Raw genomic sequence first — 144,179 nt, forward strand, 5'->3', positions numbered from 1 at the left:
TGAATTTACATTCTGCATTTAAATTAATAGTACCCACTGCAAATAATCCTAGGGGTGGCCACAGGGGTGGCCAGAGCTTATACAGGGGTGGCCGTGGCCCTGAATGTGTTATTAAAATCATCAGACTTTTACACGGTAACATTTTATAATGTCTCATTTCTTAAATGCTAAAATGAACTAACATTAAGCAATATATTCTTATAGCATTTATTAACCTTCTTAATGTTAATTACTAAAAAAATAATCACAGTGCATAATGATAACTCTTTATCTTAAATTTTATATTAGTAAATGATAAGATTAACACCTTTTACAGCAGCTAATTAATGTTAAAGTGTTGGTTCAGCAAAAACACAACATACATCCTCTTACCCCCATTTTAAAGGCTTGAAGGGGCCAGTACAATTTTTGGTAACACTTTATAATAACTGCACACTATTAATCATTAATTAAGCATTAGTAAACAGATAATGAATCATTAATAAAGCATTAATAGACAGTAATAATCGGTTTATAAATACAGATATACTTTATTCTTGATTTAAAATCATATCTATAATGTGTAATTTCATACTTTATTCATGATCAATTTATCATTTCTCAATTAAGTATAGCATTAATTACAAACCAGTTATCTAGGAGTTGCCAGTGATTCATAAGATCACAAGAAATGTAGTAAATTCAGGTATTTATAAAGCATTTAGTAGTGGTCAGTTAACTATTTATGTGAGCTCATCTAAAGTGAGGACTAGTTATGCCTTGTAAAGCATTTATAAAGGATATTTAAAGGCTCAGTTATCTTCTAAACAAAAAACAGAAACAAACAAAACACAGTGATTCAGAACATATAAATAGTAACAGCCTTTAAATCTCATTTGTTAACAACTACATATGTTTTATAACTACTTGAATTGACCCTGAATTACAGTAGAAATACATGTTAATAAACCATTTATTAACACTATTACTATACGTCTGAATAAAAAGATGTATGAATGCACATCTAAATAGTTTATTAACCATTTACTTACAATTTCTAAGTGATCTTATGAACCACTGACAACTCCTTAATAACTGGTGTGTAAATAATGCTATACTTCATTTAGAAATGATAAATTGATCATTAATAAAGTATGAAAAAACAATTATTAAATACATTATAGATATGCTTTTAAATCAGGTATAAAGCATTTATAGCTGTATTTATAAACTGCTTATAAATGTCTATTAATGCTTTATAAATGATGAATTAATGTTTCCTAATGCTTAACTAATGATTAATAGCATGCAGTTATTATAAAGTGTTACCCAATTTTTTTTAGAACTCCGATTGGATTCATCTGAAAGAAGAAAGTCACCTAGGATGCTTTGAGGGTTAGTAAAACACAGGCTAATTTTCATTTTGTGGGGGAAGTAAACCTTTAATTTTTAACAATTGTTCAAACATGTCAACTTGACAAGAAAAAAAACTTATTATAAAAATAAGCCTGGTTCCATTAAATCTGATATATATATATATATGGCTATTCAATCAGTAAAACATACAAAGAACAACATACTTTGATCATTTTGTAACATGTTTTTTTTTTGTTTTGTTAGATTTGTTCTGTAGACATCTTCACCATGAGACACTTCTTGTAGGTCTATCATTTATCATATTATTTGATTACTTGATTAACTGTGTCCTTTATTAATATTCAAAAAGGGACCATAAAGAATAGACCTGGTGTTGTTGACAGCATCTCTTCACTTTCTTCTCTCTGCATCCACTAAGATGGCATCTATTAACTGAGTCTGGTTGAGTTGCGTGCTTAATCATGTTAACTCCGATGGTTACGGTCACCACACACAGACACACACACACACACACACACACACGGTTGATGGGGGAGAAGCAGAGGTGAAAAACAGATATGTGTAACCTGATATACTTGATGAGTTTAACAGATCAGACCAAAATTTTACTGTCACCTTGCATACTTAACTAGACCACGATTCAGAAAAAAATCCATTCATTTGAAATGTTAAAGTTTTATTATTTCCCCCTCAGATAGCGCTATAACCTGACCCTGAAAACAGTCAAGGATGCAGGAATAGACAACAATGGTATTTGATTTGTTTGAATAATTATTAAAATAATTATTTATAAAATGTTATTTATAAGAAGTTATAATTATTATTATTCATATTTCCTTTTTAAATACCTGATATATACTGTTTTATTGGGGGAACCTTGATACACACACATAAACAAAAACATGCAAAAAGACACAAGACAATATGTTTTGTTCAGAAACATCTTATTAAATATCTTTAGGGACATGGAACAAAACAATTTCTGCTGTTTCTACTTACAGGAGCTGCAATGGCTGGTCCAAGAATATAGCACATTCTGCCCTAAATATATATATTTTCATATATTTATAATAGTCTCAATGCATTGCACCTTTTTCTATTTAAATTTTTTTGTACTACTTTTAACATGAACAGGAAGTAATGTTAGAAAAATACAATATGAAAACAGTCAAGTTAACAAAAATATTCAAACAAACTTAAGATTAAAAAATACAACAAAAAAGAAAATTAGTTTTACTCAAATAAAAATGTAACAAATTGGTGCGCTTTGCAGCATGATGATTTAAGATAAGCACTTTCCACCCAACATCTTGTCTGTAAAAACTAAATATATATATATATATATATTGAAAACATATTATGATTCAGAGAAACTAAGCATATTCTTCAGATATATCCCCTTCAAAATAACTGAAGGGCTTATTTTCTTTGAAATCACATGCCACCATGTTATTAGGACCCATCACAAACTTTACATCAGTGGATACTGAAGTTCAGCACAAGAGCATCTATTTCCAAAATGTTCTCATATTCATCACCATATTTCGCATCAACAAATCTACCTTTTTTATTATTATTATATTATATATATGTTTTCAGTAATCCCCATCACTTGACAAATATTTATGCATGTCACTGCCATAGAACACTTTATGACTGACAGACAATTATACATCTCAGGATGTGAAAGGTCTTCATAAGATGTCATACGATAACATTTCAATAAACTATTTAAGGATAAAAGTTCGAGGAGATGAGAACTGACACCACTGTAAGCACTATCGGTGAGAATGGGAGAAGATTTAGTGGCAAACTGCACACTTTCTCACTTGCATTTACTTTGGAATCATTATAACACACTTTAGAGTGCTGAACGTTTTAGAAGATTATTTTAGGAACACTAAGTGTAATAGTAATGAATTCTTTAGACATTATTTGTGTTTTGACTCTCATTGATTTGAACTGTAGATCTCATTCCACTCATTTAAACATTCCCAAACACATTAAAAACACTCTGTCATGTGTTCTGTCCTGCTATAATGCACAGAAGTTCTTTTTAAATGTGTAAATAAGGCTGAAAACAAAGTAAGAGTTGTAACATTGTGTTACTAAGTGAAATGCTCCTTGCATAATTAGGGTTTCGGGTAAAGACTAATACAACACAAATCCAACATCGAGCTGTATTACAGGTCAGCTAGAAAGAGAGAGAGAAAAAAACATCTCAAACATGTTAGTTGGAATGACTCACTGAGGAAGCACCAGTTATGTCATAAATGTCAAGAATGTGGTAGTATAAAACGGCAATTTCTCAGCTGCAACACACACACACACCTTGTGTGTGCATTTCAAATCAAACTTTAGAGTGGAGAACTGCATCTTCCATTTCCTGCTTACAGGCAGCAAATGGTTTGCACAAACATAGTAGATGTAGTATATATAAATAAATAAATTACAAGTACAAATACCACCGTCAGATGGAGCTCTAAGTGAGATTATCACATATCAGGTTAAAGCACAACTGCACACTATTAAATCAAGAGGGCCACTGAAGTCACCCTTCCATGACAATAGAGTCTCCAATGATCGAATATTGGTTTCAATGCTATAACAAAAAAAAAAAAAAAAAAAATGCTTTGTATTGTACATGTTGTTACAGTAAAGATCACAAAATTTCTGTAAACCAAAGATGGGAAATGTGAATTTATAGTTACAACTAAATACTAATGATCAGAAACTGATTGTGATAATACAGTATAATAGGATTTGTACAGCTGAAGAACCTGTCAATGATTGCCCACTAAATGCCACCCATCCTCTTGGTGTTCAAAAACAAACCACATCTGAAGTGCTTGTGGGAATCTACATTATAAACCACTTTCACTTAACCAGCAGTGAGGAAGTGCCACCTATATCAAACAAAACTGTGGTTGAGCCAAAAGGAGGGTTCAGTCGACTCAATCGCAATCATTTCCCCACGTCTTTCAATGGGACTGCCTGAGTGCAACTATTCTCAAGTTTTTCCCTTCCAGTCTTCCTTCTTTTGAAGCCATGCACTGACAGTACATTCGATTTTCGTCTAATTTTACCTACTGCATAGCTATCTGCCTCCAAAACGTGCAACCACTACAATTTCAAGGTGTCAAATAACAGTATTTAAGAAGCTTAAGAGCTTTTAATCAAAATAGCAGCTAACTTACGATTTGGAAGCAAGACTAGAAGTTAAAGTAGGAACAAGCAAACTACATTTTGTGCGTTAATTCAAGCAATGCAATTCAAACATAAAGCACAATAACCTTGCATCACTATGTAAACCTTAACGATCTTCTATCTTCAACGGGGATCCGGAACTGCACCATGCATAATGCGAGTGTGAGCATGTCTTTGTGTGTGTATTGAATGTGAAAGTGTGTGATAGCACTCATTAGTGCCTCGTTTAAATTCAAACACCCAATTATCTACGAAAGGACGCTTTGTGCAGACGGAGCAGTGCAGGTCGAAAAAAAAAAGCAACACTGATATTGGAAATCCAGTAGATAATATATAGTGATTTCTCAGTCTCTGTACACATGTCCTCCCACACAGAGAGAGATGAACAAGTACAACCTGAATTGTATCCACTCGCGGTTCTCATGGAAAGACTTTCAGATCAATGCCAAAGCTGCTGTGCTGTCAAAGTTTTTAGAAGCCGTGTTCACAGCTAGAAACCAACTTTGGAAAACCTTGATGAGTCAATCAAAAAGGATACAGAGTTTTAAAGGATTGTGGGATAAAAGAGTTTAATCGCTGGCTGTTTAGTAAAGGACTGGACTGAAGATTGCACTGACTGGGTGGAATGGAGCATTGTGACTACTATCTAAAAACCTACACTATACCCCACTTTCTCCCAGTTCTGGCTTTGTTGGTATGTCGTCCTCTCTCCTGTCGTGGCGCTCATGGCATCTGTGCGTGAGGACGCTCCATGGGTAGCCAGCGAATGTGGGGCTGATTGGGAGGTACTGGAAAATGCGATGGCGCCGCAGGAAGTCCATACCAAAGGGAAGGTCGTAAGACTCCATTCTCTCCCGTTTAGATACACCGCTTCCACGATTCATCTTGCGTATGCCCCTTTCCTCCGGGGTGCCTGGAACAGAATAAAAAATTTTCATTTGGTTGAAAAGAAATCAAAGTTCTCCATCTTCTCCTGATTTTTCAGACAAACAGTGTTTTTTGAGTGTATTATGAGATTTGCACCTACCAGGAATAGTATTATCCAGCACAAACGCCACTGAACCTCCTACAAACATGGCAGTCGTGAGCAGAACATTCAGCACCTGATCTATCTGCACTATACCTACAAAAGAAGAAAAGAACATGGTTCCTCACTAGTTCCTCCAGAAGCAATAATCATTTCCATTGGGGTGAGTAGACATGTGTTTGTGTATCTACCAGTGACTAGCGGGTTCTCTTTGAGGTAGCTGGGCAGGACCAGGCCAAAGAAGATGGAGAAGCCAAGGACGAACAGATTGCGGGATGAGTTGAGATCCACAAATTGTAGATTGGAAAGGCCAACGGCGGTGATCATGCCGAATAGAGTGCAGAACAGCGCCCCCAGAACTGGGTCTGGCAGCGATGCGAAGAGAGCGCTGAATTTACCCACCATTCCTAGTAACAGCATCAGTGCCGCGCCATACTGAATTACTCGCCTACTCCCCACCTACACAATAAAACACATAGAGGGAAGAAACGACCAATCAGAGGATAACTCCTGCATAACAAGTGCATTACACGACTAGACACCAGAATATACAGCAACAAGTGAGATACAAACCTAAAAAGTCAGCTGAAATACACACTATAATTACAAAGTTTGTAGTGTGTAAGATTTTAGAAAGAATTATTTAACCTCAGTCATTTCTCCGGCCTTCAGTCACACATGATCATTCTAATATTACTGATTTGCTGCTCAAGAAATATTTATTGTTATCAATGTTTAAAATAATTGAGCTGCTTAATACTTTTGGGGAATACAGTCAATTTCCAGGAGGTATTGATATTTTTTTTTTATAAAATCAAAAGAGCATTTACTAGAAATAGAAATATACTAACATTATAAATATCAAGTTTTTTCAATTGAATGCATCCTTGATGAATAAAAGCATTAATTTCTTACAAAAAAATAAAATATGGACTGCTCTCTACATGTGCTTTTAACACCCAGGTCATAAAGCCAATATCTAATACCAGGGAGGCTGGATAGGAAAAGGTCCTACTTTGGTGATGCCCAGCACTCCAATATTTGGGCTAGAAGAAGTGGAGCCATTTCCTGTCCCGAAGATGCCATCGAGAACACAGGAAAGACCCTCCATGAAGATCCCTCTGAGAAAAATAATTTTCCAATTAGTGCATTAGGACAACCAAACATGCTAAGTGTCTTATCAGTTTTGATATGTGCAATTGTGTCCTTGTGTTGTACCTGTTAATGGCATGTATAGGTGGAGGCGGGGCACAGGAGAGACGGGCACAGGCGTAATAGTCTCCAATGGACTCGATGATGCTGGCAACTACAGCACTCAACATCCCAATCACCCCTGCTGCTGTCACTGTGGGCATCCCCCACTGGACTACAACACAACCATTCAAACAAAGCAACATGTATAATCTGATTAGGTTTAGCATTTAACAAGATTTACTGAATATATTATATTCACTACACAATTTAGTTCTCAATGTAATTATCAGTTTAAATGTAAGAACTGATGTAGTTCATCTATTATAACATAGTGAGCTGCCTATAAGCCTCCTAAATGTCATGGAACCTCATATGTGACCTAATTGGAGCAATATTTCTTACCACACTTAACTTGAATTACAAATTCAACTATAAAATAAAGTTATTACACATTATGTTAGAATAATCTTTTGTTGTGCCTTAAAGAAACAAACTTGTTTTGATGTATAGATATTACATTTAAAGGTACAATATAACTACAAATGTGTAATTAATAGGAGTAGATAGGGAATTACATATATGTAAAACACTCTAAAGTTAACTAGTTAATATAAATGTATATGAGAATACTTTTTTTCCATTTAATTGTAATTAACATGCAAATAAGCTTCCTAAAACATTACATTCACTTCACACACAAAAAAAGAAAAAAAGAAGTACTTCTGGAAAAATATAATTTTTAAAAGCATGCTAATGTGTACTACTTTTCAGAAGGGTTGGCCTTAAGAGGTGCAGAAATATGGGCAGTTCGCTAGGTTTGGAAAAGAGTAACACACTCACAGGGGTAGGGTATCTTAAACCAGGGGGCGGCTGCCAGGATGCCCTGTCGGGCGTCTGTTCGGGCGTAGAAGCCATATTTGTCCTTCTCAGGGGGAAACACATCAGTCACCGTGAAGATGAAACACAGAAACCATGACACAAGGATAGCCATGATGATCTACAGAGAGAAAGAAAGAGAGATAAACCCAGCTACTTAAAACAAAGAAACAACACTGTTCTCATGCTAATTCCTGATGAGTAACGCAGACTGCTGAACACAAAGCCAGACATGTTATCCAACCTCCTCCACTAGCCTTCAAACAAGCAGACAGCACTGCACGCTGAAACTCTCTCACGATTCCTCATCAAGGATCAATCTGTGTGTTTTGGCTTGCCTCTATCTGCCTCCCACACTCACTTTCATTGCCATGTCATTGTCTGCTGTGCTCCCATTAAAAACACAGGCCAAAATGATCTCATCTCTGAAACAGCATGGTAATTACGGCTGTCATCAGAGCTAACGGCAGATTAAGAGCTGTGCCAACACTCTGAAAATGCCACCTCACGCTCCTGTGAGCAGGAGACACCAGACTGCTAATGAAAATGAGAATTCCTTTATGAGAATGTGGATAATTTTAAAGTGTAAATCAAGTGTAAACCGCAATACACTGATTATTGAGATATGTTCAACAACTTTACCTGCCAATATATTTAAAAAGCAGCATTTGCAATTAAACAGAAATTCAAATGATTGAATTTGAATGATGATCACTTGAATGTAAAAAAAATATATATTTCTTCTGCTATGAAAATCTGGTGTTTTATCAATATTTTTTTTTCCATAATTGGCACAACTTTGGCAACAGCATAAGCAAGCAAGCAAGAAAATACATAAATGTATAATTCATTATTTTTTAATGGGATGGCACTGAGAAAAACAAAAATATACATACATACATATACACACACTTATACTATACTGTCTATACTATTAAATACTATACTTAATATACTATAATAGTTTTTTTTTTTAAATCACAATTGCAACTTTAGCAGCGAAACATTTATATGGGCTTTCACATAAAAAAAAAAATATATATTTCAGATAATAAAAAAAGTGAATTAATTTTAAGAAAATACATCAATCCCTGATACAAGATTTATGTATAATGAATGTTTCCCTGCATTATTACAGGAAGACGTATAATGTGATTATCTACTGAGAAAATGATATATATATATATATATATATATATATATATATATATATATATATATATATATATATATATATATCAAATAAAATAATATAATAATTCTATATAATATAATAATCATTTTCTACATCCTTATGTGCTTCCCTATTCTGTTTAAACTGTGTTTGTCTTGAATGAATGTGGAGAAACTCACTGGGAACATCTTGAACAGCTGCAGGCGATAAGACGTCCAGCCTTTTTTGTATTTGTAGATTGGGAGCGGCAACTGGATGTTACGCGCATACTGAGAGAACAGCAGCACCAGGAATATGGTTCTGTTTAACAGAGGGCAGAGAGTTTATACACTGCATCCACTGAGCTACAGTTATCGTGTGTGTGTGTGTGTGTGAGCTGTACTCACAGCATGGCTATGCCCCAGTGTTTGCCTGCTCTCTCTCCAGCCGCCTGGAAGCCCGAGAGCCCAATGAGAGTGACAGTAGGAGTGATGGTGAGCGGGCCGATGTACTTCAACAGGATACCTGGCAAACCTAAGGCCCCTATGATCACCTCTATTAGAGACGAGACGATTATAGCACCCTGGATCTACAGAGACAGAGAGGGAGAAAGAAGTTAACTTAACCTAAATCTGATCATCATACAAATAAACTAGAAGAAGAAAAAGATGGATCTTCAAAAAGCAGTTAAAGGTTAAAAGGGATCAAGGATTGAAAAGTGTCATTGACAAAGACCTCCAGACAGAGTTATGTTCTGTTTAATCTAATTTAGCTCAAGTTGCTTTGTCTGCCACACCAGAATCAATATCAAATCAGTCTATGCAAAACTCTCTTAAAAGACTGAGAAAGGGATAGTTCATCCAAAAATACTAATTCTTTCATCATTTATTCACTCTAATGTCATTCAAAACGCACAAAACTTGGAGAAGACTTAAGATCATGTTAAGTCCTCGAATAAAAGTCTGAAGATTACCTGTCTGTTCTCAGTCGTCTCCTTCAGTCTTGTGACACACACAGAGTGAGTGTGTGCAAAAAAGGAGCTGTCTATAGTTATTACTGATTCAGTTTGTACTTTATAGTTGTTTCATTTAATCTCATATTACATATACGTTATTATATACTTGTGTATAACAACTACTCATTTACGGTGTATAGCCTATAATATATACAATTTTTTTTAAATCTTTATCCAAATTGCTCTATTTATTTTTCACTGATCTTTACAGAATATTCACTTCAACACACAAATCATGTCCTAATTAGTTTTTACTGTACATTGATTTTAGCCCACTAAATAAACATTTATGCACATAGTTATTTAAATTATATGAATTTTTTAAACGCAGTTTCCAATAACTCAAATTACCCGAGTCACTACATGGTTTATTGTACTTTTAATAAATAGTAATCACATTTCAAGATTTTAATTAACCATACAAATGTAAAATATTAGGAAAACAATTATTCATGTATTTAATCCATTGTAACATTAAATATTGATGTAAAGATGATTTTACCTCCTTTTTATTTAAATTTACGGTGATTGTGATTCTATAGATTTTTTTTTTAATATAATTCAGGGCCTTTATTTATAGCCACTCTGCCTTAATTTGTCACCTCATTTTATTTCATTAGTTTCTCACCATCGGTTCCTTTATTGATTTTTACATTAATGTTCCTCATTAGATACACATTCTGTTCTTCATTCTCTTTGTTTGAACACACCTCTCGTATCCTGGGGTACCAGATGTCTTCTGTGTGTGGCAGCTCGGTGGCATTCAATAGAGGAACAGCTGCAGAGACACAAGACGATCAGATTAGCAGTTTTAAGTGTGACTGAGAGGGTACACCTGTGTGTGTGTGTGTTCAACAAGTACCTGTTGCGTTACATTTCCACTTATCCAGTGAAAGGATGGCTCTTGCTGGGGCTAGAAAAGCAAAAGCACTAGCCTGGAACAATGGAAGCCTAGAGACAAAACACACACAAAAACACAATCATTCACAAGAACAGCTTGTACTAACACACACACACACTAAAACACTCATGCTCCTTAGAAACATCTGTCCTCCAAGACAGGTAATGGTCACCAAGAGGAGCTCTTAACCACATCACGAGGCAGTGATCAAATCATTCTGTTTAGTGATTTGTCTGTAAATCACTCAATTATAATTATAAAAGAACAACTGTCAAGAACACTGACATATATTTAGGCTCAGGTAATCAGACCTTTGACTAAAGACAAGATCAGGTGCTTATGGCAGCCTATTTTGTCCAAAAATAGACTATTTGACTGACATGTAACACCAACCACTTTACATGGGGTTTAATGCAGTCATTCTCAACGGAAAATAACAACAACAAAAAACATAATTGAAGCATGTATTCATTTCTAATTTCTATTTTAGTTTGAACATTTTTCATCTTATTTACCTTGAAAATTTATGAAAAGGTGGTCTGGGCACCTCAGCTTTAACCACTAGATGTCTCCAGACAAACTACTGATGTGGGCTCTGAAGTCTGTTAGTTAAGACTGCTGCTATATCAAATTATGATTATAAAAGGCCACTGATTTTCAAACTCCTTCTCATTTTCCCCCCTTTATCTTTGCTTAAGAACACTTGATGCACAGAGCAACAAAGATGGGAGGAGGGTCATCATGACCCAGCAATGACAATACACCAAGTAATATCAAAAGGACCATGTTTTACATAACCACAACTGAAGAGCACAGATCCATTTTAAAAGGTTTGCCCCCTTGTGTGTCTAGATAAAGAGAATGTTTAAGGTCAAATCATCAGGTCTTTATCCTCTACTCAGTGGAAAACTGTTCAGTCAGATGTAACAAGTATCAGTAAAGCTCACATACATTGAATCAGCACAAAGGTCTAACGGCAACATTCACCCGATTCTTCCCACTCTTATCTTCTTCTCATTTCCTCTATTTTCAGTCACACGCTCGGGTTTCCCTGGAGACAGCATGTGCCACGAGCAATTGATGTCAAAACAGAGGGATCACATGAGCAGTACAGACATCAGACGACCCTCTTATTCAAGGGGCAAAGTGGCCACAAAAGAACATTGAGTGCCAGACACAGAACAGGCAAAGGCTAAATGTCTTTGACATGAACAGCCTAAAGGATCAGCTCTCCACAGATACACAGCCTCCTCCACCTCCTCCCGCAATCTACACCACATAAGACATCACTGCCACTAGCTTCCCTATTGGGGGCTTTATGTCATATCAGTGTTGTGACATTAATTACATTTAAGCGAAGTGCAGCAGCAAAACATTAACAGTGGAAACAGTCTCCTGAGAGGCTGTGATTGATGAAGTTGTATATGTTGTTTATGGGCATAAACAGACCCAAGGACTTAGATAAGACATTGACGCACTATTTTTTTTTTTTTTTTTAAGGGATCAGAATGTACTCATTTGTTTTATCAAATGCACTTGATCCTTATTCAAAGCAGAGGTGAGGTGACACAAGGGTCATGGAGCCACTGGTCACCAGATTGGTGACTGATCCACTCTGCATTTTATGGTTTGCAAATTCTATGTAAATTCTATGTAAAAAAATATTTTTAGCACATTAGTGAATCATGCTTTTGTTGAATATTTACACTACAGTTTACAAGTTTGGGGTTGGTAATAGGTTTTTGGAAAATAATCTTGTATTCACCAAAGCTTAATTTATCTATAACAATTTAAAACACTGTTTTCTATTCTAATATTTTAAAATGCAATGATGAATCAGAATTTTCAACATCATTACTCCAGTGTTCAGTGGCACATGCTCCTTCAGAAATCATTCTAATGTGCTTATTTGCATTTTTGACTTTTTTATTGATGTTGATAACAGTGCTGCTTAATATTTTTTGTGGAAACCATGTTTCATTATTTAAGAATTCTCTGTTGAGTAAAAAAAGTTTGAAAGAACAGCATTTATTTGAAATACTTTTTTTGTAAAAACAAAACAAAAAACAGAGTGAGTAAAGAACCTCTATCACAAACACAAAGATCGACAGATGACCACAGCTTAAACAGAACGGACCCATTTTCTCCAGTCCAGACCTGTTGCATGAACAACTGATGTTAGATTTCTTAAACAACAAAAAAGCTGTCATATTCTCGATTTCTCTTCCACGTTTCCATTCGATCTCCTCTTTCATAATAAAATGTGGTCAGCTTTGTGCAACTAAGAGGGTTGAGTGTCATTAAAACGAAGAAATCTTTTCAAAGAAATGTAAATACAGTGAATGTAAACAAGTGCTTGTGTCTCATAACCAGTGGAAAAACTCTTAGGAATGCCCTTCCTCTTCACAGAACTGAGAGAAATATTTTAATCAACACTAAATCTAGGTTACTTCCACTTTCAGCAAGAGGAAGGAAAAAGACAGGTGAAAGCAAATAAAGATTAAAAGAGTTAAAATCTCTTAGCATTGTACTTTAGAGTAATATTCACACGAATATGAAGCACATGCCCAGACATGCCAATAAAAGTACATTGATATAAAATGTAAATATATGATGCCAACTTCTGTCTTCTCTGAAGACTCTAACCTTTTGCTTTAATTACATCTTTCCAATAACTGGAAACGCCTCAATATGTGAGGTCATGACGTTCATGCACATGTTCTGACTTGCTTATCCCATGAACATGAGTGATGCAGTGTTCAACATGTTCGGTCCATCATGATGTGCTAATAATGCTCCCACACTTTTATCAGGCATTCAATGCATTTTATACACTGCTTTGCTGAAGATTATCTCACGAGCACCACTTCATTTCAAATACAATGTCAATTATGATGACGAGCCAGTGAGAAAGCAGAGATTCTTCACAGCTGTCTTTGCTGTGGTCAGAATGTTCAAGATGTTTATCATCTTCCATATTTTCTGGGAGTGAGCAAAAAGAGAGTGAAGCAGAAGCAGCACTTGCTGAACTAAAGTGCACTTGTAAAATAAGCCTGAATCTAACATCCTGAAAGTAATCAATAAAACCACCCACACCCACCCACACCCACTCCCACACACACACACACACACACACACACACACAACATACTGTGTGCGCAAAAAATGTGAACAACAGATGGGCTTCTGCTATATACTGAATACTTTTATATGTTGTGATCAGAATAACATATGCCTTTATTTAACTTATTTTCAAAATAAGTGAACTTTTGAGATTACTTGTAATTTAGTTAAGTCCACTTACAGTGGAGCATTGCATGGGATTTCACCACGCAGGCTGGATGCGAACCTGTAGTTACCTGAAAAAGTGGAACGAGATGCTGAGCTGCTCAGCGCATTGGGAAACGTCTTAATCGTGACCAGCTGTGAATAGAGTGAGTGAGTGAAGAGTGAAGTGACATTCAGCCAAGTATGGTGACCCATACTCAGAATTTGTGCTCTGCATTTAACCCATCCGAAATGCACACACACAGAGCAGTGAACACACACACACACACACACTGTGAGCACACACCCGGAGCAGTGGGCAGCCATTTATGCTGCGGCACCCGGGGAGCAGCTGGGGGTTCGATGCCTTGCTCAAGGGCACCTAAGTCGTGGTATTGAAGGTGGAGAGAGAACTGTTCATGCACTACCCCCACCCACAATTCCATCCGGCCCGAGACTAGAACCCACAACCCTTCGATTGGGAGTCCAACCCTCTAACCATTAGGCCACGACTTATTGTGTGTAACATGTCGATAGAATTGACCCGGAGGTAATATAGCCCCATTCGATGACGTCATCTGTGCGCACCTGCAACACGGGGCTATAAATAGATAAGCCACAGGTGCATCATCAGGGGTGTATTCCAGAAAGCAGGGTTAACTTACCGTGAACTAAACCCTGAACTCTCGGTTGATTAACCCCAAACCTTGCTTACTCGAGGTATGTGGTTCCAAAAACATGTCCGGGAGTAAGTTCATTCAACTCAGAGTATGTTCCTGGTTAAGACTCAAGACATTCTCAACAGAGCAACGAATCGACGAGTCACTATAGAAATGGACGCTAAGAAAAAGCGCGCCAAGCTGTTTCTTTCTTGTTCTTTTGTTCATTAGTTGTTTACCTGCTTAGTGCATATCGCCACCTTACTGATGGCTGTGCAATCATTTAAATTTTTTTTCCAATCCTTGAGAACGTAAATTGTATTATTAGTTTTATGCTAATTATACATTAAGTCATATCAGATATGCATTTTGATTTAGAATTCAGACATTATAGAAAATACCACTCCATGTGTGAGATATAACATGTAATTAATAAAATATATAAACATATATAAGTTAAACATTACCTTGTCATATTGTTTTATAATTTATGCATACCTCTTAATACATAATTTATAGATCATTATTATATATGCCAATTAAATAAATAATCATATTAGAATAATAATATTACCTTATTTATTACTTATATTAGCGCTTCCTCATTAACATATCATATAATATTATATATATATATATATATATATATATATATATATATATATATATATATATATATATATATATATATATATATATATATAAATAAAATAGGCTATATTACATATTGTAATAATCTATCACCCCATTGAAGGCTCGCTGTAGTGAACTAACCCTGGAACATAACCTGCTGCGGGTTGAAGAGACACTCGCGAGCTATCTTCTGCCCGAATCGGCATCTTCGATAAAGAAACTTACCCTCCCCACTAAACCATGTAGAGTAACATCATCACTAGTGGGTAAAGCTTACCAAGCTGCAGGTCAGGCTGGTGCTGCGCTGCACACTATGGCAGTGTTACAAGAATACCAGGCTGACCTGTTGAAGGCCATGTTGGCCGAACAGAGTGTGGTTCTTGGAGATAATACCTCTCCTCAACAGCTCGCCATGGGCGATTCCAGACAGGATGGACCTTCTGTCTCAGGCAGAGGGTACAATATTCCATCCCAGGCCCCACCTGTGGAATCTTCATGTTTGGCCCCTGATGGGTACCAATTGAGAAACACTGGGCTTTCAACAGATGTTATTGAGACAATTTTAAGTGCTAGGGCTTCCTCCACTAGACAAATTTATGCCAGTACATGGGGTGTTAAGTGGTGTGTTTTACACAATGTAGATCCAGTCAATTGCCAGATTGCTTCAGTTCTGGACTTCATGCAAGAGAAATTATCAACAGGCACATGCCATGCCACTCTTAAGGTTTATGTGGCCGCTCTTTCGGCTTGCCACGCCTTGGTTGACGGGGCACCACTCATGAGACACCCTCTGCACTCTCGCTTTCTTTGTGGGGCCAGGTGACTGAGGCCTCCAGTAAAAACCAAGATCCCTTATTGGGACTTAGCTATAGTTCTCGAGAGTCTGGTTGAAACCCCCTTTGAACCTATAGAATCAGCGTCTGATAAACTTCTGACCCTAATTTTTTTTTTTTTTCTCATGTCAATAACTTCCTTGAAGAGATTAGGGGATTTGCAGATTTTGGGGCTCTGTCTATCTCTCCATCCTGCTTAAGACTTTGCCCCAGGAATGGTGAAAATGATTTTGCATTTATTACCTGCCTAAGGTTCAATTTTCGGCTGTTCAGCCGGTCATTCATCTGGGTATCTCGTTCCCAATGCGCTGAGCAGCGCAGCATCGATTATAGCTTTCGAAAGTGAGCGTTCCCTGTTACTTGACTATAACCTTGTTCCCTGAGAAAGCGGAACGAGATGCTGCGCTGCTTTGCCATGCTGAAGATGACCCAGGACTGCTCTTCAGACAAAATATCCTGATGATGCACCTGTGGCTCATCTATTTATACCCCCGTGTTGACATGTTACACACAATATTCACAGCTGGTCATGATTAAGACGTTTCCTAATGTGCTGAGCAGCACAGCATCTCGTTCTGCTTTCTCAGGGAACAAGGTTACAGTCAAGTAACCCGGAATGGTATCTTGCATTGTCAACATGGCACAACCACAAACTTAAGAAACAAACAAACAAAAAAACACTCTTACCGGCAGCCAAGAGTGGTCTGCAGCAGGGTGGTGATGCCCACACAGAAGAAAATGGTGCCAATAAGCTGACTGGTTGCCCATTGGTCATATCCCACACACATGGCTTCAGCAAGCAGGAAGGGCACAGCGATAGTTCCACTGAAGCAGGTAAGGTAGTGCTGAGGAAAGAAAAAATATATCAGTATTGTATCTCTTATCTCTGTAAGGGAGAACATCAAATTATAGACCTGCACTCCCGCAGGACTACTGCGAGACCCGTTGGACCCAAAGCAACAGAGTGTGTGTGCGCGAGACGCAGGAGAATAAAATGATTTGTGGGACTCACACAAAAAAGAAATATATATAAAATAAAAAAAAATCTTTTATAGCACAAAAGTTGTTATTAAACAAATTAATATAAAATAAAAATAATTAAAAGGTGCAAACAAAGGCAGAGTTTCCATTTATAACGTGTTTGCAGCGTTGAGCAATGTAGTCAATCACAGACATATCTGTTGATTTCTAGAATGCTATTGCCATTCAAAGGTGTTTGAACTGAGGTGTTCATCTAACAAAGATGAACTGAGATTTTGTGGGACAGAATCCTGCGGGAGCTAGACAGGATGAAAGAATCCATCTAACAGGTCTCTACATCAAATCTCACACAAGTCTAGGGTAAAGTGGGTCAATGTCAAAGGCCACTGCTATAAATTTTAGTTGAGTGTCACCCCTTAAAATCTAGTTTCACTGTTGAAAGTTGAGGGCCACTGCTTCAAAGTCTCGGATCCCTGCTATGAAGTCCAGGGTCACTGCATCATTACCTTAAAGTCCAGTATTCTCTGCTGTAAAGATGAGGGCCACTAACTGTTCACTGTTGTTAAGTTGAATATTACTACTGTGAAGTTGAGTATTTTGCTTCCAAGTCAAGGTTTCACTGTTGTAAAGTTAAGGGCCACTGCTTCAAATTCCATAATCAATGCTGTTTACAGCAGTGATTTTTGAGGCCCACTGTTTAAAGAAGAGTACCACTACTTCAAAGTTTAGTTTCACTGCTGAAAGCTGACAGTCAGTGATTCAAAGTCTGGGATTCATTGCAGTAAAGATGAGGGTCACTGTTTCAAACTCGAGGGTCAAGTTATAAACCCTTAGTTGAGTCATAGGTTGTATATGAATATCTTGAATGTCTGGGGCACATCACTCTATACTTGAATGTTCAAGTCCACATGTGGCTGTGCATATGTTTGTACCTGTAAACCTAGGAACACACACAGGTACCAAGGTGGTGTGTCCTCTATGGTGTATATCATGTCCATTCTCCTGGCATCAATGCTGTCTGCACTGTCCACAGTCTCTGATATGGAGCACTGAAGGGGAGAGGAAACAAGACACATGGGATTCAGGCTCTAGGCTGTTCCTATGGTAACAAATCTCTATTACAGAGAAGTTTAGTGAGAGCTGTACACTATAAACAGCATCAGCACACACACACACACACACACACACACACAGAAAAATGCTGGCAATTCAAACCTACCAGCAGGAAATCAGTTCCTCTAAGCAATTATCCTGAAGTGAACTCGAACTGCTAAATAAACTCCATTCTAATCTTCCACATTACTATAAGAGTTATTCTGTTATATCTTAAGTATGTTGCAATGGAAAATACATACGGTACTTGTTTTAACAATTTTATTAATTTAAACACAATGCAAAGATACAGTACAGCCATGAGAGTCTTGTCTATGTCTTTGAAAAGTTTATTCTGAGATGCAACAGTTATTTTTCCAATTATCAGACAAATAATTCTCATTTCATATTAGTGGGAACACAGCACCAGAGAGAACTAGACTGAGAAAGAATCCCAAAGTGTTGCCAGCTGTATTAGAGGAAAACCCTGAGGAAATTCCATTGGTTGTTGTGACCTCCGAAATCCCTGTTCCCTCTGTGGTGGAAAAGTGCCGAGTCATAATGACTGAGTCATTACAGAACAGGACGGATGAGCATAACCGGTACGAGCTGCCCCTTGATTTAAAGGTGACGTGTGTAATTTATATACCAAAAGCATCACACAAAAAACTCACTTTGTCCTCAGTCTGGCTGTCTTTAGCATAAATGGCCATGAGCTGCGTGTCCTCTGCGTCCTGATCTCCAGGGGTCTGCACGGCACCATTAACCACCTATCAAATACACAGAGATTAGCAAACATCACATATTTACCAAGTAACAAAACAAAAGGAAGTAGGTGACAGTACCTGCAAACTCTTCTATTGTCATGAATAAGGATAAAATGTGGATGTGGACATCTTGGTAAGAAATTAAACATTATGTAAGTGAGTTTGGCATAGGAAGGGTTAAGCTTCCAGAAGCTTTGTTCTATTAGCCAAATTCAAATGCCAGGGTTCCAGTGGCGAGTGCATAGTTTTACATCACATTTCATGATATTACATCCCCACTCTCACAAAACATGTAAGTCCACTAAAGTTCAGCAGGGCATTCATTCAAATTTCAGAGACAGGGTTATTAATATATAGTAAGTGAGGGAAGATTTCACCAAAACAAGGATTACATGAGGTTAGTCACGTTTTTGGTGGTTTCTATTTGTAATGATATCATACTAGACAGAAGATTTATGTGGCTGCACAAGAGTCTTTCAAACAATAATTATACAACGAAATGACTCATAAGGACTAGTCCTAGAAAAGAACATACTTCACTAATAATTCATGACCAGCAAACAAACAAACATTTATGTATATTATGTAATTGCATTTAAAGGAGTGTTGGGCATGACTAAGGGAAACTTGAGTCTTGGCACTTCTTAAAATGACTGAACAGATAAAGTTACAAACAGCTGACCAAAGTGGACCAACTGATAAAGGGTCGCTTCTGTGGAAAAAAAGATAATATCTTAGCAAGTCTCTTACATCCTGACATGCTTATAAATGTATAAATATGCACATTTAGCAACAAAAACTTTAATTAGATTGTTTTGTTTAACCTTTAGAAAACCCTTTCCTGCAGTGGTGAGAGAACATGAACCTGAGGTGCTTCCATGTTACAAACACAAACAACCTGTATAATTAAAGTAGCAATGTTTGACGATATTTAGTTGTTAAAATAAGGTAGAACAATTAAGCATTTATTGATGGTTATGTTCCTAGCATTTATTTATGAATAGATTATTCTTCTCTGTTAATTCATGCCTGTTTATAATAGACGAATACATGTAATTTTATACTACAACTTGAAATGTTGCAGTATTAAAAATGCATTATTATAAAACTGATAGTTTAGAGGCTCAGCAAGCCTGTATATATTTGATCAAAAACACAGTAATCACTGTATTATGGTAAATCTCAGTTATCAGCAGCCATTACTTTAGCCTTCTGTGTCACATTATCCTTCAGAAATCATTCTAATATGCTGCTGATTTGCTACTCAAGAATTTTCTACTATTTTCAACTTCAAAGGAAACCTTATGTATACCATGATTATAAAAAGTTGTTTGTCATCCCTAGTAGCTTATAGACACTTGAAACAGGAAATTCTAGAAAGCCAGCTTTTAAATGGCAATTATTGGAAGTAGCAATTTGCAAACCACAGTGTCCTGCTTAAAGTACACATAACCAGCGTGTACTGTAGAGTCACTGTAATGACAGGCTAAGAGGCATTGTTTCTGACCCTGTGATTAGCGTCATTCCGCACAGACAAACACACACTCACTGGGATGGGATAGAAGTGTGCACTATGTTTGTTCTCCTCCTCATATTTGCCAGGCTCTGTGCTGGAGTCCATGGATTTGGAGGTGGTGTTTTTACCAACACCCATTCCTCCGCTTTGCTCCTCTGCCTCGTCCTCGTCTCCCTCTGGCTCTGTTCCTCTCTTCCAGTCCCTCTCACGCTCTGGTAGAAACACTGCTGCTCTGGCTGTCAGTACACTCTCATGCTCCGCTGATTGGCCAGACAGGTCATCTGAGGTCAGAAAAAAAAACAGAGCAATGTTGTTCATGAACGAATTAAAGTGCTTGATGACTTCAATAAAAAAAAAAGTCATAAACCAATATAATTATCTTTTTAAATCTCATTAGGTTTTTGTAAAAAAAAAAAAAAAAAAAATTGGAGTTCAGACTTATTTTATGGAGGCAAAGGCAGAATGAACTAAAAAATGGAATCTTAAAACAAATCCAGATCTGAGACTATTTATCAAACAAATAACGGTTTATAAACTCACATCGCACACTTAACGGTGTGATTTTGGACTCAAACGTCCATTTTTATAACAATGATGATGAGTGATAAGATGTCTACATTTATGGACACAAGCAACAGAGGATTTGAGAAACTTGTGATGAAGTAGAGAATAATAAAGTTTAGGGAGATGAAAAAGAAAGAAGTTGGGGGGGGGGTAGGATGATGGAGATAGGATGGGTGAGATGGAAAACAGAAGTGGAAGGAAGGAAGACAGCGACTGACTGGTGAAGGTCGGTATGCTTTATCACTGGACGCTGTTGATTTTGGTAACCGTCAAATTCTGTTGACTTTTCTTGTGGCCTTGGGCCAGCACCCCCGCTATTACTGACAGCACACCACCAGCGGCTGATTCCCTCCCCACACTACCCACGATCCCTCAGCAGCCTTGAACTCCAGGACAATCACATCTTCATGGTATCTAGAAGCATCTGGGTCCACGGATACCCCCTCAGCGCTACACATGCCACGCCAGACTCTTACACGTGTCCAAACTAGCAACGGTCAAATTTTCTCTATTTCTTGCTGTGTAACCATGCGTAATGGTCCGAAACCCAAATTCTCAAAACCCTACATTAAACATGAAATAATTAAATAAAATACAATTACACAAACATTACATTAAAATGTACCTTATTATTATTAACAGAAATATTTCATAGATATGGATCAGATATTTAGCAGAAAGTTAATATATAATCATTATTATTTTACATTTAACATACATATATTATATATATACACACACACACATATTCAATTCAAGTTTATTTGTATAGCACTTTTTACAATACAAATCTTTGCAAAGCAACTTTACAGAATTTTCTTATATATATATAGATATCGGTGACATGCTATTGATCTTTATTTGGAAAGCGGGTGTCCTAGTGCGGCTGGGGACAGTAAAGAAACAAGTACCTAGTTCACACATCACTCCCACCAATCAGGTCGGCCGGAAGCATCTGTGTGAGGGGTTCAACTGGGAGAAGAGAAGGACAGAGAGAGGATGGAAAAGAGAAAGATGGAAGAAAAGAGGCAGGGATATAGAAAAGGAGTGAGGGTAGATAAAAATAAAGTTAGAGACAGGTGTTAATCAGCAGCCATACAAACACAAGCCATTTCATTTCTATTTGATCATTTAAACTATGCTGTTTAATTAGCATGCTGATATTCTGAATGTGCTAGCCTATAAGCAAATCCCTGCCTAATACTTGACAAAGCTTTAACAAATGTTGCCGGTTTTAAACAAGTTCAGCTCTACCAACATCTGTGGCTAAAGTGCAAACAGCACGAATTTCAACATGGGTAGCATGTATTGTGCATAATTGTACTATTTCCCAGAGACTGTCAGATCAAATCAGTATTGTGAAAACTTTCAGAGATGGCATGAGTGATTTTGCACTACTGCGTCTTCTCTTTTCAGCAGAACACAATTCAGTATGGCACACTGTTTTAGGTGCACTCACAGCCAAATCAGGCAAACCAACTTGAACCAGCTGCTTAATCTGTATGGAGAATTGAAAACATTTTAATCATGCGCCTGATCAAAAATCATGTTATCGTGATATCTGGCTGTGTGTTGTCAACATGTGTACGTGCGTGTCTGCCTGTCGACACACAGACAAACAGAGTGAGCTGTCGGCTTTATCAACATTCAGCTTTACTGCTGTTAGTCATGACCCATCAGGCATAATATATATGTCCTCGTAATGCGATCATCAGTGGATGGTCGGTCCAAAAACAGCAGGACGAATCCATCCACACTGATCTGGCAGGAGCCCTTAAGGTGGAAAAATTCAGTGCCACAAAAATATCTGACTAACAGAGCTGAGGTGTGTTCATAAGATCACTGCTGGATTTCGAAACAGAAACCTTAAACCTGGAGATCACCATCTCACTTATTATTCAATTATTACTGGAGCAAGACTAAACCAACAAACACAACACTGCTTTAAGACACTAGCTCAGGGGATTTAAGGAAGAATTTGAGGTGCTTTAAAGATCGTGGAGAGACACTACTTTCTAGACTTTTATTGTGGAAGGGAAATACTGGAGTCCAGTCAGAATGTTTTGTAATATTTCCACAACAAATGTTTCCACATTGGTGACCAGCGTGTGAAGCACATGCTTAATTTTGCTCACCCTTAATTATCTCAGAATTACAGCTCACTGATGTTTAAACGGTTAGACAACCTCTTCAAAAGCACATTTATAGACAAAACACACCGAGCTCATTTCTGTCGCAGCTTTAATGATGAAACATCTGCTAGTCAGTCAGAGGTTCAGATGTGGAGGTTGCAGAACATGACAGATCATCGCTGTATTTAGCATAAAGCAAACGTTAAAAGTTTCACTTTTTCTCATTCAGATAGGTCAAAATATTTCAAATAGAATTCATTCATATTAAGTGTAACTTAAAGTGTTAATATACTTTTTTGGTCCATTGTAAGCCAACAGTATGTGCAATACAAAAGTTTGAGGTCAGTAATACCATAAATGTTTTTTTTTTTACGTTAACCAAAGCAGCATTTATTTGAAAATACAGTAAAAAAAATTTTTTTTACAATTTAAAAGAACTGTTTATTATTTTTTTTTATTAAAAAATATATAAATATATTTTATTTATTCCTGTCCAATCCAAAGCTGAATTTTCAGCAGCCATTACTCCAGTCTTCAGGATTCTTTGATGATTAAAAGGTTCATCTAGAAAAAAAAAACATTTATTTGAAATGGAAATCTTTTAAAACAAATTAGAGACAAAGTAGAGATGGTGTTTACTGTCAATTTAATGAGTCCTTGCTGAAAAAAATAAATAAATATAAAATCTTTGACATTTTTGAATGGTATAGCGCATGTTGGAATTTTTTTCCCTTCATGATCGAATGTCAACCATCCAGTGTTCGTGGAACTGAAAGCAGAGCTGGTTTGACAATCAATCCAGAGAGAATTCACTAGAACTCTGTCATTTGGCCGTAGAGCAACATGCCACGTGAGACAAATACAACTCATCTGATTTCACACACATTCACAAACTCATCTAAACTTCCTCTGAAGTCTTGCGAAGACCATGCTGAAAAAAGTAAAATTAGAGTCCTAGAACCCCCTAAGTTTCCACCAGAGGGTGCTAAGGGGTCCGAAGTTATTTTTACACAGAAAATAAAAATCGTACAAAACATTTTTTAACAGTAAGAAATATGATAGGCTGGGCTCTAGACTACTGAGCTGAATGTAAACTTAAAACATCTCAAGATAAATGAAATAATAAGAAAATCTATATTAAGTGTTTTAAGGGCTTCAAACTGAACATCTCATGGCTCAGTATCTAATGGACTATCCATCACTGCAGTCACGTGCTTTTCAGATGGCCAACTCCTGTAGTTTGGCATTCTTGATCTTTGGCCTTGGCTAAACCAGCTGGCCACACTCTCTCTAGCATCAAAATCTTCCAGACTTGGCCGTCTGCACGGATTCTGATCATCTTCCACTGTGTCTGAATGAGGGACGCTCTAGTGTCTGATTTAAGCAGCTAAACAGTCCCTAAACAACCTATACTACTGTTTCAGCTATTAAAATAGTTAATCAGTGATTATATTTCATTTGATCAATTTAGACTTTTCAAATCACGACTTGCCTAACATAAAATCTACAGATATAAAACAGTTCAATCATATAACAATGTTTGAACGTTAGACCCAGGAAAATGTGCGCTAGATCCAATAGTTTGTGTGGAGACGCTTCAGGACATGTAGATGCCAGCGTGTTCACTTGCATATTTCCAGTGGATACGACGTCATTTTTGCTCATAATGGTAGGAGTAATACATCACTCACAATAACAACAAAACGTTGTGCTTTCTCGTCTTTAACAGGAGTACAAAATGAACTGAAACTCAGTGAAAACATGCCTCACAGACATGATAAATATCTACAGAAAGCTTTAAGTGACTACTTAATGAAATAAAACAAATAAACAACAAAAACTCTTTCAATAGAACCATAACCCGTAAAGATGCACTTCTCTCTAAAGATGCGTCTAATGAGGAGCAACTTCATCCTAGCGACACAGACTCAGAAAACAATACTCATTCAAATATCTCCTTACTATTTTCCCTGGTTACATTTAGGGTATTACTTTTGCCGGTGCTTTGCAAGCTTAAGCCTATTGCGCGTATCTGAACGCAGAACTGTTCAGTTGCGCTGCTGCTGCGGGACACTAAACACTGTCGAGTCACTCTTGACATTGTTTCCACCAGCGCGACAATTTTGTTTCATCACTAATTAATGGATGTCTAAAATATAAGAGTAAGGAGAAGTCTAAAACAAGACTGGAGGCCCGGTCCGCGTCTGAACTACGACCCGATGCCCGGCTGCTTCTGTCTAGCACTATTGTTTACTTATATATTAACTGTGAATTTATTTTTGATATTAGTTACAGTTTTTCACAAGTAAAAAAAAAGATAATAAAAAATATGTATTAATTTAAATGAAAACAGAACATTTCAAATAAAAGCCAATTCAAAGTGTTAATAAATTATATAATAGTATATAAACAATGAAATTTCACTACAAGCTTGGTTTCCTCCCAGAAAGAGGACACCTTTCCACACCCATGACAACATATTCTTCCACAGCCCTGCAGGAGCCTGACACCACAGGACCGCTGCCCCGGGGCAATGCAAGAGGACTTCTATTCATCACAGTGCACCCCCGCAGGGGAAACTGTTGAGCTTCTGTATAGTGAATGACAAATTCCTTTAGAAATGAATATATCCACATCAATTAAACACAAAGAGGCTTCACGGGAAGGAAGGGGATATTTGACTCGACGGGGATCTGAAGAGCTTCTGTCAGCATAACAGTGAGGTCGGCCCCAGATTTACTGCAGTACAGCAGGGGAAATGTATAGGTGTGTATAAATATATATAAATATAAAAGATCAAGAAATGTGCCACAATTAAATGGTGTTCAGTAAGAACAGGCTGATATAAATCAAAATAACTGTGTTTCAGGTCTTAGCTTTACTAAATGAGTTTAAAAGGAAATTTAATTAAGGAATAATTCACACAAAAATAAAAATTGGGTGAAAATTTAATCACCCACAGTTCATTTATTAATTCTTCATAGGAACACATTCTGAAATATGTTTTTTGTAGCTACTTGGTTTTTTTTTTTTTACTTGTAGCTGTTGCAAGAGTCTTCTATCCATAATATTGATTTCTTCAGTGAAAAAGTCGTCTGAATGATGCATTTTATGTGGTCTCTTTCATTTCTGAAATTAGTCAAGGAGCTATTTGTCACTGTAAATAGTTGTGGCCTAACGATGTGTCACATATGTGTGCTCAGCATGTCTGTGAGGTGCTATAGTACAGATGTCATGTATGCAAAAGTATGTCAGAAGTAGAACAGGGCATCAGTTTACTGCCAGGGATTTGACAGAATCACTGATTATAATGGATTCTATTATCTTTTGTAGCATCACATCGGGCCAATGTTAGCTAAGAGCTCATGTTTTTCTTCAAATGTATCTTACTTGATTCAGCAGTTTTCAAGAGCCCTGACTCATCGTATTATGCAAACTAAAAAAAAAAAAAGAAAAAAAAAGTTACACAAAATCCCCTGTTAAATGGAGTTAAATCTGACAATGAAACTGCCTTATGGGACATGAAAAACCCGAAAGGGTGCAGCAAATGAATAAAATGAGCTTTCTGTGATAATAAACCAGTGACATAAGAGAGAGAGAGAGAGAGAGAGAGAGAGAGAGAGAGAGAGAGAGAGAGAGAGAGAGAGAGAGAGAGAGAGCTTCCAGCAAGGTGTGATGTCCTCACAATTATAGCAAACCGACAGGATAATTTTTCAAAATATCTTCTTTTATATTCCATGTATGTCATACAGGTTTGGAATATCATGACAGGGTAAATTAAAATGATGGCAGAACTTTTTTGGATGACACAGATGACAAAAAAAGAAAAGAAAAATAAGGTATTATTAAAGCCTTACACTTTCCTGTATTGAATCATTAGATACAGAAGTATTGATTTAAGCCAAAGTTTAAGCCTAAGGGCTGGGCTCATTCAATCCGAATTTAACGTTTGAGTAATCAGCATAATCTTTTTATTTTTTCAACGTAACTGCTCTTGGAAACGAAGTTTATGCTCGCATCCATCAACTACCACGACTCTTATTAAAAACAACAGCTTGTTCATGCTCAGTCTGTAAATGAAAAGAAAAGGCTTACAATACAAATGTTTCCTCATTAAAAATCGAAAGAGACAGAAAAAGAGAACAGAGAATCAGAAATGGTTTGAAAAAGACTGAAACAGCATGAGCGAAAGTGATGATTTTTTTTTTAGCTTCAAGGGACTAAATCCCATTTCGTCAGTGATCAGATGACTGAGAAAAGAGAAGAAAAAGAGGAAGAAAGCCCTCAAAACCCTATTGTTTTTCCAGTGGTGTATTAGACAATGTTTTGTCATGTTAATTACATGGTTCTCACTTTACTTAGTAAAGCTCAGAGAAATCAACACGGTTCATTGTCAGTTTCATAAAACAATCCATTTCTCAGCATAATTGGATTGTGAAGAGCAACTTGTGCGGACAAACGCTATTTCAACATAAAAGCAGGAGAGAGAAAAAAAGATTGAATTCAACCCTTTATGCACAAAAGCTAAATAAAACATATTTATTATCAGGTGAAAAATACAACTATGAGGATCCATTGCCTTTAACAATATTCAGACAGGTCCAAACCAAGCACAACAGATTTGTTTAAGCAAAGTCTTTCACTCAAAAGAGTCTTCTGGTGCTTGATAGCCTGTGCTATAAAATACAGCTGCCACAATCCGGTCTGTGTTCCTCTGAGCTACATCTGTTTATCTAAACTGTTTATGCAGTACTGGATGTTGTACAGTTTATGTTGCATTAAAGGAATGGCTCAAAAAAGAAGAATCAATTTTCTTCTCAGAAACATTTGATATGTAATCTTATTTCAGGCATCATTTACACAAATACCCAAAGTGGCATTGACACTGTGAATAACTCCTAGGCAAATATCAAAGAACAGAAAAAAAGAATGAATCACAGAAAGATGGAGATCAACAGATTCCCTTCATATTTTCTATGCATAACAGCATTCTCTCAACAATTTAGCATTTTAATGTACAATTTTTTGCCAACGAGACCCTCATCACATAGTCCCATGTTATCAAGATGGCCTGTGGAAGGTTTTTGCTCTACAAGGATCATCATTTTATTTATGAAATTATTCAGAGGGGAGCACTATTATAAACATAAAGCATATACTGCTGCTCAAAAGTCTGGGATCAGTATGATTAATGCTTTTATTTGCAAGGACATGCTAAATCGATCAAAAGCGACAGTTAGGACATTTATAATGTTACAAAATATTTATATTTCAAATAAATGCCTTTCTTTTGAAGTTTTTATTTTATTTTTATATATATATTAATTCCCTAAAAATAGCAGCACAGCTGTTCTCAACAATGATAATAATAAGAAATGTTTCTTGAGCAACAAATCAGCATATTATAATGATTTCTGAAGGATCATGTGACTGAAGACTGGAGTAATGATATTGAAAATTCAGTTTTGAAGGTAAAAAAAATCCAAATTGTATTAATATTTCACAGGATTGCTGTTTTTACTAGATTCATTATCACATAAATGTAGCATTGGTGAGCATTAAGAGACTTCTTTCACATTTTTTTTTTACTGACCCCAATGTTCGTAGTTCATAATGTTACACAAGACCTTTTGAGACTTAACAAATTTACAGGCCTCAGACATCAGAATTTCATAATATTTCTGCTTAAAAATTACTCATTTGTCCAAAGCAATTTACATTAAGCCCAACCAAGAATTTTTTACTATCCCACATCACCTACTACTTAGAAAGCATTTACAGTTGAGCAATCACTAAAGCACCATGCACCAATTACCAAAACCATTCATGATATTTAATATGGCACAAACAATAAATGTCCAGGTTGCATAACATGAGTCACAGATGATGACATCAGGCATGAACCTGCTCACAACTTCCTCACATGCTTCACCAATCTATCACATTATTACTAACCTTGACATACCTCTCAAAGTTAATAAAACAAGCATCCCTTTATATAATCAACCAAGATAAGAATGTTTAATATTTAAACTCTCATATCATCAGGATACATAAAAGAATAATAAGTCTCACTGCTTTTGATGGGCATACCATATACTTGATACTGTGTTGCGTTTAGTTTAATTAAACGTTACAATTGAACCTAGACTTGTTTTATTACACCTTAATTATATGGCGAGGGAAATCTCTCTCAAACCAGACAGGCTTAAAGCACGTGGTCTTTTTAAAAGAGCCTGCAATTCAACATCTAACGCTATGGCCCAAGATCAATGAGGCTAACGCCATCCGTATTTCAAAATCATGTCTTATATACACTCATAAACCAAGCACAAAAACTGTACTTGATCATCTAACAGCATCGCCTTTACTGTAGATAAGAGCCAGACTTCAGCACAGCTGCATCGCATCTCAGGGACTGAATCCCGCGGTACTGATGGGATGCGACTAGGACTTTATTATCATCCATTTTTTTTATTATTACGCTTATTTGAGATTAAGAAAAATCATATTTGCAATTTCAATAGAACACGTGTGTCATAAAACACACTGAATCGTTATTTCTCACCTTTTCGGGAAGAAAGAAAATCGTTGTCCTCTTCTGTTATTTCCCCGTTTGTTCTTTCGCGGCACCTGGAGTGTCCTACTTCAGCACTACCGAGGGTACATACAGAAATAGCGACTTTCTCTGACCAAACACCTTCGCTAGAGTCTTCTGGCTAGACTGGCTTATATGATGAGCAGGAGACAAGTGGAACGAATTTCCCCTATTATATAGCGACACACGGATATACAGACGGCACACGGGCACTGTGGCATTTCAACGCATGCTCAAAACAAACCCTGAGGTCGTAACGCTTATAAGCCCCGCCTTCTGATGACTCTCGGCCAATTGAATTGTTCACAGGCAATGACGCATCACCCAGTCATCTCTTTGCTGTGATTCCATAAGCCTGCTCAACGCTCCCTCCTTCACACGCCCCTCTCTGCCTCACAGGCCTCCCATTTCATCACATTTGGTTTTAACAGTAAAAATTGCGCCGCCAGTCCCTTTTTAAAAATGAAAGCATTGAACAGACATATTTAAATCAAACAATATACAATTATAAAAAAATTAAATAAAAAAAAAATTAGAAGTTGAGGAAAGATACGGAAAACACATCAAAACATATATAAATTAAATAAGCTCACTTCTAAAATAATTCCAGATATGATATTATTCAAATAAAAAAGCTTTCTAGGCTCCCTCAGTCTCACGAAAGGCCATCCGTAGCGTTTCTCGGCGCCCTCTTCCGGTCTTCAGGCTGAACTGCGTCATTACTTAATTGACCTACATTCGGTAACCATTACGTGATGACGTGACACCATAGACTGTGCGTGACACCGATGATCCGAGCCGTACTTTCCACCTGACAAAACAGTGAGAACTGTGAGTTTGGAAAAGCAGGTTTTAATTTAAGCCTATGCTATTTTCGTCAATTTTTTTGACCAGTGCATTACCAAACTGGGTTAAACTTTTATAGAACACAGGCCATTCAGTGAAATACAGACACATTTCCAACAGGACTGAATAAAAATAACAACATCCTCATTACCAAACGTCATCATTACAAAGCAAATTATATCGGAGTGATTATAAAAGAGGACCACTGAAGATCTAGAAGAAGAAGAGTGTGTTGTGTCACATTTAGGGTTTTTTGCGACGTTTTCAACGAAGGTTTTAACAGATAGCAGAACACAAGAGATTGGACAGATGACTGAACGTGAATAACAGCACTGAATAAAGAAACTTAGAGCCACTTCTATAACTACATTGGTTGACTTTATTATTGGTGGCAACAGAGCAGATTTACACTAGAAATTAAATTATTCAAGGAACTGTCTCCATGCAATTTTTACTATTTTGAAACTATTGTTTCTTAAACATGGAATTTCTCGAAATATGCTCAAAAAGGTAGACTTGGGCCTTTGCAGAGCAAAAAAAACGCCTTGTGGGTGTTTTCAAACTGCTGGGTGTTTCTAAATCATGCAATCAAAATGATCCCCCTTACCCAACACCACCTATAACCTACCATAAATATGACTTCAGCCAATCAAGTATCCTGGTCTAAAAACCCTGATCTGGTAACTCTCATTACTTTCCTGCAGAGACCTATAATTGGGGCAAAAAGGGTGTAGGCTGTGTGCTCTCTGAAAATGCTTACAGTACCTTCAATATGACTCTACTCCCCCTTGTGGTGTTAATAGGTCATAAACGTATGAAATTTGGTTTGCAAAGTCAAAAGAGAGTTTAGATTTTTTTAGGACAGCTAAACAGTTAATTACCACAGGGAAAAAAATGTTTTAAGCAGCAGGAAAGAAGAACAAGGAATAAGGAAAGGCATCTGAAGCATCGTCACTTTACTTGCATGAACTTTTCTCAGTTTTAATAACTGGAGTGGTAATGCTTGTACTGCGTTGACTGCTGAGCCTTAAAATGAGTGCTTGTTTACACAATGTATAATCCAAGCTGTGTGTTCATGTTTGATGTCTTATCCTAATACCTCCTGGGCCTATACATAGTGTAAATACATTTATTGTCAATCAGTTATTTGTTAAAATGACAATTTAGTTATTTCAGTAAAAAAAAAAGGGTTTTAGAATTTTATAAGAAATATGCAGTATTTCTACATTGTCAAAACTTCTACCTTAAAATTAAAAAGAAAATTCTCAAATTATTATATGTCGATAGGTCTTCCGTAATTTAATATTTGCACTTAAACTATAAAATAATCAATAAAGAAATCAATAAATGTATTTCTGGTCAGAAATGCACAAACAGGAAGTGATGTCACTCCTGGAAATAGCAGCAGGTGACAGGAAGACCTGAACAGATGGGGGAAATAATCCCTGTCAGCTATAGTGCTTTCATAATGCACCACAAAGAACTAGACAGTGTTGACTTCTCTTCTTCCTGCTTATTTAAGAGCTCATGGCCTGAATCAGTGGCTAATCTATTGTGCTAATTGATGGATGTAGGTTAGTGGGTCGATGGGCCTCACTCAGATTTGATATGTTGTATTATTTTCTTCTTTTAGTGGACATTTCAAGAAATCACATAGAAGCTGTGATAAGAAAGAAATGAGAGATGAAAGATATTATGAGAAACGTGAAGATGAGCAACCGATAGAAACGATACATGAGAGGAGGATGAAAAGTATAGAAAGGTTATATTCCTCAGTCAGACACACAAAGCAGACTGAGTGTCTTCATCATGAACCAGATCACACGCAGGCTTCCAAAACCATAGCAAATGGGGATAAGCATTTCTGTAAGGAAATCCTATTCTGTGTAAACACAATCACAGTCATAACCACAGATATTTAGTTTCAGATCACTGTGTTAAGGTGCAAATCTTTCTCCCCTTTCCTGCTTGGGTTCATTTTGTATTATTGTCATGCATGGGATTAAATAACTGGCACCTTTCTGGTCTTTGTTTACACATGCAAAGCAAACACACACACACACACACACACACACACACACACACACACACGTGCGCGTTAACCATACTAATGAGCAAAAATTACTTTAACAATTGTGCTTTATTTTATTTTATGTTATTTATTTTTTTATTGCTGAAGAGTGTACCCTCATCTCCTGTGTTCTACTGTACAGACGTGAATGTACTTTTCCTTCGACCTGAGGTTTATTCATTACACTTTTTGGTGTGAAAGGGCTTTTACATTTGCTATAAATAGAACTTCTTATATTAAAAACAATCAAGCCTTGCTCATATTTACAAAGTAACGTGAAAGTAAAGCGAACGTAATTAGTTACTTCTTTAGGGAGTAACACAACATTGCAATGCATTACTTTTAAAATTAACATTCTCCAACACTGTTTATAAGCTTGTTTCCTCATGGGGACCAAAAAATGACAAGAACAAGGATTTTCGATATTAACATCTTTGCGGGGATATTTTGCACACCTGAACCACACACACACACACACACACACACACACAAACACACACACACACACACACACACACAGAAGGTCCGATAAGAGTGACCTGTTTCAAGTAAAGCACTTACTGAAAAACAATGACTCTCAAACTTCGAGCTTAATATTCATAGATCATAAAATTACAATATTAGTAATATATCAGTAATATTAACAATTTCTTTTAAATACTTTTAAGCAGTATTATTTTAATATTACTGATTAACAATTGCAGTTTTGGTTAATATTTTTAATTAGATTGTTTTATTTTTATATAATATTATTTTCTGTTTTCATTTTAAAGTTTACATTTAAAACTGAAAGTCTAAATTTAAATGTCAAAATAATAGTTGGCTTTTTCACGCTGGTTGCGAACCACTGTTTTACAGTAAAATAACTCACTGTAACCGTGTCGCTACATGACCCACACGTTCCTGTCTTACTTTTGAACTGAGACTGTCATTAAAAACATCAGTAACACTGACAGAAACACTGGTTTTGATCAAGAGTTGTGCATCTTTTATTCGTTGGACATTAAACTTTCTTCTCCAACCCACCAAACAAACATTGAATAAATAAATAAGAGCTTTTGGGTCATTTAGGTGCTTTTACTAAAAGTGAACAGAAATCAGACTTTGAACTTTTACTATAACTTCATCTTCATCATAGTATTTGTTCCTTTATAGGTGAGCAATAATTTCTCACATCCCCAAATAGAAGGGGATTGTTGCGTAAAAGTAAAAACTATCCATGCTCCTGATGATATGATTGTCATATAAGAAGGAGATTCCCATGGTTGCCCATATTATACTGTACTTGATGAAATGACATGTCACATTTACAAAGCAATATGTGGGCAAAAGTAAAAAAGAAGGATAATCGAGCTTCTCGTCTAGAATATATCTCAGTCTTTTTAATATATGTGTTATATATACATATTGTATATATAAATCCAAATTATTTTTCATTGAGCATAATAAAACTTGTAAACCACATTCTTAATAATCTGGACATGTCCGTTCATGGCCAAACCCTGTCCATTAGATGCCACTTGACAAATAAATACATATCTGAAAATAAAACGCATACTTCTATACTTCTAAAATGCCTATAGTGTAAATATAATTTTTAATATACCTCATTGCTGTGCAAGAATCAAATGTGACCAAGGAAATCACCCTGGCCTCACAGATATGTGCAATACAGGTTTGAGCAGAACTCGGTACACTATGTAACTTCACACATACAGTTGCTTTAGTTTGCTTACAGTCTTCTGTGGGACCTACTGGCTTACAAGGAAGAAAATGTACAACTTTCATGCAAGAAAATCACAAATATCTCACATATTTGGACAGGCATGCTTCAGGTCGGTTTTCATCACATTTATTTTGTTCTTTTGGTCGTTTTACATATAGTCTCTGGTGTGCTTCAAATCGTCACTGGTCCTGGACCTTCCTTTAGGTCCCTTGAAAACCCTAGTTGCTGTACTTCTCCTTCAAACTCTGGTATCTGGAGGGTTGAGATTGAGTCTTGTAATCTCCCTCATTCAAAACGCAGAAGAAAGCAGCCCAGAGCGGTGATGGTTTTTTACAGACGTTAGAGAGCCCATTGGAATCCATGAACCAGTGATAAAAACCTGGCTTTGCTACTTCATTTGTTTATTCTGATCAGAAAGTTCCATCACATGGTTTCTAGTATTTAGCAGCTGAAAGGATCCCAGCCATCCAGGCTTTTCTTTTTAAAAGTAGTCCTGCTGTGAAGTACAAACTCTGAAGCCATACTGTAGGTTATGTGTTGGTCTATAGGATTCTACGGAGTGCAGCAGGCATGGGAGTAGTGCTACAGGACAAGACAGAGAGTGACTGCTGTGATAGGTTGATATATAGACATGTGGAGAGAACCGGACTGGGGCTTTGAGGGCTGTTTTAGCTTTGGATCGCTCCACTCCCATCCTATATCACATTTTCAAAGAGCTGCATGGAGTTCATGATGTTTTCATCCTGGAAGTAGAAGAAGAATCGATTATAACAGTTTGTAATAGTCGGCATCCACCTTAAAGAGACAGTTTGCTTCTAGTTATCAAATTTCATTCTCATTCGCGGTCATGTTCGGTTCAAATATGGTATGACGTCAATGACGTCAATGATGTCAAACGTTTAACGAACCATACACACAAATCATTATTATTATTTTTTTCACATTGAACTGAATGTGTTTAAGTGATTTTTTCATACATTTTTGCAATGAATATGATCTAAATAGTGATGATTTTAGGAACATGAACAGCATCGAAATGAATGCAGTATTTTATGTAAAAATGGTTTTATGATTTATGTACATTTTGCATTGAAACTATTGTTTTAATTTATGGTTTTACAGTCTATTTTCATACATTTTTGCATTGAATTGAAAGTGATCATTTAAAAATAGCTATACAATTTACATGAAAATGTATATAAGAAGAGGTTTACAAGTAATGCGCATACATTTTCACAGACTGGATTATTTAGAGATAATAATGATAAGAATGGTTTTATTCGTTTTTATGTACAGATCATTTGTACATTGAATTTAATGTGATAATTTTCATGAAAATGGTTTCTCAAATGATTTATTTACATTGAACTGAATGTAATGATTTACAGAAGAGTGATTTTAAGAACAATTCAGGTACATTTTCCATTTGTAAACAAATTTATTTAACGATGGTTATAGAAACTATTAACATATCTTTTTTATTGAATTAAATGCAATAATTCACTTAAAAATAGTTTTTCACATTGATGTAAATCTTTGTATTTAACAGAATGCAATCATTTACATGTGTTTTTACGAATAATTTACATATATTTTCACATCAAAAGTGAATATTAACAATAACATTGGTTTTATTAACTACTTGTGCAATTTTCACTTCGAACTGAATATGACAAAGAATGTCTTTACAGACAATTTGTGTACATTTTTACATTGAATTGAATGCAATCATTTACACTAAACCATTTACACCAACAGTTTTGAGTAAATACTCATTTCAACCTACTTTCTGACAGGTTTCAATGAACTCCTCAATAGTGACCACTCCATCTCGATTTCTGTCCATTTTCTAGAAGAAAATGTAGTAAGCGTAAAAGATCTTAAGGCTCTGGTAAGATTGTGTGCATTGATTCAGACTGTTAAATGTGCTGGTACCTGGAAGAACTTTTCCACATGTTCAGATGGAGCTTCATCTCGCACACTGGGGTAGGTATACCTGCCCATCATGTCGTAGATTGACTTCATGATTAACAGCATCTCCTACACACACACACACACACACACACACACACACACACACACACACACACACACACACACACACACACACATACACAGACACGTGTGTGTGTCACTTATGACTATTTGTGATGGAGCCACTGGAACATTAGAGCATAAAGGTTTAGCAAGCACCTCTTTAGTGATGTATCCATCCTTGTTGATGTCATAAAGATTGAAAGCCCAGTTGAGCTTTTCAGTGACAGATCCTCTCAGCAACACGGACAGACCAATCACAAAGTCCTGCCATAGAGGGTAGAGAGTGGACAATGAAAATAAAAGGGGGAAAAATTGACGGTGATTTAAAAAAAAACAACAACAACCTTTGATTATGGATATTCTCACCTCAAAACGAAACGAGCCATTTCTGTCGAGATCAAATGCATTAAACAGGAAGTGGGCATATGTGGTGGCATCTGAGGGAATAACAGCAACAAAAACATCCGAAACGTCCAATTAGTCCCAAATCCGAATTCATGCAAAACCAATAAACACATTTACTGATTTAGTGAAAAACGTGTATTTACCCCCTTGGGGAAAGAACTGCGAGTAGATGGTTTTGAAAGTTTCCTCATCAACCAAACCACTTGGGCACTCCTTAAATGGAAAGAGAGGCTCGTCTAATTAAACATTTAATTAAACAGATAATGGACTAATTCTCACTGCTCCTGAAGGCTTGAAATAAGTGCATTGTGCTACTTTTCTGTCCTATATAGTACACATCTGCTGAAACAAACAGAACGAACAACATCTTCTTCCCCAAAGCTCTTCCTTAAAGATGAACTGTGTCATTTTAACGTCTTAAGGAATTATTAAAATACTACTACTACTGTCTGTAATTGGGTTTTCACCTAGTGGACAAAAAGAGACGCATGTTAAGTGAGTCATATCTAGGGACGAGGATATCATAGAGACTTTGTCCAAACCACAAAAAAGTAAGCAACAGGCCACAAAACATTAACTACCTACATTTTCCCTTATTTGTTCCCTTTCTTGCACAGATACTTACGTTTTTGAAGCCCCTGTAAAGGGACTGCAGCTCCTTCTTGGTGAATTTGGTCTGAGCCTGCAGCTGCTCCAGACCCTCGGGCTGATGTCGCACCGTGGACAGCTCAAGGTCACTGTCACTGCTGTCTATGGGAGAGAAAGTGCAAAAAAAAACAAAGAGAGAGGAAGAGGGGGAAAGCAGAGAGGAAAGGGGGCGAGAAAGGGGTGAGTTTATGGGATGCAGGACAGGATGGGGTGAAAGAGCATTTCAAAGAGGGAGACAGTGGTTCCGAGGAGAAAAAAAGAGGAAGAAAAAGGGGAGTAAAAGCAAAAGAGTTAGCATAAAAGTCAAAGATGTGCAGGAAGAGGAAAAAAAAGAAATGGAGGTTTGATAGACAGGGTATCACTTTCTTTTTCAATGTAACTGACTCTTGATGTCAATGTGAATGACTTTAATTTAGGGTTCCCACATACTGTTAGACTATACAGTAATCATTGTTGCTGGATTTAAGTATTTGTTTCTTCTGAGCTCCGCTAGTGTTTGGAGATGAGCTAGAAATGTCAATCACATAATGAAGAAAGCACCCCACGAAAAGACAAGGAGATAGACCAAATAACAAACAGAAGAGACTAAATTAGACGGGTGCTTACACTCACCGTCTTCACAAAAAACGGATAAAAAGGGAGATAGGGAGGCACAAGGAGGACAGAAAGGGTCAGAGAGAGTGAGAGGAGGAAAAAAGAGATAAACGGTCAAGTCAAAAAAAAAATCCACAAAAAATAGAGCAATCACTAATAAAAAATAAATAAAAACCTTTAACAAAAATTTGAAATGCTGCTTTGACACCTAACAAAACTGGGTTGAAATATAAGTTGAAGTTGAAGTACTAAAATGACTAAAACTAAAATAAACTATATATGAAAAATGGACCAAAGCACATAACAAAATGACTAAAATTTATATGAATAAATACTATAATATGTATACTAATACTAATATGCATAAATACTATAATAGTATTAAAAGAGCAGACCAAATAATCCTGTGATGCTTTAGGGAACAAAAGTTAGTTCTAAACAGACATTTCTTGAAAATTCAAAGAACTGGAAAATCTCTTAAAAAATAAAAGCAGAAGATTTTTTTTCAAGTTAAATACAATCCATCTGACATGCTGTAGATTACCAGGAATGAAAAAATAAAAAATAAAAATAAGTAAAACAAAACACTTTTTCTCAATCAGTACTTTTGTAAAGACAAAAATATGTAAACATGCCTAATACAATATAAATGTATTTAATACATGTATATAATACATGTATAGTACTGATAATAAATTAAAACAAAATTACATTAAAATATTAGCTTTCTCGTTTTAAGCTTCAATCTAACAAAAGTGAGTTAGTGAGCTTTTATTTCGCGTAAGAAAAATCAATCACATTCGAGATAAACTCTCTGAATATTATAATCAACTTTGCCTCTCAAATAAATGCATTTTGGTCTAAGTAAGATTAGATATTTCGACTGAAATCCCACAAATGCTGTCAACAGAGGAAACAATCTCTAAATATCGTCTATAAACAATATTTCCATTTGGCAATCCCTGAAAGGATGTTTGCTATATTCTCTCTCCTTCTCTCACCTGTCTCAGTAATGTCTATGAGTCCCAGCAGATGCATGAGTTTGAGGAACATGATGACCAGGCAGACAATGCCCACAGTCTGTAAGCCCTCAGTCTCCCATCTCACACTCATCCTGACACTCTGTCCCTCAACGCTCTTTCACAGCATGTCTTGTTCTTCCAGCTCAGTCCTCTCTTAGTGTGTTAATTCCACAAGCATCAGAAATGAAACATAAGTATCCTAGAATGCCGATAACGTAATTGAGGTAAATAGATGGGCAGATGTCCTTTTTCGAGAAACATCTGTCACGCTTTTTGTAAAAGTCAATAAAATCTGGGAAAAAAACAAAAAGCATCTTATGCTGATGTCATCTTGTCTTAGTCTTGGGTCCAAAATGGCTTTGGAGTCCAGATATACGCTGGTAACTCTCCGCTCTCATTATTTCTTTGCCTCTGTTCTTCTCACATCTATTTAAAAGTTCACTCTGACACAATTTTCAAAGGGAATTGAGAAAACTCCCACTCAGGAGACAAGGTTGTCCCAATTAGATTTAGACACAACCCCAACATGAACTTTGATATGATGGAAAAAACAACAACAACAACAACAAAAAACAGACTTTGCTTTTAAATGAGTCAACACAGCAGACCATCACGTTTTGTGGTACATCTTCATCCTCAGAACTGCAGTTCAAATGGAAGTTCCTTGACTACAGTAAAAAGATTTGTATGCCTTTGATTGGTCTGGAATGGACATCTAATATTTGAAGTTGTTGGAACAGATGCACACTCATAAGGTGCCCTAAATCCTGCTTCCCCTGTCTTGTGAACCAGTTTCCCACAATTAATTGTTCTCTCTGTATTTCGGCCTTTGTGATATTATTGTGATCTACAGAGACTGTTCTTCATTTATCCTTCTATTGGCAGCATTGCTATCCAGTGCTCTCTTTCCAAGAGTGATCTTTTACATTTTGTCATGCACAACAGATTCATGACAACCAAAATCATTAGCAAAACCAGTAGCTACTGTTCTAAAGTTTGGGGTCTTTAGGATTTTTTTTTATTGTTTTTTAAAAGATGTGTCTTAGGTTCATCAAGGCTGCATTTATTTTATCAAAATACAATAAAAAATAAAAATAAAAATAAAATAAAAAACAATATTGTGAGATAATATTACAATTTAAAATAACTGTTTTCTGTTTTAATATATTTAAAAATGTAGTTTATATCTGTGATGGCAAAGTTTTTTTCAGTGTCACATGGTCCTTAAGAAATCGTTCTAACTGGATGATTTGCTGCTCAACAAACATTTTATTATAAATGAAAACATGTCGCTTAATTTTTACTTTTTGTTTTTGTGGAAACAGTGATACATTTTTATTTATCAGGGATTCTTTAATTAATAGAAAGTTCAAAGGGAGCATTTCTTTCAAATAGAAATCATTCATACCATTGTGAATGTGACCCTGGTCTTAAGTGTCCATTTTTCCTAATTGAGATTTATACTTCACCTGAAAGTTGAATAAATATGCTTACACCAAGATACAACTATTTGAATATCTGGAATCTGAGAGTGCAAAAAAAATACTGAGAAAATCACCTTTAAAGTTAAGTTCAAAGTCCAAATTAAGTTCCTAGCAAAGCATATTCAAAAAATAAGTTTTGATATATTTTCACAGTAGGAAATTTCCAAAATATCTTCATGGAACATGATCTTTACTTAATATCCTAATGATTTTTGGCAAAAAAGAAAAATCGATAATTTTGACCGATACAATGTATTTTTGGCTATTGCTAAAAATATACCCCAGCGACTTAAGTTTTGTGGTCCAGGTGCACAAATGTCTTTACTGTTAATGTTTTATCAATTTATAGGAAGTTTGCTTAATTTCTTGCAAAAAAGAACTTTTGAATGGCAGTATATATTTATCCATTGTATTCCTTTTATGCCAAAGTGAGAAAAAAATGCTACAATTTGTGATCCCTAAATCCCATTGGCCATCAACAGAGAAATGCTTTTTAGAACCAGAATTTCTAACCACGCTAACCTTGACCCCTTGGTTTCTCGCCTGAGCTCATCACCCGAGTTTGAGATCATGCAAAGAAACATCGCCCTCTAGTGGCCAATGCTACACGTCTGCGGTGCACAACAGTAGACAATTTGCATTGAACTATGAGCAGAAACATGCAAGTTAAACAAAATAATAGTCATAGTTCCCTCATGCAACAGAGCTGGCACACATTTGATCCTTATGCACGCTTCCCTTCAAAAGTAATACTTCAGTGTCTCTGGTTACGTATTAGATTCACACCAGCAGAAGCCCAAAATAAACTTCACTCTCCTGAAACAAGGCTCTCAGGAATTATCAGAGCTGTAGTAAGTGATGCCACTGAGCTAAAAATAGCCCCCTGCTGATTGGTTGGGTGGTCCGACTTACGGGCCAATGCTGGAAGAAGATATATGTATGGGTTAAAGGAGGCACTCAGACCCTTCCAGATGATCAAGCTTTTATTTACATGTCTGTTATAAAAGGTGATGTGTTATGACTATACTGTTAGCACCTATACCTTATATCCTTGCTGAAACAAACTGTATAAACCAGCCTTAAAACTGCTGGTCTTAGGTGGTTATGTCCACCTAATTGGACATGTGATTGGTTCTCGGTAACAATAGTAAACAAATCACCTTTGCACTTGAAGGTGCTTGACTCTGATCTGTACTTTCAGAAATGATTGGTGGACATGATCTTGTGATGAATTGAGGGGTGAGATGGAAATGGACAGTGCCCTTCAGGACCCAGTTCAGAGACCAGCAGACCCATTTTTAGGTAGCCGTAAAGAAAGCCTATTCAATACAGCATACATAATGAATGAAGGGTAATGTTAGACTGGGTTTTGATTCAAAGAGAGAAAGTGTGTGTGTGAAAGAGAGAGAGAGAGAGAGAGAGAGAGAGAGAGAGAGAGAGAGAGACAGAGACAGAGAGAGAGAGAGTATGCAGTTTTTCTGACACCAATATAACATTTTCAATAAGTTACTTGTTCTTGAGTATGTTGTAAATAATAAGAAAAAATAAAAATAAAATCTGAACGTTTTGTTTGTGCAAAACAACGCATTCTAGAACATCATAAACCTAACAATAAAAAGTTTCCTATAATATTTATCCTTAATAACACAGATATAATCTGCTGTTATGGAAGTTTTCCTTTTAGTTTCCTAATTAATAAGGTCAAAAAAGCAGCAAGCATAATAATTATGAAAGAATTGACAAAATATTGCTGTTAATAGTTTTAGATGGAGTATAATACATGCACGTCAACTTAATTTCATGTCAGATGGAATATAACATGTCACATTTATTTCATTTCTATTTCATGTAAGCTTCTGATTTAAACGAGGATATACAATAGCCTTCAATTCTTTTTATAAAAACAAACAGCTAATAAAAATAATTTTTAAAGATCATTTCCAAAAGGAGGTTATGCCAGATTTTACATTTCTAAGTACAATGTTGTCCCCAAACTATCCCGGTGGTGATGCGGTACAACCGTAACACCTGGTTTAAGATCTGTGTATTTGTGGTGTTTATGTCTGCAGTCAGCACAGCAAACATTGCGATAAAATACTTCATACTTTCTCCCAGCAGCCACATAAGACCCAGTGACCTTCAAAACTCACAAGCAGGGTAAACTCAATCTATTTATGCATTCAAAAGTACTGTAAAAGCACAATATCGTTCCATCACTTTAACACAAACATCATAACATTACTAGAAAAGAATCATCAGATTTGTTATCTCTATCTTCGGGATGTACCTGATGCAACCCCAGCCCCACGGGCCCCATTGGTCAAGCAAATCACCATGACAACAAAGGGGAGGACCTCAGTTCTAGAATGCTCCTTACCTTCCAGGGACATGGGCTCCAGAATGCCGAACTGTTTGAGAACAGCAACAAACAAAATGATGACCACTCCGATGGCAAACAGCTCCATTCCCTGGATACCCATGACTGCGCTGGTTTTGGCTCCTGGCGCAAGAGCCTCTGGAACTACAGGAAGTATTAATCTGCTAGAGTGTATACTAACACGGGACAAAGCCAACTGGCCGATATAGCATGGTGCCAGACGCAGAGTGTCTCAAAAAGAGAGATTCATTTCATTAGTTCCTTTAGAAGAATATTTAAAAGGAAAATCAGGGGATATTTTTGGCAGAACGTCAAGCTAGCAGTGTGCATGGGAAAAAGAGTCCGGTCTAGTTACACTTATTTTGCAGAGGAGAAGAGAAGTCAGTGTTTCCATGTTAGGTCATTCTTCTTGAAAGCCCCATCGCATAAATAAAGAGCTGGATTGCAGTTCTTGTACACAGTCCAGATGTCTAAAAGCCATCGTGGGCCGCAAATGTTATTTGCAAGTGTCAACAACAGACAAGAGCATTTCAAACTCTGCCGCGTTGCTGCAATATTCAAGATTGTTGATTCAGAGGTGCATGTTTTGGTGTGAGACGGGAGGCACAAGAAAATGGAAATTCATTCAGTAGATCCAGATGAGTACAATGTGGAATTGCGACTTGGAAGCTACGGACACACTGCTCTGATTTTGCTGTTAAAACGATCATGTTTCATTTCAAGTCCTGAGTGGCTTTTAAATCCGGGTTTTGTTGATGTTGACACAGAAATTTGAGACTAATGGGCACCCCAGTGCCTCAAACTGGAATCATTTGTCTATGTAGAGGTCACTGAAGTAATAATCAATTTAGTTACGCGCAGGATCAACATCTGGCACTGCCTCGGTCACTGCGACAACCACTGAGGTGGCATCCCGAGTCCCGATCCAAAGCGTTCAGTGGCCTCCTGTTCGCGTGCTACACCAGGTTGGTGCAAATCGGCAAAAAAGCAACAAGGTACTTCCTGTGGCAGTGGCAAAAATTCATCAGTCCTTCACAGATTGGGTGGATCCGTCTCTAACTGGGTGCAAATCCCATGAAGCTATCAACTCTTAGCCACCGTCAAACCTTTCAAACGGCCCATTAAGTTCGGTGATATGTCTTGGGAGTGGTCCCGAAGAATGCGGTTCCTCGTCTCCACCTTCTTGGGGGTTCTGCCGTCAGTCAAGCGCCCTCATCTTTTCCCTCGTCTGTTTCCTCAGAGTCAGCATCAAGTGCATTTGTCTCTTCTTTCAACTTGTACTGTACAGTTCACGTTCTTCCTCCCTCCCTCCCTTGTTTCTCTTGCCCTCTCTTGTCCCGTAATAATCTGCAGTGGGCAGTTTATCTTCACCTCTCTGTCCATCCCACCCCTTCTTCCGTGTCTCTTTCTCTCTGCTCATCTATGACTACTCCATCCCTTCTTTTATCCATCGCTCACTTTCCAAGCCTCACTATCCCTGACTGCAAAGTCAGACTCTTGTGAGAACTGGTCCTTTTTCCTTGACCACAATCCCTTTCTCTCTTTCTCCCTTTCTCTCTCTCTCATTTCCTTACATACTTTCTGCCTGGGGACTTGGGGAAAAGTCACATTTCCAAACAGTGCAGAGAGCAGGAGAGAGGGAGAGATGCTAGGGGGATCAGATTCCAGGGACGCCCTCCCCTACCGATTTCCCAGCCTCCATCCACCCACATATCTGTTCCATCTGAAGCACTTTCTTTCTCTTCTTCCTCGTGAGTGAAGCAAGGCAAGGCCTCTGCGTGGATTGGGACAACCAGAAGAGATAACATTAGCTTACGGGTTTTCCTGCTTATAGTTTAGTGAGAGAGGAAAGGAGAGAGCTGTAATAGCTCAGTTAGATAAAGGAATCAATAAAGCCTTAATGGTAGCTTTAAGTCAACCAAACACAAGGTGAGATCAAACGCTTTTTCTACCGCCAGCATCCGCTCATCTTCTCTCACACCATGCTTCTCCTCCTCTTTTTTCTTGTTAAAAGAGTCATAAAAAGATGATGCATGTCAGAAATGAAAACAGAAAAAAAGGAAATGTGGTGCTACAATATTTGAAATGCAGCGGTAATTTTTGGACAAATACATTTTTTGAAATGTCAAAAGGATATTTTGATGAGAGGTTAAGTAAATTAAAATCGACCTAAAAATCTTCTTTTAAAAATCCTATCAAAAACATACACACGTATATATTTCTTCACTATTATGATGGCTGCAGTGCCTCACTTTCGCCATTATAATGCATGCTCTGACTAAGCTGCTGTATTTATGGCTGGCGTCAGTCCTCGTTGTGTATAGGAATTAATGTTGAGCTTTTAGGAGCACAGGGCAGGTTCCAGTAATGCCATTAGAAGATGAACACTTCTTAATAGGTGCTCAAGCATGAAGCTTTTGCTGACAAGACACTTTGGCCTAACATAACTCACTGAACCTGAACACGGGCATTAGAAATACAATGGTACAATCTGAAAGCTTGGCATAGATGCTTGTAAAAGAGCATAGATTTTCTTTACAGATTTAATCTGAACAAATCCATGCCTCTCTTTTCATTTCATGAGTTAAAGCCAGGTGTTTTTCCGAATATTGATCCAATGCACTCCAATTACAAACGGAAAAATTTGGATTTGTCTATCAGTGCTGCAGTATTCATTCACAGCAAGCAAAACATCATAAGGGTCATTACTATGAAGGAATGCTCTGGCAAAGCGATCCTTCAATGTATACAAACACAGCACTTCCCCTCTACATGTTCAGTAACTCGAACAGAAATGAAACCTGATATAAGGGAGCTGGTCATCTATCTAATACATAAGCACTCTTGAGGCCAAACACGACCCTGCTCTTTGAGTCCTCCGACTCGACAGAAGTGCTCTTTCTGTCTCTCCCTCCCTTTTAATGAGGTGTGATGGATCGACTTTTTAATGATAAAAACACTGTGAAATGTACTGACAACATAACTTTTACAAGAACAACAAACAAAGTTCAGGGATCCGGGATGGGCTTCCATTGATCGGAGGAAATGACTAATTCCTTCTGATTAGCCAAGGATTCATCCATTTTCCAGTGACGTTTATACGTAATAGAGTTAACTTACACATAAAATAACCATCGTTAGGCCCAGATAGAATCTGTAGACTGTACTGTTCTTTTTCTGTGCTTGGAACATTTGTATGAATCTTAAACGGATTGACAAATCTCTGCACTTCACTCTCATTAGAAGCAGACAGCAACGTCAAAGAAAACCCGGAGTTATGAATTAAATTATTAGTTGGAACTATTAGTTACATTTCATTCTTAAGGAACGGTTACATTTTAATCTTTTTATTCTTAATTTTTAAGTTTGGTGCTAGTTTTCTTGATAGTCTTTCCATCTAGGTCCTCAAAGAGAAAGTTGAACAGTAACAGATAACTGAACGGATTTCCTGTTCACAAAAGCCAACGGTATGATGACTGTAAATGTCCTACAGGGCCCTCTGTTGGACAAGACACAGTACTGCACAAACCTTTTGGGAAGGATCAATGTTTGTGATGTTTCTTGTTTGTAATAAAGTACAGTGACTCGTGCATTATTAGTATTAGTGCTGTAACTACACTGTTATATCGCAGATAGATATCTATATATCTATCTGTGTGTCTGTCTGTCTGTCTGTCCCGGTCACCCCTGCTTTTCAGTCTTATTCGAGGTACAGACAAAAGTAAGTGGTCAGCGGACCTAAGTGTTCTCGATGGATCGCACAGCTGTATTGAATCAGAAATGTATCTTGGTACAAGTCCATTTAATGCCTTATAAACTAAAACCTTAAAATCAATTCTAAAACGAACAGGAAGCCAATGAAGAGGAGCCAATATTGGTGTAATTTGTTTGCGCTTGCAGGTCCCGGTTAACAGACTTAATATCTACATAAATGCTATTGCAATAGTCAAGGTGGGTTGAGATAAAAGCATGCATGACCCTTTCAAAGTCAGTAAAAGACAAAAAAGTGCCTCAACTGTAAAAAACTAGATTTAATTACTGAATTAAATTATCAAATTTAAAATCACTGTCCATTATAACCCCCAGATGTTTTACATTTGGCTTAACATATGATTTTATAACACTCAAATCGAAGTCAAGGGTGTCACAGGGGTTGCCAGGTCTAAATATCATGACTTCTGTTTTTTCTTCATTGAACTTACATTTTTTTTAATCCATCCAGGCCCTATCCTCCTCAAGACAGTCTAACAATGGTGCTGTATAATTTGCATCTTTCAGTTTCAAAAGAAGATAAAATTGTGCATCATCTGCATAACATTTAAACAAGATGACAAATTTCCTTACAAATCTATGCGGCAGGCAGATTGTTTCATTTTAGCTAAGATGTCTCTCAAAAAAGAACGCGGCACAAACTCAAACTGGTTAAAGACAAAAGAGCACATAACAGTAATAGATGAATCAACAGAAGGAAGTGAAATGTGTGCTTTAACAACAGCAATTGTCAACAAAAATTTTTTAGAAACATGATACAGGAGCTGTATTTAATAGTACTGTAAAGAACCCAAGGCTTGTGTGAATTGTTGGAAATAATTCACACAAGTACTTAGACTTCTCAGTTTTAACAGTTTTTTGATATTTGTGCAAACTTTCCTCTAAAATGTCGGAATAAACCTGTAGCCTATCTTTGTTCTAAATGCATTCAGCTCTCCTTCACCCTTGTCTTACAGCACGAGTCGTATCACTCAGCCAAGGTTCAACTTTAGGTTTAGCACGGATACATTTGAAATGGAGCAACTATATCGAAAATGTTATGGCATGTAGAATTAAACAGTAGAGTTAACTCCTCAGTATTTAGGCATGAAGAGGACATTGAATGCTTCTCATCAATATTTCTAAAAGCATCAGAAAACAGATTGACAGTTGAAGGACTAAATGAATGACAAAAGCGAGCTGGGGCACTAGGTTAAGGATTACAAGAAAGATAACTGTCAATAGAACAGGCATGTGGTCAGAGAAGGTAGCATCACATAGCTCAATACTGCAAACAGGAAACTCATACGACAAAAACAGATCTAATGTATGCCCTATCTATTTATCTAACTCTGGTGGTTCAGTGAGAAGGTGCGCTCTGTATGTTTGGGGTGGAGTCTCTTTTTGCCCAAAGGTGAAAAGACATTCTGAAGCTTCATTACTCAGATTTCCTACTGCAAGTGAGTATCCATTATTCTTTCGCAATATGAATATGCTGATAGACTGGTAAGGCAGACTTCCAGATAACTGCATCTATTGCAAACTGCAAAATATCTATAGCATTTAACCCAAAGTACCATTCTTAAATGAACAATCCAAAATGCAAATACTGTCATTTACACACGCTGATTTTGTTCCAAATTATAGTGATTTTTACTGTGCAAAAAAAAAAAAACACTTTTTTTTTCTTGTTCAAAAGAAGAAAGTCATAAAGGTTTGGATTAACATGAAGATTAATAAATGATTAAATAATTAGCATTTTTGGGTGTATTATTCCTTTTTACTTGTAACAATCAATTTCATGCTTACCTGAATATAAGCTCTTCATTTACTTTGTTTATTCTCTCTCTCTCTCCTTTTTTTTCTTTTTGTTTTGTTGCATATCTGATGCTTTTCCACAAGTGGTTCGGACCACATCACCAGGATTTTACCTCTCATGGAACCAAACTTCATCTGCACCCCTTTTGTCTGTAACACGTATGTTCATATTTACACGTTCCATCTGTCATTGTTAGCTCAAAATACTTCATAGTCATTCTGCAGCTTTTTCAGTCTTTAGAAATAACACTTGTGTACGGTGAAAATGTTGATACACTGTGAGAAAACATACAGTGGGGCACATAAGTTGGAGAACACTAATGTATGTATTTCGCATGTTTTGGTAATTTAACACACTTAAAATGACACCTTGCTGTCTGTTACCAGCAAACAGTCTAAACTGAGTTGAATTTCAGAATTTCTTGGACATTATTTGTACTTATTTGATTTGATGACAAATTGCATGAACTCTTTGCATGACTGGTTACATGGTTGCATGATTTGAGGTGATCCGAAGGGCACTTTGAGCTTCAGTGGAAATATAAAAAACTGACCATCTGTACAGAGTCACATGATCAATGTAACAAATGTCCTTACAGTAGTTGACTAGTGACCTAGAAATAGTGCAGAATCAGAAGAATTTCTTATTCATTTTACACCATAATTGTTCTTTTTGCAATTATAAAAAATCCCGAGACTGTTTATTTAGAGGAATAATTTTTTTTGTATGTCGTGTGTATAACAGGGGCATGGTTTTAAAATCATGAGCGGGAATGCTAATTAGTTGTATCATTTGTTTTCAGAATGGATCAGTTATACGCTATATTGCATCTGTACTATTATTGTGATGGTGTTTTTGTTTCATTGCTTTCGTGGATTCCGCAAGAGATGCAGGCGAAACTGTAAAACAGGTACGATATTATTATAATAATTACAATGATTAACTTCCTTTTTAACACAGAAAATAGTAACTGCTTTTTTGAACAGGAGAAGTCACACTGGAGGTGGGCAACACTTCTCATCCAAACACCGGATCAGAAAACATAAAGGCAAGTACTGTAGAGTATTAGAAAAGAAAGAGAGCTTTATCTTCAAAGATACTCATATGAGTAAGATTCTGTAGAAATGAGCGGTTCTCTTGTGTTTAGGATGAGCACTACTCATTGTCAGCAGTCCAAGAAAACCCCAGTGTCAGGATGAGCTCTGTCTACCAGAGCCTGATCCCCTCTGCTACTGAGAGACAGTCAGTCTATGAGAGTCTTGATCAAGAGAGGTCTCTAGACATTTATGAGAATTTTGAGTGATGGTATAATGCACAGACTGGCAAACTTAATATAAAGTGTCTTTACCTACTATATACTTACATATAATCATTTATTACAATGCACTTATTCTGCACATACATGTTTTTACATTGTACTTATTTAAAAATACTCTCCATGTAATTTCTGTAGTTTCATGCATAATTAGACTGCTGACCCTTTCCTAAAACTTAACCCACCCTTGAACCTAACCTGTCCCTAACCTCAACCGTGTGCCATCTCAAAGTGATTTGCCAAATGTGGTATCATTAATAAATATCAAAATAAACTGCCATATAAAATCCAATAATGTGCCTTCTTGATTGTGTTTAAAGTGATTTTAGAGAGTATACTTGTCCTTTTCAGGAAATGCCTTTTGGACTCACAGCTGCAGCTATACTTTGCTATTTGAAATACCAATATATATAAAGGTAAAAAAAAAAAAAAAAAAAAAGGTTGATACATTGGAAATAAAACATGGCTAGGATCACTCACTATTGTTTGGCAATCTCTCTAATCTCTTCCTTCTAATCTCTATCCAACTGTACACAATAAGCACCAAGGACAGATTTCAAAGTTTGATGAAACCATGAACCAAAATGGTTCTTGGCTTTGTGGAAGATGTTCACTAGAAAGATTATGCTTAATTCTTAGCCGTTTTAAGATTTGTTGGAAAAGCTGAAAGGTAAGGTTTGTACCCTGATTGCTCTGAACGATTTTAGGAATGCCAAAGATTGACATAAAACTGCGACAAAGCTCTAACAATTGAATGTGATGTAATTGTGTGCAATGGATGGGCAGAAGGGAAATGTGTAGCCAGACACATGACCGTAAGCAGATATTTGCATCCCAACTTTGAACATGATAGAAGACCCACACAATCCACATAAATAACATGTTCAAAGGGATCGCAACCTGCTGAAATCGAATGCAACGGAGCCAATTTCAATTTTTTTATTTGGCTTACTAGTTATTTGGCAAGTGTGAACTTTCTTAATGTAAGCTGAAACATCACGCTTCAATCAGGGTCATCTGTGTGTTCATGCTCAGCATTTTTAGACACACATCGAGTTGAGACAGCCACAGGGTCTCCTTTTATTACTTCCTGAAGCAACTCTCCCTCAGATAAAACCATGGGAGATGAAGACACATTGAGCCAAACCCGGTCTCTAAAATATGATGAACACACTCAGTTGGTAAAACAGGACGAAATCCTTCCACTACTTCATCAGTCACTAAATCAGAGTGAACTCTACCTTATGTAAAGGATCTGTTAGTGTATTCAAACCCATTCCTCCAACTAACACACTATCACCAATTCAGATTGTGAATAAAATGGCAAAATGCACTATAAAATATAAGAAACCACAGCTCCTGTATCACACAGAATTTTAATAGGAATTTCCACAGCTTTATCCAGTAAAGACACTCGACCTTCTGTAATGAAAGGAGCATAAGTGGACAAACAATAATTAGGAAGTTTAATCTCAGACGCAACATCACCTGCAACACGGCAGCATGCTTAAATTTCACATCCAGTGTCCCTTTACATGACAATAATTACACGTTTTAGAAGAATCAAATTTGCTTTGAAGAAACAAGACCACATTGTGAAGTAGTATGATTTATATATGATTTAATCTGTTCAATTATGATCAACAAACATCAAGCGATGCACACCAACACCTAACATGTCATCTTAAATCAATAGGTCTGACCTGGAATTTTCTTATATAATCTAAATCCTTGTTGATATGTTTCCAGCACACATACAATTTCAATACAGCAGATTTTACAGTGATATAATTTTTCTATTCATCAGTATTTTACCAACTAACATGCACTGCAGCAATAACACACAGACCAACCTTGCATTTCAGCTCTCAAAGAGAGTAAAAAATACTTCTGGATAATTTTTATTGAATTCAGGAATAAGTTTTAATTTAATGCAGCGGAAAACTTCCACAAACACCAGACTCTACTGAGCTGTCTATATCCATCTTACCTTCTATTAACAGTTTGAATTTCAAATACTCCAAATACCTGTCGGGTCTTGGGGCTAATCACCTGTCTTTTTGGTGTGTGTGTGTGTGTGTGTGTATTTGTGTGTGTTTGGATCGCTTGTCAGCTCACCGCGTCTACCTGTTTGAGTTTTCCCTGCCCTCCTTGTTTCTGTGTTGTGAACCTTAATTGCTCGCCACCTGTTCCCTATGTTCTTCAAATTTTTTCCCTTTATCATTCCCTGTGTTTCTCTGTCTATTGTCAGACTGTTGTTACTCGTATCAATAGCTCTGATCTTCTAGCTGTTCTTGGCACTCACCTTGTCGTGTCTTGTCCTCAGGCTCCAGTGTGTTTAGCTGATTTCTCTGCCCCCTGTTCTTACAAAACTCATCGGCTTTGATTCATATGCTTCGACTATTCATCCAGTCACTACGAGTAATCCAGTGAACGTGACTCATCTGCTCTGCTTCCTCTGCTTTAAATAAAGCCTTGAATCCTGCCCATTTCTCCTGACATAACAGTCTGACCAGATCATGGATTCAGTGGGATCTGATCCACTCCGCTCGGCTCTCGATCAGCAGGGAGTCTTGTTAGGACAGCATGCCACCCAGCTCGGCACCACCGCGCGGGATGTGGACTGCCCGAGTCTCCGAGCTCCTCGCACGGGTGGACGGTCTTCAGCAAGAGGCAACGAGCGGGTCCGTTCTTCACACCGGTATGTCCCACAAGCCCGAACCTCATGCCAACAATCCACCGGTCTTGGCAATGGCGATCCTAATGCCTGTCAAGCGTTCCTCTCCCAATGCTCGCTGGTGTTCGCCAAAGTTGCGTATGTCCTTACACTTCTTTCGGGCCGTGCCCGCGAATGGGGGATTGCCGTTTGGAGATCGCGGGCTTCCTGTTGTGCTACCTTCACGGATTTCATTCAAGAGATTGCAAAATTATTTGATCGCTCAGCTCAGGGAGACAAGGCGGCGGCCCAGTTATCGCGTCTGACTCAGGGGAGGAGCTCTGTCATGGATTACGCCATCCAGTTCCAGACTTTAGCGGCAGCGTGTGGCTGGAATGAGAGCGCGCTGCGCGCCCGTTTTCTTGAGGGGTTGGATTTCGCCTTTCAGATGAACTCGCGGCCATAGAGCTCCCGCGGGAATTGGATAACCTCATTAATCTCGCGCTCCGTATTGAGGGCCGTCTCAGCCGCCGCCGCAAACAACAGCAAATTCCCGCTCCGTGGCACCACCTAGAGTCCTCTTCAGCCAGTTCAGCCGGCCGACAGCCTTCGGAGGAGGAGCCCATGCAGTTGGGTCGTTTACGGCTTACACCACAACAGAAGCAGGAGCGTCTTTCTTCGGGGGCGTGTCTATACTGCGACGGGGGAGGTCACTTCGCTCTTCAATGTCCGTTTAAGGGCCAGGGTCCACCAGTGAGGCGGAGCGTCCTGGTGGGCACGGTTCTTAGTTCAAGCTCTCCTGCAGCACGGACTCAGCTGCCGTTCCAACTCTCTGTCCAGAGTCAATCTCACGCTGGACTCGCCCTGGTGGATTCAGGGGCTGAGGGGAACTTCCTTGATGCTGCCTCTGCTCAACGTTGGAGAATACCGCTTATTCCTTTGGTTAGTCCCGTATCAGCATGGTCATTAGCTGGCCGTCCCCTTACCACCATCACTCACATCACCCCCAAGATAAACCTCCATATTGCTGACAGCCATAGCGAGCTGATTGAGCTGTTTATTTTTGATTCCCCTAAGGCTCCTTTAATTCTGGGACACCCATGGCTACATAAACACAATCCACAAATTGACTGGGTCAACAATTCTGTGTTAGCCCGGAGTCAGTCTTGTCACGTGTCATGTTTGGGTGCTGATTTTTTTCCTCCTGTCTCTGTGTCTTGTCTTCCTCAGGAGGATCCCTCTGACCTGTCCGGTGTTCCTGAGGAGTACCATGATCTTCGGGCGGTCTTCAGTAAGGCCCGGGCCACCTCGCTACCCCCGCATCGCCCCTACGACTGTGCCATTGATCTTCTCCCGGGCTCTTTTCCGCATAAGGGTCGTTTATATTCCCTTTCGGGTCCTGAGAGAGAGGCCATGGACAAGTATATACGTGAGTCACTTCAAGCTGGGCTCATCTGCCATTCCTCCTCTGCAGGTTTTTCTTTATTCAGAAGAAGGACGGCTCCCTGCGTCCCTGTATTGATTACAGAGGTTTGAATGACATTACTATTAAGAACAGGTACCCCCTACGAGTACTTGGTTCTTCCGTTTGGTCTTACCAATGCTCCAGCCGTTTTCCAGGGACTCGTCAACAGCGTGTTGGGTGACATGATCAATCAATTTGTCTTTGTTTATTTGGATGATATCTTGATTTTCTCCCCTTCTCTCCAATTACTAGAGAATCAGTTGTTTGTGAAGGCGGAGAAGTGCGAATTCAATGCTGAGTCAGTTACGTTCCTTGGCCACATTATTTCTACGGAGGGGATCAAGCCAGATCCCGCTAAGATTGAAGCTATCGCCCAGTGGCCGGTCCCTGACTCCCGGAAGGCTCTGCATCGATTCCTGGGTTTTGCCAACTTCTACCGGCGATTCATCAGAAATTTTGGTCAGATCGCTGCATTGCTCACAGCCTTAACCTCCACTAAGGTGTCCTTCAGATGGAACCGGGAAGCGCAGGTAGCCTTTGACATTTTAAAGTCCCGTTTTGTCTCTGCACCTGTTCTGTTGGTTCCAGATCCTGAGGCCCAGTTCATTGTTGAGGTTGATGCTTCGGACGTCGGGGTTGACGCAGTTCTATCTCAGCGTTCCCTCCACGATGGGAAGCTCCACCCTTTTGCATTCTTCTCTTGTTGTCTCAGCCCTGCAGAACGTAACTACGACATCGGCAATAGAGAACTGTTGGCAGTACGATTGGCCTTGGGTGAGTGGCGTCACTGGTTGGAGGGGTCAGTGCAGCCCTTCTTGGTCTGGACGGATCACAAGAACCTGGAATACATCCGTTCGGCCAAGAGGCTGAGCTCGCGCCAGGCCCGTTGGCCGCTCTTCTTTGCCAGGTTCAACTTCACCCTCTCGTACCAGCTGGGATCTAAGAACACCAGACCCGATGCCCTCTCTCGTCTGTTCGGTGCTCCAGGGGGGGAGGTTGCGGCCGAGGTCATCCTTCCTGAGGGGGTGGTGGTCGGGGCTCTTTCATGGGGTATCGAGCAGCGAGTTGAGGAGGCCGGTCGAGGGGTGCAGGTGCCGGGAGGGTGTCCGGCGGGTAGGTTGCCGGTGCCGGCTGTGCTGCGCTCTGAGGTCCTTGAGTGGGGTCACTCATCCAGGTTAGTCTGCCATCCAGGTATTCGGAGAACGTTGTCTGCCATCCGACAGCGTTTCTGGTGGCCTACTATGGCCGCAGATGTTAGACAGTTTGTGTTGGCCTGCCCCACATGTGCCCAAAGTAAGCCTGTCAATCGCCCTCCTGATGATCTGCTAAACCCTCTCCCTATCCCTTCCCGCCCTTGGTCCCACATTGCCCTTTATTTCTTCTCTGGGCTTCCTCCGTCGAAGGGTAACACTGTAGTTCTCACGGTGGTGGATCGCTTTTCTAAAGCGGTTCATTTTATCCCCCTGCCCAAGCTGCCCTCCGCCCGGGAGACTGCCCAACTGTTGGTGGACCACTTCTTCCGTCTCCATGGGTTTCCGGTGGATGTGGTTTCTGAAAGGGGTCCCCAGTTCGTCTCCCGGTTCTGGAGGGAATTTTGTAGACAGATGGGGGCCTCTGCAAGTCTGTCTTCAGGGTTTCATCCCCAGACCAATGGGCAGTGTGAGCGGGCCAACCAGGATCTAGGAAGAATGCTCCGCTGTCTAGCATTCAACAATCAGAGTTCCTGGTGCCAGCAGCTCTCCTGGGCAGAATACGCTCATAACACTCTTCCAGTGGCCGCGTCAGGTATGTCCCCTTTTGAGTGTTCTGTTGGTTATAACCCACCTCTGTTCCCGTCAAAGGAACCCGACGCAGCGGTTCCATTTGCCCTGGCTTTCGTCCAGCGCTGCCGTCGCACCTGGGAGAAAGTCAGGAGGATTTTGATCCAAACCTCTGGCCGAACCAAGACCGCAGCTGATTGTCGCCGGTCCTCTCCTCCTGCCTATGTGTGTGGTCAGCGGGTTTGGCTTTCTACCAAGGATCTGCCTCTCCGGGCGTCTTCTCGTAAGCTGGCACCCAGATTCATTGGGCCATTCCGCATCACCAAGGTGGTTAGTCCGGAGGCAATCAGGCTCAAACTCCCTCCAACTTTTGGTCGGGTTCACCCGGTGTTTCATGTTTCCAGGGTCAAGCCGGTGTTCTCTTCCCCCCTTAATCCTGCTTGTAGTCGGCCCACCCCCTCGCCCCCTCGTCTTGTGTACAATACCTGCTTTTTCTAACTCGTTTACTCTGTTTCGATTGTTGTTCATCCTTTCATGGTCCATTTGTAACAATAACTCTTTTTTTGTTGATCAAAGGTTAAAGCACACTGTGAAGTAGATAAGCTTTGCACCTGCACATCTTGAGTTTGCTCCATTCCTGCTGGTAAAATCCCCTTTTCAATCAACTTATTTTTCAACTCAATTTTAATACTACTTTATTTTAACTTCTTATCACTAATTTTAATTTTATAATGCTCTGCAATTCTTAAAAGATGCTCTTTTGTGCATTTATCCAATGAAGTATATAAAGGTGATTGAACAAATTGTACAACATCAGCCATAAAAACTTCACAGACTGTAAGCAAATAATTGTGCAGTCTTGAGTCACAAGTCCAAGTCGAGACTCAAGTAATTTAATGGCTTGCTAAAAAAATCTTATTCAGAATCCTCATTGACTGAAATCTTCCTATTTATGAAGCTGTTTTATAGGCTATAGACAAAATATATATTCTATGATATGCTTTGTAAAGAAAAAAAAAAAAAATAAAATAAAAGGTGCAGTTATTGTACATCCAGCCTGCTATTTTAATCCATTAACATACTCCAAAAAAAAAAAGAAAAGTAAAAAAAAAGACTCAGATACTTAAAAGCATTATCTAAAAACAATGTAGCTACAATAATCAAACCATTGAGCAGAAAAGAAAGATAACTAGTTTCAACCATTTCTTAGCCTACAGATTAACAATGCTAAATGTAGATCAGAAACGTCTTGTGACATCTGGTTTGAACAGTCAAGAGTTATAGGTTGTAGATAGACAAATAAGTAGCATGAAAAATAATTGTATTTGCAGAATTGTGGTTTTCTGCTTTGTTTTATTGTTTCTGCTGTTGCGTCTTCTGCAGCCAGTGTTGCCAGATTGGATGGGTTCCCGCCCAAATGGTCTTCTTTTGGTAACATCAGACATGCATTGGGCAGGTTGATAACATTTGGGCTGCTTTTTGATACAACTGGAGGGTTTTTTCAGATTCCACACTTGTACGATACTTAAAATAAATAAAATATTTCAGTGTGAAAGACACTTTGGACAGATGATGGAATGTATTGTATCATTTGCGCATGCTTTTAAAACTGGGAGACTGCTTTCTGTGAGCTCGCGCCCAAAGTGCACGCACATAAAGAGCCACATCTGAAAGTGTGCGACTACAAAATGAAGTCGTGTTGCACCTTATTGCATGTAAGCGGCCAAATACATACAAAATTATGTCAAAATGCCCATCTTGATGAGTATTCACGTAAACAGTCAATTTATACTAAACAGTGTTTATACATATGCAATTAAGTTAATATAAACAGTAGAGACACAACACTTGTGTAACAGTTAGATCTGTGCATGGGGTCTTAGAGACAGCATCCTAAACAAACCTAAATAATACCCTAACTCCCCCCTCAAATCAGAATCAGAATCAGAATCAGAAAGAGCTTTATTGCCAAGTATGTTTGCGCATACAAGGAATTTGTTTTAGTGACATAAGCTTCCAGTACACAGAGACACCAACACACAGACAAAAAAAAATAAAAAATGGAGCCAAATAAATAAGTGTATAAACAATTGTGCTATAAATGATAATGGGATAGGATTGAAAAAGATGCAGGGATGTACTAGGATGGAGGGGTAACAAATAGATATAAGGATGTTGCACTTTTGTTTCCATAAGCATAAGTGGGGAACATTTAACTGTTCATGAGGTAGATTGCCTGGGGGAAGAAACTGTTTTTGTGCCTTGCTGTTCTGGTATTTGCGGCTCTGAGACGCCGGCCAGATGGCAAAAGTTCAAAAATGGGGTGACTTGGATGTGAGGGATCCAGAGTGATTTTATGAGCCCTTTTCCTCACTCTGGATGTATACAGTTCTTGAAGGGTGGGCAGGGGAGCACCAATAATCCTTTCAGCAGTCCGAACAGTTCTCTGTAGTCTTCTGATGTCCGATTTTGTTGCTGAGCCAAACCAGACAGTTATAGAAGTACACAGTACAGACTCAATGATGGCTGAGTAGAACTGTTTCAGCAGCTCCTGTGGCAAGTTAAACTTCCTCAGCTGGCGAAGGAAATACAACCTTTGTTGGGCCTTTTTTACAATGGAGTCAATGTGATTGTCCCACTTCAGGTCCTGAGAGATGGTGGTTCCCAGGAATCTGAATGACTCCACTGCAATCACAGGGCTGTTCATGATGGTGAGTGGGGAAAGTGCAGGGGGGTTTCTCCTGAAGTCCACGATCATCTCCACTGTTTTGAGCGTGTTCAGCTCCAGGTTGTTAAGACTGCACCAGACAGCCAGCTGCTCAACCTCTTGTCTGTAAGCAGACTCATCACCGTCCTGGATGAGGCCGATGACTGTAGTGTCATCTGCAAACTTCAGGAGCTTGACAAAGGGGTCTTTAGAGGTGCAGTCGTTGGTGTAAAGGGAGAAGAGCAGAGGGGAGAGAACACATCCCTGAGGGGCGCCAGTGTTGGTGGAGCAGCTGTTTGATGTGAATTTCCCCAGTCTCACTAACTGTTGCCTATCTGTCAGAAAGCTGGTGATCCACCGACAGATAGAGCTAGGAACAGAGAGCTGGGTCAGTTTGGTCTGAAGGGCTGTTGGGATGATGGTGTTGAAAGCCGAACTAAAGTCCACAAACAGGATCCTCACATAAGTCCCTGTTTTGTCCAGATGTTGCAGGATGAAGTGCAATCCTATGTTGATTGCATCATCCACGGACCTGTTTGCTCGGTAAGCAAACTGCAGGGGGTCCAGTAAGGGTCCAGTGATGTCCTTCAGATAACCCAGAACCAGTTTTTCAAACGACTTCATGACGACAGACGTTAAAGCCACAGGTCTGTAGTCGTTAAGTCCTGTTATCTTGGGTTTCTTTGGGATGGGGATGATGGTGGAGCGTTTGAAGCAGGAAGGTACTTCACACAACTCCAGGGATCTGTTGAAGATCTGTGAAAAGATGGGGGCCAGCTGGTCAGCACAGATTTTCAGACAGGCTGGTGTAACACCATCTGGGCCTGGTGCTTTTCTTCTTTTGTTCTTCTTGAAGACCTGGCGCACATCATCTTCACAGATTTGAAGAGCAGTAGGTGTGGAACGGGGGATTGCAGGAGGTGTTAATGGTTGTGCAGGGAGATGGTTAGAATGGGTGTTGGGGGTTTCAAATCTGCAATAAAACTCATTCAGGTCGTTAGCAAGCCGTTGATTAGCCTCAGTGCAAGGGGATGGTGTCTTTTAGTTTGTGATGGCCCTCAGTCCTCTCCAAACTGAAGTTGAGTCGTTGGAAGAAAACTGGTCTTCCAACTTTTTAGCGTAGGTCTTTTTAGCCGCTCTGATCTCTTTGTTCAGTGTGTTCCTGGCCTGATTGTACAAGACCCTGTCCCCATTTCTGTAGGCATCCTTTTTGGCCTGACGAAGATGTCTGAGTTTTACTGTAAACCATGGCTTATCGTTGTTGAATGTTAAATAAGTCCTGGTAGGAATGCAAACATCCTCACAGAAACTAATATAGGATGTTACAGTCTCTGTGAGTTCGTCCAGATCGGTGGTAGCAGCTTCAAAAACACTCCAATCAGTGAGGTCAAAACAAGATTGTAAATCCTGCTCCGTTTCGCTGGTCCATCTCTTCACAGTCCTTACTACAGGTTTAGCAGATTTAAGTTTCTGTTTGTAGGATGGTATAAGATGAATCAGACAGTGATAAGAATTTCCCAAAGCTGCTCGTGGAACAGAGTGATATGCGTCCTTTATTGTGGTGTAGCAGTGATCCAATATATTACTGTCTCCGGTGGGATGCTGTCTGTATTTTGGCAGTTCACGGGAGAGATTGGCTTTATTAAAGTCCCCCAGAATGATTAAAACAGAGTCCGGGTGTTGTTGTTCTGTCTCTGTGATCTGATCAGCAAGTTTCTGTAAAGCTGAGCTCACGTGCGCTTGCGGATGGATGTAAACACTAACCAGAACGAACGAGTGAAACTCCCGCGGCGAATAGAACGGCTTGCAGTTGACAAACTGCATTTCTAGATCAGGACAGCACATCTTCTTTAACACAGTTACATCTCTACACCACCGCTCATTGATGTAAAAGCATGTCCCGCCGCCGAGCGATTTCCCCGTGGATTCTGATTCGCGATCCGCTCTGAACAGCTGAAAGCTGAAAGCAAATGAAAATATCCCACCCATAAGAGCCACCTAAAGAAGAAAATCCCCGCATTTTCCAAAATGAATTTCAGGCCTGTATCTATATATTCGTCTAAACATCTATCCATGTGTTCTTGTGTCTCCTACGTTCCCTGTGTGATTGGATTATTAAAGACTGTGGTTTTGGAAAATTTGTTTACCCATTCCTTACTCTCAGAGTAAAATGTGACACATACATTCCTATAAACTCAAGAATTCTGTATTTCAGACTGACAACCCGATATATCCTGATCTTTTCCTAACAGACTTAATATTACAGTGTCATATATATATATAATATTTGATAATATATTTATTCTTATTTCTACTAACAATCATTTGTAAAGTGAACAAAATGGTAGAACATACGCAACCTTAACGACACCACGCTGCGGCAGACGGAGACGCTGAAGAGGGACTTCAGGAGCCTGACTGAGACGGTTCGCAGCACGACGCCCGCGGCGACGATCGTCGTGTCAGGACCACTGCCCACATATCGACGAGGACACGAAAGGTTCAGTAGACTTGTTGCTTTAAATGAATGGTTGTTGTCATGGTGTAAAGATCTTTTCTGGGAGCGTCCTAGGCTGTCTCACACTGATGGCCTACACCCCAGCAGAGTCGGAGCGGAGCTGCTCTCTGAAAACATCTCCAGGACACATCGCTCCATGTGACTAGTAAGACAATTCTCAAATAACTATTATGATGACTTTTGTTCCACCCGCTTAAATGATAAAAGTACTTGCGCTGTACAATCTATTAAGACTGTGTCTGTTCCCCGAATAGTGAGGTCAAAATGTAAATTTAATGTAGGATCTAGAAAAAAATCTTATCGTGATTAAACCAGAAACATGTAAGGTAAATGAACAAAAACATTTTTTTTTAAAGTTTGGGATCATAAATATTAGATCACTGACACCCAAAGCAGTTATTGTAAATGAAATGATCACAAATAATAGTTTTGATGTACTCTGCTTGACTGAAACCTGGCTAAAACCAAATGATTTTTTTGGTCTAAATGAGTCCACTCCAACAAACTATTGTTATAAGCATGAGCCCCGTCAGACTGGTCGTGGAGGAGGTGTTGTAACAACATAGTGATATTCTCAATGTTACTTAGAAAACAGGATACACTTATTCATTTAGCTGACGCTTTTATCCAAAGCAACTTACAATTGCTATATATGTCAGAGGACACATGCCTCTAGAGCAACTAGGGGTTAAGTGTCTTGCTCAGGGACACATTGGTGTTTCACAGTGAATTCGAACCCGGGTCTCTCACACCAAAGGCATGTGGCTTATCCACTGCGCCAACACCACCCCCTGGTTTAACTAATTCGATACAGGTTTAACTAATTCAAAGTACTTCTGCTTAATGTTACACTGTCAGACATGCAAAATAAATCTAATGTATCTCTTGCTCTGGCTACTGTGTATAGACCACCAGGGCCGTATACAGAATTCCTAAAAGAATTTACAGATTTCCTCTCAGACCTTTTGGTTACAGTTGATAAGGCGCTAATCATGGGAGACTTTAATATTCACATTGATAATACAAATTATACATTAGGACTTGCGTTTACTGACCTAATAAACTCTTTTGGAGTCAAGCAAAATGTCACCGGGCCCACTCATCGTTTTAATCATACACTAGATTTAATTATATCACATGGAATCGATCTTACTGATATTGATATCATTTACAGACCATTTCCTTGTATTGTGCATGCTACATATCAATTATATTAACTATATGGCTCAGCTTTACCGTCTGGGCAGAACTATTGTTCCAGTCACCAAAGACAGATTTGCAAATAACCTGCCTGATCTATCTCAACTGCTATTTGTACCCAAAAATACACATGAACTAAACTAAATGACTGACAACATGGGCACTATTTTCTCTAATACATTAGAAGCTGTTGCCCCCATCAAATTGAAAAAGGTTAGAGAAAAAGGTACTGTGCCATGGTATAACAGTAATACTCACTCTCTCAAGAAAGTAACTCGTAGTCTTGAATGCAAACGGTGAAAAACTAACTTGGACATTTTTAGAATTGCATGGAAAAACAGTATGTCCAGTTATAGACAGGCTCTTAATACTGCTAGGGCAGAGCATATACACAAACTCATTGAAATTAACCAAAACAATCCAAGGTTTTTATTTAGCACAGTGGCTAAATTAACAGATTAAAAGACGTCACCTGATTCAAATATTCCACCAACGTTTAATAGTAATGACTTTATGAATTTCTCCACTGATAAAATAGATAACATTAGAAATACAATAGCGAATGTAGATTCTACAGCGTCTAATACTTCAGTTTCATCCATTGCACCCAAAGATAAAAGGCAATGCTTTACAACAGGACAGGAAGAGCTAAACAAACTTATCACTGTATCTAAACCTACAACATGTTTATTAAATCCTGTACCCACTAAATTACTGAAAGAGTTGTTACCTGTAGCCGAAGAACCGCTTCTCAATATCATTAACTCGTAGTTATCTTTAGGTCACATCCCAAAACCATTCAACCTGGCGGTTATTAAGCCTCTTATTAAGAAACCAAAACTAGATCCTAGTGAACTAGCAAATTATAGGCCTATTTCAAATCTTCCATTTATGTCTAAAATTTTAGAAAAAGTTGTCTGCTCAATTGAGCTCCTTCCTGCACAAAAATGATCTGTATGAAGAATTTCAGTCAGGTTTTAGGCCCCACCATAGCACAGAAACTGCACTTGTTAAAATTACAAATGACCTGCTTCTTGCGTCAGATCAAGGCTGCATCTCATTTCTAGTCTTACTTGATCTTAGTGCTGTGTTCGACACCATAGATCATGACATTCTCATAGATCAATTACAAAACTATACAGGTATTCAAGGACAGGCTCTAGATGGTTTAGATCCTAACTGTCTGATCGCTATCATTTTGTTTATTTAAATGGGGAATCATCTCATTTATCACCAGTAAAATATGGAGTGCAACAAGGATCCGTCCTAGGTCCCCTTCTATTTTCAATATACATGTTGCCCCTTGGTAATATTATTAGAAAATACGGAATTAGCTTCCACTGTTATGCTGATGATACTGAGCTATATATCTCAACGAGACCAGATGAAACTTCTAAATTATCTAAGCTAACAGAGTGTGTTAAAAATTTAAAGATTGGATGACCAATATTTTTTTTCCAATTAAATTCGGATAAGACAGAGATATTAATTATAATATCTCTATCACTAAAGGAGATAGAGATTTTTCACATTTGGCTCCCAAACTCTGGAATAGCCTTCCTGATAATGTTTGGGTTTCAGAAGCACCCCCTATGTTTAAATCTAGATAAAAAACGCATCTCTGTCGCCAAGCACTCAAATAATGTATCTCTTTAATTGTGAGTGTAGTTGCATCTGATCAAATGCGCATTCATATTCTATAGTTGGGTTAAACTAATAAATGTTACTTTGTTGGAACAGCAGCTACGCTAATGATGTCTCTTTTTTTTTTTTTTTTATGTTTTGCCACGGGATTTACATCAAGATTTACACAAGCTCCAGTCTGGATCCAGAGCACCTGAGAAGAGATGATGCTGACCTTCAGAGGACCTCAGATGATGCTAACCCTGAATCAACAAACAGAACTAACAAATATTGCTACAAGTGTGACTGCATCATATAATAATGATTAATTATTAATAATATTAATAATGTTAATAGTCTGGCTAACTATGTCTTGTATTAATTTTTCAAAAAATCCTGTCATACAAGCACAAACTGACAGTCACCACTTATAAGCTACTACTAAATATTGTAGAAGCATAGTTTTCTGTAAAATTGCTTTGTAAAAAATGTTATTGTAAAAAGCTCTATACAAATAAACTTGAATTGAACCTTGAATTGGGCACCAGTTCTAATAGATTTAATATCAGAAAGTGTATTGTTTACTTGTTCTTATTGAGTCTGATTTAAGAAAGAAAAAAGCCACTTAATGATAAAATGGTTAACATAACTCCTTACAAGCTTTTAGCCAGGAGTAACTGTGGCTGAAGTGTTTTAAAAGCTGAGCTAAAATCTACAAAAAGTAGGCTTGCATATGAATTAGAGATTTCTAAATGAAGATGTGTGACAGTGTAGCATCAACAGTCCCCCTCCCCTCCCTGAAAGCAACCTGTAATGGATCTAATAGTGTTTTTACATTACATTTCAGTCTGTAGCAAATATAGTCCATTATCATCTCCGTAGCTGCATTCAAATCTGTGTCATGGAATACTGACCAGTCAGTACTTAGAAAACATACTTTTAATGCTTCTACATTTCCTTCATCCCATATAGTATACTGTCTTGACCAGAGGCTTGTTACTTTTTAAAAACAGTTCTAAACTGAATCTGGTCTACATTTTATTGCTATTTGACTGTGGTTCATCCAATCAAAATTTAAAATGTGCAGACGGACATCTTCGAGTACTTGACCATTTCCAATGCATTATTTATTGCATTATATGTTATCTAAATATTTAAATAAAATACTAAATGAAAGTGTTACATTGACAGCCTAGATATAGCCCATACATTTATTTTCCAAAGACTTATGAAAAATATGCTACTTCTATGTGGGTAGTTGACAAATAATGTCAAGATATTTTTTTTTTCTTTTTTTTTTTTTGTTACGTCAAGAAAGTGTATAAGTGCTATATTTTAAGTGACAAGTTAACATTTTGTTTTCATCATTTTTCTAAATGAATAATTATCTCCATTTAGTTCAAAAACAGTATGCATAAAAAAATAGAAAACAAAACGATGGTTTCGATACTGCTTTACTTCATCTGACCTACATTCTGCATTTCATCCTTGCTTGTTTTATTTAATATAGTCAAATTGAAAAAATAAACACAATGGGCACATGAAAAAAAAGTTTTCTAGTCATTTTACTATGAAAGTAATGCTGTAATCTGTCCAATTTACACCAAAGTGAACATGAAGTGACACAACACAGACAGCTCAAAGACAGTGCTGTTCTGAAGAGCATTACCTGAGCGCTGATAGCGAGCCATACTGTGATGACAATCAGCCAGGAAGCTGGGTCTCGAGAAACGCCGACGCACTTCTAAAGAGAGCGCAGCCATCACGCTCCCCATAATAGACTGCTACAGATACCACACCAGATTCGTTAAAAACGTCAACCACAATGATCATGAACCAGCTTTTCTCCAAAAAAACAGATGACTACCTCTTTCTGTCTCTCTCTCTGTGTGTGTGTGTGTCAGTGTGTATCAAAAAGCACATTGGGCAGTCTGTTTGGTGACTATGGGTCAAACATTCAGATACAGATACATGTGAGGGAGAAAGACACTTCAAAGATCCAGTGCTACGATGACCTTTCACTTAAAACACAACACACATGAATACACATGAATAAAACATATATGCTTCAAGACAGACCAAAGCATCTTTTAATAAAAAGTGCATAAGCTGTTTTTTAGAGCCTGTATGTACAATTTAAGGCAGGGCTCTTTAACGGTGATACGGCTGGGGGCCTGTTGATTATTGTTTGAATGTAATTATTTTATCAATCCATGAATTCAAGTTATATTTATTCATGACAAATTAAATGTATAGTTTATTAGTGTTGTATAGTTTACATATCATTAATTAAATACAGAAAATTCAATAGTATTCATGTTTTTTTTTTTTTTTTTCAAAAGTCTCTTCTGTTCTCCAAGACTGCCTTTTTTGTTTAAAATACAGCAAATACAGTAATGCTGTATAATAATATTACAATTCAAATAAATTTTCTATTTGAAAATATTTTATTTAATTAATTGATTGTTGTGATGGCAATTACTCCAGTCAAGTTTGTATTATCTATGTACCATTATAGTTTATGTCATATTTTAAATTAGCTTTTATTATATTTTTAGTTTTCTTTTTTAATTTTAGTTGAGGTTTAAATAATTTTGTTGTGTATGTGTGTGTGTTTGTGTGTGTATGTGTGCTCTTTTTTTTGTGACATATCAGAACACAACTCTGTATAATGACATGGGTATTACACAGGTATTACAAGGAGAGGGTGACTTATGAGGACATAACCCATGTCTCCATTTTTAAAAAAAGCTTATAAACCATACAGAATGAGTTTGTTTTGAGAAAGTAAAAATGCTCAAAGTTTCCTGTGAGGGTTAGGGTTAGGTGTAGGGTTGGTGTAGGGCGATAGAATATACAGTTTGTACAGTATAAAGACCATTACACCTATGGGATGTCCCCACTTTTCACAAAAACAAACATGTGTGTGTGTGTGTGTGTGTGTTTTTTTACTGATATTTATTTTTAGTTTTTTTTTTTTTTTTAGGTTTATTATTTGTATTTGTATTTTTTTTTCACTTCCAGTTTTTATTTATTTCCTATTTTTCACCTAAATTTATTTCACTCATTTGTCAGGGCAACATTTTTCCTTGTTTTCTTTTTTAGTTTACATTTTTCATCTAATAGTTACATTTTATTTATTGATTTATGTATTTATTTATTTATTTTTCATTTGATTTCAGCTGTTTCGAACCAAAATGAATTTATAGTAAATTTTTAGTTAACAATAATAATCCTGCTCCAATCTTCAATGTCACATCATCCTTCAGAATTCATTCTAAAATGTTAATTTCAACAGATTTATTATGTTGAAAACAGTTGTGCTGTAATATTTTGTGGAAATGTGGACGTCGAGGGCCAGCCTGCCGCCGCAAAGATTTCTGCCATAGACATGCCGCTAGACCACACCCATGAGGAGGCGATGTCTCTTGTGTAGAGAACGTAAGTCAGCAGTCTGAAGCGGTTCGAAGGGCGGCTCTTTGAAGCCCCTAAGAACTGTAAATAGGTCCCGTGTTGGGATTGTAAAAGAGGCGAGGGGGGTTCAGCCTTCTGGACCCCTTCAGAAAATGAAAAACCAAGTTTGGCAGCATGAGAGGCTGTGATAGCCGCAACATAGACTTTAAGGTTAGAAGGAGTATGGCCCCTATCCATTAAGTCTTGGAGGAAGGACAATATCTAAGATAAGTGCTGAAAACCGACCATTTAAGGCTATAGAGGCACCTTGTCAATGGAGCTCTGACAGTCTCTGGGAGTTCTACCGACTTCCATCGAGAGGCCATTCCTGAAGTGCCCACAGTTCAGGTGTGGGGTGCCATATCATTTCGTTCGCTTGAGAGAGGAGGTCCCGTCTCTAGGAGATTGGCCACGGATCCGCTAGCGACAGTTGTGACAAGTTGTGACAAACAATCTGGCTATCGAACGCCCGATAGCCTGGGCAGTGGCATTAGTAGCGCTCAGGGCCAGGTCCGTAGCACTGCACAACTCCTTAAATGTGGCCTTAGCGAAGAAGGGTGCAGCCCTCTGGGGAGGGGCCTGGCGGTGTCCTGGCAGAAACCATTAATCTAGTCGGCTGCATGAGGGCTCCTCGGGCGCAGACCATTCCAGAAGTCCTGGCGTTGACTGGCTGGTTAGGTCAAGCCCTACAGTACCAATCCTCGGCGTCTAAGGCCGCTATTGACATGCTGTCATCTAGAGGCTCGTCTTCGGAGCCACCGGATGAAACCAGGTTATTCGTGCTGGCAGAAGAATGCTGGTCAAGGTGGGAGAAACGGACAGGCGAAAATTATCTCTGAAAAGAGACAGATGCATGCGCGCCTTGGGCCGACATGAGCTCGATCTCATCCGAGCGCTGGGATCCTCTGCCCCACTCTTTCTTCCTCACAGGCTCCTGGGAGGAGAGAAAGGGATGGTGTGAGGGGCGGAGTCACTTCCTGAAAAGAAAGTTATCTGTGAGCGCAGAGAGGCCAGACATGAAATGTGGACAGGTCATGTCGATCTGCACGGCCTCAGTGTGGGACTTTTCCAGGCATCACACGCACTCATCGTGCCGTCATCAGGTTCCATAGCCTATTTAGGTGGCGATGGTAGGTTACATGAATGGCGCAAAATAAAGCGTACTTTTGTTTCATTAGCACATTAATGACACTGTCGTGATGTTGAGAGAGGTGCGAGATAAAAAATAGAGCAATTGGAATGATTTTAGCGTGTGTGTGATTTATAACGGGCACGGGTTGGGTAACGGGCCAAAAATTAACAGGTCTGGGCGGGTACGGATTTAATTTTTATATTATCACGGGTGACGGGTCGGATCTGGTGTGTGAACTTTGCGAGTACGAGCGGGCGCGGGTCTCCAAAAATGGACCCGTGCAGGACTCTACCATAGGCTAGCGCTGCTTATATAGCCACGCCGCCATTGGTTCGTTTCTAGTGAACTCTACGAACCAATGGTCGTGCAGTTTCACTGCGTGATTGAAAAAGGCTTCAGAAGTCAGAGAAAAAGGACTTTTCCCCATAGCAGTACAAGTGTGGTATCGAAAGAGAACTAATACTTTTCAGGATTGTTGAAGAATAGAAAGTTCAAAAGAACAGCACACAGAAAAAGAACAGCATATAGTATAGAAATGTTTGCAAAGTTCTAAAGATTTTTATTGTCACTTATCAATTCAATGCAACTTTGCTTAATAACTTAATTACATAATATATAAATAACTAAAAATAAATAAATAAAATACAAATCTTAATTACCCCAAACTTTTGAAATTCTTGGTGTCAGTAGTGTGTAGTGTAATGGACTGCTCTGTCCACTGTGAGGCACTAGTGCATCAATGACGCTTGTGATACTTTCACTACAGTCACATACAATGTCCTCCTGGTTGTTGACCTGACTGAAGGCCACTGAAACATGAGACAACAGATTGAGCCGATCTGACTATTTAAGGGACATATAAATGCTTAGTTAGCAAGACTTATGATCATATTCTGTTGCTTAGTCTGAACTGTCCCTACTGACGCTGCAATTTCTTTTCCTGTCACACAGAATAAAAATAAATAAATAAATAACCTGCAAGCAGTCAAGAGAATATATCGAGCAGATATTGATAGATACATTGAAAATCTATTTGTTTTAACACCATTATAAAGCCAAGCAGATTCTTTCTAAGATAGTCCAAGACTCTATTATCATTCCATTTTGGAGGATTACATGTGAACCGTTGAAACCAGACTCTTATTTATGCAAACACAAACAGCCTTTTAAAATCCTTTCAAGAGCTATTTTATTTGTGTTTATTCGATTTCCAATCAAATAATCTGCAAAGCTCAAGGACACCTATGTGGAAGATTTATAAAATGTGACTAATATTTTTTGCTGAAGGGTTTTTCTGCTATTTTTTGAAGGTTAAAGTCTATAATAATAATAATGCCGTGTTCCAGGAAACCCGCAACCTTCCACCCGTGAAAGTGCACTGGAACAGCAGTCAAACTTGTGACTTCCCAGCCGTGAACTCGCACTAGATTGATGTACTCCCAGTTCAGAGCTCTGACATCATAGCCCACGAAACAACAATAAAATTGCAATAAAATTAATAATCTAGCAACAATTCCTTGTGCTCAGGAAGTTAAGTGTGACTTGCCTGGAATGCTACAAAGTCGAGAGTCGTGGTTTGAAGTCGTGACTTAGGGGTTCAAAACCTGCCTGCAACACAACAGTGCTAGGCCCAATAGCATTCAGCTCCATTTAAACACAGTTTTTCTTGTCTCAAACCATTCCATAGTGTTTCAACCCAAAATCAGAACAGAAATGGCTAGATTCTGTCAGGGCCTGGAAATGATTCATTCCCTCCTGACCTCAGAGTTCACATCTCTATATGAATGTGCAAATGGAATTGAAATAGACTCAGGCTCCCTGTCTCGATCTGTGCTGTAAATCAGCACACACAGTGTAGAACATTTTAAGACAATCATGTTTAGGTAACAGACAAAGAGGTACACACAGATTTGAATTAACTGGCTGCTACTGGACGTTTGGAAAGCTGAGGGCAGATCTCACAGGAGAGACACAAAAAAGAAACATGGGACTTTGGTGGAGAATTAATAAGAGAGACAAAAAATAACAAAGTTGAGAAGGCTTAACCATTTTGCATTGTGGGGTGACATGGTGTTTCAGAGCTTTAAAGTCATGGTTGCCATCTGTTTTCATTGGAAAAGAGCAGTGTGAACATGCTGCCAAATATAACTTTTCATATTCCACAGAAGAAAGAAAGGAACAGGTTTGGAACCACTTAGTCTCAGTGGTACAAAAGGAAAAGACAGGACAAACTGCACATCTGTCCTTTGACCAGCAGTGACACAGAACATTGTCTTGGTACTTGGGCTCCTGTTACACACACAAACATAGTCACAATGACAGTGTAACACTGCAGCAACACAGCATAACTGCCAGAGACTGTTTTACACTGAATCAGTGTCCTGTAGAAGATCTGCACAATCGCACCATCAGCAAATAAAAACATCACAGTGGAGAATTATCGACCTGACTGTCCATAAATAATATCTTCATTTTTTCAAAAACCACAGTTGTTTTCAGAAAATACATTTGGAATGTTTTCAGCATATATATATATTTTTTTTTCAGAAACGGTTATAAAACTACAAAAATAAATAAATAAATAAATAACTATTTGCTAATACAAAACTAATTCTGCTTCTCAAGTAATTGTATATATTTTTTGAAAGGATGATTAGACATTTTTTCTAGGGAAAAAAGATAGAAATACACATTTAACATTGTTTCAGTTCTGTTATGGAGAACTATTTGATATTGGTTATTTTATCTCCCAAACAACATAAAACTTCCCTTGTGCAGAAACTTCATAAAAAAAGTGCAGTATAAGAAAATGTGGTGTTCAATAATTTTAAAAGAATGGAGAGAGCAAAGAAGTGAAGCAGAACAAGTACCTTGGGCAAAAGAGCCGGTGAGCAAGCCGAAAAAGCAGCGCAGCATACTGGCCAACTCCTTCTGACACTCATTCTTACAATCCTTCACCGCATCCATGTCTTCAGTACTGTCTCTCCAATGTCTCAACTGCTGACCGAACAGCCTCTGTTAAACTACTGTGTCCCATACAATGAAAAAAGTCCATTAAACCATCACCAGCGGACAGACTAATCTCTAAAACTTCACTTCAAAAACACTCTGACACTTACTTTGTCCTTAAACTTCCTCTTCAGTTAGGAGAGAGTTCCAAGATCACCGATTTTAGCCAGTTAAGATCAAATTCATGACCTTATGTAGGAAAATTCAGATGAAACGTTATCTTTAGGCTGCTGTGATTGAAAAATGAGTCTTTATCCATTTATTTTTTAAAAGAATGGACAAAACCATACCGACATCCTGAGATCCAGAGGGTTTTGCTGCTCAGTGCAGAAAAGTCTAAGTGTGACCCAATGTAGAACACACTGCTGATTTGTTATCTGGATAACATTACACCTCCCAATCCAGACGTGGACTGTAATCTAAACCAAACAGCTAGTGAGGTCCTCAGAATCCTGACAGAGTTCTGCTGTGTACAGTATATCTGGACATGCTTAGGAATTAAAGCTATGAACAGGAAGTAGCACAGATCTGAGAGAGAGAGAGAGAGAGAGAGAGAGAGAGAGAGAGAGAGAGAGAGAGAGAGAGAGAGAGAGAGAGAGTAGAATGCTCAAGTTTCAAAGGATGACCTATAGTATGCGGCACAGTAACAAGACATTAAATAATCTCTTAATTAACAGGAATAATTCACCAAAAAATGTAGATGTGTTCGTTTCTTCATTGGAACGGGTTTGGAGAAATTTAGCATTAAATCACTTGCTCATCAATTGTTTGTCTGGGTGCCGTCAGAATAAAAGTCCAAACAGCTGAGAAAAACATCACAGTAATCCACAAGTAATCCACACAACGGTGCTTGATCTGTGCATATTTCTCTCCTGATTCAGATGAGAGCATTGTTATGTACAGTGCCCTCCATAAGTATTGGAACAGTAAAGACAAAATTGTTCTGTTTGCTGTGGAGTCAAGAAATCTGTAAATATGATTAAAAGATGAATAGGAGACAAAACTACAGAATGTCACATTTTATTATCGGGTGATTCAACAAAAATATGTTTTACCTGCTAAGAAGCTCAGCTCTTTAAGAATTCCATCTCCCTATCTGATGTGAGCTTAAGTATTGAACAGCTGTCTCACAGGTCTTTCTAAATGTTCAGTTGTGTCCTGTTGCATTAATTCTTCAGATATTAAAAGCCGGGAATGTATCTTATCAGTTATATCCATTGCTTCTGCATTCTAAGTCTTGCATTTGAAGATGACACACACAAACCAGGATGAAGACGAGGAAGCCGACTCTGAAAGAAGAGCAAGCAATTTGGATGCAAAAGGAAAAGATGAAGTCAATTAGAACTATATGAAAATCAAAGGGCATGGAGAAATCAAGAGTTTGGAAACTAGTGGCGACGACCTGACCGGCTGAAAAAACAACAGTATCCTAAGCATACAACCTCATCTATAAATATATACATTTTATTTGGTAAAACATGTATGTGTCAAATACCTAATAATAAAATGTGACATTCTGTAGTTTTGTTGCATATTCATCTTTTAATCACATTTGCAAATGTCTTGACTCCACAGCAAAGAAAGCAATTTTGTCTTTACTGTTCCAATACTTATGGAGGGCACTGTATATAGTCCATAAAATGTCTTCATGATGGGTTTGTCTCTTTCAAAAACATTTTCTGAACACTGCAAGCACTCGTCGGAAATGTAAATGCTCCTTTCTATAATCACAAGCTTCACCTTTCAAAATAAATGTTAAGAAAGTTAATAATGTCCTTAGTTTTACCATCAGATCAAGCCTGAAAGAAGAACAGAGTGATGAAACTCCTGAACTGTGTTTGCAGTACACAAGCCATGGAAGGTTAAGACAGCTGACTCCACTATGATGTGACCATCTCTCTCTCTCTCTCTCTCTCTCTCTCTCTCTCTCTCTCTCTGACGCACACACAAATGCAATGCGCAAAACTCTGCATTTGAACATTCAATAGCAAATACTTAAACTAACAACAAAACATACTTACAGTAATCGGAAGAGCCAGATTGTCGTAGCAAACTCGAAATTACCTCCTCTCGATTCATGATTCACTAAATGGTTGTCCATAAAATGCATTGTTGTTCTATAGTACGTAATCTTAAAGATTACTAAATGCATCTACTTTTGGAAAGCCTAATAAAGGGATTTTGTTTTTCCCTAAAAACACTGCATCTCCCTGACATGACCGCTTCAACACTAACTGCTGTTACTGAAATCAACCCTTCTTTCTTTGCGTGAACAGTTGGGTGGCATTGCGCAAATATTTCCACATAGTGACATAGACATGTGGGGGTGTGTTTAAATGAGCCGTTTTAGGGGGGAATGGCAGAGTCTTAACTTTAATAAAGAACATCCTTTTGGATTTGAGACTTTAGTTTTTGCAACTTTTAAAGATCTTATTTATGCACCAAGAGCTTGTAATACTCCAAATAGAAAGGAACAATTGAAATCCATTACATGATCCCTTTAATTGATGATCTGGAGTTGTGTGGATTACTTGTGTTAATCAAAATATTTTATGTAATATATCCTTAAAATTGCTTTCATCTGAATTAGGAGAGAAATATGAACAGATCAAGGACCGTTGTGTGGATTACTTGTGGATGACCGTGATGTTTATATCAGCTGTTCTGACTCTCATTCTGATGGCACCCATTCACTGAAGAAGATCCACTGATGAGCAAGCAACGTAATGCTACATTTCTCAAAATTTGTTCTGATGAAGAAACAAACTCTACCGGGATGGCCTCCGGGTGAGTAAATTTGTTACAAAATAAATTTTTTTAGGTGAACAATTCCTTTAATAAGGATGATACAGAAAGAACTGCTGAGGCCTCTATATGCCCACAATGGCCAGGAAATCTATTTGAACACTTTAAATTGTATAAATGTTTTTTTTATTTTTTATAATATAATACATATAACATTTTTAAACAGATTTAAAGCTTAACAAACTTGAATCTTGCTTCAATACTTTCACTTTATTCCTTCATAGCTTTCACTTGCTTTAATATTTTGCTATTTAATGTTCTGATGAATTGAAATGCATACATTTTTGAGTTGTGGTTTAAGCATCAAATATTTTTTAGGTTCACTGTAAATATATAGGGCCACTAGCCTGATTCTGAGACACGTCTCTTCTTTCACTCTTCCTATAGCCCTCTCTGATTTCCCCATTTGCAAACCAATCTCTGATTTCCTGATCCTGTCTAGAGTGCCACTTTCTTTCAATGGTGCCACCAGTGTCTCTTTCAGTACTCTTATAGGTAATTCTCAGCTCTTTCAGCAATCTTGATAGTGGAAAACAATTAAATCAATACAAATTACAAATGCTTATTATGTACACATAAAACCTAACAATGTTATATTTTTAATGTTAAATTAACAATGTATAAGCATTCATAAAACCATTGTGTCTATATGGAGTGGGTTGCGTACAGCATGCGTACATGCGTACCCCCCCCCCCATATAACCACTAGATGGCACCCCCTGAGCATTCTATTCGTAGGGGTAATGTGAAAAAAAGACACCCTTGCATTTATATAATTTTCAAGAAAAGTTTTATATTTTATGACTCATCAAGTAAAAATGAATTACATATTTTCCTTACACCTGGAATACATGAGTGTACACGGTTTTTGCAAATATCATTAATTGGTATTTCATGTCAAATGATCTGCTATTATCTTATACATGACTGTTTTTTCTAATATTTATTAATATACTGTATATTACTTGTAACAAAGAACAAGTTATGATTATGCCAAACTATAGTACTTAAATATGCTATCAGAAAATGTTTCACTTTATGTCCCAAAAACCTCAAAATAAATTTTAATACAGAAATGAAAACACACTCAACATAAAAGAGGTGGATTAATGTAAGACTAGACATTATATGTTCACATTAAACAGATCATAGTTATAAACCCCTATTAACAATATCAACTGTGTATACATATAAACCCTACTGTCACTCATAGAAATCAGCTCTAGTTTATTGTAGCCATCATGAAATGTACTTAAGCACATCCTAACCTGAACTAGCTAGAAGCTGAGCAATTGTTCTGTGTTCCGCATTCAAAGCTGACAGTGTTAATAAAAGCAAAAGTCTGGACAAGCAGAACTTTCTAGAAGGGTGACTTTAACATCTGTTTTGATACAATCTCATTAATGAGCCACGGAGGGCTAGCTTATGTGAAGAGAGTGGCAACACAGATCGATCAAAACCAAATTAACCTGAATCCATTCCCCTTGCCGTGATCAACAGACACTTCTGCTGAAGTCTGTTTGATCAATGTCACCCTCTTGAGGTCAAGACCCAGCATCTGTTGTTACAAGCTGCTTGGAGTAAATCACCTTTACTGATGGATATGAAGTGATTTAGAAGGAAGGGGGTGTCATGTACAGTATGTAGATAACATGTTTTTATATGCATTCTCTGCTAGTGACCAAAAAAAAAAAGATTTGACTCACAAGTCTTCTGAAGCTTTGTGTGAAGAACAGACTCCTCAGCATGTTCATAAGAGTTCCTGAGACAGTGATTTGTGAACGAATGTTTCTTTTGAGTCGGATCTTTTATTTGATTCGGTTAACACAACCAGCCTGGGCTACATTTCCCAAAAGCATGGTAAACCTCAATAGTCGTAGATCATCGGTGTCATTCGTTTCTATGATAATTTTAGGCTTGCAAAGCCTTTGGGAAATGCAGCCCTGAATTATTTGTTCACAAATCAGACTGATATGGTTTACAGTTTACAGTTGTGGCAGTCCTTGAGTTATTAGCTCTCAGAGAAATGTTGGTTTGTTCATCACAGAAAGCTATAATATGACTACTAGCAAAAGAGTAGTACGAACCACGCTTCTTTTTTCCCAAACTTATTGTACACACTTTTCTCAATTGACTGTCTTATATCTTAGCCATGTACATTTCTCCTTCCCTTTGGGTCTAAATTGATGGAATATGTTTAACCATTTAATAACTGGCCGGTTAGGATTTCGAATTGTTTGCATAACTGTTGTTGCACTTTTGCATGCTATCTTGACTTATAATGCTTTAGCTATGTATGTGCCAAACAAGCACATAAACTGCACAAGTATCATGGATGTAATAGCGAACCACTCAGAGGACAATTTGGACGAGAAACCTGATTTTATTTATTTTTTGCTCAGCCAGGGAAGTGCAGTTGCATACGTACTTTGTCTGATGTCATCTTCCTGTTAACATTGTGTCTGACAGTTTTCCATTTTGTTGGACACTGCGAATGCAAATTAAAAAGAGCACAAAGTACAAAAGTTGAAAACAACGCTTCACATCATCTAGAGATTAAAAGGATGTGGATTGTGCAAATATTTGTTAAGATATCACTGTAATACTATTTTAAAAGCCAGCTTTTCTCTTGCATTTCCTCTACTAAACATCTCACTGCAATTTAATTTATGTTCCCTTTTCAAACAGCATGTGTGCCGTGTGTCATATTTCTCCATTAACCACACCTCAAGCCAAGACTCATTTCACATATCAACAGCTCAGCAGGTGATAAACGCTACTTTCAAGTCATTTCAGCATCAGCCTGAATGTAAACTAATCATGAGATAAAACAGCAACCGCATAAAAATGAAAGTATAATCACAATTTTTACCGTTAAGCACCCAGATGAGCAGGAGAGCCCATTACAGACAATTTTTCCTTATGAGCAAAACATACAGTCCCCAACTGGACCGTCAAATACACAGACATGCTTTATCAGCAGGCCCTCCTTATGTGCCCTTTCCACCATTCCTCTGTCTCACCTTGCTCTTTGGGCCCGGTGCTGGCGATGATCCATTTGACCAGGCAGCACCTCATGAGGGCTTTCCGTGTGAATCGAGGCCTCTGCCATTTGCCGCTCTCCTTCTGTCGGCATGTGCCAGGCTCCACCCCATTGGCATCACCCAGCAGACTGCCATCCACCACCTTGCCATCCTGCTGGGAGAGAGAAACAGACAATGACAAAGAGCTGTTGTTTATTAGGGGGAATAAGCAACATATGTCACACAGAATAATAAATTATCATGAGACAAGTTGCACATATCGCAAACACATAGGAAGGTTTCATATTAGCCTCTGAAGCTAAACTTAGCCTGCTGCAAAAATTCCATAACCATATGAAAAATATCACACAAAGTCCTGTGCCATCAGCCACACTGCCATCATAACAGCGCACTGGCAGATTATGACATAATCAGAAATGATGTCATACAATGATCTGTCATTAGAGATTATATCAGTCTTTCTTAGAATCCTGTCATTGTCACATCATAAGAGTTCTTATTATAAATTCAAAATGAGATATAGAGGCAACATTCTTGATATCTGATTTGAGAACGTTTCAAGCTGGAATAAAATATACCATGATGCTTTATGGTTATACTTGCACAGCCTTTCTTCATTAACACCAGCTCAAGCCAAGACTCATTTCAGCATCTCAACTTGTAATGAAAACAGATTGTTTTTGAAGCCATATCAGCATTGCTTTGAACAGCTACTTCATAAAGCATATTATTGGTTCACATGGCCATGGTGGACACCATGATTACATTTCCCACTGACAGAAGAAATATCTTGTGACAGTCCCAATACATACAGTACTTGTGTGCAAAATAGTTTCTACAGCAATAAGATTAACAAATGCACCTGTCAACCTGATCATTATCTTCACACTGTTGTTGCCTGTTTATCTAGAATTGAACAATCAAAGATTCATCACACACAACAATACAGAGGGAATGTTACATCACTGTTGCAACAGATCTGAAGTATTAATGGGGAATTCTCAACACTTGTTTATTTTTTCCTCTTTTGAAGAACTGCTTTAGGTTCTGTTTGGAAAGAACTTTCGCTCATTTCTCTTACGCTGCGGGTGCTGTGTGAAGATGTCTTATTTTGTTATTAAGAGCGACTCACTGCTTTGAGTTTGCATAAATATTGCACTGTGGGTGCTGCTCTCTCTTATCGATGGTTTGTGCAAAGCTGAGAGGAACAAATGCATTGATAATTTTGTTGTCATGTTTGGTTTGGCGCAGTGGATAAGACACATGACTTTGGTGTGAGAGACCTGGGTTCGAATCCACTGTGAGACAATGTGTCCCTGTGCAAGACACTTAACCCCTAGTTGCTCCAGAGGCATGCGTCCTCTGACATATATAGCAATTGTAAGTTGCTTTGGATAAAAGTATCAGCTAAATGTAATGGAAGTGTTTGGCTACTGAGTTCAGTACTGAATATACAGTAGCTACTGGTTTTACAGTACTGTTTTCAGAGAAAGAAGCATCATTTTAGGGAAATTATCTTGAAGGGGAAAAACCTACAGTATGTTTAAGTTTGGTCATTATAGTAATTAATACAATATTAAAAGGTTAGTTCACCCAAAAACTGTAAACTGCTGTAAGCAAAGCTTGTTTCTTGCCAGACTAACATATTCTAACCTGAGATCACGTTGTGCATACATCCTACGTCATCTGCTGGAACGCCACTCTCTCATGTGTGTGTTTGTACGACAGTTAGCGGAAGCTAAAGATGACAGTTTCTAAAGTTTTAAATATAGATATTTTTCTTACACAAATACATCTTTATTAACCTTCCAGAGTCACGTGGAGCACTTTTTATGATGGATGGATGCACTTTTTTTGGGCTTCAAAATCTCAACCCCCATTCATTGCCATTATAAAGCTTGGAAGAGCCAGGAAATTTTGAATATGACTCCAACTGTATTTGCCTGAAAGAAGAAAGTCACATACTGTGACGGTTGGGTTTAGGATAAACACAAGGAGAGGGTAGGATCCAATTGCAAGTATGGGTTTTATTAACAGAAGGGAAAAATACAAAATAAAAAGTCATGGGAGACAAACCAAACAAAAGAGGGAACCGGATGAAACGGATAAGAACTCGGAGGAACAAGAAGGTAACGGGAAGACTCGAGAGACGAGCAAAACTCACACATAGGGTAAGGACTCCATACAGACAACAGAGAAAGACAGCTCTATATAGGGAGACTAATGACAAAGGATTGTCAGCATCTGTGCGATTTAATTGGAGTGCAATTACTGTGACGACATGACCAGACTAGCGGAATTAACGTGCCTATGGTGAAGTGCCTAAGGAGAAGTGAGCTCACTAGGGAACACCCAGGAAAACAGAGACTGACAGCGTGACACATACACTTAGGATGGCTTGAGGGTGAGTAAATCATGGGGTAATTTTCATTTTTGGGTGAACTATCCCTTTAAATCTTATGAATGTAAAAAAAAAAAGGGAAATTGCTTTGAACGAAAACAAAAAGACAAAATACTGAACCAATTCATGCACAATATCACATAACCATTATCACACTGCGACATAGAAGCAAGCTGTTTTATGTAAATGTGCAAGACTTTCCATTTTTCTTTGATTTGACATTCCAGTTGCGGTAAAAGGTAAACCTTTGTGCTACCAGTGAGTTTATGAATACAATGATACATTAAAATAAAATGATAAGAAATACCAGTCAGCAATATCAAGCACCAAAATGAGCTGTTTTGTGTACAGGTAAAATTATTTGAAGTGGCTGGCCCACTCTTATGTTACAAATAAGGTGGATAGTTATAGGAGCTACATCACCATCTATTCTGCATCACTTGCACAGTTACCATTAAAAATGTATATTTCTTATGGCAGAATAGTGACCGTAAGAGCCTGTAATTAGGTTATATCATACTGAACACACTGTTTTATTCAATGACCTTTGCTAGGTGAAAAAAAGAGAGCAGATGAGGAGAAGTATGAACATTTGAGCAACTAATTGGGAATATGTGGCATTTCAAAAGCTCCCTTGAGTTATTTCATCCCTCCGCAGGATAAACTGTGTTGGAACCAACAAAACCTGGACTGGAGCAGATACATACAGTTAAACAAAGTGCCAATAATTGTGATTTGGTGGTGAAAGCGGTTCTGGATTATTCCAGCCCAACAGTGACTACCTCATGTTGAAACAACTGTCACCATCATGCTTTAAATACCAGGATGAGTCTTACTAAAGGAATCCCCCGACACGTACTGTACTTCACCTTGTTCCTGCACAGCAGTGTGACGCTCATTCGTCTTTCAGCACTCAATTATTCAGACTCTAACTCTTTAAAAACCCCATCAATAAAAGATCTGCAGAGAGCAAGAGAGCAGGAAACGGTAGGACAAAAGCCTCTTTTACATGCACACACAAAAGCATGGCAGGTAGAGTTTAGAGAGCTGCTTGCTCCCTATAAACTCACAAAGAAGCCCGTCATCATCCTGAGAGGGCTTTTATAAAGATAAACACAGACATTGATTTGGCTCTCAGGGAGAGGCTGGTTTAGGCAACGCTGTAAATGCTGAGCAGCATGAACCAGGTCGAAACACAATCGCTAGAAGCGGAGCTAAATATCAGGTGAGAGAGGGACTGTCAAAGAAAATGACACATCAGTCAGCTGCTGCGACGAGACGCTGTTCAATCCTCGCCACATAAAGTCTAAGAAGACTGAATTAAAAGTGTCGTCAGGATAAATGACAGCTTTTTCCAATAAAAATGGCAAATTAGGTATTAGAACAACTTTAAATTAGAATAGAGAGACACATTTGCATCGTATTTGTTCTGCTGAATTAACACATAATCCGATTCAGACCCTTCCATCTGGTGAGAAAGCCACTCTAACAGACAGCATGCAAATGTGTCAGCTTTCTAAATGATCGTAGTTTGGGTCCTTAAATATGCTCTTTTTTCATCCTCTTTTTAAAAAAAATTTATTTTTAACTTCGTCATGCGCTGATATACCCAAAATAGTCTTTTGATCAGTACATTCAAAATTATAGCGCAAGATTAAGATAAATCTTAGCTCACCAAGGCTGCATTTATTTGCTCAGAACAGTAGCCTAATATAGGGGAATTATATTAACTCTTTCTATGTTTTTCAAATGTAATTTATTCCAGTGATGGTAAATTACTCCAGTGTTCAGTGTCACATGTTCATTCACTGCTCAATTGCTGTTGTTTCAATATGTTGTGCCGCTTCAAAAGAACATTATTTATTTTAATTAGAAATCTTTTATACAATTGTAAATGTATTTATTGTCACCTTTGATCAATTATTGTATCATTGCTAAATAAAACTAATAATTTCTTTTAAAAAAATCTTACTGTCCAAACCTTTTGAGCGATATTGTGTATCTCCTCTCAGATGCTATCTAACATGACTTACAGCACTTTTAAAGTACTTTTTTTTTTATCTGCATGAGGGTGTCTAAAAATCCAACCTGTAAAAAGCAGCAAAAGCCAAGGCAATTAAATTCACAAATATATCAATAAATAAACCGCAATAAGTATTTACTAAAACAATTTAATTATTCAATAAAAAATGCCATTTGGATATTCGGAGACAACTAGTGGCTTTGAATCAAACTGAGTCATGGAACTAAACTCAACTTTCCAAGTCTATCTTAATGCTCTTAAAAATTCAAAAATAACTCTAATGATCAAAAATAAAGTGCATTAAAATCACTATGAATATATGTGTGAATATATGTGTATATATATATATATATATAAAAACAGTAATGTTTATTATTATGCTTTGGCAACATTTTTTAATCACACATTCATGCTAATAAAGCTCATCTGAATTTGTCGAGAGAGGCAAACACATGAAAAATGTGTGGGAATTCACAGCTTATAGCTCCACTCGCTCAGTTCATTTTGTCCCAAACATTCCCATGATGCCTCACTTGTGGGATAATCTTAACACTACTTGCCAATGATAATCTCCCTCGATCCCATTAATTGACCCAACACTGTCTGACTCGTTCTTCATTTCCCCACGCACGCACACACACACACACACACACACACACACACTATACAGTTCATACACAGAGCCATGCTGTCAAGCACGGACATGCATATGGGTACATGTTTGCACACAAACACATGCACGTAACTCCACACCAATTATTGATCTAGCAGCATTTGAGGGCGTTTTCGATCACGGAAACAGATGCAATGCAGAATACGCTCCAGTGCAAACCAGAGGACAAGATGAAAGAAGCAGGAGAGAAGGCACCATGTTTGTTTTCCATAAGGGACAGGAACGAAGGATGAGAAATACGGAGAAAGGGTGGAGGCAAATTGAGTAGTGTAAACGTTCTGACCAAACACTCCCTCCACGCTGAGATATAAATAGAAAAGGAAAGACAGGGTGAGAGAAAGAGAGAGAGAAGCAACATAACAGATAAGCAAAATAAGCGAAAAAATCCACCACTGGATTTGTTCTTAGAGGCACTGACGCCAATTAGCATAATGAGCACAGAAATACAATAAAAGAAAGGGAAGAGAGCGGAGGAGTGAAGAAAATAGATGAAGAGGGAAATGACGGAGAGAATGTAGGGTTATTAGAAGATATAGAGATGATATGAAACCATTTTGGAAGGGGGAAATTTGCATAGCTATTTCTGTGCATTTCATTGGGGAGGGAGAGAAAGAAAGAGACACAGTGAAAGAAAAATAGAGAAAGGGGAGAAAAAGAGAAAAATTAGAAAGATCAACAATGAGCGAAAAGACTCAATGACACAGGTGGGGGAATAAAATACATTCACAAATTCATTAAAAGCTAATTTAATGCAGACTGAAGTAAACAGAAAGGCAATGTGTGAAGTTCACAATGTGCTTTGCTCCTTTATTGTGCCTTTATTTGAGAACATTCATCTTGTTTTCGTGATAAATTTAACAACCATTTAATGCATTTTAATGTTTGCCTTTGTATATTCTTACTAATTATGTGACAAAAAAAAGGGGGAACCAAAATGAGAAAAAAAGGATCAGAATATGAACATACAGGCATTTTTGGCTTGCCCAGTAAACGACAACCTAACAACACTCTGGCAACCAAGTGACCACATAGCAACACAGACAGCATTACTCACAACACAATCTCATGACATATTTGTAGAAAAGACCAAGATAAAATACTTTTTAAGCACCATAAGCATTTTCTCCATTTTCTCCACAAAAAAAACTAAAACAAAACAAAAATATTTAAATATAATATACATAATATATATTAAATAAAAGTTAAATATTTAAAGCATCTATGGTTCATTAAAGAACCCATCCATAGAAACTTTCCATTGGACAAGCGGTTCTTTATTGTAAAAAGTGTTCTTTGGGAAACCCAATTCAACTTAACCACATAATCCGTTCTTGGACAAGATGTCCCCAGCAACTTATTGAGTTATGGTGGAACATGTGATGGATATCCCATATTTGGCTGCATACTTGTTCAATGGAAAGATCTTTTGCACTCAAACGCTATTTGTTCTCACTACAATGACCCCAAAAAAATGAGTCATTGCATGTGGATGAATAAAAAACATTCTCTTAAAAGATTCATTCAAGAGCTCTGTTTCATTTATAAACAAAACAACATTAATAGCACAGTGCTGGAAACCACCCCAAACACCCTACCATCATGGCTGCAAGTTGCGCAGCACCACCTTTTCTTCAGAAAACTTTTTCTTCAGTATTCATCCTTTATACTTTTACTCAACAACTACACACATTCCAGTCCCTCCGTCATTCAGCATATTTACAAATACACAAAATGTCCTTTTTTAGCATTTAATGCTGGAGAAGCAGAGTCAGTACTGTATAATTTAAGCCTGAGGGAGATTTTTTTTTATTCAGAGGAAAGGGAAGATCTCTGCGTTAGATCAGGTACAGAGCCACCATGAACTGAACTACCTCAGTCTACTCAAAATACCACACACAAATACACAGATAAACTTAAATACAGCGTTCCAGACAGTAAAGAATATGGCTCTAGCAACACCAAAGTCAAGGGTTTGATTCAAAGGGAAAACCTTGGAGGCAAATTGTTTTGGAAAATGTAAATGTAAAAGATGCAATCCACCACAAATGTAGATGTTGTGTTTAGAATAGGATACTGAATGCTGTGTAGTATATACACCGTACAGCCAGCTATTTAAAAAATATTGTATGTGAATGCATTATGAATGCATTATGCATGGTTGATGATTTTAATTCAGTTACACTGAAAATGGAGGGTGAACTTGAGCGCATAGTCAAATTACTGCATGTTTTTGCTAATGTATAAGGTATTTAGGGAATTATAAACATAAAGAATATTACCATACTGTGCACACTGTAAAAATAGAAAAAGTAGTATGGCAGTATGCTATTGTAAACAAAACCCAAGACAGTGATCTTTAACCTCTGGTTGTAACCAGTACTTAATACTGATCACATATAGATTAAATGCTGGGTAAATCTACATAATTAATGAGAGTGGAGCCACACGTGTGCTGGGAAGGAAGACCTCCTGGATAAGACAGTGTGCTCCATTAAAACACCATCAAACATGCATAATGCTTTCTGCCCTTGAGTCTGCTTCCATGAGCAGAACGACAGCTAAGACTAAGAGCATGTGAGAAGTTTCCTTTTCCTTTATCTGATGATATAATCAGTTATAAAATCTTTATAATCAGTGTTCCATGGTCCAATGTTGCAATATAGGAAACAATAGCATTATGGAAGCAAAAGTTAATATCTACATTTATTCATTTTCAACTAAGAGAAATGTTATTTGACCTACCATACAAATCGTGAAAGTACTTTTTTTTTCATCACATTTAATATACAATTTCCTGGTGGAAAAACTACATAAATACCCATAATTCTAAAATGATCTCCATCAATCAGACAAGTCGTTGTTACCATGGAAACACCCACCCATGAAGAACTGTGTGGCTGTGTACACACTGCAGCTTAATTTGGTTGCAGTTCGACCTTTTAGTGCTTAATCTAGTTATGTATACACAGTTTAGTAACAACCGCATTCTACAATGTGAATTAACTGCATTTACAAAATTCTATGCAGTGTGTGCAGAATACAACTTACCGTAACAACTAGCTGTTAATGACATCTTTATATCAGAGAAGTGTCTTTCTTCAAACGTCTTTGTACCTTTCTCTCTTGTCAACGGTGATTTGTTAAAAACAGACAAACAAGTCATTGGTTGCTGTAACATTACTTCAGTCGAAAATAGTCAATACAAAATGAATGAGACGCCACAGTGTTATTCAGTGACCTGAGTTTCCTTACATTAAACTGAAGTGTTATTCACGAAGGCTGCGTTTACACTTGGCATTAACCCTTGTGCATTGTTCAAATTCACTACCCTTTCGAGTTGTTCGTGGATGAAAACATCCACTCAATTAAACTGCTGTAAAAATGTATCAGATTCATATTTTTTTTTCAATTTTTTTTGCATAAATCTGTTAATCAACTTCAGTTCTGATTAAAACTACCAAATGTAAAAAAAAAATAATAATAATAAAAAAAAAAAAAATTAACTCTTTAATTGCCAAGTTTATAAATGATGTCACTGATTTGGGGGAAAAACACACAAAATGACTTATTTTCAATATAAAAGTAATTGGGGCTGGATTTTTTTTTTTTTTTTTTTTTTACTTTTTATAACAGTCTTGGGCATGTCAAAGATTATTAGCAACATTGGCTTTGATGCATTGTTAGTTTTTGTGCAGCATTAGATTAAAAAAAATTCTCCCTAATTAGTTGTTGGTGGCTGTTTTTGCCCCATTGACTTCCATTATAACGACATTTTTTGATTGCAAAGCCATGACACCATATAATCATGCATTCTTGATTGTTTGTGGTTTTCCCTTTTGGGAAGAGGTAAAAAATATATATTTTTACAGTTGATCACTAGGTGGTACCATTAACCCTTTAGATAGGCCTTTGCAAAAAAAAGGCTTAGTTTCTGGCTTGTATATGGAGTTATATGGAGTAAAACAGCAAATTATAGTGTTTGTGTGTGTGTGAGATTCTTGATTGTTGGTGGTTTTCCCTGTTGGGAAGAGGTAACATTTGTTATTTTTACAGTTGATCTCTAGGTGGGACCATTAACCCTTTGGATAGGCCTGTGCAAAAAAAGCTTAGTTTCTGACTTGTATATGAAGCTATATGGAGTATAACAGCATATTTTTGCTGCAGACAAATGCAGACACAATGGGTAGATTGCATTTACATTACACTGAGATCCAATCACAATGCATCCTCAACAAGTGTGTTTACACTTGTCCTTTCAATGTGTATGTGGAAACAAAATCCGGAAACAAGTATAAACGCAGCCAAAGTTGTAGGTAGGTTGGAGCTAATTTCACCAAGAAAAGTGGATAACTGGTCTAGAGACACAGGTTTTAGAATGCTGAAGTTCAACTTCAGTGGCATATTTTTTTTTTAGACAGTGTCCTTCATTAGATGCTGCAAAAATGCTCAAGCATGTCTATCATTTATGTTTACATAGATAACCAGGTCCGTAACCTACAAGTGGTACAGAAAAAATATACAAGAAACAGGGAAGACAAATATAAAAAAGCATGACAGTAGCGTTCATGTGATTGACGCTGCAAAAGACACAAGACACGAGTGCAACGGTCTGTCAACCACATCCATCTACCAAAAGTAACAGGGAAAACCAAAGGAATAGCAGGGCAGTGAAACAAAACAAAACAAACAAACAAACAAACAAAAAACTCCCCAATGGTCTAGAGATGCATTGCACTTCTTTTTGTTAGAGCGTTGCATTTTTAGGATGCTGTGTCAAGAGCAAGATGCTGCAAAAGAGGCAAGATGTTAGCGCAATAGTCAAACACATCACAATCTATCACAAGTTTACATAGAAAATCAATACAAACAGAGCAGTGGAACACAAATATGTGAAAATGTGAAAAACTTCTGTCTATGTACACATTGGAAAAACTAAAAAAGCAGTGCAGTGGAATGCAAAAATGTGTTCTGTGTGAACAGACTCTTACACAAGCAAAATTATATTAAACACAGTGCATGTTGATGGCTGAAGAAATTAGTGGGTGGTCACTGTTGGCCTTCAGATGACATTACTGTATGAAATCAATGTATGAGTAACATCACAAGTAATCATGCATGGTGACAACAAGGGTTGTGATCATGTAGTTACATCAGCTACGTCCTTGAGAGGAAACAGCTGCTCTTATGTGTTCATGTGAAGTTTTTTTTTTTTTTTTTTGTAATGCAAAAAAACAAACAAAAAACTAAAGATATACAAAGTGTATTTGTTAGTTTTCCTATGATCTAGTTTTCCAAAATTGTCTTAATTATGTCATTATGTTCACATGCACTTTAATTATCTTGTTAGTACCAGTGTTTAAATACCCTTTGTTTCTTTCGAGTCTAGGTCCGTCTGGATTTGCATTTATGTTTGGTTGTGTTGTACTAGTTATTCTACATTAAAACCTTGATTCTCTACATTTTCCTTTGTCATGCGGTTTTGTGACAACCGAACCGTGACAGAAAGACAAACACATTTTTTGCATTGCAAAGTTTTGCATTGTTTTTATTTTTTTGCCTCTTCCCTGTCACTATGAACATGCCTGCTCTTGCCCTGCTATGCCTGGAGCGGAGGGACCACTCACCCCAGATCCAGAGGCTATTGATGCACCTGACCAGGTGTGTGAGCCGGCAACACTGCTAATGGAAACTATTATGAGGAACTCAAATATATTTTTGATGTAAATTTAATAGACTCCTTGGGCCTTCCGGTCTCTAGCTAAGGCTAGGCTTGAGGATCCCTTGTCTCTGCCTCCTGCCTTTGAGTCCCGGTCTCCACCTCGGTTCTCTGTCCCATTGACTGGCTCCTTGCTCCATTGTCTCCACCATGGCCCATCATCCCACTGGCTCCATCTGGCTCCACCTTGGTCAGTCATCTACCTTCCTCCGCCATGGGATTCCACTCCTCCGCTCCACCTGGGTCTCCACCTCCAGCGGCTCCATCTCCATCGCTCATCCCCAGGGTGTCTTCTGTCAAGTTTCCACCATGGCTCCTCCCTCGACTACACCTCTGGCTGGTCACTGGACCAACACCTGTCTCCTCCTGCTCCTGGACTCCCCCTGGCTCTGACCACCCTCCACTTTCCCATGGATTAATATATTGGACTCTTCAGTTCCTCACCCTCCTCCAGAACCCCCCTCAGTTGGACTATATGCGAGTGGGTGGATGATAAAGAGATAGCAGTACTCTTCCAGGCTTTACCAGTCAATGTACTGTATCTCAAAATATGAAGTCGGCTTTTATGTTCTGCCTTAATGCACCACAGCCCCTTGGACTCAAGACAAACCTTCAAAGAGTTGTTATGACTTCCAACTTAAACACTGAGAAAGAGTGAGAGAGAAAGTGAGGAAGGGATGTTGCTAGATGAATCAATAATTCAGTTCAAGTCAAAGACACTGTGATATACATTAAGTGCTTCTTCAGATCACGCATGAGATATTTACCACCCTCCACATAAACACGCACAGGCAACTAAACAATGAAAAGTATTACTTGAATTGTTATATAAGAGCTTGCTAAACATACAGACCACATACAGACTGGTTATTAGTCATCAATATGGGTTTTTGAATGGCTGATGCCTGTAAGTACACAATATCTCATAAGCAAGATACACCAATATTCAGACCAACATATCAGTCTAGTTTTTTTGAAGTAAATTAGAAAAACAATAAGCTAATTATGAGTAGCTTACATTTTAGGCATAATATAGGTTCTGGGTGTGTGTTCACAGTGTGTGTGTGTGTGTGTTCACTGCTCTGTGTGTGTGCACTTTGGATGGGTTAAATGCAGAGCACAGATTCTGAGTATGGGTCACCATACTTGGCTGAATGTCACGTCACTCACTTTTAAATCCCCAAAAACTGAAATAGTTATGAACTTTCACAGCAAGTATCCCAGCAATCAGAAATGGTGATTACAAGTTTTGGGACAAATTACTTGACTTAATGATTCAGTACTTACTCATAAAGCTTCTGAAAAGCCTCTTGTTTAGCTGCTGAAAGACATTTCATAGTACATTTCTTTCTTTCTTGAATGATTCTGTGTTTTTGAACAAATCTTTTGAATTAATCACTTTACTGTCTCAGTGATTAAGATTGTCACATGTTGCCATTGTATTGGCGTAAAAATGTAACTTGCAGAATGATTCACTGAAAAAAGTCCACTACTAAAAATAAATAAATAAATAAAATACTCAAAGCTGTTGGAATAAATATCAGCAATACTGACTATAATTTAATTAAGTTCTTTATTATTGAAGCTACTTCAATTATAACTACTTATTGCTTGCAAATTATTGACTTTGAATCAATAAATCTATTTGCAGTTATATTTCTTAAGTTGATGAAGGTTGTTTATTGATTGTCTAGAATATTAATTTCCAGATATTGAGAATTGGTATTAATCGGCATGAGCTGGTGTGAGTATCAGCCAAGTTTTTCTTCAAATTAGCTAAAAACTTTCCTGCCTGTTAAATCGGTCTACCAATATTTGCTCTGATTGGCATCTGGTCCTGACTTGTTGCAGCTTTTGATAATGGGCCCTGGAGCTCCAGAATAAGTCCCTCAGACATTCAGGAGTATATTTTTAGCTAAGACCACCCTTTGCACATTCTCCCTTGAGACAGAGAGGAACAAAAGAAAGAACCTGCAATCAGCTCACACACCTGCTGCTCCTCGATCCCTGCTGTCAGTCTCTGTATTGTAAAAGATACGCTCACCTTCTTTCCACAGAGACGAACTCACACTCACAAAATAAAGCTGAAAGTAACACATAATATCTGCATCTTACGCAATCTATTTCTCTCTCCTTTATTCCTCCTGATACCTGCTCTAACTCCATCTGCCTTTCCCGCTCAATAACTTTTGCTGTCAATCACTCCCTTCCCAAACTCGCTTCCTGTCCTCCCACGCCTGATGTCAGATACCACATCTCTCCATCTTCCCCTCCTCGCTCCTCTCCACTAGTTTCTGTATTGCTTTTCCTAAAAACAACCTTCCTGTCTCCTTTTCTGTACATCATTTCCCTGTTTCGTCTCTCGGACTTGTTCTCTCTGTACTCTGTTACCACACGAGAGTGACACGGTGTTTCTCTAAATATCAAAAGCAGAATGTGAGTGTCGTCTTGTTACAGTCTGCCTCTTATGTAATCCCTCTGATCTACCACAAGGCTGCTGCTCCGTCAATCATCCCAGCTCAGGAACGCCCAACTGCTATAACAAAAACACACAAAAAAAAATACAAATCTCCTTACTGAGATTAAAAACTTTACAGTGAAACCTTCAAGAGAAAAGCACTTATAGGTAGAATCCGTTTCCCAGAATTCCAAGGAAAAATAATGACAGCGATTTGGATTCCAAAAGGCTTTAGCAACCTGTAAAATCCCCTTACGAAACATTCACTATGTTATATAGCACAAGTCTATTTCACTCTGTCTCCGTCCTTCAGGATTAGACCAAATTAATCAACATGGAAAGCCTGTAAATCCTGATGATGGACTGGAAATCTCAGAAGACCTGATCCTAACTGATCACTGATTGATTGGATTGTGAGATGTCTGGCATTGTTTTGTTGGCCTAAATGAGAGGCTGATTGAAAAAGTTGGATGGGAAACAGAAAACAGACTCTGCTGTTCCCAAGGTGAATATAGGCACATAGATGGGGACGAACTGACAAGAAAAGGGATTGATTTCAAAGCTTCCTCTCCTCTTTCATGAAATTCAAACATTCGGAAGCCTTGGCGTGACCCTGCTTCCGGAGAAATGCCTCTTCCGTGATTCCACACAAAGAGAGAAATGACCTTTTGAGAGAGGATGCGTCTTGACTTTCCTCCTCTCGTGTAGCCGTGGACTAGCATGTCTACAGTAACCCTTGATAGTCAGCAGGAGGGGCATTGTGTAGCTTGGTGCGTTAAGGTGCCATGATGCTATTTGTGGCTGCGTGTCTCTGTGGCGGCGGAGTGAGGAGAAGGAAAGAGCGCATGCTTCTCTGTGCTTTATGGAGCTGGTGCATCTGTGAGTGGGTGGAAGGCAGCTCCATTCACATGTCTGGGTAGGGTGGTAGGTCTGCTAGGGGAGCACATCTATTTATTACAGTGTGTGTGAATGAGTGTGTGTCGCTGCAGGGAACAGTGGGGGGCAGTGAAAGCAATTGTTCTGGGCAGTGTACCTTGTTTGTATGCCCAAATAGCTCCTTGTGATTTCATCCATTTGTGCATGCATATAGTCCTCCAGAATGTTTCAGCTTCTCTTTTATATCTTTTAGAGATCCACACTATATCTGTAGTTAAATGGGTTTTCGTCTGATATTGTATCAATCGTTTCAATATATTTGCATATAAGTGTTTGTAGTTTTACATTTAGATTTCCTTTGCCATCATAACACTAACTTGAAATTGTAATTGTAATTGAGGGGTGGTGTTGGCACAGTGGATAAGACACATGCCTTTGGTGTGAGAGACCTGGGTTTGGATCCACTGTGAGACACCAATGTGTCCTTGAGCAAGACACTTAACCCCTAGTTGCTCCAGAGGCATGGGTCCTCTGACATATATAGCAATTGTAAGTCGCTTTGGATAAAAGCGTCAGCTAAATGAATAAATGTAAATTAATCTGTAGTAACACTAATATTTAGTAGATATCAAAAGTGTATATTTACAATGTCGTAGTGCCCAAATAGTACGCATTATTTGAGGGAATTGCGACTTTTCTAACAAAAATTGTTATTGCAATTAAAAATGTGAATTAATAAAAAAATTATTAATTATTAAATAATAATAATTAAATATAATAATAATAATTATTATTATTATTATTATTTTACATTACAACTGTCAAACCACATTTTACAGTTTTCTTCATTTTTAGACTTAAAAACATCAAACTTTTCATGGACAACCAGGAGACCTTTTGTCTCAGGAGTTTTTTGCAGCAGCTTTTGATTTTAGTGTTTTAAGACAGACGGACCCACAGACAGATAGACAGATAGATAGATAATTATTGGTATCAGTTATTCACTTAAAACAGAATTTTAATATTAGTGCACTTCTAATGTCATTCGAATTTGATCATAAATGCGTGAAGAATGTCTACATATTAATGCATGATACAAAATGTGTATTCCACTTTGAACTCTGTGCATGTTCGATGCGAAGCAAACGGTGTCTCTCTAAGGGATGCTGTTTATTGAATGGCGCACTAAAAAAAACCTGTTTCAATAATGCTTTTGGATGTCTCTGCCCAGCTGTAAGCGCATGTCTGTTGATAATGGGTCTACAGGGACAGGTTAGAGTCAGTGGAGAACACGCACCATTTCTCATCTACTGCTAACAGCCGGCAGGTCAGTCCTCCTACATTAAAAGACTACAGACGAAGTGAGATTTTGCAGTTACTTGAAAATATGAGATATTTGGTTTGTTTGATTCAATTACTGTAGCATATTTACTATAATTAGTGACACATGGCTGATGAAGCTTCAGTCATACATCTCCAAACCATGTGCCATGTCTGTGCCACCATCTGGGGTGGCAGAGAAGCATTTTATAATGTAGTTGTAATCTACAACATTTATTTGCCATAAGCATGTTCCGGGTGTGAAATAAGCATATTACACAGACATTAATGTCAATTAACTGCGCGTTACAACTTAAATCTGAGATAATGTATCTCACTTGCTCATACACTGAACACATCAGCATTAATTCATAAGGACCTCCGGCCTATACTGCGCTCGCTGATACTGCGTTTAGTATTCCGTCTACATTCTTCCAATTTATTTTTCTTGTTTAATTCAGGGCGGCGTGTATCGCTGTTCCAGGTTCTAGGCTTACACTGACTTAAAATTCAGAACCACAGACTGATTAAAACTCAGAGGAGCGAGGCCAAACAGTGCACTGCAGCCAGCCAATTCAGTCCAAAAAGAAGGTTCCCATACAGTTTAATCAAAGGACTACAACGTGGCTCTACTGCTTCATGATTCTCAAACAGCACCAAAGCAATCTTTCTTGCTGTTGCTACCTCACGGCCACATGTGCTTGCTTGTAAACAGAGGGAAAAGCACTGACCTCACACCGAACACTTTCAATCATGCTCATTAGAGGATAAATGAGCCCTGGCGGTGCCTGCAGCACAGCGCCACTGTATTATACTGTTCCAGACATTTCCTTCCCCTTGTATTTTTGCAGTAGTATGGATTACACACCACCCCAAATTATTTATTATTCCGCTATTATTTGACTCACCTGGACCCTATTGAGATCTGGCCACTATGTGGTTGTGTGTGTAAGGGGACATTGAATTACTCTTAATGAAATAACCTAATCTATACCAATTGATTTGGTGTGAATGGCTGAGGAATGGTGTTTGGTTTCTGTATTCCAGTAACTGAGGGCTACATGGCCCATGACGTACTGTACACTTTGATGAATTCTATGGACACATATTAAAGAGTTTTTGATCATCAATACTGACATGAAAAAAACTATAACAGAGAAAAGACAAAAACAATCTGACGAATCCCTTCCTCACAAAAGCCCAATGTTATAGATTTTTAAGAAATAGCTTTCATAAAAATGACAGTTCAGATAAAAATGGAAATATTCAAATAGTGGATGTCACAGTTATTGTCATTATGTCAAACTGCCATAAAACCAGCAGGTCTGAACATTTGCATCCACAAATAAGATTAGAGAGCTACGCTGTCAAGGCAAAAAGAGTTACGACCAATATACTAGGGGTTTTCAATCATTTAGATGACACTGAAACCAAAATGTGATCATCCTGGTGTGAGGGTCCCCCAGCCTGAAGTTTAAAAGGAAGCAACTGTGAATATTTTCATGTATAAAGAGCCAATTTATACAGTGTAAAATATTATGTTTTCTGATCACTGTAGTATTGTACTGGTATATGTGTTATCTATTTTTTATTACTTGGCTTTTGTAATACGTTTTTTTCGTATTATATGATTATGCTGTATATGTAAAACTGCAGCCTGAACATTCTTCAGAATATCTTCTCTCTCTCTTTCTCTTTCTCTCTAAAGAAACAGGGCTGTTTCTAGGTAGGTGTTGTCGAGAGTGGCATTATCTGAGCGTGTAACAAAGATGTCAGACAATGTCAGACCGCATTTTCTACCAAGGAGAAATTTGCATTCTGGATTTTGAAGAACGTCACCACCTAGGGTGCCTAAATGCCTAGAAATGGCACTTCAAAGAAGAAATAAAGTCATATTGGTTTGGAATGAACTGATGGTAAATGCTCACATATAATTTTCATTTGGGCAAACTATCTCAAGTCAGTGAAGTATTGAAGAAATCTGGCAAGACAGAAACAAGTATTACTTAGAAAATAAGTGAAAACTGCCTGATTAACTTACTGTGTTAATATTTTGCCAATGCTGTGCCCTTCAGAAACAAATCAGTTGTCTCAAAACATCAGGAAAGCATTGTGCTCATTATCATCAGAGAACAGTGATAAATCTAGTTTTTATATATTAGATCAAAGCGCATCAAAGGGATGCGTCCGGTGACTGCTGCCTATACAACACAATTTAATCCACACAATTATTTCAAAGCTGACATAAACAAAAGACTGAGCTTTTTAAATGCCAAACCTTTCATGCAGTGACTGAGAAGGATTCTCACAGCTAGAAGCCATCATACACTACAAGGATCAAAACTCATCAGCTTGAAACCCTCTGACTCAACAGCATGAAGCCAGCCCTTCATCATAATAGATCATTCTTGAGGTCCAAAACAAAATCTGCAGATCAATCATTAAAAGATAAACACATTGGATTTGAATGCCACAGAACGCTCAAAGCATTAGGTGTGCTTAGATCCCAGAAACCAATAGGAGGTAAAAAAATAATAATAATAAAAAACACAGAAATAAATAAAATCAGGGAATAAGCCTCTTATGTACAGAAGCTGGCGCGCAATGCTTTCTAAATTCATGCGTCCTCACTCGACCTAGTCGTATGTTTCTGCACAACTTTTAATTCCTCTAACTCCCCGTGTTTTCCCCTCGTCACTAGTAGAGCATGTCATTCCATTTGAAGAGATTTTTCACTCGAAAGTATTTAGCATAAATTGCAGGGGCACTCAGCAGCTTTGAAGCGCGCGCGAGAGAGGCATCTCTATTCTGCAGAGGTCCACAAGTGCAGCGGAGAGTCAGTCATCATTACCGCCCGAACTGTAATGATATACCATCCATAATAAATCACATCATATAAGACACATTAAGACGCAACTTAGACGGACGCGATGATTGACACCTCGACCTCTCGCGCTCTGAGGACGCACGAGCTACAGTTCGAGTGAATTATGTAACTATCGACTCAATCTCCCATTACAGTAAATGATCGTATTAGAAACCATAATGATTATAAATGAATTGTGATTTAGAATATAATTTTCTAATTTATTAGCGTTAATTAATTATAGGCTACCGTTCATGATTCCTACTTGATGGTACATCATACATTTTTCTATTTTTAAAAAAAGACATCCGTTAGTAATACAGGTGCTATGATGGATTCCTCACCTGCATTGTGTTCTCGTGATGAATCCTCCTCGAGCGCTGAGGAGAAATGTCTTTCTTCCACTCACTACAGGAGCAGCAGCTTCACCGCGCAGATCTATCAAGTGGAATGTGAGGGAATGCCCAAGCCTCTCTCTCCTCTCGTGAGATGTATGTGTGTGTGTGCCAAAAAGAGTGAGCGCACAGACGGATTGGATGAAATGTGTTTCATCCATGGGCTTCATCCATTTGAAGTAATTTATTATTTTGGCAGATTAAAAAAAAGAGGCGCATAAACCTCCGCTGGCAGATTAGGATGCCGTTAAGTGACAATAAAACGACCTTCTCAAACTCAATTAACGTTTCTGTAGCACGAACAGCAGCGCATGGTAGCAACTTCAAGGTCATGGGTTCCATCCCAAGGGAATGCCAACTGATTTTTTTTATTATTATCTTGAATCCAGTATAAGTTGCTTTGGTTAAATTAATCTGCTGAATGTGTATTTTGGTATATTTTCAAATGGAATTTTGGAATGCTGCTTACTGTACATTATAAGGGCAACATTATGACATAGTCCACAATAAAAATTTCAAACAGCAGTTTTCTTTATCTTTATCTTATTGCGTTGTCCTGTTAAAGGTATAGTTGTCTGAGCGGACTGCACTGTATTTTATGTAATTGCAATGCATTTTAAATCATTAAATGCATTAAAATCATTTTCTATTTCTAACTGTCTTAAATTCTTTTTAAGTACATTTGAAATCATTTTAAAAGTTTTTAAATTCCTTGTTTTACTTTTGTGATATTTTTTTCAGGATTATTTTACTTTCTTTTATGTGAAGCCCTTTGAATTACCATTGTGGACTAATTGTGCTATATAAATAAACTTGCCTTGCCTAGTTCACCCAAATAAAGATAAGAGGAAAATGGACTAACCTTCAGGCCATCCAAGATGTAGATGAATTTGTTTCTTTATAGAACATTTAGGAGAAATGTAGCATTACAACGCTCAACAATGGTTCCTTAGCAGAGAATGGGTGCCTTCAGAATGAGAGTTCAAATAGCTGACACAATATCACGATAATCTACAAGTAACCTACACAACTCCAGTCAATACAATATTGTGAAATGTCTTCATAAGAAACAAATCCATATTTAAGGCATTTAAATGTAAACCATCACTTCTGAACAATCAGGAGTCCATAATCCAAAATAACGTTTATCCCCTGTTGTCCTCTCACATCCTCCACTGACATATTTGTTTTGGACTATTTTCCCTTGTAAATGGTGCTTGATCTGTGCATATTTCCCTCCTGATTCAGACAAGATTACTTATTTTGGCCAGAAGATATGTTTTTTTAAAAAAGGTCTGATGGCACCCATTCAATGCAGTGGATCCAATGGTGAACAAGTGATACAATGCTACATTTCTAATAAATAATATGGTTATTGCACATATTATATATACCATATCTTGCAGCATTACTACTACAAGCAGTAAGGATGAACTCCAAATACAACCCATATAACCAAGGCAGTTCTTCTGTTAGGTGCTATATTGACCAAAGACTAAAAAGACCAGAGGCATTTCTTAAACCATAATTAAAAGTCTCCAGGACATTCCTGTGTTCAGTAATGAGTGAATCAATTTGCACTGCCTCTACAAATAGCATGTCTGGATGTTTAGATAGACATGGCTGTGGCTGAGGATCTGCAGTCATTCTCATATGCACTCTGTGATGTTAAATGCACTCAGCATCCTCTGGGACATCACATGCACTGTCAGCCCCTTGTGACGTCACTTGCACTCTCTGCCAAGGAACCAGAAGCACATTGCAGTCAGTTCTTGTTTGAAGATGGACCAGTAATCTCAGTGGGTTAGACGCGCAGACATGCTATCTGTCTTGCATGATGACAATGCTCTGAGTGACACAAGACATAGCGTCAAAAAATATTTTAAAACTATGAATATTTGTTTAAATATCAAATAGCATAGAATTTTGATAATATTTTGCACTGCATATTTTTCAAAACAAGAAAATACATTCACATCTCATACTTGAAAAAACAACAACAAAAACAACAACAAAATTGCTTTAGGTTATTCCATTTGCATTTTGCCAATAAATGTAGGCTACTGTGAGGTTGAAAATGTATTTTCTTGATGTAGGTAGGTTTTGAAATATATTTAGGTATATGAATGAAAGATATAAACTTATTTTAAATTTTAAGAATAGATTTAACCAAGTTTCACTGTTTGTTTATATATACATACAGTATATACATATATATATATATATATATATATATACACAGTACAGTACAAACTATTACTATTTTACAAATATTACTATTTTTTTATGTTTTTGAAAGAAGTTCCTTCTGCTCATCAAGCCTGCATTTATTTGATCAAAAATACAGAAAAAAAACAATAATATTGTGAAATATTATTACAACTTAAAATAATAGTTTTTTATTTGAATATACTTAAAAAAAAAAAAAAAATATTCCTGTGATGCAAAGCTGAATTTTCAGCATCATTACTCCAGCCTTCAGTGTAACATCCAGTCTATCACATGATCATTTAGAAATCATTCTAATATTCAGATTTATTATGAGTGTTGGAAACAGTTCTGCTGTCTAATATATTTGATGAATAAAAGGTTAAAAAGAACTGCATTTATTCAAAAAAATAAATAAATATATTTTCTTTACAATCACTTTTTATCAATTTAACACATCCTTGCTGAATTAAAGTATTGATTTTATTTTAAAACAAAGAAAAAAAAAATTACTGACCCTGAATTACTGACCAGTAGTGTATATTGTTATTACAAAATATTTATATTTTAAAAACATAGCTTCTGACTTCCGGTATGCCTCTTGGTGAATAGACGTGGTTGGAAGTCGCTCTGTGAACACACATTTGTTTTCTTTTTAGCAGTGCTATTTATTTAGTCATTTTTTATTACATATTCGATTTTATGTTACATTAATAAGGAAAAAATGCCAAAACCAGGAAAATCAGGGCGAAATATTGTGGAAATGCTGACTGACAAAGGGAGCGACCAAGCTACTAAGGCTAACGGTAGTGCTTCAGTCAACCCGTTCTCATCAGTCTGCGTATAAATAACACGACTTTACACTTTCTATTTGCGTGTAATGCATACGCCAAATGCCATTTTTGCGTGCATATGATACGCCAATCCTTCCCATTAATTTCGGTGGAGAGCAGATGCGTCCAAATAACACGCATCATCTTCAGCGGCAGTGACGTCACTAGCGAGGCTCGTTCAGTTCACCTGATGCGCGTACACCTTCAAACAGGTAAGCAAGGGTAAATATATTTTTTTATTCTTCTTTTTGTAATGATATCACGTGGTTAAGCGTATTGTTTTAATTATTTCAGTATTTCTGCATCACGTTAGACAGGGCCGTGTTTTTAAAGGGCAGTTTATGCTCCAATTATGGGTCAGTGGGCTGCTCAGCTAGCCTACCATTGTCATTAGCCTAAGCTAACCTGTACTGTTTATAGACCTGTTGCAGTTTTAAATAAATTTATGATGTGACATATGGGTCTTCAGCTTTTAGACATGATACAAGCACAACAAAGCACCCAACCCAATATCGCGTGATAATCGTGATCGTGTAAAAAGTCCACACATTTAGCATATTTTTACAATACTAGCCTAACTTTTGCTTGACCACGTCATGTGTAGCCAACACACACACAGTAACTACAGCATATTTACTCTGGACTTTGTAACGCACATAACCACGACATTTACTATGGGTTTACCATAGTAACCATAGTTTTACTCTGGTATTTGTAGTTACTAACACACAATAACCACGACATTTACTATGGGTTTACCATAGTAACCATAGTTTTACTCTGGTAGTTGTATTTACTAACACACAATAACCACGACATTTACTATGGGTTTACCATAGTAACCATAGTTTTACTCTGGTATTTGTAGTTACTAACACACAATAACCACTACATTTACTATGGGTTTGCCATAGTAACCATAGTTTTACTCTGGTATTTGTATTTACTAACACACAATAATCACAACACTTACCAGGATTTTACCACAGTAACTGTGTTTTTACTCTACACTATTTGTAAAGCACAGTAACCACTAAGTTTGCCATGCCTTTAATATCTTTTTGTGATGTAATTGTAATTCAGTGTTTTTTCTGTCTTGCAGTTACGTCGGATTACATACTCCACAATAACCTGTAATCCAGCAGATCTTTAAAGAAGCCATCTCTTGTAAAATCTCTCTCTCTCTCTCTCTCTCTCTCTCTCTCTCTCTCTCTCTCTCGCTCTGCTACAATTAACAGGGAACTTCAACTCCACGCTCCCAATGCTGATATTGAAGAAGCTGTCAAGGGGGCTGAACAAGTCCTTCAAAGGATCAACCCTTCACAGGTAATGTTGAAGACTCTTAGTTATAACTGATTTGCTTTAATGAACGCATCCTTATATTATGTGTTAATCAAATATTTTGGTCACAGATCATTTTAACACACTGTCTCAACATGTTTATATTTCAGGAAGGCCTGTCATGAGATTTGAATTTGACCATCTTGTGCATTTATGAAGAAGACCAAAAGCTGCAAAGGCAAACACTTCCAATGGTACGTCAGATACATTTTTCTCAGCATTTGATGTTTCTTAAATTTTGGTTCACTTAGCCCATCAGGAAGAACACTCAACAAAGAGCATGTTGTAGTAGTAATAATTCATCCAATAATCATATTATATTGCACAAGCGTACTTGTACAAAATTCTACAACTTTTACTCCTACTGCTGTTATTGGCCATTACCACAGCTCCCATCAGATTGTGCCCATTGTAAGAGTGTTTATATCATGAAGTTTAAATGAAGTCCATTGTATTCTTTATTAATCTTTACAAATTGGTGCCGCCTCTTCCTGTTTCAACAGTACATGATATCTGTCCACACCTCATAGTCTGCCTTTCTTTCTGTGGTGATGTTACTGAACACATCTGTCTTAGAAGCAAGAGAATGGAAATCCTAGTTTAACTTTTCAAGTGCTACAAATCAGATCTTCAATGAATTTGGGCAATCAGATCACTTAAAGTTGTTCACACAAAGACCAATAACTATAATGAGAAGTATTTTAGCATCCACACCAACAGACAGTACTGTTCTCTTAAATCTCTTAAATGTTCCCCTCATTCTGTTAAATTTATACACAAAATTCTGCCTTTCTCTGCCTTTTTCACTTCATCTTCATGCTGTACTCCCTCACTCACACATTCTTTTATGCTCTGTTGTAAGGCAGAAACTGAGAGTTTGCATGATGGCATTGTCTCAGACGCTGAATCTGATGTGAACAGATGAACTCAGGAGCCTACTAGAGTTGCCAAGGAACTTGTGCTTGAAGTATATAATGATATCTGCTTTATTTATATTTTTAAACAACAATAATGATTAAACATGGGGTCAATAAATATTTTCTTGTTTTACAGCTGAAGACCAGAAACGCAAAGAAAATCAGTCAAACCAGTCCTAAAGAAATGAGGAATGAACATGGACTTCTTGTGCCCCAAAAGAAAAGACAGAAAGGTGAAAAGTTTCACATTTCAATTTGTATGTCTGAATTCAATGCAGTTATGTGTGGTACAACATTGTTGTTGATCTCTCAAAAGACTTTTCAAGTCCGCAGTTATAGTTTTTCACATATACATCTTTTTTATAGCTCCTAAAATGAGCAAATAAGCTGTGCATCATCTCTGTGATTTGGGAAGGAAATGACTGAATATGGTGAGTACTGACACCTGCAACTGTATTCACCAACACTATTACTCTAGAATGGTTATTGCTGACTTATTGTTTTGTCTGTTTGTTTGAATTAAGATGAAGCCAATTGATGAAGATATCAATTGAATGGCCACCGAGTGCAGCACTGCTACCTGAACCCATCAGTTATCTGCTGTGAAGACTGCATTCACAAACCGCTCTACTGCGACAGCTCAGATATTACGGCCTGTAAAAGTAAACATCATAGCTAAACAACGAGAGCTAGTTGTGGTGGGATTCTTTCGGCCAATATCCCCAACAAGAATCAATGTTAAGTCCAGTGCAACAATTATAAATAAAAATACTATATATTGTTTATTGATTTACCATAACCTAAATACATGTTTTGGCCCTCCAGGACATCTAGACCAGGTGGAGTGTGAGGAGGACCGTCAGAGACTCCAGCCAGCCGAGCCATGGATTGCTCTCACTGTTACCATCAGGCAGACGTTATCACAGAACCTACACCAGCAGACAGTGAGACAAGTTCCTTTCACAGGCAATCAGACTGAACTGAACTCATACCAGTAAAACCATACACACCCCACCAACCTCATATGCCCTGCACTCTTATCAGTTATGCTGACTGGACTCAATATTATTATGCACCCTGACATTCTGTTTGCACTAATTCATACCGTGCTTTACTGCAGAGATGTATGTGTACTGTGATTATTGTTGTTTTCAATTCATGCTCTTTGTATAGCATAATTTTTAACATATATTGTTCTCTACCTGAATTGAGTCCCTTATATATGTGTGTTTCATATATATATATTCAGAATTTGTATTTCATATATATTCATGAATTAATTCATTTGTCATCCGTACTGTCACGCTGCAGTCTGCACCCAAGACTTTCATCACCTGTATACTTGTGTTCATTGTATTGTGACAATAAAGATATTTGATTTAAATTAGTTACATGTCTTTTGTTCATCAGTTGTGCTGTAGGGTGCTGCATAACAACTGCAAAAAAAAAAGTATGACATGGAAGATTATGATATGTCCAGGACATGGACAAGCAAGAAGAGGAAGAAAAGCAGGAGAGCTCTAAAAACTTGATGTGATTCTTTGGGGCTCAAGACATTTCACCATGCATGCATTTGCATAGTTTCATCTGATTAGAAAAACATGGTTTTAACATAACCCATTTTTAATATTGTTAAAAATTGTATATCATTTGTCTTAATACACTACTTTAGTTGTCTTTATGTTGTATCCTCCAGTAAAGTACTGCACATGGTGTTGGATAATAAAGTAGGGTGAATATTCTATATTAAGAATGGTGTTTGGTAAATACACCATTTAATTTTGTAAACAATAGATAAATGTGTTTTAATTAAGAAATGAACATTTGGTTACGTTAATGACATTCAGTTAGATGAAGGGCAGGCTGAAAGCTGCATTAGAAGATACTGCATGGACTATAATGCTGCAGGAATTTCATGCACAACTGAAGGTGATGGACAAGGGAAAGATCAACATGAATCCAGTACTGTATAATAAGCAAGATGAGCATGCACATTACTGATGTTTAGTACCCGAGGAGGACAAATATGAGGAGTATTTTACACAGAGACACAAATTAGCTCTTAATATTATGATTCTTTGCATTGCATGAATTGTATGGCTTTGCACTATAAACTACACACTCTCTGTACCTTGTCTTACTGAATGACACATTGACACTGTGAAAGTACAATGAAGTGTCACAGTATGTATTGGTTGTTTAAATTGGTGTCTTTGTTTACTTTCAATACTGTATCCTTGCACCTGATATAATTCAATATTTGGAGCCTATTCCAAATAGGCACTGATGTATATTTTTATGGTTCTATTCTTATTCTAAGATAAACATGACTTACAACTTACATATTGGCAATTTGTTGAAAAGAAAAACTTAGAAATTATGACTCAGCACAGTCTGTTGTCCATGATGAGAAAGGTATGTGTATGTTTTACTGCCCTTCCATCTTCAAGGGCCCAGTAGAGTCCCCTAGAAGAGCAAAAAAATGTAAATTTCAAATGGCTGTAAATCAAAGTCTGATTATAGTGTCAAAGAAAAAATTGGCAGGACAACTACTTATGCTATGCTAATTAAATAATGTTGGACAGAGTTTTCAAACATATATGGAAAGGTGGTATAAAGGTGTTTAAAAAAGTGCACTTAGTAAAATATCGAATTTCAGCCTGCCTCTTAAATATGTCATTAATGTTTACACAATGAACATGTTTAGATTACCCTTTGTTAAAAAAGATTGCATTTTCCCATTTTTTTAATTATTAAACATTTTAAACTACATTACCCATAAGCCTTTGCCATTCTATCGTTTGAACGCGAGTAATATTAGCGCTGGTATTTGGAGTTTATTGGAGTTGTGCTTAGGGTTAGGGTTACGATTTCGGTAAAGAGGTAATTTCTCACGACATAGCAACACTGCATTGTTAACTGAAGGTGTTACTGACGTAATAATTACAGTCAAACAGACTTTGCAACATTAAGCGGTTTATAATTTGGGTTAAAAGATAGTCCAATCACAGCGAGTTCTGCGAGAGCCAAGGGAACGTCAAAGCCAATGGCAACCCAGTTGAGCAGAGGCGTCACACTAACTTGTACATATATGGTCATTTATGCCGGGAGCTTCCGGGTTCCTGTAGTGAATGGACAGAAGCTGCAGTTACCCTGATGCAGCAAGAAATACGTTGATTAAAGGTGTTTTTTTGTTTTGTGTTTTAACGAAGGTATAATGATTCCCATTGTATTGAATAGGCTACATTGTTTACACTAATATTAGTGTACAGTACTTAAACTCAAAAGTGTGCATATACTGTGAAAAATAAATGTCAAAATGTTTCATTTGCTTAAAAAAAACACCTCTGAAGATTATTTAGACACAATATTTTTCTACTACTCAATTTTCCTTCTGTAATATTTACAATGTATTTATAGTGTATTAAAGGTAAACAATTTATCACATCTATGTTTCATGGAAATGGACCCTAAAAACTTGCCATTCTTAGATCCACCAATTGAACTATAGGAATAGAAAACAAACAAACAAACATCATGACATCAATCACTCATTGTCTAGTCATTTTACAGTGTTTATTGATATGTCAAACTTTTCGCAGATAAACATAGTGCCCAAAACAGTCTCTCTCCAGTTTATTCCACTATGAAAAAAAAAGAAAAGTTGATAAAAAAAAAAAAATGCATAGAGGTAACTAAGTGAAAACAAACAAACAAAATTGCAACAGAAACTCCCTTCAAAAAACATAAGTTTAATATTCAAAAATAAAAAGGGAATTTGTTTACAGAAATCCTGACAAAAGATGCCAAAGAATAATCAAGGCTACAGTTGAAAATATATTGTTTTCTTCCCTTTATCAACCAAATAGGCAAAAATGATTAAGAACAATGCTCCAATATTTTACAATTATCACCTTTAAAAACATATATCCTGTAATCATTGTTTGCTTCTATTGTGAATAAATGCAAAACAAATAAATGGTTAATAATAATAATAATTATTATTATGTGTATATATATACATACAGGAGTGCTTATAGTAGAGATTGGAGTGATGAATGTAGAGGAAAAATGAATACAAGCAGAAATGCTAAGACTGGAGGTTGGCAGTAAAGGACTGAGAGCAGATGTGTCACACAAGAGAGGAAGATCTGGAAGCTTTTGAATGGGCTGATATTGTGAAGAGCTGATGAAGAATGATTAAGTCATCTGTGAGAAATCCTGCAAGAAGAAACAAAGATAATTTATCACATTATGAACAACAAAAACACTGACAACAACAAATGGCAGAATACAACATACTGTAACTGCAGTGTGCACAGCAGTAATTGTACAGTATTGTCTGTTGGTGTGGATGCTAAAATACTTCTCATTATAGTTATTGGTCTTTGTGTGAACAACTTTAAGTGATCTGATTGCCCAAATTCATTGAAGATTTGATTTGTAGCACTTGAAAAGTTAAACTAGGATTTCCATTCTCTTGCTTCTAAGACAGATGTGTTCAGTAACATCACCACAGAAAGAAAGGCAGACTATGAGGTGTGGACAGATATCATGTACTGTTGAAACAGGAAGAGGCGGCACCAATTTGTAAAGATTAATAAAGAAAACAATGGACTTAATTTAAACTTCATGATATAAACACTCTTACAATGGGCACAATCTGATGGGAGCTGTGGTAATGGCCAATAACAGCAGTAGGAGTAAAAGTTGTAGAATTTTGTACAAGTACGCTTGTGCAATATAATATGATTATTGGATGAATTATTACTACTACAACATGCTCTTTGTTGAGTGTTCTTCCTGATGGGCTAAGTGAACCAAAATTTAAGAAACATCAAATGCTGAGAAAAATGTATCTGACGTACCATTGGAAGTGTTCGCCTTTGCAGCTTTTGGTCTTCTTCATAAATGCACAAGATGGTCAAATTCAAATCTCATGACAGGCCTTCCTGAAATATAAACATGTTGAGACAGTGTGTTAAAATGATCTGTGACCAAAATATTTGATTAACACATAATATAAGGATGCGTTCATTAAAGCAAATCAGTTATAACTAAGAGTCTTCAACATTACCTGTGAAGGGTTGATCCTTTGAAGGACTTGTTCAGCCCCCTTGACAGCTTCTTCAATATCAGCATTGGGAGCGTGGAGTTGAAGTTCCCTGTTAATTGTAGCAGAGCGAGAGAGAGAGAGAGAGAGAGAGAGAGAGAGAGAGAGAGATTTTACAAGAGATGGCTTCTTTAAAGATCTGCTGGATTACAGGTTGTTGTGGAGTATGTAATCCGACGTAACTGCAAGACAGAAAAAACACTGAATTACAATTACATCACAAAAAGATATTAAAGGCATGGCAAACTTAGTGGTTACTGTGCTTTACAAATAGTGTAGAGTAAAAACACAGTTACTGTGGTAAAATCCTGGTAAGTGTTGTGATTATTGTGTGTTAGTAAATACAAATACCAGAGTAAAACTATGGTTACTATGGTAAACCCATAGTAAATGTAGTGGTTATTGTGTGTTAGTAACTACAAATACCAGAGTAAAACTATGGTTACTATGGTAAACCCATAGTAAATGTCGTGGTTATTGTGTGTTAGTAAATACAAATACCAGAGTAAAACTATGGTTACTATGGTAAACCCATAGTAAATGTCGTGGTTATTGTGTGTTAGTAACTACAAATACCAGAGTAAAACTATGGTTACTATGGTAAACCCATAGTAAATGTCGTGGTTATGTGCGTTACAAAGTCCAGAGTAAATATGCTGTAGTTACTGTGTGTGTGTTGGCTACACATGACGTGGTCAAGCAAAAGTTAGGCTAGTATTGTAAAAATATGCTAAATGTGTGGACTTTTTACACGATCACGATTATCACGCGATATTGGGTTGGGTGCTTTGTTGTGCTTGTATCATGTCTAAAAGCTGAAGACCCATATGTCACATCATAAATTTATTTAAAACTGCAACAGGTCTATAAACAGTACAGGTTAGCTTAGGCTAATGACAATGGTAGGCTAGCTGAGCAGCCCACTGACCCATAATTGGAGCATAAACTGCCCTTTAAAAACACGGCCCTGTCTAACGTGATGCAGAAATACTGAAATAATTAAAACAATACGCTTAACCACGTGATATCATTACAAAAAGAAGAATAAAAAAATATATTTACCCTTGCTTACCTGTTTGAAGGTGTACGCGCATCAGGTGAACTGAACGAGCCTCGCTAGTGACGTCACTGCCGCTGAAGATGATGCGTGTTATTTGGACGCATCTGCTCTCCACCGAAATTAATGGGAAGGATTGGCGTATCATATGCACGCAAAAATGGCATTTGGCGTATGCATTACACGCAAATAGAAAGTGTAAAGTCGTGTTATTTATACGCAGACTGATGAGAACGGGTTGCAACTGAACTTCTATATTCTTCCCCTGTTGCATCGGTAAAAACGAATGGTATTAGTTCTGAATATTTCTCTCTTCACCGTGGGACAAGACAGGGCTGCCCCCTGTCCCCACTTTTGTTTGCTATAGCTATAGAACCTCTTGCAATCTCTTTTCGTTCTAACTGTAATATCACTGGCATCCATAGAGCAGGAAAAGAACAGAAAATTTCCCTCTATGCTGATGATGTAGTATTATATATTTCAAATCCAGAATCTTGTCTTCCACATGTTTTAAGTATTTTAGAACAATTTGGTAGCGTCTCAGGTTATAAATTAAACTTGCATAAGAGTGAATTTTTTGCAATCAACACAGTTGCAAGAGATCTTTTAGCATCAAATATTCCATTTAAATCAGCTTCAGATAATTTCCGTTACTTGGGAGTTACAATAACACGAAAACATGTCGATCTATTCAAACATAACTTTATTCCAATCTTGGAGAGAACAAAAGAGGATCTTGTTAGGTGGAAAACTTTGCCACTCTCATTGGTAGGTAGAATTAATGCCATAAAAATGAATATTTTACCCAAATTTTTATTTTTATTCCAAAATATTCCGGTATTTATACCAAAAGCATTCTTTAAATCCCTGGATCGAATGATTTCAGATTTTATTTGGAACGGAGGCCCAGTAAGAATACAGAAACTTTTTCTTCAGCAACCCAAAAGATTAGGTGGATTTGCACTTCCATACTTCTTATTTTACTACTGGGCAGCAAACATTCATAGCATTTTATATTGGAGTCAGTCGCATTACGGTCTTTGTCACTGGGTGCCGGCATGGGTTGAAATAGAATGTGAGTCTTGTAGCCGAGTTTCTTTACACGCTCTGTTATGTTCTTCTATTCCTATAAAATTTTCCCACTATTCTTCAAACCCTTTAGTTCTGCATAGTCTAAAAATTTGGCAACAATTTAGAAAACACTTTGGCTTTCAGAAAATGTCGGGTCTGTCTCCTATATATAAAAATCCGTCTTTTTTAGCTTCCATTTCAGATGGAGCCTTCGCATTATGGTTTAGAAGGGGCATTGTAAATATTAATGATCTCTTCCACGATAATACTTTTGTTACTTTTTCATACCTATCAGACAAATTTAACCTTCCGAAAACTCACTTCTTTAGATATCTTCAGACTCGCGAATTCATAAGAAATAAATTCTCTCACTTTCCTCATGCACCTCAGAAACAAGAGATTGATCAAGTTTTAGAAATAAAAGTCTCTAAAGGTGCTGTTTCTAATATTTACAAAACTATTTTTTCTTTTACTGCTCACTCAAATTCCTCACCCATGTCTAATATTAAACAGAACTGGGAATCCGATCTTAATCATGTCTTTACAGATGAAGAATGGTCAAAGGTCCTTCGTCGAGTTCATACCACTTCTATTTGTGCTCGTCACTCACTAATACAGTTTAAGCTCTTGCATAGAATATACTGGACGAAAGCTAAACTATCCAAATTTTACCCGGATCTCGATCCTACGTGTGACCGATGTCGTCAAGCCCCGGCTACTCTCTTCCACACTTTTTGGCTTTGCCCAGCATTAACCTCTTTCTGGACCTCAATTTTCAAGTCAATCTCGAATGTTTTCATGTTAGATGTTGAACCCTGCCCCTTAGTGGCATTATTTGGTCTTAATCCCTCAAATGTATCTTTATCATCTTTACAGTCAAATGCTTTAGCTTTTTGCTTAATAATTGCCAAAAGGCTTATACTGTTGAACTGGAAAAACCCTCTTCCACCCAGCTACTCTCATTGGATGCACGACCTGTTGCAGTTTATTCAAATAGAAAAAATTAGATTTACTATGATTGCCAGAACAGAACAATTTCATATGATTTGGCAACCTTTTCTTTTGCATTTTAAAAAATAATATTTTTTTCTAGAAATAACCATTTATGAAACCATTCTTTTACATTTGACCCTAGTTGTTTTTGTCCTCTCTCTCTCTCGCCCTTGTTTGTTTAAGAAACAAAGTACATAAAAAAGGGGAAATAAATTGTATTCGTTTTCTAGACAGATGGCTTTGATTGGTAAAAAAAGAAGGAAAAAAAAGGTGTAAAGGTGTTGTAAGGTTCTTTTGTTTGGTTGTTGTTGGTTTTTTTTTAAATCTTTTTTTTTTTTTTTACTTTCTTTCCTTAGTAATATTTAGTCTTGCTGTATTTTATTTTTATTGCTACCAGATTGTATATGCATATTACACTACTAGTATTTATACTATTATTGGTAATGCACTAGCATGTTTTGTAGCAAGCAGATATATATGTGTATGTATATATATATGTATGTATATGTGTATATATATGTATGTGTGCATGTATGTGTGTATGTATATATATATATATATATATATATTTCTTTCCTTCTTTTTTCTTTGAGTCAGAGAGTAAGAAATGCGACTGTTTAATTTCATCTGCATATTTTGTATTATTATTATTGATCAGTATGTTGATACAAACTTTGTATTGTTTTTCCACTTTCTTTCTGATTGGTAAAATACCAATAAAAAGAGTTAAACTAAAACATAGCTTCTTTTTTTTTTTTTTTTTTTTTTTTACTTTTTATTCATCAAAGTATCCTAAAAAAGTATCACATGTTCTGAAAAAATATTAAGCAGCATAACTGTTTCCAACTTTGATAATGAATCATCATATTAGAATGATTTCTAAAGGATCATGTGATAATGATCCTAAAAATTCAGCTTTGCATCACAGAAATAAATGATCATTTTAAGTATAATAAATTAAAAAACAAATATTTTAAATTGTAATAATATATCACATTATTAAATGTTTATCTGTGTTTTTGATCAAATAAATGCAGGCTTGATGAGCAGAAGAAACTTCTTTCAAAAACATTAAAAATAGTAATGTTTCCAAACTTTTGGTCTGTACTGTATATGGGAATATGGGATATAAAAAGGAGGCGCTCTGAAAAGCTCAGTGAATTCAAGCATGGCACTGTTATAGGATGCCACCTTTGCAATAAGCCAGTTCATGAAATTTCATCCCTGCTAGATTATTGGAAAGTGGAAGCATTTAGGAAAAGTAGCAACTTAGCCACAAAGGGGAAGACTAATAATGTACCAGAGTGGGTTCACAAGTGCTGAAGATCATGGTTCATAAAAGTCACCAACACTCTGCTGATTCCATACCTGAAGAGCTCCAAACTTCCACTGGCATTAATATCAGCACAAACACTGTGTGGCAGGAGCTTCATGGATGGGTTTCCATGGCCAAGCAGCTGCATGCCAATACATCACCTAGTACGATGACAAGTGTTGGATGGAGTGGTGTAAGGCACTGGACTCTGGAGCAGTGGAAACCCGTTCCATCGAGTGGCGAATAAAGCTACTCTGTTTGGCAGTCTGATTGGCAAGTCTGGCCTTGTCAGATACCTGGTCCTTACAGCTTGTTTTGATAGTACAATTACCAAATTTTGATTTCTCATTTCATGACCCCTTGTCATTCCTATTCCCCGACACTTATCATTGCTACTCTCACCTATGGTCATGAGCTATGGGTCATGACCAAATGGACAAGATCCCGGATACAGGCAGCCGAAATGAGCTTTCTCCGTGGGGTGGCTGGGCACTCCCTTAGAGATAGGGTGAGAAGCGACACTCAGGAAGAGCTCAGAGTAGAGCCATCTGGCACCGGATAAGGGGAAGAAAGTGGATGGATGGAGTTCATGACCCCTTTAAAATGAACTGGAATGGAGATTGTGAGCCAGCCTTTCACGTCACAACTGCTCTGCTAAATGGCAAAAGTTCCCACAGAAATGCTCAAAAAGATTGTGGGAAGCCGTTGTGGCTGCAAAAAGAGGACCAACTCCTTATAAATGTGTAGATCAACAGGGCCGGATACAGAATTCCTAAAAGAATTTGCAGATTTCCTCTCTGACCTATTGGTTACAATTGATAAAGCGCTAATTGTCAGAAATTTTAACATTCACACTGATAATACAAATGATGCATTAGGACTTGCGTTTACTGACTTAATAAACTCTTTTGGAGTCAAGCCAAATGTCACCGGGCCCACTCATCGTTTTAATCATACACTAGATTTAATTATATCGCATGGAATCTTACTGATATAGATATCGTACCTCAAAGTGATGATGTTACTGACTATTTCCTTGTGCGTATCACTGATAACTATATGGCTCAGCGTTACCGTCTAGGCAGAACTATTGTTCTACCAGAAAGACTCGGGAGATAGAGGAATGTACGAAGCATACATTTATTGACAGCTCAGCGAGCACAATTATAAATTTCTTTGGCGGAAGGCCCCGTCCATGGTTCGTAATCCGAGGGTAGCGAATCTGCATTTCCTGCCTGAAGACGAAGGCAGGGGCGCAGCAGACCCCCCTGGAAGGTAAGGACAGGACCATCCTGGTGGTGGTGGGGAGGGTGGAGGTTGTTGTCGCGTTGGCATCTGCGAACTCAAACATGTGTAAGTACGATCTTTTATACAGGAGTATAAAGACGTGATTGGATAATGATGAAGGTAATTAATGACGAAGTGATTGAGTCTTCCTGGCAGAACTTAGGCTAAAGCTTCCATTTCCAGTCACCAGCTACAGATTCGCAAATAACCTGCCTGATTTATCTCAACTGCTCTCTGGAGAAATACTAACTTGGAAGTTTTTAGAATGCGTGGAAAAACAGCAATTCAGCTCTAGACAGTCTCTAAAAGCTGCCAGGGCCTTGCATATCCACAAACTCACTGAAAATAACCAAAGAAATCCAAGGTTTTTATTTAGCACAGTGGCTAGATTAACAAATAATCAGTTGCCAATATTAAATATTCCCTCACAGTTTAATAGTAATGACTTCCCTGATAAAATAGATAACATCAGAAATACAATAACAAATGTAGATTCTACAGCGTCTCATACTTCAGTTTCATTCATGGCACCCAAAGATAAACTGCATGCTTTACAACAGGACAGGAAGAGCTAAACAAACTTATCACTGTATCTAAACCAACAACATGTTTATTAAATCCTGTACCCACTAAATTACTGAAAGAGCTGTTACCTGTAGCCGAAGAACCGCTTCTCAATATCATTAACTCGTCGTTATCTTTAGGTCACATCCCAAAACCATTCAAGCTGGCGGTTATCAAGCCTCTTATTAAGAAACCAAAATCCTAGTGAAACTGCAAATTATAGGCCTATTTCAAATCTTTTATTTATGCGTAAAATTTTAGAAAAAGTTATGTCTGCTCAATTGAGCTCCTTCCTGCAAAAAATGATCTGTATGAAGAATTTCAGTCAGGTTTCAGGCACCACCATAGCACAGAAACTGCACTTGTTAAAATTACGTCTTCTTGCGTCAGATCAAGGCTGCATCTCATTTCTAGTCTTACTTGATCTTAGTGCTGCGTTCGACACCATAGATCATGACATACTCATAGATAGATCACAAAACTATACAGGTATTCAAGGACAGGGTTTAAGATGGTTTAAATCCTATTTGTCTGATCGCTACCATTTTGTTTATTTAAGCCAGCTATATCTGTATCCAGACCAGATGGTGGATCAGAACCTAGAAAGGACTTCTACAGCCATGAAAGACAGCGGAGACCAGGACAACTAGAGCCCAGGAAACAGATCCCCTGTAAAGACCTTGTCTCAGATGACCACCAGGACAAGACCACAGGAAACAGATGATTCCTCTGCACAATCTGACTTTGCTGCAGCCTGGAATTGAACTACTGGTTTCGTCTGGTCAGAGGAGAACTGACCCCCAACTGAGCCTGGTTTCGACCAAGGTTTTCTTCTCCATTCTGTCATCGATGGAGTTTGGTTCCTTGCCGCTGTCGTCTCTGGCTTGTTTAGTTCGGGTCACTTCATCTACAGCGAAATCGTTGACTTGATTGCAAATGATTGCACAGACACTATTTAAACTGAACTGAGATGATGATGATGAATTCAATGATAAACTGCCTTTAAATGTCATTTTGCATCATTGACACACTGTTTTCCTAATTAACGTTGTTCAGTTGCTTTGACGCAAAGCATTTAGTTTAAAGCACTATATAATTAAAGGTGACTTGACTTGACTAAATGTGGAGTCATCTCATTTATCACCAGTGAAATATGGAGTGCCACAAGGATCATCTTCCATAAACAAGCTACAGGTAGTCCAAAATGCAGCGGTCCTGGGTCCTTACCCGGTCAAGAAAAAATTAACATATTATCCCAATTATACGGTCTCTGCACTGGCTACCTATTAAGTTCTGTATCAGTTACAAAATATTATTACTTATCTACGTTTAAGGCCCTAAATGGTTTAGCTCCTGCGTACCTAACTAGTCTTCTACCACGTTACAATCAATCTTGCTCCCTAAGGTCACAAAACGCTGGACTTTTGGTAGTTCCTATAGCAAAGTCCACTAAAGGAGGTAGAACTTGTTTGCATTTTACTCCCAAACTCTGGAATAGTCTTCCTGATAATGTTCGGGGGTTCAGACACACTCTCTCTGTTTAAATCTAGATTAAAAACACATCTCTTTCGCCAAGCATTCAAATAATGCATTTCATAATTTTGGACTGCAGTTATATCCGATCAAATGTGCATTATTATTATTTAGCATGGGTTAAACAAATTAATTTTAATTAGCTACGCTAATTATGTCTCTATTTGTTTCTCTGTTTTGCAGTAACTAGGTTTTACACAAGATCGAGTCTGGATCCAGTACACCTGAGAAGAGATGATGCTGACCCCTCAGAGGATGCCAGATGATGCAAACCCTGAGCATACAGAACTAACAAATTTAGCTATAAGTGTGATTGCATCATATAATTGCTGTTAATAGTGTTCATTGTCTGTTTGACTACGTCTTTAATAATCTGTCTTTGGGTCATGTGCTTGTGTTGTCTCGTTTCCTTGCCCCGCCCCCTTGTTATCCTTGTTCTGTCATTATTGCTTTACCTGTGTCACCTGTTATGTTCTCATTAGTCTCCCTATTTCAATCCCCTTGTGTTTGCGGCTCATTGTTACACTTTGCCAAAATGTTGTGAGACCTGTGGATTGTTTTTCTGTAGTGTGAGCTCCAGAGTGAAGAGTCTTTTGTTTTATTGTTTGTTTCCAGTCTAGTCTTGTAAGTTATTTGTCTATTCCCTAGTCATTGTTTTCCTACTCGTGGGTTTTGTTTCCCCCTTTTTGTCATAATAAACCTTGTGTGTAGTGCATTCTGTCTGCACCTGAGTTCATCCCTGCACCCATCGTGACAGCTACTACTAAATGTAGAAACTTAATTTTCTGTAAAGTTGCCTTGCAATTTTTTTTATTTATTTTTTATCGTAAAAAGTGCTATACAAATAAGCTTGTATTTAATTGAATATAATTGAATAAATGTCTATGTATTTAAAAGCGATGTCATTAAAGTTCCTGTAATGGTCAGGTACCCCAACATTTCTGTCCATCGAGTCTATGTCTAAATACATTTTCTGTTGTCTTATGTGTTTAAATTCCATTTACCATTTTCTTCCCCCTTGAATATAATTTTCTTATGTAATATTTTCAGTTTGAAGACATTTCCTTAGGCTGTGTGATTTACAACTCTTTAGCTTAAATTTGAAATAAATTCTGGTTATATATATACTCTGTGTGTGTGTTTCTGTATTGTATCCAGATATCCATCCAATCACCAGCAGCATATTTTCAACAATGTTTTGAGCTGAAATGCATGACTAATGCAAAAATGTCACAACCCAGTAATCTCTGTCATAGTCTAACATGCCAGTGTCATATTCAGATGTTACATAAGATGGGAGCTATGTAACACCTTCAGCATTTTATAAGTCCAGGGCAACTGGAAACTTACTCTTATTGAGTTCTAAATCCAGAACATTGTAATTACAATTTGGCAAATTGCAGACTATACTAAAAGATTTGGCCTGCTAACAAAACTGTTGCTGAACATAACTGGGAGTTACACAAGATACTTACCTCCAGGGATACTCTTCCTGCAGACTGTGCACTTCAGGGTAAAAAATAAAAAATTAAAATGTTTAAATATTAAGGAAGCAAGTAGATAATTGTACAAGTACTCTAAAGTGTGCACCTATTATTTCCTAAAATACAAAAAAATAAATAAATAAAAAACACGGTGAAATGGAAAAAATGATCCTTTTCAGTGGTTCAGTATGTCCAAAATACTGATTCTAAGGTCATTTGATCTAACATTTTAAAAATGTTGAAGATTTATAACAGGCATTGCTTTTATTGATGAATCAATAATAGTTTTTCAGTAACTGTCGAAGAAGAGGGATAGTCTTTGGAGAATAAAAAAAAAAGAAAGAAAAGAAAAAGTTCATTCTACATAAAAAAATAGCTGATAAAAAGATTATTTTTTGTCACATTGTACATTCCTATTAACATATAAATGATATTTTCCTGAAGGTTGGCTTTCACTCCTGTTGTACCTTATATTCAGCTTGTTACTGTTTACATTGTAAATGAAAACCACAAAGTCTTAAAGAAGACAGAGCATAAAGGAGATTACAGCTACATGTGGTTTTAATGAGTCTACATGGATTATGGTCTTGTTATAGATAAAGGAAATTGCAGTGGTAGCAGAGGTGTTGGTAATTTAATGAGAATTCAAGTGATAAAATTCATGCAGAGTGTCAGAAACTGCTGACCTGTGAACTGAAGAGAACCACTATCACCATTGTGATCTTGAGTGAGCCAATTAACCTCAGCTTAAAGGACGACCATTCTTGCCATTACTACAATAAGTTGCTTTTGTTATAATGGCGATTGAGTAAAAAAAAAAACAGACACACAAACACTTCTTCCTATTAGAGCCATAGCTTTGTGGGTAGAGCTCTGACACATTGTGCAGTAGCATTTTGACCAACTGAGTCCTGACTTGAGGTCTTTTCTTGAACATTCTCCTTCCTCTCCATGTCCTGTCTGCACTTGACTGTCCTGTCCAACATTTACAAAAAAAAGTCCATTCCAGACAGTCAACTGAGATTAAACAGAAATATCTACAATAAATAAATTAAGATTTTGTAAGGATCTGTGTGGTGGATAAAAATAATAACAACAAATAAATAAACAAGAGAAACAAATTAACGCTTTGCATCCATCTCTCTTATCCAACTTTTAATATTTATTGATCTAAAGGTATTAAAATTACAGGTTCTAGAACTTTAAAGCTTTACAAATTATTATAAAGGAAAAAACTTTTTTGTTACTTTTGATTCCATTGATCAGTTGGTCAGATGCAATACAATTCTCTAACTGGTGGAAATATTGAAAGCTTATCTTGTGGATGCTTCCATCTTAAAAGCTGGATTTTAAAGGGACCATTGACACAATACTGGAAATTGTAATTTGATAACATTCATTCACCATTGTTATATACTATATTACAATTGAAATATTACACTATTTCCTCAAAACCCAGAAACACAAAACCAAAATGTTTAAAGAATATCCTGGTCATGTAATGTTAATAATTGCTGTTAAGATCTAAAATGTGACCCATATTTTTATTTTTTTTTCATTTTGAGAATTAATTTACTGTTTAAAAACTCCAATAAAAAGTCCAGTGAATAATGTATTTAAAAAGTGGTCTGTATATATATATATATATATATATATATATATATATATATATATATATATATATATATAAAATTATCTGAAATTGGGCTACCATTACACTACCATAAAAAATTTGGGGTTGGTAAGATTTGTTTTGTATGTAGGCTTTTTAAGTATTCTTTTATGCTCATAATGGCTGCATTTACAAAAAAAAAAAAAAAATTACTAAAAAGTTACTAATTCCTGTGATTGCAAAGCTGAATATTCAGCATCATTACCTCAGTCTTCAGTGTTGCATGATCCTTCAGAAATCATTCTTATTATTGTCACACTTAACTGAAGACGAACGAGAGAGAAACTTGGCGTAGAGGCAAAAGTCCTTAATCCAGGAAATCACAGCGATGATCCACAACCAGAACACAGAACGTCCAACAAGAAGACCCGATAGAGACACACTTCTTCTTCTTCTTCTTGTATGATTTAATGGCGGTTGACAAGCCAACTTATGGTGTATTGACAGAGAAAAACTGAACACACATGGACTTTTATTCAGGGGATGATTCAAGATCTCATGTTGTTTAGCCGGTTTAAGGATATTTGTAAGGTTTTTGTGTGTGTGTGTGTGTGTGTGTGTGTGTAAAAACAAGACAAAAGTACTGATAAGAAAGTGTATAAGAAGTGCAATTTGATCATTTTTAGATACTCTGTCAATTACAATTCTTTATGAATTGATTCTCTTCATTTGCTAGTTGCTTTTCATTAAATCAGTAGCTGATGCAGGCTTTATTAATGAGGACATTGCAGTAGACATTTCTGTGGTTGATGCCTCTCTCTTACTCATATAGGAGATTTAGTATGGCCATGTCCTGACAATAATGATGATAGGGAAAGATTCGATTGCTCATCCAGCCTGTGTTACAGTAAGTGTTGAGATCATTACATCCATTCAGTACAACATTGTGCTGTCAAAGAAAATTAAATGACCAATCAGAAGAACAACTTTCTTGTTGCTGTAATATGGTAAATCATCATTATTATGAGGACTTAAGTAATGTAATCCTGTCAAACTACACTACAATATATGCAGTTCAATGACACACCGGTGCCACAATGATGTCATTTGTTTTTAGGGAGAGCAGCAATTTTTGTTGCATTTAAAAATAGTTGACTTTTAACTGCCTTGATTTGCATTCCTCACATTTATGGCTGATTTGCTTGCATTCAGCAGACATAATCCAAAGAAAATAGATGTCACATTGCAAATTACTTTATCAGTTTGCAAGTCAACACTGCAAACTTTTTACTTCACGACACAGTCAGAAGGTTTAAGACTTGTTGAACCAATTATAGATCAAGTGTGTCTGTAAAAATGAAGAAAAAGAGAGGCAAAGTGAAACAAGATGAGGAGGAGAGGGCTGAATTTGTTGTCTTGGAGACTGTTACTAAGTAGCAATATCAGGGAAGCATAGTAACAGAGCTAAAGGGAGACACACTTTTTGTGATTGTAACTTAAAAACTGGGTAACAATAGATTAGATGCATAGGGATGGTAACAGAGTTTGCACGCTTTTGAAAAATATGTAGATTGTGTGCTCTCATGAGGGTTGGAGTTAAGTCCAGACTTGATTGTCCAGGATTATTTTTAGCCCACCTCAAGCAGTGAGAGACCCCTGGAGAATGGGAGCATTCAGAGATTTAATTATGGCAGAGGAGGAAGTGTGTGTGTGTGTGTGTGTGTGCATGCGTGCGTGAGTGAAAGAGAGAGAGAGAGAGAGAGAGAGAGAGAGCATGAGCAAGACGGATTTAATCAACAATACACACAATTAGCTCAGAGGACATTTAAGACTGTAAATTAATTTGAAATCAGAGAAGCTACATTTGCTTTATATAATCCAGTGGTGGATTAGATCACTTGAAATGTGTAAAGGAATACATAATGATGTGTGTTCTGCTATGGCCATCTTCTCACTTCCACCCAAGATCTAACCCCCCAGAATGGGAATGCATATACGATATACCCTATTCGATATACCCTAATGCTACTGTATATTTTGTGTTGGCCACAAAAGGTCAGGTTTGAGTCCTCTGTCAGGTTTGAGCAGTCATTATGTCCCACAGATATCTTAACTGTTGTCTGCAGTTGTCTTGACAATGAAATATGTTTGGACAACCTCATTTCAGTCTTGAATAGATTTATTAGTATTATTATTATTATTATCAAATCTTGTCCTACACTACTGCCTAGAAATAACAAGTCTACGTTTTTCTAAGATTTTTGACCCTGTCAGTGTATGGATATCATAATATACCATCTTACAAGAATTCACTTCTAAAATCTTCTTTTTACAGATTTACAAGTAAGCACACTGGATTTGTACCTCCTGAATGCACCATAGACCATTAAAGAGATGTTTAAGTCTTGATTTATAGTGAAACAGCCCCCTCTGCTGGCCTCTGTAAATACTTGTTCCACTATCACCAGATTCAGATTCTCCAACTCATCGATCTTGACCTATCCATTAAATGTAAAGTAGAATCTGTTATGTTTTGTTGTTTAAACTTTATCTTCATATTTTACATATGAAATTGTGTTTTGTATATGTAAGTAATTCAATTCTTCCCATGATTCTTTTGAGTAGGGAGGTACTTTCAAGCGGAGTGAATCAATAAGCTAGAAGAAACGATGGTGAATTGGTTTTCAAACTTGCAGCTTGAATAATATTGGTTCAACAGATTATATAAACAGTAACCGGTTACTGGCTTTTATTGCGCAGAAATATTTTTTTTTTAAAAATAGGCTACAGTGTTTTGATTATTCAAGGCAGAAAACAAGGGGAAATTATTTGATTTGTGGTTTCGCTGAAATTGTGAAGGGTTTGTTTGCCTTTTATTATTCACAGGGAAAAGAGAAGTCCCATACAAAATGTTGAAAATATAGCATTTTATTGATTTTTTAAAAATGATATAAATACAAAAAAGTTTTTTTTCTTTTTTTTTTTCTGTATTTTATTGAATGTTTGTGCCCCCCAAAAAACTGATGTATTTAGCTGGCTCATGTCACATGTTTGATTTGCCTTTAAGTTTTTCTTCTAAAAATAAACATTTTAAAGTAAATAAAATAAAATAATTATTTTAATTTAATTTAAAATATCACATACCCATTTAAGAAATATCCGGTATCATTATTAGTAAAATTTGTAAGGCAAAGTATCTGTACCGTATTTAAAGAAATCTGGTAATACCCATTTCAAGTTTGCTCCCTGAAACTTCCAACAATTCACTGCAAAAAATAAAAATAATAAAAACAAAATATATATAAAAAATAAATTGTGAGCGTTAAGTAAATAAAAAGTCAGTTCTCTAATCAGTGATTGTTGTCCAGGACAATGCTGTATTGAAGCAACTGATCTCCTATATAAGCCTACTCGTGCCACTTTAAACAAGCAACTATAGGAGTGCAGGTTAATAATAATAATAATAAAAGATTATAAATAAATATTCTAATAATATTGCAGTGTTTGTCTTGGATCTTGATTGTTTTCCAATGACCGACTGTACAATGTCACTTACGTAAGAAAGAGTTTGTTCAGAGGTATGAAAACTATTTCTATTGTCACCCCTTTACAGTACAATGCATATCTCGTTGGCGGAAGAAAATCTTTTTTTTCTCTCTCTCTCTGACAAAGATTAGAAGATTATTTAAAATCTTCTCAAATCTAAACTAGGATTTGCTTGAACTTTCACATTGATAATATTTCCCCACTGGCTTAACTCTTGAGCTCACTTACCTAAAAACCTACAAAACTTGTGACATTTTGTTCTGAATAATGAATTATTTAATATGTATATTTGATATTTATGCCACAGAAACTAAATTTCAAACAGAACATACTGTACACCAAAGCTATCAGTGAGTTCTGCTTTATCTTGTTCAAATCAGTCATACAAGCAGGTTTACAGTTTATAATATATTATATTATATATATATATATATATATATATATATATATATATATATATATATATATATATATATATATATATATATAGTCAAGATAATGACTTTTACACTGAAAATAATTGTTTGAACTAAATTCAAATTTAAACATCCATTACAAAATGCATTTACTTTTATAAAGACTGTATAAAACACACAAGCTGTTCAAAACATTTATGCTATTAAAAACAAAATCCCCAAACAACTGTTGGACAATTGTATTCAGTCAAAATACAGTATATACAGTATATACTTACAGTACATAAAAATAAAACAATCGATACATTACAACACATACTTTCAAGTATATCCACTCTGGCACTAACACAGCAGGTAAAACAAGGTCTTTAACTAAGGGGTGCTTGCGTGTGACATGCATGATCTACATTGCACGCTCTAGCAATGTTTCATTTAGGATGCCTGTATGCGCAAGACCTAGTTAATTTTCAAATTGCTAATGAACATTACTAATTGCACAGGGCCATGATAAAATTCACAGAGCTCAGGTCAAATGAGGTCAATGTTAATGGTTGGTTTCCCTATCAAAATGTATCTTGCTAAGCTAACTGCTCTACACAACAAATAGGTACACTAAAGTTAGAAAAAAATATTGCAAAAGTCCCCTTTGAAGCCTGTATTTATAATACATTATAAGGGTATTCTTAAGTCATTGTAATGAATGCATAATGTTGTATCATCTCATAAATAATCATAACAACAATTCCAATGCATTATAATACTTACACATTTGTTGTTATAACTTTTAAGAGTATGATTATTTATAATGCACAATTAATACCATATTAAATCCACTTAATTTACAATGGATTAATGACATGTTGAGTGTTTTTGAGTGTTTCCTGTGAGGTTAATATCAATATTTCTGCAAATGAGCTAGTTGAAGATCAGTTGTAAAACTTTCAAATGAAAAAAGCTAGAGTTTTTTGTAGGTTTTTTTTTTTTACATATATTAAATTACATTTTATTTCGATGGTCCCCTTAGTTTATTGACTATAAGCAGATTTGTAAATAAATGCCAACTAACTCTCATTAGAGTATTCATAGACTTAAATTATGGTTGGTAGAATAAAGTGAAGATACATTACTTAAAGCAGACAAAAGACCACTTATAAACAATAAGACCACATTATAAAGCCTTTTGGTTTTTGTCATTTTAGAGTAAAAACACTAAGTAGATGTATTGAATTACTGTGCCGATCTTAAACAATGGCAAGATATGAGACTTATAATACATTATGGGAAATATAATTCATTGTAATTCATGTGGATGCAACATCTTTGTTGTGTGTTCTAAATCATAATACTCTTAAAAGCTATAACCACAAATAAGTACTGTATAATACATTAAAAAAGTTCTTATGATTATTTATGAGATGATACAACATATTATACGTTTTTTTTTTCAATAATGCATTATTAATTCATTATAATGCCTTAAGAGTCCTAATGCATTATAAATACGGGTTTCTTAGAAAGTGATACCATACCTTTTTAGATATTTAGATTTACAACTTTAATATCATTTCAAACATTATAATGCTTAGCAGATCGATGGTAAAGATAACTTCAAGGATATTCATAGTCATATCGTGGATATTCATAGGTGAATATCATTTCAGTGTGTTATGATCTTTTCAAATGATTCTGACTGAATCACAAACCCATTCATGGCGGTCATAGTTCAGATATTTTGGAGTGGCACCTGGAGTGGACAGTTACACTGTAGTAGTGGCATCATTTTTTTATTCTATTATTCACATTCAGAGTTTAAGAAAATGCCTGTGCATTTTCTTGAAGCATATCCTGAGTCCACTGACTTAATGGAGAGGATAGAGATTCTTTTAGATACTGTGAAGGAAAGGCATTCAGATTAACTATTTTTGTCTTCATTTCAAATTTTGAGTAATAAATCGAATTAATAAACTCATCCCGAATTAAACTGCTTTTATTTTTAGAAAAGCATAATTTTGTTCTCAGTTTAAGTGATGTATTTGTTCATATGAATACTCACACATTGTCTCATCCAGTCATGGACTAAATTTCTCTGGTCTTCGGTTTGGATCGAAAACATCTGTGTGGAAATTGATTACAAAAATATTATTGAATGCATTCTATCTGAAGGATGAGAGACTTAAGATTTTGTTTATTTCTATTGTCACTCCTTTCGTTGGTTTTCATTTACATTCTCTGTGTAAAACGAAATATTATTACAAAAATATTACTAAAGGCATTCCATTTATCAAATAAGTTGTTTTTCAACATGTTCATTCTGTAACACAGATGAAAGACATTTTAAGATATTAACTCACCATATAGAACACATTTTAACGTACACATTTCAACATAATCAGTTCTAAAACTCAAGGATGAAGGATTGAAATACATTCACTCACCATGACACCAACATTTAAATCTTGAGTCCTCGGAACTGACTAGAAAAGAAGACGAGACACAGATGAAATACAATATTTAATGAGCTTATGGTATGAATTAAGACCCAGTGGTTGTCCATTACATAAGAAATGTTATTTCAGAAGCATTAAATACTGTATGTTGACTATTATTTAAGTGATTTTTTTTTTCTTTTTAAAGAGCTCAAATAAACTTAGAGTAGCATGACAGAGCACTTCACTTATAATGGTTAAGATACAAAATAAATTATATTGTCACTCCTGTTTTTGTTTTTCATTTATATATTTTTTTGCATATTTAACATTTTGCAGTGTCATGCATCACAAAATACCTCAGACACTATCTGAGACACTAGCTTCTCTAATTGGCACTGATGGGTTCTTAGCATTGACTTTAAAAAGAACAACAGGACTGTTGAAAGAGAATATTTCACTATATGAAGTTCCTGTAATAGTACAGGCTTGCTTTCAGGTATTGTATTATATTTCAGGTACTCACAGTTAGCAGTAGTGTCTATGCTCTGTCTGTTCATTACTTTCACCTTAACATCAGTGTCCTCTGCCATCATATCTACATTCTCCAGCTCTGTGACATCTGTGATAGAAAAAGTGTATATTTTGAAAGGCACAAAGAAATTTGACTTAAGATTTTTTTTTTTTTTACCTTACCACTGATCTCTTTCTATGGACATATAGCACAATAAGGACTGCTGTATAATGTACAACAGATTGTTAAATACCAATAGGGTGAATGTTTAGTGCATTTAAAGTAAATCACGTCCATATTTTCTAATTACCTTTTGTTTTATGACAAAAGTTATTCAAAACATTAAAACTATAGCTATGACTGTTACTAAACAGGTACTCATTGACAGATCGATACTGCTCACATTTGCCACAATATTTTACGCATGGAAGGTTTTGTTTTTGTATTTGTTTAGTAAAAATAATATGTCTTACCTGACTTTGATGGCACTATTCTTTATCCCTGTTCTGAGTAGAGAGGTGTTACTTGACCGAATTAAGCAACAAGTAGAAGGAAATGCTGACAGAAAAACAAAACAAAACCTTCCTTCCCAAACCTCATGACCAAAACTCGTTTAGCAGGAAGAGTGAACAATGCTTGATTTAAATTAAAAGTCAAACCTATTTAAATATGACCAAATGAATCTGATTAGTAAGCAATGCTTATTTTACTTATTGACTTTTTTTTTCGCAACAGGACTTTTTCAATATAAGGGATCACATTTGTATATAGACATACATCTCTATAACAAATGTTGAAGAAAGACTAAACATTAAAAATATTATATTCATATTATCTTTGCAAGCACATATTTTTTCAGTTCAGTCAATCTTTTTCATTCAAAATTAGCATCAAACAATATAAATATTGTTTGTATAAATAAAGATTAAACTATAAGATTAAAAAAAGAAAATTGCATATCCACTAATTAGGTGGCAATGTTTACTAAAACTGTAACTCGCCATTAAACAAAAGTACGGTACACTTCTTCTTAGTGTCCTTTTCTATGTTGACTTAAGAGATCAGTGAGTTCCAGTTTTGCCTGTGCATTTCTTTGAAGCATACCCTTAGTATGAAAGAGAGAGAGAAAAGACTGTTGATAAAGGATTCAACTACACGATGTAGGCTACAATCGACTATTTATGTCTATTGAATTACAGACGAGGCTTAAGCCTAGACCCAGACTACAGTGTAAATTTGAGCTGTTTTAACTGAAAGAAACTTGCAATGACTGATCTTGAAATATATCAGTGCCCTTGTTTTGTCTAAAGATGCACACAGGTAATGTTTTTTTTTTCTTTTCTTTCTAAGGCATGATTATAAAAATTACTTCAATGTCCTAACTGAACTATGGCCTAATCCTGGCTTAGTCTGGGCCCTGCCTGTGAAACCGGACCATAATGTTAAATTTGCTACTTAAAAGCAGTGAAAATGAGTATGATAGGACAGTTCATTTATAGTGGTCAAAATACAAAACATAAAAACCGTTTTAATTGTAACTTTGTCTTTTTTCACTTATATTCTCTAAATGGAAATGTTTCATTGCTGTTGTTGAAAATATGCAAATTATGAAAATTGGTAGCATCAATGATGTTTTTTATAAATGCTTTTTCAATATATTGATTCTGTGTTCTCACCACACAGAACACCAACAACCTACTGCTAATTATTTAATGACATTACATTTTGCAGTGTCATACACACTACATTCAAATCTTGTAGGATGGAATTGCTCAGTTGTGAGAGATACATGCTTGTCTTATTGGTACTGATGTGTTCCCAGCACTGACTAGAAAAGAAGAACCACAGTACAGTTAAAAGACTTTAATCTATAAAGGTTTACCTTAAAATATGACTCTTAAAGAGTGTCTTTGCTCTGTCTGAGTTTTTCTGTCACATTGACATTAGTGTTGTCTGCCTCTACCATCATGTCCATATTGTGACCTCTGTGATTCAGCTCCTTTGGTGATTTCTGTTTTGAAACAATGTGCAATATTAAAGATACAAATACATTTGACTTGGCTTGAGATTTGAGCTGATCACTGATACTGTATCTCATTCAAGCAGTGCAAGTCAACACCTATGCATATTGTATTCTCTGTTTATAAATTATTAATGATTATACAACAAGAAAAATACAACAATCTGTCAACAAATGCATTGTGGATTTAACCACTTGCAGGTGTGTGTGTGTGTTTAGTTGGTTTTGGCCTTGTAAAAAAATAAATAAAAGTGAAGTGACATACAGCCAAGTATGGTGACTCATACTCAGAAATCATGCTCTGCATTTAACCCATCCAAAGTACACACACACAGCAGTAAACACACACAAACCATGAACACACACCCAGTGCAGTGGGCAGTCATTTATGCTGCAGCACCCGGGGAGCAGTTGGGGGTTCGGTGCCTTGCTCAAGGGCACCTCAGTCGTGGCATTGCCGGTCCGAGATTCAAACCCACAACCCTGGGGTTAGGAGACAAACTCTCTAACCACTAGGCCACGACTTCCCCTAAGACCCCCCAAAAACACGATTTCATGAGTCTGTGTGAATTGTAGTCTCCGTTAGTTGACAGGAGTGACACCAAGTGTGGTCTTCTGCTGCTGTAGCCCATCTGCTTCAGGGTTTGTCGTGTTGTGCGTTCAGAGATGGTATTCTGCATATCTTGGTTGTAACGAGTGGTAATTTGACTTAATGTTGTCTTTCTATCATCTCTAACCAGTTTGCCCATTCTATAATATAAAATTATAAATGTAAAATGTTACCTGATTATTATGGCAGAATTGTCATCACTTAGACTGAGTTAAGCATTCATGAAAATGCATAATTTTTTTTTTTCTTTTTTTAAACATAAAAAAAAAAAAAAAAAAAAAAAAAAAAAAAAATACTCCCTTGACATGACCAAAACTGGTTGATCAGTAAGTAAAACATCAAAGAAAATCTATTTAAGTACACAAAAACGTTTCTTAAGATAAAAACTTAGATTCACTTTTAAGTGTACTAAAAACCATGTTTTAAAACATGGTAGCCATAATGGAATAAATATTTATCTAAAATCACAGAGATTTAATTTGTATTGAATATTTAATAACATTAAATATTCTAATGTTTTGATGTTATTTAAAGAAGAAAGCAAGGGAGAAATTCTTTGATCACTAAAAAGTGAGAACATAAATCATTAGTTTGCTATCAATGCACAATGCCTAACATTCCCAAATGTAATAAAATTTATAAGGCTGCAAAGGTTGTGCAAACATCATGGAAATTCATTGGTCAAAGGTGAGGAAACATCTGCAATCTCAAGCTCCTAAAGGAGATCTGCCATAACACGAGAAAATGGAAGAACATCACACGCAAGGCAATATTTTACCTTTCAAAAGATGACAAATTAAATCTTATTTGCAAAACGGTTTTCAGTTTAAATCCGTTTTCTGTGTAAAAGTAATTTGTGTTTAAGCTGTTTAAATGTAATCGTTGATTATAAGGCCTGTGATCGTGCATTAACAGTCACAATTTCTTTTTCAACATAAAAGTTGTTTTCTCAGTTACACTTTATTTTAAGGTCCAGTTCTCAATATTAACTATGACCTTTGCCTCAATAAACTCCTAATTATATTACTAGTTAATAAGGAAGTTGTTATGTTTAGGTATTGGATTAGGGATGTAGAGCATGGTCATGAAGAATATGTGCTTAAGCACTAATAAACAGCCAATATTCTAGTGATATGCATGTGAATAAGCTACTAGTTAATAGTGAGAATTGGTCCCTATATACTAAAGCGACCTCAGGCGACTGAGGATTTCTCCTTCCTCACTATAAAGGGAAACATATATTTAAACATAATCAGAGAAGTATTTATGATTATAGATGAGGAATGAGAAACAGTGTGAATTTGTACATGTTTTGACTTGTTTCATTTGTTTCATGATTACTTTAATCCTCACACATATTGATCTTCTCTCATCCCACATGATATTTCTGTTTTCTGTCAGAAATGAGATGGGAAGGTGTGATGCTAGCTTCTAATACTGTCATTGTCATTTATTGTAAAGACACACAGACACATGATACGGTTATTAATTGAATATTTCACACACACAATGTCTCAGTATCTCCACATGACATGTATTTGTCATCATTACTAATAGTTTTAGAAATAGGTGCACTTCTTTAAACCGTGGTAAAATATATGCTTCAAAAGTAATAATTAATTATTTGTATTATATGCAATATACTTCGGCAACAATTCATTAAAATTATGAAATAACATCACACTGAATTAAATAGAGGCATGGGCCAATATAATACAACTAGTTGTTATCATTACTAAATCAAACGTGCATTTTTGATAAGATTAATTTATATAAATGTGTGTTTGTTTGGCCTTTGTAAAGTCAATTTCTGCAGTTTGTCTTACCTGACTAAGCGTATGGCGAGCTGTCACGTGCGTTCTTCAAGCACGCAACCGGTGGAAATAAAGAACGCTCGCGTTCTCACGTGACCATTATCCTCTAATCCCGTTTGTCTTGGCCTGTTTGATCATCCTCCACAGGAGGGCGCAGTGACTCACTCTCCCCCCTCTACACTGTCCCAGTCTGGCGTACCAAAACAAATCCTCCATCCTTCCGTGCAATGCGATCCCACACCGCCTTCCGGCTGTTTTAGCAAGTTTGTGTGAGCCAGCCTCTGAGAGTGTTCATAGGAAGACCGAAGTTAATCCGGAGGTACAGACGTGAGGAATGGTGTCCCGGTGTTATTTATGCAGGACAGAGCACCTAAATTACGAGCGACTCACCGGTGTTGTGCCGAACATTAATCCGCGATCGAACGGGCGCTCGTTCCGGTCTAACGTTATCCTGTCCCGACGGACAATACCGAGGTTTGGTTGAGCTCCGATCCCAAACAGCTCTCACACAGGTGTCACAGACAGACTTACGGCTGTTTGAAGTTGACGAAAAGGTGCGTAAAGTGAAATGTTGCGCTTCTGTCTGTGTTTGTGTTTCAGCTGCTTTTCGTCGCGCTGTCTCAGTTGTTCTCCACACTAAAGTGAGTAACGTTAATCAAGCAGGCTAACTAGTCAAATCAGCTAACAAAGAAACCCACATTTCTTTGTTTACATTTCCTACCTTTACCAAATGTACCACGGTAACCACAATATACGCCAAACTACCACAGATACTCTATGTGTTCTCAGGTTCTCTCAGGAAAAGTATTATGGCTATTAGTAGTATTGGAATAGCTTGTCAATAAAATAGAAATAAAACAAAAGTACAAATATTGTGAAAGCTTCTTACTCTGTTAAACCACTGTTGTGTTTTATTTCACCATGCATTAGATGGACATTAAGTTTGAAACATGGTGGTATTTACATTTCTGCATACATTATTCTTTATAGTGTAGAGTTTTTTTTTTTTTTTTTTTTTTTTTTTTTTTTTGCTTAATATAATTGTTATTTCTTTCAGAATAACAATTAGTTGAGTTGATTTCTGGTAGTTGTTAATCAAGTTTTTATCCAGTCAGTCAAGCTGTAGATCAGTTGTTAAGATCTGTGATTTTATTCTTGGTAATATTGTAAGATTGTTTGGATGTCTTACAACATTCTCTGTCAGCTTTGTTCTATTTAGAAACATTTGCATACAGTACATGAGTTTGTCTTTGAAGGGGATGGTATCATCTCACTGCTGGTCAAATGTTTGGGGTTAGTGTTTTTTTTTTTTTTAAGAAATTAATACTTTTAACTAGTAAGGATGCTGTAAATTCATCTAAAGTGAATGTAAAGTCATTTATAATGTTACAATATTAACATAACGTTACAAGGTTTCTTTTTCATAAAAGAATCCTGAAAAAAAATGCATCATGGTTTCCACAAAAAATATGAAGCAATATAACTGATTTCAACAACAATAATAAAAAGAAATGTTTCTTGAGGAGCAAATCAACCTATTAAAATGATTTCTGACAGATCATGCAACTCTGAAGACTTGAGAATTCAGCTTTGCCATCACAGGAATTAAAATAGAAAACAGTGTCTTCTAAAAAAAACTGTATTTTCTAATATATTTTTTAAGGAAATGCAGATTTGGTGAGCATAATAGACTTCTTTCAGAAACATGAACACATTTTGAATGTTAGTATATGTGTGAGCTGTTGATCAAGATAAATTAATCCTAATGAATGGAACCAAATGCAGCATATTCATATATCTTTTCACTTTTTAATATTCACATTTTTCTACGTGATTCCACTTTCCCAGTAGTCTTTCCTAGCTGGTGTGCTTTAAATGATTTTCTGCTGGTTATTTACACACAGATATATGATGACTGGAGTCAGGTGTGTGTTCAGGGGATGAGCTTCATGTGTGTGTGCTGAAAGCCTGCCAGTCCTGTTCATTCATTTGTGCCGTTGCTCCAGTCGAGCATGAAAAGTATTTTCCTTCTGCAGAACTGGCTGAACCAGAGTGTCAATTGAGCGCACACAGACTGAAAAAAAGACAGGAAACACAGTGGTGTAAAAAGGCTTCAGGGCAGTCAGTTGGTTCTTGCTGACTTTTTTTTGCCAGGTTAGTTGAAAGATGGTAAAACTATACATAATATTGTTACATTCTTTCTTAGTGTGTCAATCACGTGTGCTCACTACCCTTTTTGAAATGATTTTTAATTATATGATTATTTTATTTTTAACTTAATCAATTTAATTTATATTTTTATTATAAATTAATAAAAATTATTAACTTTTATTTAAGCAGTTTAAGCAGTTTAAAAAATATATTTTTAGCTCAGAGATTTTCTTTGTAAAGTTAGCTGGAAAGAGGGCGAGGTTTAGAGCGCTGTTGTTGTTGTCGTCATCGAACCACTTGAATGTAAAAGTACTTAGGAATTTAAAGTAAAAGTTAAAGTATGAATACTTTGACAGAATTATACAATAAAATGCAAAATATCTTACCTTAAACATACTAGACTGAAAGTTTAAGACATTTCTGCGTTTCATTGTATTCAATAATTAGATATTATAATAATAATTATTATTATATATTTTTATTTTTACATTTACTGAAATTCAAGACAGTTTGATTTTTGGTTCACCGAAAAATAAGAATTTGCTGAAAATGTACTCTTAGACCAACCAAGACGTAGAGTTTGTTTCTTCATCGGAACAGGTTTGGAGAAATTTAACATTACATCACTTGCTCACCAATGGATCCTCTGCAGTGAATGGGTGCCGTCAGAATCAGAGTCCAAACAGCTGATATAAGAATTAGAATAATCCACACAACTCCAGTCCATCAATTAATGTCTTGTTAAAGTTAAAAGCTGTGTGGTTGTAAGAAACATTCATCATTAAGGTATTTTAACTTTAAACCATCGCTTTTGGCTAAAATATCAGTCTGTAATGTGTTGATTTCTTGTGGATTATTTTAATGTTTTTATCAGCTGTTTGGACTCTCATTCTGAGGGCACCCATTCACTGCAGATGATCCATTGATGAGCAAGGGATCCTAAATTTCTCCAAATCTGTTCTAATGAAGAAACAAGCTCATCTACGGATGAGTCATCTTGGATGGCCAAAAAAAAACAAAATCGTCTGCAAATCAAAATTTTTGAGTGAACTATTCCTTTAAAGTACTTTGATGTACAAATACAAAGCAACCTTTGTGTCCTGAGTATGTAAAGCTGTACCGATAACCTGAAATCTGTTACCTAAAATTGTTTAATGTTAAATTAAGCAGCAGCTGTTTTTTGACACTTGTATATTTAGTATATAAAATACTTTCTTCACACTCAAGTCAAGTTCGTCTTCAACAGTGGTCCATTAAATCATTTAAAATGTACCGCTTTAGGACAAAGACTCTGTTGTGAGACTGATGTGATGTCTCTTCACAAGCATGATTGACCATAGTTTTTGCCATTTACTTTTTACTCAAGTAGTAACATTCACTGTAACAAGAGCTCAGTATTTGTCTGATGATAAATTTACCTCATGGTGATCAATGGCATATTTACCTTGTACTTGTAGTGTCTAAATTAAACTGAAAGGAGTAAAAAGTGACCTGGGTGGTGTATGGGCGATACTAATACCCCTCTCTTTGGTCTAAACTTTTACGTCCTTATAAATAAAAATGAAAATAAACCCAGTGAAAAAGATGTTATCATCAGTAAGTTAGAAAGGACACTTTACACCCTGGGTGTGTTATGTTATGTATGGTTGGGTAATTGTGAATAATCTGCAAGCATGTTTCTCGTTAATTTTTCTTCTTTATCTCTCTGTATAGGGCTCCTAAAGCCATTAAATCTTTATGGTATTGGAGAACAGTAATTTCCATTTGATAACTGCACAATGGATATGATTATCTTTGTGAACCCAGTTACTCTTTGATTCTGCCACTCCTAGTTGAAGAACATGTTTAACGTCGAGCAGAGTCACTCGATTTATGGTCTGATTTTCTCAAGATCTCTGTCAGCTTCTTCTTAAGTGACAGTTGTTGATATTTACAGCCTTGGTTTATGTTCCAAGAGCTTGACTGTGTGGTGCAGAATTGATTTGATGGTGAAGGTCAGGCCATCGTTTTGAGACCAGGTTCAACATGGTGGGAAAGTTTTGCAAGTTGAGTGCTGTATACAAATTTAATTGGTAGCACTGAAATCTTTCATGCTCGCAAAAAAAAAAAAAAAAAAGTAGTGCGTGCCCATCACCAAACAAGAATCAGGTTTATGTGGACCTAGTAGTTGATATATTTCATTAGATATAGATTGAATGATAGTGATTTCTTCTGTATATACAATTGAGTGGGGGAAATAAATATCTGGTAATATTTTACAAAACAAACAAATCAACTAAATGTATATATTATACATATATAATATTATATTTTATCGAAATATTATTTAAATAATATTTTATCTAAAGAATATAAAGCTTTTCTTTAGGCTCATTATAAAAATGTTTTGTACTGTGGGTCTAATATTAGTGTAATGTGGAATCTGATATATTTAATAATCAACAATTAAAACCATAAATGTGAAAAAAGCTGGATCATGTTTGTGTGTAAACGTGTCTCCACGGGATGCCAGAAGCGACTTCCCTAAACACTCAAGCTGTAGATGTTAAACATTCCAGCTGCAGAGTCATTTCCTGTCAACAAGCGACGGCCAGTCCGTGCACTCAGACCAGGATCCTCCTCCTTTCCTTACTTTGCAGTCGTTCTCCCTCTTTCTGTTCATCTGTCGGCCGTCCCCCTCCTTCCATGTCACTACTTCTGTCCCCCTTGCGCAACCACACAGCTAAGATTTCACTACCGGAGACATATCAAATGTGTCGGTTTTCTTGGTATTCTGTAGATGTAGGTCAAGTGCTGGTAAATATCTGGCTTCGATCAGTGTGTCTGCTTTCTTGGTGTTCATTTGTTTGTAAAAGAGACTGATGAATCTAATTTCCATGTTGCATAATTGTGTTGCTCTCGGATACGTATTTGTGTGGTTGAATCTGTGCGAAGTCTCAAATCTTTTTAACATTCTCGTTTGACTTTTCAATTATGATATTGAACGATTTCTAGTACAAACTGTATCATTGACAACAAGTTTACGTGTGTATATGTGTGCATGTGTGGAGACCCCTTAAAGTAACTGTGTCTGACCATGCTGTATTCCCTGCAACAGAGTCTGGCTCCGCCTCCTCTCCGTATGATATGACATCACTCTGCGGTTACCACAGAAACCAGGGCTCCACTGCAGACGGTTGACAGCCAAGCAGGTGAGTTATTATTGTGGTGTTGGAAAACTGCAGACAAAGCACAATTTGTTTACTGCAAGGGGAGGCATGGCAAACGCATGTGCATTTACACGGGTAGGTGAATGTGTTATGAATCACGTTTGTTTACCGTGTAAAATCTAAGTGTATGTGTGCTGTAAAAGTCTGCGTGCCCATCTAAGTGTGAACAAGTGTTTGTAATAGTGCACAGCTTCCAAGAGCGACATGTGTACTGCATTAGCAAATATGGCTCTCTGGATCCTCCTGTGAATTCCTTTTGCTTGATGTGTATTTGCCTGTAGTAGCAGGATTTTTAAGCACAGACAGTCTCAGTCTGGACTCCTAATTCAGCAAATTGATCCCACCCTTCTGAGCAATGTCTAATCATGCTGACTTAATACACCCGTACACACACGCACTCTCACGGTGTGATTAATGATGTGTCATTAAAGCGTTCGATGTGCTCTTCTGAGTCCTGTATCTGCCAAGGCAAAGTCCACAGCAGAGGAGAGGAAAAGAACCGCTTCATAAACACACCCCACCACAACAACATTTCTGAGAACACTGTTTGCAGTATGAAATGATAGTGCAGAGATTCTGCTCAGCGTGCTGGATTTTAGACAGTGCTTAAATTGGCCAGTGGTTTCAACTGACTACAGACTTTTCCCGCCAACCTAAAGGAGGGTTCAGCTGAGTTGAGCTATGAAAAGGCAACTCAATATAATTTTCAATAAGAGCCCGTGATTTCTGGTGACATGAGTGACAGTTGGCAGTGAAACAATGTTTGAGCCGAGCGTAACTTTATGCAAATGAGCAGCGAAAAGATTTGGCAACAAACAAATGGAGTGCAGGAAGAGATCTGTCGCCACATACAGTTAAACACCTGACAGTTTAGGACTGCCTTCTATAAACAGACAGCCTAGTGATCTATAATTCGCTGTCAGAAAAAAAGAGACTAATTTAAGTGATTGTTCGCAAACTCTGGAATTTTTTTTTCTTGTTTCAGGTGGCAAAATGTCTGCCCAGGTTGAGGTTGATGCTGGGCGCCCATGTGTGGTTGGGAGTCGTCTGCACCTTAGCCCTCTCATAGACTCTAGCAATAAGAGCTTGGTGGAAAGTTCAGATGGCACCCAGGGGCAAATTATTATTCCCTCAGAGCCTAACAAACCTGTTCCAGGCCCCAAGCCCAGACTCACCCCAAAACCTTTCACGGTGGAGAAAAATCCTGCTTTACGCTCCATTTTTGCTCCAAAAACACATCCAAAACCAAAACCTGAATCCAGTCAACCAGTTTCCTCCAAACCAGTCCTGTCTAGCACACCTAAACCACAGCCAGCCAGTAAACCCAGTCTACCAACTGCCTTTAAAACAGGACCGAAGCCCAGCGGACAAACAAACAAACCTGTAGCACAACCCTTTAAACCAGCACCTACCATCAACTCTACTGATTCCAACAAATTAAGAACAACCCAAACTAGGGACGTGCCGAGAAGAACAATCGTTGGAGCCACACCAGCTCGACCCAAAACCGTTGGTCAGGCCTCCACTCCTGGTGCTGAATGGCCTTTTGCTCCTCGGAAAAAACAACCCAGCCCTTCAATCACTCGTGCTAAATCAATGGGCTTCCTATCAGAGGTCGGACTGAATGATGAGGACAGTAAGGAGGATTCAGGTGCCAAGGCTGAGAGTTCTCCAACTGTTCTTCGCCCCCAATCTAAAGGTTCAAGACCCAGACCGGTTTCAGCTGTGTTCCTCCAAAACCCCACTAAGTCCGAGTCTCAGGTTGTGCCCCCTACACCTGCTCCTCGTTGGACAAAGGGACGACCCCTTTCATCTGACCTTACCTCAAAGTTTGAGTCAATTGGGCTGTCCCTAAACCGGCGACCTGCCAAGGAGGATGGCAAAGAAAACACTCCTCAAAAGCCAGAGGGTGCTGTAGCTGAGACTCAAGCGAAAGAACAGGGTGCTGAAAAGGCAGAAGGGCCAAATAAGCCCCCTGTGGTTGAGAAAAGGACTCAACAGATTGAATCGAAAGATGAGGACTCAAAGAAAGACTCTAAACCTGAGGATACAGGAAGTAGCAGTATAAAGAGACGCATCAGCCTGCTCTTGGACTCTTCTTCCTCCTCCTCCTCAGTGGCACGTGTGGATACTCCAGGGACTGAGCCTCTTTCACCGGGGCTGTCTGTCTCTGATACTGATGGAGCGGTGGGGGTGAAACAGCGAATCAAAGAACTGACCGAAGAAGTGCCTACTGCGCTGTCACCACCCCAGAAGCCACAATGTAAGCCACGTAACCTAGTATCTGGACGCGCTAAAAGGTAAGGTCCAATGGTTTTCAACAGTCATTATTAGAGTTGTATTTATGTTAATCAGTTATCAGCTTCATGTTGTATGCAAATATGCGTAAACTGTAATAGTTAATATGCACACTTTTGCAGTATTTTTACTGCCTTCGTGTTTTTAAACATGAGTTTCAGCTGTAACAATGGCATTCAAGCATTTCTGTGGGAATAAAATAGATGTGGTGGGCAACATCTCTTTTACTTCCTGACAAAGAAGGTTACTTCCTGACAAAGAAGGAAGTAAAATGAAGCATTTTATTACTAGTGCAAAAAGTAAAGCATCTGCATTATGTGCAAAAAAGTGAGTCTTTATGTTTATGTATGTGCTGTTACAGATTATTCAGAAAATTGTAAATATGTCTCGCATACCCTTTTTTCCCTCAAAAGTACACAAATATGTAATAATACTAATTACTATCATAATTCAAAATCTTTGCTCTGAAAATCAAAGCAATAGTATTATATATGTGACCCTGGACCACAAAACCAGTCTTAGGGTGTACTCACACTAGCCAGTTTCGCATGCAGTGTGAGCGCTAACCGTGCCGGAGCACGGAAAAGGACGCGTTGCGTCACGGTTTTGCGACGCTTCAAAATAAACATGGCAGGGAAAGGGTCGCTTTGGTCTACGGCAGAGGTGCAAAACGCATAAAAACGAAAAACTGCAAAGTCCTTGCTGCACTTCAGCTGGTACCTTGCAAACATCCTCATATGAGCAGCACGATTACGTGAAAATTTTCGCGCCACTAAGGCGACACATCTGTTTAACAACAGGCTGTGAGAGGGCTGTGGACCAAACGACACAAAATTATCCACAAAGAAAACAGATCGATGGACTCCATTGTGTTTAGAGAGCGTCGCTCTTCCTGTTTATCCCGAAACCGTCGCACCATAATGACGTAAGCGTGCTCCGGCACGAATGCTGAAACCCTATATCTGAGTGCAGGCCAGAGGGGGAGTGGGCAGGGGGGACAATGAGCGTGCAAAACAATCTAAATACTGAGAAAATCACCTTTAACGTTGTCCAAATTAAGTTCTTAACAATGCATATAACTAATTAGAAATTAAATTTTTTATATATTTACGGTAGGAAATTTACTAAATATCTTAATGGAACATGATCTTAACTCAATAGCTTAATGCTTTTTGCCACAAAAGAAAAAATTATCATTTTGACCCATACAATGTTTTTTTTTTGGCTATTGCTACAAATATACCCCAGCGACTTAAGACTGGTGTTGTGGTCCAGGGTCACATACAGTATCTGTTTCCAATTATTCTGATTTGTTTACAGATTTGAGGCAGAGCCTGAAAGCCATAGTTCCTATGAGCTCAAAAGCCCCCAGCAGGCTGAAGAAGATCTCAGCAAAAAGGTATGGGAATTTGAAACACTGCTAATAATCAAACTTCCAAAAATAAAACATCTTTGCAAAGTGCAGTAAGGTATGCTTTGTGTTTAGAAGTTTTCAATGAAAAATTTTAACATTTTAATATATATATTTTTTTAAACAAATGACACCAGAGTATAACTTTAATTGCCTATGAAAGTCTATCGCAATTAATTTAACTTATAGTAATTGCCCGCTTTCCATTTCCTGTAACATTTGTGGCAGAAAGCCCTGCCTAATGCTTTAAAAGAAGAAACATGTGTTTGAATATTTGATATTGTTTTTCTGCATTTTTCATTAATACAGAAAACATGTAGCTTTTTATACTCAGAGATTTGTATTTGTGTTCTTACTCCAAGAGATTTTTTTTCTATGCTAGTCATGTGTTTGATAAAGTAAAACAATATATTGTTAAGTAAATAGAAAATTCCTTTTGAAAGAGGGCCTTTATGACATTTGTAACAGTAACTGCCCTACTGTGGTCATAGCCTCAAAATAAATGTTGATCACTCTTTAAAAAATAAAAAATAAAATAAAAATAAGAGAGAGAGAGAAGAATAGAGGAATAACAAATGAGGTTGAAAAAGGCACTTCTGATGTCACGGAAGGTGCGGCACTCCAAAGACGTGTAACCTGAGTTGTAGCATTAGTCATATAGTTATTATGAAACATGCACGCTTCGAAGGGAGTGGGGGTGAGAAAGGTCAGTTTGTGAGAGAAGAGGACGCTTTGATTATGGACCGTTCATGCCCAACCCTGCTTTATGAGCTTTGACAAAGAGCATACAGATCCCGTATCACTGTTCTCAGTCACACGCGTCAAGCTCCTCTCCCTTTTCATGTGCCCTTAATGTTTGCTTCTGTCTGCATCCCCTCTTTGCAGTACTTTCTCTGTTTATTAAAGCTTTTTTTAGTACAGTTCTTCACATATCAGTTTTTTTCATCTGTCATTAACTAGTACTTCCTCCTTTTGTTATTTTCTTATACCCTTCTCTGTAAAATAATAACTTAGATAAGTAATTTGCAAGATTTGACAATCTGTTGTTTATTCAAATAAGTCTGTATTGCGTTTTCTTTGTGGCTGATTTGCCCTTTGGAGTACAAACGTAATATATTCCTTTTCAAACTTTGCCTCTAAATCAGTCATGTAATACACATAATGCACACAGACGCCCACTGTAATGATAGCTCATATATGAGCAAAGAAAACGTTACCTCTAAATGCCATACCTGTCAGCGAAAGCTATAATTACACGTGGGGCAAAGGCTGCTTCTTAAAGAATCACAGTTGTAGACAGAGCTCAACTAGTCTGACTGAAAGTCGATCCAAATTCTGGGTTCTTGCATACCCATGAAAGAAACCGAGACAAAGAAAGGAATCAATAGCTGATTTTCATCACCCTGGTTTTATGCACATTTTGAAGTGTCGCATCAGAATCGAGTGATGGAAATGCTGAATTTAAAATAAAAATGCTTTAATTCAAAAAAAAAGTTTTTAAGCTCACTTGAGGTGGTTTTTGACTTGTGCGATAAAGGGTTAATGCGAATAATGGGAGATGTAAATGCATTTTGCAAATAAATTCCTCCAAGTGCATCAAAAAAGGCATGTGACTTTGCGCTATGGGATGGTAAATCCAGACTAACCAACAGACAGATCTTGTTCCACATCATCTGAAATGTTATATGGTAATTTGGAAATGCCCGAGCAAAGTCTGTCTTCAAAGAATTGTATAACTGCTGTATAATTGCCTCCCAGAACTGTTAAACAACTGCATTCACAAACATCAGCATCCACCTCCGAAAGTTCTGAGGTGCAAGTAATTTATTATATAGGAAAATTGTTAAATTCAGTAGCGTCTCCTACTTTCTTAGTGATGTGTAGTGCCAGTTTATAAGGAAGTGGCGATTTTGTTTTCTTTGACTCATTGGATGGAAGCAGTGCTTGTTCGCAAATGTTTTGTGCGATATTCCAATTTTGCGCATAAGTTAAATTCACAACTTTGGATGGAATACTGGCTAAAGGCAAGGGAAATCATGTAAAAAATATACTTAATTGTATTTTTATTTTATTTTCTAGTTTGATTTCTCCACGAGTGAAGGGAAGTTCACCAAACAGGAGGAGAGGAAAGCACCATCACTGGGTGTTCAAGACTTGCCTACCAGTTTTGAAAGTGATGGAGTGCAAACAGTACGAGCGTCTATGTTTGACCATGTGGTGGAGAGGCATAATGTTCAAATGATGGAGGATAACATTTCACAAGAGCCAAGAGCACAGCAGGAAAGCACAATTAAACCCATGCCAAGACGAAACCACTCTTTGCGTATTCAAGATAACACCTTTAAAGCTCTTGAAGATTATGATTCTGGTAGTTTGGTCAAAGCAACCTATAGAGAACAGGTCTCTCCTTCCAGCCCTGTACGTGCGGACCATGTATTTGACACTGTGGCTGTGTTTGGAGAGAGCCATGCTTTTAGTGAAGTTTTGCCAACCGCTTCGCTTGAGGACAGAGCTCTCACACTGCGTTCTAAGCGATCAGTTCCTCCACGTAAAGAGGACAGACCTACTCATGAGATAAGTAACCCGCTAAAAGATGACACAGCCACTCCACGTTACCTCAGAGTTGGGGCATTACACAAATTGACTACCACAGAGGCAGACAGAGAGATTGAATCTCAGAGGGAGCAACAGAGAGAGATGTTGAGAAAGATGGAAGAAGAGATACAGAGACAGACGGAATTGCACATGGCTGCAGCAGCAGCATTGGAGGAAGAGGAGGAAGATAGTGAAGCAGAAATGAAGAAACCGTTAGAAACACAAAGAGACGGAGAAAGGGAACGAGAGGAAGTTGCAGCACCCAAACGGCCTAAGATGTTAGAAGCAGAAGAACAAATGAACAAACCTAGAGCCACTTACTTTGCTCTGACTGGTCAGATTCAAGAGCCTGTGCATCAAGGTGAAAGAGTGGATGAGGAAGCAATCTTAGGGAGAGTTAAACGAAGTATGGTGGGTGGAGAGGACAGAGGGATGAAGGAGGTTCCATTTGATGATTTCACTGTTAGATTAGGGCAGTGGGGTCCTCAGAATCCAGTTGCTTCATTCAGAAGAAATCCTTCATTGGAAGCTGCAATGCAGAGAGATTTGCAAGAGGAACAGCATAAAAAGGACACTGGACTAAGAACAGATCACATATTACAAGAAAGGGAACGGCAAAAAACAGACAGGGATGAGTTGGAAAAAGAGAGACAAAGAAAAGAGTTTGAAAAGGTGATGAAACTGAGAGATTTGGAGATAAAGAAACAAAAAATTGAAAGGGAGAAAAGGAGAGAAGTTGAGAAACAGAAAGAGAAAGAGAGACAAAAAGAGTTGGAAAGACAGAGGGAGTTGGAGAGACAAAGGGAAATTGAACAACAGAGACGAGAAAAGGAGCGACAGAAACAAATTGAATATGAGCGAATGAAGGCTGCAGAAAAAGAACTAGATCAGCAGAGGGAGTTGGAGAGACAAAGGGAAATTGAACAACAGAGACGAGAAAAGGAGCGACAGAAACAAATTGAATATGAGCGAATGAAGGCTGCAGAAAAAGAACTAGATCAGCAGAGAGAGTTTGAGAGGCAACGACAAAAAGAGTTTGAGCGAGAGAAAGAGAGAATGCTCGAACAAGAGATGCTGAAGATTCGAGAATTTGAAAAACAGAAGGAGATGCTGGAGCTTGAGAGACAAAGGGAAATTGAAAGGCGAAAGCACAGAGAACTTGAAAAACAAAGAGAAATGGAGAGGCTTAAGGAGTTCGAAAGACAGCGAGATTTGGAGAGGCAGCGAGAGTTGGAGAAACAGAAAGAGCAAGAGAGGGAAAGACAGAGATGGTTGGAAAGGCAGAAAGAATTGGACAGGCAAAGGGAACTTGAGAGGCAACAAGAGTTGGAGAGACAACAGGAAATTGAAAGACAGAGGGAGACTGAAAGGCAGAAAGAACTTGAAAGACAGAAGCAGAGAGAGCTTGAGATTGAGATATGGAAGCGGCAGAGAGTAGAGGAGAGAGAGGCTAAAAAAGAGCTTGAAGAACTTGAGAGGATCAAGGAGCTAGAGAGACGACAGCTTCTTGATTTTGAGTTGCAGAGACAGCGGGAAAGACAACTCCAGCAAGAGCAAGTGAAACAGAGATCAAAAAAAGAGCGAGAAGAGAGACAACAGAACCCTGAAAGGCAGAGAGGAGCAGAACGACATCGGATGGAGACTGAGCAAGAGAAGTCTATACCTACATCTCCACTTCGGCCTAAAGTTCTTGATCTGGATGCAATGTCCCTTGGTTTTAGGAGTGGTCGAGACAGCCATGAGAATAGCCCCACAGCTCGATGGAAGCAGCCCTCATTTCTTCCTGCTGAGCTTTACAAACCTGCCATCTTAGACATTGATTCATTCAGGAGTCAAACCCAACCTGATTCCTTCCCTTTAACTGGATTTGCAGGTTTGGAGTCAGGAGGTGTTGGTTCAGTGATTCAAGCTCGCCCACAGGCCACACAGCCAAATGTTCTCAAACCCCAAACACCATCCCAATTTCAGTCTCCTCCTCAGTCCCAGTTTCACCCTCAGTCCCAGGCTTTCTTCCAGCCCCCCCCTGCAGAACGTATGAGAACTCAACTCCCGCCACCTCTGCAACCTCAAATTCTGCATCAAACCCAACCTCATTCACAGCCCTCTGCTACAGAAAGACCTAAGCCACAAACCCACTCATTGATTGAGACCTCAGATTGGGCCTTTGTGGCTCAGCAGCCCATCTCAGCTTTGCCCCATGGGCAAACTAATGCTTGGGGACATACTCAAGCAGAGCTGGCTGTAGATGAGCCCCTTTGGGTACAAGCCATGGGAGGATCCAGAAGACCAATTAGCACCAGACCTGGTGGCCTTGATCAACAACTCTTGCGTCATGAGGATAGAGGTTTAAGTAACGTTTTGACACCCAGTTCAACCTCTTCCATGAGTCCAGTCTCTATTCCTGTACAGCATCCCACTCTTGCACCATCCATGGTTCCAATTCAAACACCTGTGTCGACTGCCCAACCAGGTTTTGGACCCTCTGTAGCCCCTACAATGACCCCAGAGAGACGCTGGACCTCAGCACCTTTGAATGTAGGGTCAAGTGGAGCTTTGGTTTCTTCTCCCAAAACGCCAGTAGCTAAGAAAGAGACTCCTGTACCCACTAGTCACGTTGCAAATATCTCTGTCACCGATCCTATGTGGAGCCCAAACTGGGAGCTGGCATCTCAGGGACAGAGAGAGAACCGAGCCTCACACAGGGACAAAATACAACAGGTGAGGAAGAACACACTCTGGCATAGATGTTTGCACACACACATTCCCACCGTATTGTCTTTTTGTGTGTGTGTTGTGTTGTGTTAGCATAGTATTGACATTGGTCAGTTGAATTGCAGAATCACCTTGATCAGATATTGTGTCAGCAGGTCCCTAGTTGTGTTGTATTGTTTCTTTTGAATTATTTAAATGATCTTGATTGTGGTCCTTTCTATGTTTGTGTAGAAACGTTCAAGGAGTATGAGTCGAAGATCGGCCCCCACAGAAAGCTCTGCTGATGGCCCACTTCCCCATGTAAGAACTCGCAGAAGTCGGAGTGCACACAAAGAAAGAAGTGGAGAGAGCTCGGTAAGTAGGAGCATAATCGGACTTAAAACCTTTGTTTTGTGTATTTTTCTTTCGGTATGTCACTCATTTTCTCATACACATGCTCATACACAGAACCATATTTACAGGTACTTTGCACTAAGGCTGGGTAATCTATTGAATATTTACTAAGGGATTGCAGTGATATAAAAAGAGATGAAGGAATCAAAGTAGTTATAATTATCTTTTTTTTTTATTGAGATTCATTTTTATATTAGCACTTCTAATTGATAAACAGTGTACAGCTTTTTGTTTTCATTTTAATTTCCTTAACTCACCTGCCTTTTATAACACAAACTTGTCACATTATCAATGAAGGTTGAAACTTTTGCAAGGAGTATGAAGCTTGTTAATTTCTCAACTTATAAAACTTAGCCAAAATCACTGAGGTCATTGTTTCTCTCCCTCCATCATAAACATTGTGAAGTTGTTTTTGTTCAGGCCCTAATCTAAAACTTGTAATTTAGCACACAGTTTTGAGCTATATTTCAGATGTTGTCAATAGGCTTAAGAGAACTGAGATGAAATTGCCCCAGCACTACTTTGCACATGGACCAGCAAACACCTTACATAAGAGTCGAGTTCTTCCCCATGTTCTAATGGAAAGTGTATAAAAATGAAGGATGGAGAGATTGCCTGTTGACTTCTGATGATGTCACCAGCTTTTAGAGACCAGATGTTGGAGGAGTTCCCTTACAATGTGAATAACAGCTGTCATATGACCCTTTCTGGCACGCAGTGCTCGGCTAATGATGTTTGCCCATATCTGATGGACTTAATAGAAATGTTAAA

The 144,179-nt window shown here is 37.4% G+C and overlaps 3 protein-coding genes and 2 long non-coding RNA genes across 15 annotated transcripts in view; 2 read left to right on the forward strand and 3 right to left on the reverse strand.

Annotated features, from left to right (window-relative positions):
• Nucleotides 1-2,203: 2,203 nt before the first annotated feature.
• On the reverse strand, nucleotides 2,204-30,020 carry LOC113071424 (solute carrier family 23 member 2-like). 2 transcript variants are annotated; one of them, XM_026244771.1, is made up of 16 exons: nucleotides 29,742-30,020; nucleotides 21,953-22,013; nucleotides 20,511-20,758; nucleotides 18,869-18,964; nucleotides 18,035-18,151; nucleotides 16,809-16,966; nucleotides 10,691-10,779; nucleotides 10,539-10,606; nucleotides 9,221-9,402; nucleotides 9,014-9,134; nucleotides 7,625-7,781; nucleotides 6,809-6,956; nucleotides 6,606-6,711; nucleotides 5,782-6,049; nucleotides 5,591-5,686; nucleotides 2,204-5,476 (listed from the first exon to the last, which is right to left on the reverse strand). In XM_026244771.1, exons 2-16 carry the CDS (start codon nucleotides 21,963-21,965, stop codon nucleotides 5,223-5,225), a joined length of 2,121 nt encoding a protein of 706 aa, XP_026100556.1. In that variant the 5' UTR covers nucleotides 21,966-22,013; nucleotides 29,742-30,020; the 3' UTR covers nucleotides 2,204-5,222. The 2 variants fall into 2 exon arrangements, with proteins under 2 accessions (XP_026100556.1, XP_026100557.1); XM_026244772.1 differs by lacking the exon at nucleotides 21,953-22,013 and having other exon boundaries at nucleotides 29,742-30,019.
• A 3,633-nt stretch (nucleotides 30,021-33,653) lies between these two features.
• LOC113071428 (calsenilin) lies at nucleotides 33,654-96,063 on the reverse strand. 5 transcript variants are annotated; one of them, XM_026244781.1, is made up of 10 exons: nucleotides 95,915-96,059; nucleotides 77,217-77,391; nucleotides 38,111-38,119; nucleotides 37,482-37,606; nucleotides 37,000-37,069; nucleotides 36,818-36,888; nucleotides 36,608-36,715; nucleotides 36,350-36,454; nucleotides 36,201-36,263; nucleotides 33,654-35,157 (listed from the first exon to the last, which is right to left on the reverse strand). In XM_026244781.1, exons 1-10 carry the CDS (start codon nucleotides 95,918-95,920, stop codon nucleotides 35,110-35,112), a joined length of 780 nt encoding a protein of 259 aa, XP_026100566.1. In that variant the 5' UTR covers nucleotides 95,921-96,059; the 3' UTR covers nucleotides 33,654-35,109. The 5 variants fall into 5 exon arrangements, with proteins under 5 accessions (XP_026100566.1, XP_026100565.1, XP_026100567.1 ...); XM_026244780.1 differs by having other exon boundaries at nucleotides 36,608-36,888; nucleotides 95,915-96,063; XM_026244782.1 differs by lacking the exon at nucleotides 38,111-38,119.
• Nucleotides 96,064-100,500: 4,437 nt separating this feature from the next.
• Nucleotides 100,501-102,643, forward strand: LOC113071412 (uncharacterized). The gene is made up of 5 exons (XR_003280084.1): nucleotides 100,501-100,541; nucleotides 101,247-101,314; nucleotides 101,401-101,695; nucleotides 101,789-102,001; nucleotides 102,090-102,643. It is a non-coding gene; the product is annotated as an uncharacterized LOC113071412 (long non-coding RNA).
• A 19,818-nt stretch (nucleotides 102,644-122,461) lies between these two features.
• LOC113071431 (uncharacterized) lies at nucleotides 122,462-125,203 on the reverse strand. The gene is made up of 5 exons (XR_003280089.1): nucleotides 124,669-125,203; nucleotides 124,208-124,303; nucleotides 123,691-123,729; nucleotides 123,309-123,368; nucleotides 122,462-123,145 (listed from the first exon to the last, which is right to left on the reverse strand). It is a non-coding gene; the product is annotated as an uncharacterized LOC113071431 (long non-coding RNA).
• A 3,493-nt stretch (nucleotides 125,204-128,696) lies between these two features.
• Nucleotides 128,697-144,179, forward strand: part of LOC113071429 (zinc finger CCCH domain-containing protein 13) — a 40,402-nt gene continuing 24,919 nt past the window's right edge. Inside the window, exons 1-7 of one of the 6 annotated variants that reach the window (XM_026244789.1) lie at nucleotides 128,697-129,193; nucleotides 133,888-133,981; nucleotides 134,985-136,299; nucleotides 137,618-137,696; nucleotides 139,788-141,189; nucleotides 141,301-143,021; nucleotides 143,247-143,369. In XM_026244789.1, the coding sequence (XP_026100574.1) occupies nucleotides 134,993-136,299; nucleotides 137,618-137,696; nucleotides 139,788-141,189; nucleotides 141,301-143,021; nucleotides 143,247-143,369 (4,632 nt within the window). In that variant the 5' untranslated portion in view covers nucleotides 128,697-129,193; nucleotides 133,888-133,981; nucleotides 134,985-134,992. Of the gene's footprint in view, nucleotides 129,194-130,649; nucleotides 130,794-133,465; nucleotides 133,587-133,887; nucleotides 133,982-134,984; nucleotides 136,300-137,617; nucleotides 137,697-139,787; nucleotides 143,022-143,246; nucleotides 143,370-144,179 lie in introns of those variants that run through there. The other 5 variants (XM_026244791.1, XM_026244788.1, XM_026244785.1 and 2 more) reach the window with 5 other exon arrangements.

This window comes from Carassius auratus, unplaced genomic scaffold (assembly GCF_003368295.1).
Source record: "Carassius auratus strain Wakin unplaced genomic scaffold, ASM336829v1 scaf_tig00007301, whole genome shotgun sequence".
NCBI classification, from domain to species: Eukaryota; Metazoa; Chordata; class Actinopteri; order Cypriniformes; family Cyprinidae; genus Carassius; species Carassius auratus.

Bases quoted from the DNA above. Each gene is read 5' to 3' on its own strand.
- LOC113071424 (XM_026244771.1), bottom strand. The intron at 6,957-7,624 runs GTGAGTGTGTTA...GTTGTGTTGTAG, and splicing joins GTTTAAGATACCCTACCCCT to TCCAGTGGGGGATGCCCACA. The intron at 5,687-5,781 runs GTAGATACACAA...CTTCTTTTGTAG, and splicing joins AGAGAACCCGCTAGTCACTG to GTATAGTGCAGATAGATCAG.
- LOC113071428 (XM_026244780.1), bottom strand. The intron at 36,455-36,607 runs GTGCTTGCTAAA...GTGTGTGTGTAG, and splicing joins ATGGATACATCACTAAAGAG to GAGATGCTGTTAATCATGAA. The intron at 35,158-36,200 runs GTAGGTTGAAAT...TTCTACTTCCAG, and splicing joins TCATTGAAACCTGTCAGAAA to GATGAAAACATCATGAACTC.